The 144,179-nt window shown below is 39.4% G+C and overlaps 7 protein-coding genes across 11 annotated transcripts in view; 5 read left to right on the top strand and 2 right to left on the bottom strand.

Moving 5' to 3' along the window:
- poc1a (POC1 centriolar protein A) overlaps positions 1-52,543 on the bottom strand; it is a 58,638-nt gene extending 6,095 nt beyond the window's left edge. The window contains exons 1-10 of one of the 2 annotated variants that reach the window (XM_038697491.1): positions 52,360-52,543; positions 48,618-48,702; positions 48,294-48,465; positions 47,867-48,046; positions 47,519-47,626; positions 46,840-46,955; positions 43,782-43,915; positions 28,614-28,682; positions 28,158-28,310; positions 9,871-10,140 (exon numbers count right to left, since the gene is read on the bottom strand). In XM_038697491.1, the coding sequence (XP_038553419.1) occupies positions 9,871-10,140; positions 28,158-28,310; positions 28,614-28,682; positions 43,782-43,915; positions 46,840-46,955; positions 47,519-47,626; positions 47,867-48,046; positions 48,294-48,465; positions 48,618-48,702; positions 52,360-52,374 (1,302 nt within the window). In that variant the 5' untranslated portion in view covers positions 52,375-52,543. Of the gene's footprint in view, positions 1-7,404; positions 8,311-9,870; positions 10,141-28,157; positions 28,311-28,613; positions 28,683-43,781; positions 43,916-46,839; positions 46,956-47,518; positions 47,627-47,866; positions 48,047-48,293; positions 48,466-48,617; positions 48,703-52,359 lie in introns of those variants that run through there. The other variant, XM_038697492.1, reaches the window with a different exon arrangement.
- Positions 49,781-50,637, top strand: b9d2 (B9 domain containing 2). The gene has a single exon (XM_038697493.1). It carries the CDS (start codon positions 49,947-49,949, stop codon positions 50,472-50,474), a length of 528 nt encoding a protein of 175 aa, XP_038553421.1. The 5' UTR covers positions 49,781-49,946; the 3' UTR covers positions 50,475-50,637.
- A 15,534-nt stretch (positions 52,544-68,077) lies between the features above and the next one.
- alas1 (aminolevulinate, delta-, synthase 1) lies at positions 68,078-72,597 on the bottom strand. The gene is given in 11 exon segments (XM_038696953.1): positions 68,078-68,389; positions 68,678-68,819; positions 68,822-68,842; positions 68,979-69,247; positions 69,830-69,994; positions 70,230-70,409; positions 70,552-70,736; positions 71,287-71,506; positions 71,786-71,932; positions 72,040-72,222; positions 72,381-72,597. Coding segments are annotated over 11 exon segments (1,890 nt in total). The 3' UTR covers positions 68,078-68,228.
- A 5,541-nt stretch (positions 72,598-78,138) lies between these two features.
- On the top strand, positions 78,139-90,524 carry LOC119885991 (protein shisa-5-like). The gene is made up of 5 exons (XM_038696408.1): positions 78,139-78,310; positions 79,502-79,652; positions 80,190-80,332; positions 86,704-86,967; positions 88,050-90,524. The coding sequence occupies exons 1-5, from the start codon at positions 78,244-78,246 to the stop codon at positions 88,235-88,237; spliced, it is 813 nt and encodes a 270-aa protein (XP_038552336.1). The 5' UTR covers positions 78,139-78,243; the 3' UTR covers positions 88,238-90,524.
- Positions 90,525-91,402: 878 nt separating this feature from the next.
- LOC119885519 (protein shisa-4-like) lies at positions 91,403-95,928 on the top strand. The gene is made up of 5 exons (XM_038695588.1): positions 91,403-91,576; positions 91,784-91,940; positions 92,068-92,222; positions 93,867-93,980; positions 94,705-95,928. Exons 1-5 carry the CDS (start codon positions 91,426-91,428, stop codon positions 94,833-94,835), a joined length of 708 nt encoding a protein of 235 aa, XP_038551516.1. The 5' UTR covers positions 91,403-91,425; the 3' UTR covers positions 94,836-95,928.
- A 4,620-nt stretch (positions 95,929-100,548) lies between these two features.
- Positions 100,549-134,611, top strand: itga7 (integrin, alpha 7). 3 transcript variants are annotated; one of them, XR_005441486.1, is made up of 26 exons: positions 100,549-101,040; positions 115,479-115,606; positions 116,288-116,367; positions 116,614-116,869; positions 118,051-118,182; positions 122,373-122,580; positions 123,246-123,442; positions 123,861-123,949; positions 124,101-124,228; positions 124,488-124,583; positions 124,728-124,789; positions 125,083-125,252; positions 125,630-125,779; positions 126,597-126,712; positions 127,454-127,640; positions 127,755-127,829; positions 128,020-128,099; positions 128,229-128,306; positions 128,706-128,808; positions 128,937-129,152; positions 129,234-129,350; positions 129,605-129,718; positions 129,936-130,034; positions 130,278-130,403; positions 130,883-131,047; positions 132,756-132,885. XR_005441486.1 is itself a non-coding variant. In XM_038697164.1 (25 exons), exons 1-25 carry the CDS (start codon positions 100,823-100,825, stop codon positions 132,909-132,911), a joined length of 3,357 nt encoding a protein of 1,118 aa, XP_038553092.1. In that variant the 5' UTR covers positions 100,549-100,822; the 3' UTR covers positions 132,912-134,611. The 3 variants fall into 3 exon arrangements, 2 of the variants coding, with proteins under 2 accessions (XP_038553092.1, XP_038553091.1); XM_038697164.1 differs by lacking the exons at positions 118,051-118,182; positions 130,883-131,047 and adding an exon at positions 118,919-119,026 and having other exon boundaries at positions 132,756-134,611; XM_038697163.1 differs by lacking the exon at positions 130,883-131,047 and having other exon boundaries at positions 132,756-134,611.
- Positions 134,612-138,887: 4,276 nt separating this feature from the next.
- npffl (neuropeptide FF-amide peptide precursor like) lies at positions 138,888-141,601 on the top strand. 2 transcript variants are annotated; one of them, XM_038697839.1, is made up of 4 exons: positions 138,888-138,953; positions 139,021-139,176; positions 140,018-140,133; positions 141,146-141,601. In XM_038697839.1, the coding sequence occupies exons 2-4, from the start codon at positions 139,030-139,032 to the stop codon at positions 141,264-141,266; spliced, it is 384 nt and encodes a 127-aa protein (XP_038553767.1). In that variant the 5' UTR covers positions 138,888-138,953; positions 139,021-139,029; the 3' UTR covers positions 141,267-141,601. The 2 variants fall into 2 exon arrangements, with proteins under 2 accessions (XP_038553767.1, XP_038553766.1); XM_038697838.1 differs by having other exon boundaries at positions 138,893-139,176.
- The last annotated feature ends 2,578 nt before the right edge of the window (positions 141,602-144,179 follow it).

The following is a 144,179-nucleotide window of genomic DNA, read 5'->3' as shown; positions in this document are numbered from 1 at the left end:
TACACGATTTTAAGCCCGATTTGCCAGTCAGCGAGCTCGGTGACCGTCGGGCTGTGATCAGGGGTAAATCAGTGATCGATCGGCGGTTGCCAGTCGTTATGTGTGAACTACTCAAGGATGCGTCAAAACGGCTCCCCAACACATTTCTGACACATCACCGATGTCTGCCAGATATCTAGCATGCCAAATATCTGGAAGATTTCACCCATATTCTTTGTCTTTATAATTGCTATCTTTATAATAACAACAACTGTTTCGTGTGTAGGTTCTTATCATTTCCCGTTTCACATTTCATGTGTGTTTTCTTGACAAAAACGTGGTTTAGAGACCAGCGTCGGGTGGCAGAGCCGCGGTCAGCTCGTGTAGTCTGTGACCCCCTGTCACCGATCAATCACGTAGTGTGAACGCAACAACGACTTCAAGACTCCCGTCACAAGACGGCAAGTTGTCTAGTGTGAACACAAAACTACTGTAGCTGGTGTGGAAACATCGCAATGTAGTGGCGGGATGCTGTTACTTCTCAGGTCACAAAATCAACATGCATTGTGGGAGATGTAGTTTATGGCAGCATAGACTTTTATTTTAGGACAATCATGAATTTTTAAAGCTTTTGCGGGCCACATAAAATGACGTGTCGGGCCGGATTCGGCCCGCGGGTCTTGAGTTTGACACGTGATTTAGATGTTTAATAGAGAGCCAAAGTCGTGACGCCACGTCTGGGCCTAGCCTTTGTTTCACCAGCCCCTGTAGCTCAATATAATCTCTTGTTCAGCATTTCTTTCATTGGTCTTGTGCGTTCCTGGAGTTCACTTTCTATATTCTGCCACAAATCTCTATCCACCGCAGCACTCGCTACTTTTCGCCCTTGTGATATAAACTGAAATATTAAATAAACAATGATAGTTTTATAGCAGATTGTTGCTCATAGTAGTACCATCTTTATCTGGACATACAAAGCGAGCCACACGACATACTGTTGAGAAAGGCTCTGCTCCTAAGATGTATTTTTAGTTATTTATTTTATTTGGTTTTCTTACTTTTGAACAGAACCTGTAAATTCTCAATAGATTATCAAGCTAATTATGGGAAATCAGGATATAGGATAAGTTACTGCTAACCTATTTAAAACACTAAAGAACTTAATCTCAACAGTAACCCCAAAATCTTAACGCACATTTAAACTTAATCATTTAAAAACATGACACCATGTGCAGCAAATTCCGCAGGCTGCATCCGGCAATCAAGTTGGTAATTGGCCATCGAGGTCCTGCGTTGACCCGACAGTGCCGCAAACAAGCACACACACACACAAACGGGGCATGAATAATCAAAACACATAATGATGAAGGAACTGACAAAGATAATCTCACACTCCAGCACAGACACAGAGCACACACACCAATGAGTTCAACAATGTCTTTTGGGTCATCAAACTGGATAACATCTCCTGTTATTTTATGCATCATGGGAGAGAAAGGGCTTGTATTTCCTCTTTCTCTCCCTCTCTCTCTGCCTGTCTCCGTTTTCTAGATCAATACTACCCTGTTTATCTTACCAACCTGATATGGCTACCCTGTCCTCGCCCCAGCCAGCTAGCTATTGGTGTGGTGTGTGCGTGATTCTGCACATGTCCCCAGGCAGCTGCAACATTATACGGGTATATAGTTTTCATTTGGAGTAGAAACCAAATCTTTATGCTCCTAAAAATAAAGCTGTTTTTCTTTTCTCTCCAGAACATATTATACTCTCCATCGCCCTGAGCATTACGGGCCTCTGTTACAAAGTCTCATAGCTTTGGTATGACCCACACTATAATAGTCTGAAAGTCAAAGAAAGACCAACCGGTGCTGATGATGGGTGGCAAAATCAGTTTTTTTCTCTGAATGTAGCTATCTGATGTGTGCTATTAAACACATGACACTTAAACTGAGTTACAAGAGTAAACAATAACCAGTATTAGTGATTTAATAAAATCATTATAGAACTGGTGAAAAACTAAAGAAAAAACAAACAAACAAAAAAACCCAGATAGAGTGACGGTGTCAATAAATCAGGGAACCAATATTAATAGACTGCATGTGCGGAAAACCAGCACTGCTGCGTGTTTAGACCAACAGTGTTAATATCCATAACCAGATTCAAAATCCATTGTATTAGCAGAAAGCCAATAAAAAGCCAAACAAAAAAGTCATCAGTTAAAAGCCTCAGCCTAGTGTTTACATGCTAATGTTATGCATGCTATGACAGCATTAAGCTTCAAAGAGTAGGCTAAAGGGATTTCGGTCATTCGTTTTTAAGCTATCTTGTAATGAATAAAAGCGTCGGATAATATAACATTATAACCTGACTGACCGATATTGATATTTAAGTTTAAAAAATCTCATTATATCAGCCAAAGTTTTCTTTTTTTTTTACTTACACATAAGATAAACAAGAATAATCTCTTAGTATTGTTCTACTTCTTCTGTACTGAATGGGACAATTTGGGTGTATTTTAGGAGAAATGGTTTCATTCTCCCAGAGCACTACTATAAACATACAAATCACAGACTGCGTCCAGTTCCTTAGAATCTCAAACACTGTGGTAAAAACTTAGAAAGCGGTTCACTGGTTTCTAAAAGTCCAGAACCTACCCACCTACACTACACGGTTTTTCTGAGCAACAGCTGTGAGGAAAGTACAGGAACATGTTTCTTTCACTTTCTTTATATGTTCTTTGCTGCTCCACTTATAACTGCTGTAATAGAAATATGGATTCAGTGGACTGGTTCATATCTGTATGCATCTATTCTGACACACACATAGGTTAAGCAGAACAACGTTGAATTGTGACTAGCTACTCTGGTAGTTTGGGGGAATTACAGATCAGAAACAATGCTGTTTCAATGGAGCGAGGGTTACTAAAAAAACTTTCTGTTTCAGTTTTTTCCCCCAACGAGATGCATCATAAAGAAAGTTCCCAAACTCTTCTCAAGTAAACTATTACTGTCTGAGGAACTATTGAGGAAGAGGGGGGGCCACTGCACTTGAATTGGTAAATTAAATTTAGAGAGCAATTTTTCATTCAAGGTTCTTCATAATTAAGAGGGACACTGCAGGCTTATTGTGAGAGGACACGTAAGAGCGATGAATTATGAGAGCGACGGAAAGGAAGAAGAAAGGGGGCTGAGGAGGGGGGGCAGACAAGTGAAAAGCAGCTAACACAGCAAACTGCCTTTGGAAGCTTCAGTCTGATGCTGAATAATTCATCATCTTCCTTCTCAGTCTGCTCGACCATTAGAGTTACAAAGAGCTGTAATAGTGAAAAACAGTGCTGGGGAAAAGACTTACAAAAGGAGCAGGAATAGTGCAGAGATAAATAATGTCATTTTGTCAGCCTAATCTCCAGAGGACGGGTGGTAGTAATTTAAATCTCCATATTAGCCAAAGTTGAAGAGAAATTAGAAGAGTGTTAGATTCTTAGTACTCACGCCTTTGGTTGTGTAAAACAGTATGGGTCCATTTTGGAGGTAAACTACCACAAAAATCGGTTGTGCCCGTTTCAGTAATACTTATAGTGGGCTGCATTTAAACATGCCTTGAATGTATAGTTGATTATTTAGGGAATTAATAGCCTCATGGACTACACTTTGCTTTGTAAACTAAATCAAGCATATAGCCAAATACCTGCCTGTAATGCCTGTACCACTGCGCACACTAAAAACACCAGGGTAATTTCATCAAACCATTTTCTGGGTTAGTTGTGTTAGGTTAAAATTATGGGTTATTTTTCAGAGTAACCCATGTTCTGGGTTATAAGGTTGGCTTTCTCTCTCTCAAATTCAAATTAACTTTATTGGCATGAATGTGTAGCAACCACCCCGCAGTTGTTCTGGAATTTTCTCATAACAGTCATTTCAAATAACCGTCGTTTCAAATAACCATCGTTTCGCTCTCGATCCGTTTTGGCCTGTGCTTCTTCGGTGCAACTTTGTTGTGTATTCAAGGTAAGCAAGTATTTTCATTGTTGATGTAACGTAAACTTTTCTGTGTCCATGTCCCCGCTAGTTGCTACGTTGAGACTAGCGTTAGCCGTGGTAATTCTGTGGTTGCCATGTACATCTAACTAGTTTAAAGTCTGTGTAAAATCACACATGACATGACACAACCAATGTTTGAAGACTTTAAGCCTTAAGTTCAATCCAGTTATTGAATGTTGTCGATTGTTTGAGAGTTGTTTATTTTTCAATTTTTTATATAGAGTTTAATTAAAATTTAATGCAATAAAAATGTAAAAGTGCTCGAAGTGTATAATATTGTCACAGTCACCCCTAATCACATGTCTTCCTTTGTTCTGTTTTCCAGCCACTCATCTGTTTCCATGGTTTCTGTCATTTAGTTTATCTGCATCACCTGTGTTTAGTTAATTACCATCATCATCATCGTCATCATCTGTTCCACCTGTGTTCTGTTAATCAATGTTCATCTGTGTTAGTATTTAGTTCTTTTAGTTCAGTCAGTCTTTGGTTGTTTTACTTTGTAGTCTTGTTTAGTGTGTGTGTACATCCTGCCTGTCTGTACCTTTTGGAGTTACTTTATTAGTAAAACATTTGAATTGGAACTTTGGACTCCTCCTCCTCTTCTTCTTCTGCCTGCACCACACCGTGACAGATGTAATGTAAAACAAATTTTTATTTTCAGAAATAAGGCATACTGGCATAGTAACCCAAGTTAGGTTATTTTTGACCCAACTCCTGGGTTAAAAAGGGACCAACTAATTTCTGGGTTATTTCAACCCAGATATTGGGGTTGTTCTTTGGGTTATATTAACTACAATGTTGTTTTTTTTAACCCAACATTTGGGTCAGGTATTTAACCCAGAGGTTGGGTCAAAAAGAATAACACAATTTTCTGGGTTGAAATAACCCAGAAATTAGTTGGTCCCTTTTTAACCCAGGAGTTTTTAGTGTGTGCTATTTGCTGTATTATTATTATTTTTTACTGAATTTATTGTAGGCTTCCACACAGGTCCACTTCACTGTCTTCTCTTGCCATCAAACACTGACATTCTTCAGCTTCACATCCCATTCAAGACCTACTGTGGGTAGGAAATTAAAGATGCCCTGTAGAGTTTTGTAAACAAACACAAATTACATTTACATTTAGTGCTACTCACCAAAACACAATGTGTGTGTCATTGAGGTCTAACAAATGTATTAAATGCATTTCATTCCTCATTACACATTTGCAAAAACAAAGTTTAAACATTTTGTTTAAATACATGTTTACTAGCTTGCAGTCTTCTTCTTCTCTGCCTGGGACACTGTTACTTTTCCTGATGCATTACCGCCTAGGGGTGGGAATCTCTGGGCACCTCACGATTCGATTATGATACAGAGGGCTGCGATTCGATTATAAAATGCTTATCGATGCATCTTGATGCATCACTTTTTCTATACAGGATCCTTGGATAATTACTAAGCATTTAATTTGAACATTAAAATCCAAAAGAAACATCTCCTAATTAGCTTAAAAGGACTTGTTTGCATGCCTAATTTACTTTATTAACCTCAGCTCTTTGGTCCATTTCTTTAACATCAGACTCCTCTGAAAGCAGACATATAAAGTATAAAAATGATTAGGATATAGCCTAGAGTATGTGTACACAGGACAGAGCTGTACACCAGTTTAGTCTAAGCTTGTACCTGATGTTGTCAACCCTTGACTAGTAGGTTAGTTAGTAATGACATACAGCTGATAATTAATATTACTTAGTTACTAATTTAGCTTAAACGTTAAATAAATATTATTTTTCACCAATAAATTTCAGGGGACCCAAGGAAGCTTTACCCATCGTTACAAAACAACAAAAAGTCATTCAGGAGTGAATGCCTTGGTAAAGAGCTGGGTTTTTAGTAGATTTCTTCAAGTGTCCAGACAGGGAACATTTCTGTGGGGATGAGTTCCAGAGGGTGGGGGCTGTGACGCTGAAGGCTCTGTCCCCAAAAGTCCGGAGTCTGGGGGACAGACAGCAGGCTCTTGTCCAGGGGAGATGTTAGCTAGCGCTAACAGCCTTCACTTTTCCAGCCGTTGGGGAAACTACTACAGACTTTTATTAACGGACACACTGTGACCTACGCTGCTCGTTTACTACCTGACTGAAACTTACTGCTAATCCACTAACTTTCACCGTCTCGTTCTGCCGCTCTCTCTCAATCGCTCGTCCTCACGCACAGGATACGTAGAGAGAAAACCATCACTTGCGCATTGATATTAATGATTGTGTGACATTTTAGTAGGGTGGTTATTCATTCTGTAGGTGTCAAATACAGGGGCACACCGGTCTCTCTGTTGTGCGCGCTCCGCATACGTTCCGGTCGCGGCACTTCCGCGAGTTCCGCCTGTTCCGCCTTTTGCGTTCCGTCAACATTATGTTATAATTATCTTTAAATAATCTATTTTTAGACATTTGTTAATCCATTCATAATATTCCACGTCAGCATCGCGATGCATCTAAGAATCGATTAATTCTCCCACCCCTATTACCGCCACCTGTAGATCTACTTGATCTACAATGTGTCAGATTTGGCCAGGTTTTTTGTTTAAAATATTCAAAAAATTAACTAACATGATCAACAGAATGTGTCAAAAGACATCTAAGTATTGCGTTGCAGAGATATCTAATGAAGCGTTAGCATGCCCTCAGTCAAACATGAGAGGATGACAAAGTAGAGCTGCCCCAAGGGCTTGTCAATCAATGCTGCTGCAGGAGCTGCTTTCTCTCCCTCGTGCTCCCCAACCTCTCGTCCCTCCACTACCTAAAAGTTTTTGTCTCCTTCCACCAATTAGATCTTCCCTGTCTCTGACTGGTTATGAAATTGTCATTGTCCTTTTAACTTCATTGTTGCAGAAGAAGTGACGCCCGCTAATGCTGGAAAAAATAAAAAGCTTAATTTATGAGGTTATTATAAAGATAAGCTCTAACGTTACATGTCAATAGAAAACAGCAGAGGAGCAGAATTTTTTTCCCCATAGACTGTATAAAACATGGACGTAGTCTCTGTGACGTCACCCATACGTTTCTGAAGAGTGACTGTGAAGCCCAGTGGGGTAGCTCCGGCCGTTGCCATCTTGGCAGTGCCTGACTTCGGCTAATACAAAAATTAGCAAAGAAGGAGAGAGCAAGGGTGGAGCTAGCAGACTGCTAGCAGTAAGCCAAGTGACGGCACCCAGTCAGTCACTCAAAGTGGCCACGACCTTAATTATGCATAACTTTAGCTTAATGCATTTGTATTAAGAATCCTCCCCCATACAGTTGTCATGAATGGGGAAATTAGATATAGAGACCAAAACTGTTTTTTGTACCAGGTTGTAAACATGTTTATTTCTGCTTTAAAGTTGGCCATTTTAACATTGGGATCTACATGGATTGACTCACTTTTGGAGCCAGGCTCAAGTTGCCATTCAATGAACTGCACACATACCTTTTCTGTAATTTCAGATCCAGACACTTCCTCCTGCAGTAACCCCTTTCTCGACTTTCCCATCACCTGACCTTCCCTGCCCACCTGTTCCCACATTTCCTCATCAGCCTTGCCGTAAATACAGTGTATATAACAACCAATGCCTTGCCAGATTGTCTATTGTGCTTCCTCCTTAGCTACCTTGTTGTTTGTTCTGAACCTTTCTGGATGTGTTTCTTTTGATCTGCCTACCTGATTTTGACTTTTGCCTGTTCTTGACCACGAGTAACCATGAACTTTTACATAACTTGCCCATTTGTGCATCTGGTTCAAACCAGGTTATCCACTGAGCCTTTACAGTAACAGAGTATCTTTAAATATAAAGACTGTCATTTCATTTCAGCATTTTTATTTGAAAGGTTTTTCTCAGATTTTTATCCTTTTTAAAATCTGTTTACACAAGTCTGAAACAGTAAACGGTTGAGTAAAAAAGCCCATTAAAACATTTACAACAGTTACATGCTGTATAAGGTATAATGACAACGTATAATAACTTGAGATGGACTGAAATGTATGTTTTACATTTCTATAATATAAAAAGAAAACTACAGAAATCAACCATACATGATTTCCTACAAGACACCTCAGTCTATTGACCTAATCTAGAAAATACACCATCCATGTTTCCACCACTGAATAAAAGAACTGAAGGATATCACTAGATGCAGACGATCCATCTGGCATCAGGGTTGAGTTCGGTACAGTGGGCTTGAAAGGAAGAGGTTGGCACCACACCCCGTGGGAGGGGTTAGCTAGCTGCCTGGCTGCCCTGGGCCAATATTAAACGCTCCCACATGCTGGACTGCAGCTTCAAAGGAGAAGCAAGAAAGAAAGAGGGATAAAAAAAGCCAGAGAGAAGCCACACACACATACAAGAAGTGTTTCTGCGTCTCTGCGTGGCCATTAAGCATTTACACTTACTATCAGTGAGTGAGGCAGAGTGCAGCCAGCGCTTATATATGAATGATGTATTTTCCTCAGGACACATTCACAACCTCCAGCCAAAACCCTACAGACACTTGCACGCGCACCACCTCCTTATTCAACTCATCCCTTTGCTCTGTCCTCCTGTCCTGCTTAACGACTTTGTTATACCTGGGCAATAAAAAATAGTCATTTTCTGCTTTTTATGGATGATTTTGTATCCAAATCCTTCACTGTTCATTCGAGAGCTTGAACCATTATCCAGTGGAACTGTTATTAATGATGACATTATGTCTTATACATAAAATGCACACATCCTCCATTGAATACAAGGCAAAAACAGAGCAAGAAGCATTATCTTATGTTACGGTTTTGCTGACCTTGAGATGAGATTTAAACAAGACAAATACAATTAGTATTTAGTAACTCATCTGCAGAAAGAAACCATGAGAGGAAAAACAGTAAAGTAGATACATAAATAAATTAGATAGGTGTTAGCAACACCTTGCAAACACGTGTGGTCTGGTGTGGAGCCACCACTGTCTACAGCCTCAGACATTGCAAATCTCAACAGCAACAAAAAGATGTATACTGCACTTAATATTTGCAGCACTGATTAACAAGTTGCAAACTCAACAGTGCAGTTATTTAATTTCATCCTTGATAGGGCCAGCTAGCTAAAAGGCCTAAGCTGTATTGCAATTTCCTTCTATAACAATTATTCTACAGATCCCTCAGTATCAATCACTGATCATATCTGTGAAGCTAAACAAACACACACAACATGGAAATGAAGATTATTGATAAGAAGCAGACCTTTAGGTCTTAACTGGTTGCTGCTCTTTGCAGTTTTTGTTCAAGGACCTATTTTTAGTCCTGCAGGTTCTGGTTTGGTCTGGCTTCAAACTGTGTCTGGCCTTCACCAGCCGCGGGAGCCCTCTCACACTGAGAGTAACTGAACATAGCCATGGTGTGTGTATTTATGTGTGTATAACAATCAAACAATCAAAAGTGGACAGTTTTTCTGTCCTCACTGTGTGTATTAAGGATTAGACCAAGTTAACTTGTTATGTCAAATACCTCTGCTACCATCGTGGTACAAATGTGTGAATCTCACACTGCAACAGATTGGACAAACATTTCAAAAATGTGTTTTATGTTGCCAATGAAAAACTGAAATGTAACTATCAATGTGAGGAATAAAATCAACCACACACGTACTACACACCTGTGTGTAGCCAGTGCACTAGTCTAATGCAGTACCTACCGGCTCAGAAGGGGTTGTTCTTTTATTTCTATTTTTGTGTCTGTATTACTGAAACCATCTCTGGCCTGCGGATTGAAAAGTAAAGGAAGCTTTTGTTCTGAACAGTGTGAGTGGGCGGCACAGTCAAAGTCCAGTGCATGCTGCTTGTCATGAAAGATTAGCACATATTCTGCCTACCTGAGTGAGAATATCTAGTTGACCTATGATGTGTTCTAGGGTGCTGGCTAGACCCGGGGGGACCCCTCCATCTGAGGCCTGGGACTGTGCTGGAACCTGGGTAGTGTGCTGTGGTAAACTCTGGGTCTGCATCTGGTGGGTGGAGGAGGAGCTGGTGCTGTGGTTTCTGTAGGTGTGGGAATGAGTCGCTCTGCAACTGCGACTGCCGCTCTGAGTGTGGGCACCAGTGTGGGAGTCCTGTCCGTTAAAATGTTCTGATGGTTCAGACGCCTAAACACGGAGAGGAAGAAGGGTGAAGAGTTGTTAGACACTCAGATGGTCTCTTATGTGCTTCACTTACAATATGATAGTAATATGAGGGGTTGTAGAGGTGTGTCATTAACTGTATGGTATAGTGTACTATTAAATAAAAAATGGCTGAAACTATGACATAGCAATCATTTAATCCTTAAACCACAAGAAGATCTTTTAAACTTGATCCCTAATAACTGTTAAACACTGAACATAAAATTATTGCTAGGGTGTTTCGAAGTTATAACAAAGTGCTGAATTACATCACTGATGAATCTCAAACTGACTGTCTGAAAGGTCATCATATCAGTAACCGTACTAGTACCATGTATCGACTATAGCAGCAATATTAGATCTTCTGAAACTTGGCCTATAAAATATATATATATAGTTCAATCATCTTTTTAAACCATTGGTATATTAATAACATATTTTGCTCAGATCTCCGTCAGGCTCTTTTTGTGACAAGACCACAAACAATTTTTTTCTGACTAGAATGATTTTCATCTTGCAGTTAAAACCAACTATTGCTCCATGCTAATGTACATACTGTGTAATGTCTTTCTTTTTTCATTTGTCTTATTTTTACAATCTATCTGTAATATTATCAACCTGATTTTCGATATTGTCCGTCCTGGAAGAGCAACAGAGGGGTCGCGGTCGTCTTATGTGGACAAAGAGAGGCGGGGCAAGCCGGTGTGTTTACCTGAGGTGTAGGACTCAGGTTTCTGTGTGTCTGAGTGTGGGGAGAAGAGAATTCCGAGGAAGGTGCAAAGAATATTTAAAATTTATAATATTAATGTTCGTGTTGATTAAAACCTGCTTTTACATGGACGTATTATGTGAAAAAAATTTAGATTTCTTTTGCTGGAGGGGCAGGGTTTTACAATCACGATGCCTGCTCAACCATCGCCGATGGCATCGTCTAATTGCCCGACCCTGACAGACACATAAAACTGAATTAAAAAAGGGGGGGGGGGTCACATTTGAGAAGATGGGCCCAGTTTTAAATAGATTTTGAACTTAGAGTTGACAATTCATTTTCAGAACTACAACAAATATTCACTTCTCTTATATTTTGCCACATAATGTAACAGCAGAGTAAGACATTAAAATGCACTATAAAGAGTGACTTAAATTAACTTTGTTTCAGTAAAGGAGTTATGGAGTCAAAAGAGGGATACTGTTGACTCTCTCTCGCACACACACACACACACAAATGCACATTCTTCACAATCACCACCACACAGAGGTCTTCAGAGACAGAATTATGAAACAAACTACTGATGTGTGCACATAGTGTTTAGTCACATAGACACAGTGATGGAGAGATGTGGTCACTGACCTTCATGTGTTCAGACTGACTGGCAATTTTTGTGTGAGTGTGTCTGTTGAAGGAGACAACTGTTTTACTCATCACCACGCAACAGGAAATACATTTGCACTGAGCTAAACATATTCAAGACTGCCGTCAGCCGTCACCTGGCTCTGCTCGTTTGCCACAGACAGGGGTAATAATACTGTCACAATAAAATGGGCAGTGATTCGCTGCAGTCATGTACAAAGGCCATGAGACGTTCCTTGATGTGTGTCAGTTCTGATGAGATAAGACAATAAACACAGAACATAAGTTTCATGGAAAGACATTTCACTAAATGTGAATGATTATTTCTAATATGGAGAAAAGAACCTGTCGACTCACTCTGCAGTTTTTTGCTCAAAATCAAAATGCACCTGTGACATCAAAAATGATGGACCACTCAGCCACAGGGAAACTCAATTATGTTGTTTTCAATATTGGAACACCCATTTTGTAGCCACAATCCACTGAAACATGCTAAATAAACATATTTAATTACCACACAATGGTACTGATAATTTATTTTGATTTAAGTGTGAACTATATCATCGTTATTAATCATCAATCAGCTCTACAACATATTTGACCTGATGAATCGATAAAACACACCATCATCAGTACTAGATATCTTTACTTTGTCGTATACTATAATGATGGATTCCTCTGCTACTCTAATTTTCTGCTCTCTCTGCTTTGTATCAAACCAGCTGCTTAAAAACAAGCACTGGTCCCCACATAAAGACACATAGACTCACATAGAAAAGATGAGGCAAACATGGATGTAGACATCTATGCATAAAGACACTTAGTGTCTCACAACACACATACACTAGAGTTTGCTGGCCAATATTTAAAGCCTAGTGTTTCTGTTGATGGTCCTGAAAAAGCTGAGTAGAAAAAAACAACATTGACTCGAAATATTGTGGGGAAGAAATGCTGCTGAAAATAATGGAGAGAAAAAAAGGGTGTTGTATTAAATAAAAATGAATTTAAAAAAAACACGAAAAACTTTTTAAACCAACATTTTCAAATAACAGATGTAGCATTTTTTTCTACAACAATTCCTGTTTTTGACAGTTTTGACATCTACATCTACACTCAAAAGGTTAAATTTCAACAACAGTGCTTTTTTCATTACATGATTAGCAATCAAAATCTTATGAGATCAGTCTGAATTATGTTATTATGACTTAACAGTTGAAGTTAAGAGTTGTCATTAGCGCTCAAGCAGTAAAGTGGTTTATGCAGTGTACCATTGTGGGCTTCATTTACCTTATACCATGTGTACACAGTGATGCTGATGCTAAAACAATATATTGTTCATGTCCTGTAACGCTGCAGCCCTAGGTGGAGCCAGGGGAAAACCCTGATACGCACAAATGTACACGCACGCATACAGCGCACACATTGTAACCACCTTCCTAATGAATCACCTGGACTGGAAAAACCAACAGTGGATAATATCCCCGAGGCCCAAATTAAACTCTTTGTCTGACACAGCGAGCCATCAATACACCCTGAAAGCTGCATTCAAAATCATTCATCAAGCTACACGCATGCACACATTATCATAGAGTAGGTTCCCAACCTGAAATTTTTTGGGTGAAACACGCATATGAACAGACAGATAACTCACATATTTCTTTTGTCTGCATCAGCAGCTGGTTCCTTAATAAACTGTATGCATGATGGCTATAAACTGAACTAGATTAAAACAAATGTCACCTGATACCCTAAAGACATTTAACAGTGTGACTGTCTCCAATTAAGACAATTACAATTCAGAAAATTATAGGCAGGGTAGGCAATTTCTTTCTAGAACAATTTTTGCCATATTTGTTGAAACTGTCGTTATATACTAATACATAATAAAAATTTAGGTGCTTTGAAAAATAGATTTAAAAAAATGGAGCGTCTGTAGTCCTCATAGGGCTGGAATAAACAGCCGTTCGGACGGAATGGAAGTGACTGTCACTCAACCTCGCTACCATAGCTACCAGCCCTGCTGCTACAGGACCACACCTACATGTGCCCACACTGTCACTCAGACCCGACGACGACGCAAAGCTAGGAGAGGTCAGACCAGAGGGCATATCTGTGTGGCTTTTCAACAATGTAGACAACTGGGGTACCCCCAAGGGACTTTACATTTTGATGGTAATTTGTCACTTTCATGAAGAATGATTCGCTAGCCGACGTAGGTACCTACTTAACATACAGCTAACGGTGGCTGCGACAGTGTGGGTGTATACTGGTGTAGCAAGCCAGAGTAGAGATGATGAATTATCAGTAGCAGCAGGTGAGTTGTAAAACAGCAGCACCGCTGTCTTGGAGATGTTAATACTGCTATGCCATGAATTATATCACCAGAAGGGATAATACTGTGCGTTTTATTTCTACTGTGCCCTCAGGTCAACTGCAGATTTGGAGTCTTCCATAACCCTGTACTTCTTACCAGTACAGAGATGCTCACAAGTCTTTGAGCTAGAGTCCAAGTCAAGTCTCAAGTCTTCAATCCAGGCTGCTTATAACACTGCATACTTATAAGGGATTCTGTAACTGTAACCCGTTTTTCACTTGCAAAGCACAACCATGTAATGTGCAATGCAATTAATGACAGCTTATTAACTACTATAAGCACAACACAACACAACCCGCTGACTCTCAAACCCAGTGTAACATTCACTAATGTTAGATAAAACTGTAACGTTACATGATCAACATTAAACCTGTAACCTGTTTTTCACTTACAGAGCACAACTATATAGCCTAATGAGTCTACAACTAATGACAGCTTATAAACTACTGTAAGTCAACACACACCCCAGATTCTCAAACCCAGTGTAACGTTATAACTAAATAAAACTATAACGTTACATGAGCAACAATAAACCTGTAACCTGTTTGCAGCCAACGGTAATAATTAATGCAATGGCAGCCAGCAGGATTACGTTAATAGACCACCACAAGTTTGGCAAGTAAACAAACTCTCATTCATCTTTTCATAACGAACGATAGTTGGACCTAACCTCTGGTAAGTCGTAGCTGAAGCAAGAAGCCAGCTAACGTTAGATGGCCAATGCTAAGTTAAACACGTTTACTGACCTAAGGTTACTAACCTATTTTGCATTCAGCGCTTCTTTGTTTGGGCCTTGTTGTATGAAGTTTTAAACCAAAGTTTAGGATGAATGGCACAGCAGCTGCAGCTGTTTGTTGTCCTCTCTCACGTGTGGTTGCGAGCAGCAGATCCGTAGTACGTGTTAAGGAGGCAGGTTATAGGTAACGGAGGGAGGGGAATAACAGCAAGCTCATCAGACTTTTCCTAAAAATAAAAATTGTTCACGAGTCAAACGATGCTGTCATTGTGAAAGCTCTAACATGCAAAACAACGAATATGTTATGAGTATAACAAAGTTCACATTCGTGTAGAAACACCCAGTGTTGAGAGGTGCATCACAGTGTTTCACACATGCATATACAATGCACTTGTCACACTTGTTCACAGGCCAGTGAGATTTTACACCACTTGCAGAATCTTGAGTGACAGTTGTTGTTGTCTTTTGCCATGGCCATCTTTTTAGGAGACCCTGAAGGCTTGTGCAGACTACACGACTTTCAACTCTTGACAACTTGCCGTCTTGTGACTGGTGTCTTGAAGTCGTTGTGGCATTCACACTACGTAACTGGTAGGTGACAGGGGGTCACACACTACGCGAGCTGACAATGACTCTGTCACCCGACGCTGGTCTCCAAACCACATTTTGTCAAGAAAACATGTGACATGTGAAAAGGGAAATGACGCCAACCTACACATGAAACAGCTGTTTGTAATTATAAAGATACCAATTATAAAAGACAAACATTATGGATTAAAGAATGGATTAGCACACACAGGTAGCAGGGATTGTCTGTGTTACAGTGAGAGCTGGAGGTGAGTAAAAAGTGTTTTGCAGTGAAAAGTAGCTGTCTGGTCCGCCAGCAGCCTGCTCTCATTGGCTGGATGTGGACGTCGAGTCGGCTGTCTCTTCCAGATATTTGGCGTGCTAGATATCTGGCAGACATCGGCGATGTGTCATTTTGACGTGTCCTTGAGTAGTTCACACATAACTTTCGACCACCAATCGATCACAGATTTACCCCTGATCACAGCCCGACGGTCACCGAGCTCGCCGACGGGCAAATTGGGCTTAAAATCTTGTAGTGTGAACTAGGCTTAAGAAACAGATCGCTGAAAGGCCGGAAGAACAACCAGCTATTCACACATCTGTGAAAGGGTGTGAAAGTTGTCATGTACAAAGTTACACCTTGGAGGACCGTCCACTTTGATTGGCTAGACCAAAGATTACACTTGGGCCCTGTCCTAGGCCAGTTTCAGGGAGGTGTGTGTGCACTCTGCAATACGGCTCAATATGATACATGTACCCTGTAGGTGATGCAAGACTCCACAACCATGCAAGCCATAATAAGGTAAGCTTTCAACTGATAACCATTTGGGGTATAGCATCAATCAAGACTCAATCAGTGCTCTGAAGGTGGGGCGTACTTTGTAGAAAGGGTCGTGTGGCCTTATGTCAAACAATTCCTTCTCACTGCGTTTTAGATGACTACATTACAGACATCAGGGTCCTATGACCAAAATATGTGCCGCCGTGGTACAGAACCGTAGCCAGATGTTACAAGAACCCTTTAGAAAGTCAACAACTCATCCATGTTCCGAAGTGTCTTCCTTTCGGTTTGCATTGAACGGGTTTTTTGACATCTCAACAGTGGATCCCCTCAGAGTAGGATGGTGCAACAAGAGGAACAAATCGACTGGATCAGGTTTAGTTTGCTTTAAGAGCTCTGCTGCGGTTCACAGATCATAAAATTTGGAATCTTGGACGTGGCCAGTGGTTTTGATCTTTTAAAAATCAGCTGGTCGCCATGAGAGACTTGCGAAGATATGGCTGTGGTGGTGAATTTGCTTCAACGCAGACTGCTGCAGCCAATCCATCCTTGCCTTCTGAGGCTTAATCACAACCATAAATTGAAACATAAAATATATACGATATTAAATGTCTCTATGATTGAACAGGTAAGGCTGGAGGGTGTGTGTGTCATAATATCATCATAAGATGTAGACAAATCTTTTCACCGACTGACACCTCAGTTAATTACAGTGGAGCAAACATTTTATAACTGCCAGTGATGCTTTTTGATGAATGAAGCCAGTGACGTGACTCAGGTCTGACTTATGCCTCTGGACTCAGTTATAGCTTACAGAACAGACAAGGGAGGGTATTTCTCACAAAACCCTTTAATTAATGCTACTTAGTCAACTTCTCCTTTTCCATTTCTCTCCGACTGCCTCTCCCACTCTTCCTTCCTTTCCTGCTACTCTTTTGTCTCCCGTTCTTCCCATTTCTCCCGATCCACATCTCTTTTAATCTCTCTCTCTGTCGTTAGGGTAACAAGGATAAACAGGTGTCTAATGGCTCTCAAATGTTCTCTCTTCGTTATTCTCACGCTTCCGCTCCCCACCTCAATCTTGTTTTTTTTTGTCTCCAATATTAATGTCTCCGCTAATATTGTCGAGCTCGCTCACATGTTCACCCTGTTTTCCTACCATTTCCCCCTCCCTCTCCCTTGCTGATTTTCTCTCGCTCCACTAGACCATTAGGCTCTCTTTAACTCCATTGCTATCTTGTCTTCCATACTCACTCGTCACACCCCCTGCCTTTCCCTCTCTCGCTCACTCTCTAACCCCTGCTGTCAAATGCATTCAACTCCCACCTGTCTTTTCACACTAGCACCTTTAAAAGGTGCACACATGCAACCAAAAACACTGTACCAGAAACTGCAGTCTATAGCACAATGCACAGAGGTCTTAAATATATAAGTGCCTTGTGGATTGTTTCACTGCCGTTGAGCGTTCTTTAATTAAGGACAGTGCCTATAATGTTTGGTCTACTATAGCATAGTTACAGCAGCCTATTAGCTCTTGTAAATTAATAAAATAATGGTGAAGGAAATAGAAACTCATACAGCTTCTGCAGTCTCAGAACCCCCCTCCTCGCTCTCCAATCCACATCCTAAAGCTGAACTGAGCGATGCAGTGGAGTTTGTATGTGTGTGTTGAGCTGTGAAGGGAAGCCTGCTGTGAGTGTGCAGCTCGTCTGTCTGCACACGTGAGTGGGAGAAAGACCCAGATGTGAAGCTAGAGACAGGAAGGGGGGAGGGCGTGAGGGGTTGGGGGGAGGGAGGTGGAGGGATTAGGGCAGATGTGATCAGAGAGAGCTGATCTGCCTGTCAGCAATGGTTGGCGTGCACATACAGACACACGCACATGCACACACTGATGCATCTTTTCTCATACAGTGAAACAACGGCACATAAAGATTTGCTCAGCTGTGTTGAGCACAGAGAGATGGCCCAAGATGAACCACACATAGTCTCAATCTTTAACTGGAGAGACCTCATTTTAAAGATGCCTTCTTGTGTTTAACAAATAGGCCTACATGTTTCTGGTAGAGTGCCCATCACTGGCAAATTAAGTACATTAAAGGATCAGATATCAATCTTGCTAATTATGAAGTCCCTGTGGGACTGATTCTGAAAGGGCAGTGGCCATAGGTGGCCTTTGCCTCTGTATGAATAAACACAGCATTACTGTCTCATTAGTCAATTTCTTCCTGGTGAAATGAGTTACAGCCAAAGGTGACAGTGTGTAATACTGGATGTTCCGCAAAGTAAGGAGAGACATTTTTAATACCTCCCACATTACGACGATTTAAACACAGACAAGAGGCTCGCTCAATACCGCCAGCATCAGCCAACAATGACCTCATAAAGAGATTCTTTGATATATCTTTTTTTAAAAAGCTTGACCTGTGGGGTTTTCTGTTATTATCTATTAACTCCCCCTGCTCTTTCATTTGTTTCTATCTGCGAGATGTCTCTAGTTTTCCTGTTCATCTGTGCGCATGTGATGTACTGTGATGTGAAATTGCTTTGCTTGGCTACAGTCGCATCTGCCATGATCACGAAAAGTCTGGGTGGGGACGCCACTTTTGAATACGCTAATAATTTAACTCTGTGCAAGTGACTATTAGCGCTGGTGTTTGTGAATTGGACTTTTTTGCAATAAGGCTCATTTGCATAGAAAAGGGCCAATTTGGGCCAAATGTATGCATATTAACTGATAAATACATGCAAAAACACCAAAGCACCAAGGGGTGCTCCATTTCACCCTTTGCAGGTGCTCTTCAATTTACACTGCATTTTATTTGTGCAGGTTTAGCAGCTGCAAAAGCTGTGGAATCATTTTGTGAATTCACGAGCGAGTGTATGATAACATGCACAACTTTTTGCTTGGTGCTTGAATGAGTTCATGTTCTACAAAACAAGCTCTACTGATAAGTCCTGTAATGCATGGTTATTTATACTTCATTAGTTGCTAGTAGTTCCTTTCTGCTTTTGTGCCTTCCATTTGTAGGAATGTTCTCTTACTAGTACTTACATGTTGCCGATTATGTTACTATGATTAAAGTGACTTTGGTGGTGCTAGTAGACTCAGCCATGCCTAACATCTCAGCCATGCCTAACATCTAGCCTAACATCTCAGCCATGCCTAACATCTAGCCCCTAACACTGTTATTAAACCTATAATAGTCATACAAAATATGAGTGTATTACCATAGTAAACTATGTACTGTACAATACTAGCTATTATGGTTGCTACTTCCATGAAGGCCTACACTTTTTTTCACTTTGCTTATAAGTAGTTAGTCTTAGATTTACTTAATTAACATTTGTTAGAGTAAATAAAATGTATACATTTCTGGGATATAATGCATTTGTGCAGGGGTCTTTTTGTTATTTTTTTTTTTTACAACCCTCAATTTGTAATTATACAATTCCAATTTCTGCTTATGAAGTGTACTCTTGAGTGTAAACAGGCTGATAATATTCACAATTTGGGCTGCTCTTTAATTAGTTTGCAATCTGGCTTTTGAATGTATGAGTGGCAGTAGTGTTCCACAACTCACTTCATGGCTGCTTTCAAAAAGAACATCCTGTTTACTATATTCTGCCTCCCTGAAAATAAGTCAGTTTATAACAGCACATTAGATCCACTTTTCCTATATTAGAGTACCTCTCTCTGTTTTATCTCTCTCCCCTTTCAAACTCATAAAGGCTTTGAATAGTCTTTCCAAGAGAGAAGAAAACGAACACATTTGGGCGAGCTGGTGACATTTTTCTCCTTTGCTTCCTCTCAGGCAACTTGTGTGTGTGACTTGCAGCGGTTTATGGGAGATGAAAGGGCCTGTATTAATTATAAATTATGAACGAGTAAATTATACATGAAAAGGAAAATCTGGGAAGCTAGCACTTCCAGGTGCAGTTACTACCATTACTTTAAGTTTAACAACTGGCAAAATGACAATTCACATAAGCGGATGAAAGAAATGTCACTGCCAGGAACTAACTCAGGTTAATGAGGTTAAAGTGTATATGTGGAAATTGTTAAATAAACTGATAAATATTATCAGAACATTTTTAGAATAGTAATAGTAGAAGTCAAAATATGTATTTGGTAATAGAATAAAGGAACTACTGTGTGAAGACAAATAATAAAGCAGTTTTATTGTTTCAATTATTTGTTTATGTATTTTTTGACTTGATGTTTCAGTTGGAGCTGAGGGATCCCTGTGGATATCAGGCCTGCCACTGAATAAGGCTTCCATGGTAACAGCACCATTAATGACATGTTTAACACGCAGCTGTCAACAAAAGCCTAAAAAGTAAAAATGTCAAACTCTGCCAGGGCTGGTTCTGACATATTTCCTACCATCAATTAAAACTAATATGTAGCCAGCCTAATCATTACACCAAGCTAGCCCAAATCTCTATTGGAAATATTGGAATTGAACACTTATTTTATGCATGGGTTTTGCCTTTTGCATTTGTAGCTCTGTGTTTTAACTCTACCCAGAATTGAAATACTTTGCATGCACTTTATGCACATATTTAAAAAGAACTGCATTATTACCTTCTAATTTCAGAGTCAAAACGTGATCTCTTTAAAAAGAAGAAATAAATGCAGTAAGATATTTTTACTTATTCTGTTCCTTGTTTAAGAAAAGGAGTGAAAAACTGTGTTTTTTTTTCTTATTCTCCTAATTGTCTAATGTCCAATATGTTGGAGAGCTAATGTTCCAGAGTTAGCAGTCATCAAGGTTATTATCATTAACAAAGACGAACGAAATAATGAAAACTAGATGTGAAAAAACATTGTCGTTAACTGAAATAAAAATAAAAATGAGGCTTTACAAAAAAACGATAACTAAAACTGTATTGTAGGTTTGCAAAACTCACTAAAACTAACTAAAATGAAAGAGTAAATATCCTTAGATTTTTTATTTATTTAAAAGACCTAATAAGCCTACATTTTGAGTGAATATGAAGAAATTGACGCTGTGGGGCAGTTGGTCTGGCCGGACCTATGGGCTGGACCAGCAGTTCAGCAGTGCACGCAGTGATTAGCTGATAGCCACCTGTTGCTGGGCCACCGTTGTGTTATGCTTTTGACCTGCGCGAAGAGCTGGCACGCTGCATGTCCGTCAAGAGAGTCCGGGGTCAGGGCGGCGTCTGGCCGCAGCGTAGCAGGTGGCGACCGCTGTTACGAGGAAAGCCCAATGTAACCTTATAGGGAGGCTAACTTAGCTGCAAGTAGGGATAGGCTGTGTAGTTAGTGGGATTTGAACATGTTTGGTATTATCTTTTATACATACATGTGTATAAAATAATATGAATGCAACAAATGTATGGAGTTGTGTTTAGTTTGGGTTGCAGGAAGTGAGTCACTGTCTTGGTGGTTTTCTTTTCCTTGTTTTGTTCTGTTCTGTTCAGATGGTCAAGCTTAGAGCTCATCTTGCATGTGTGATAAACTTGCCCCTTGCCCACTGACTGTGAGCTGCCCTTGCACTGGGTTAACGTGTCTGCTGGTCATTATATTTACTGCATGTCAGCTAGTGTGTGTTTTATGGGGTCACTGATATCTCAGCCAAACTGTCTCTTTGTGCTTCACATTGTTTTAAAACTTTTTTTTTTGATTAATAAAGGTTTAGATTTTAATATAACTGCTTTCCAATCATACTTGCCTTCAGGGTGCTAGGGATGTGTTGTCTGTGGCTCCACTATCTTTCCAAATTTTCCATTTGTCCCCGACTAAGGATTTGCATAGTCGAATCAGAATCGCCAAGTCCTGCCTATAGTCGACTGATCACCGGTCTTATGCAGCGTTTTCCATGCATTACTGCTGCTGACAACTGTATTGCACTTCACGGTTTCCTCGCGGGTCTATTTCAAGTAGCCGGCTATTTAAAAACGATAAAATATTTTTTATGTGGTTCATCAACGGTGATAAATTATCCGAAAGTCCCGCGAGGTGCGGACAACTCGGCACAACACCGGTGAAGCTGGGGCTCCGCCTCTTCAGCATGCGTTCCTCCACTGCCACTGCACACGTACACGCTTCGCTTACACATGCGCACTGACAACCCATGGTTAGGGTTACAATTTTGGATTTATTCACGCACTGCAAAAACCTTTATTGAAAGTTTTATTCTTTTTATATATTTATTTACAGCATTAAAAGTTGAAATGTATATTGTAATAGGCTGTATATTAACTTATTGGGAGAAAACTGGTAGTTCTATGTAAAATCAGACGTTGAGCACGCCCATATCGCCAAAATGGCATGATCCTTGTTTCACTGCGATGCTTCCACTGTGAGATTGACAGTCGAATCAGGCTCCGCCCATCGAAGCATCGAATCTTCGACTATTCAGCCCTACTGTCCATCAATTGTATTTCACCTCCATTTATATTATTTCACCAATTTTAACAAGAATTATAGCGCTAGAGACTGAATGAATTTCTGGGAACCCACGAATGCAAGGCATCGCGGTTCCCAGTACCAGGGGAGTTAGGAACCCTATTGTAATCGCTCAGATTTTATTATTTTTTTCTTCCGTGCATAAAACTCATACTGCAGCCTACACGGTGCACACGACACAAAATTTGGAGCGTTAATGTGGGACGATCCCCTGAGGGCCTGTGCAAAATTTGGTGGAACTCGCCCCTAGGTGGTGCAATTTAATCCCAAAAAATTGTTCCTCTATAACCACAAGTTGCATTGACATGAAACCACTGTCGAGCATGGGCCCCTTACTACAGGCACCAAAGTTCACTCAAATATGCCCATAGGTGGCGCTCTTATTGCAGATTAAAGACGTACAAAAAATCCCACTGATTTACATGAATTTTATATCTCCATAACCACAAGTCTGATTCATACCAAATTTGGGCCAATTGTTCCCCATGGGGCCCTGATAACACCTGAAAAATTTGGTGCAATTCGGCCTAAAGGTGGCGCTATAATCGAAGCTCAAACAATGTCAGACAATCCCATTCATTTCAATGGGATTTTCAACCAAAGGACATTTTGCCTCATAACTACGGCCCACTACATCGCACATTCATAAATGCTGCCGTTTACGATGGTATAGGACACGCCTCTGTGCGATGACGTTTTCATTTTGCTAAATCGCAAAAACTGGAGAACCTATTTTAATTAACTCCTCTGAAGCTGCAAGTCCGATCGCCACAAAACTTGGCACAGACCATCTCTGGACCAAGCCGAACAAAGTTTGTACAGGGAATTTTGATCCGCCAAAAAATGGCCGAATTACAAGCTAACACATTTTTGCGCAAACGCTAAAAACAGGATGTCATCTCAGATCTTACGTTTGCAATGGCCGATACACCAAACTCAGAGACCTTATCTGGCACCACCTCTCGAGGGCCTGTGTGAAATTTTGCATCAGCCTGCCTCTAGGTCACGCTCTTAATTAGAAAGCAAATAACACTCCCATAGACATACATTCATTTCAGATCTCTGTAACCGCATGCCCCTTTCATTTATATCTCTGCTCATTTATTCTCCACGAGCCAATTAATTGGGACAATTAATCATGGCGGGCCCGGGCCGACTCGCACGATCCTCCGCGGGGCCAGGGGGAGCGGCTTGGACCCCGCTTACAACTGCTTGCAGTTCTAGTTGTACTTAATGTTTGGTGAAAAAACTAAACTGGACTGAACTAAACTGAACTGAGCTTGGCATCCTGCAGCAACAAAGACTAAAACTAATAAAAACTAAACTAAAACTAAGAAATTGAAATTGAAAACAAAGTCAAAACAAAATAAAATAAAAACTAATGAAAAATCCTAAACTATAATAACCTTGGCGGTCATATGAACTTATAGAGCTAGAGCTGTAAGTTGTGCTGTGCAGTGTGTCTCACAGAAAGTGCTTTTATCGTTATGAAGGAAAATTAAAAAATATTTTCTGGTTTTCCCAACTCTGATTTATGAAGTTTCCTGATGGACAAATAGCTTTTTATTTCTTGGTAGCTTAACACTAACTATTGGTAACAGTAACGTTATGTATGTTAAAGTACATGGGATTTATTGTTTTGTTTTTTGCTGAACTCAGGGACAAAATTTGACGAAATTCAAAACTGAAGTTACTTCAGGCATGTTAGGATGTCTGTGCTGCTTGACCCCAATATATGTTTAAGTGGGGCCCACATTTCCCAAATGGCCATAATTATGACAATAAAACCCAGGTTCAAACATGCCAGAATTTCGTTCAAAATTCTGAGACTATATTGAGACTACATACTATGAGTATATATAAAGACTGAGGGAATCAAAAGGATTTTGAAGTGGATTCAGATTAAATAATATGCTATCAAACCCAGCTACACGAACTGGGCTAAACTGACCAGACAACAACCAACACACTGCAGTACAGTATAAAAAAAGACACAAAAAATTACAGGACAAATAAATTTACCATGTAAAAATGCATGTTTTTTAGATGATAGAGAGCCAACAAAAAACAGATCTGAACCATCTTGCACCTCGTTTCTTAATCAAGCAGATATGAAGTAAAGCACTGAACCGTCATACAGCTGTATCTGAAAAAACCATCATTCCCAATGAAAGGGTTCAGTGGGGTTTTCCAAGAACAGTAGTTCTCAGAAGAAGAGAATACATTTCATACATTGCACTAATCATCTCTCTCCACATGGTCCAACTGCCCATTTTCTAATCACCCTTTGAGGCACATCTCTAATAATGGCTGTTGAGTGGAAGAGCAATTAAAATCCATTTACAATCCTGTATCACAGCAGCGAGAGCAAGAAAGACAGTCAAGACAGAGAAGAAAAAGAGCCCCGAAGGGTCCAAGGATGGCATAGAGAAAACGGGTGTTTAAAAGACATTAAAAGTTTTGTACTTTGTACTGTTTTGTACACTGCTCAAGTCTATAAAGACGCCTTCACATATCTGATATGCTTAAACACTTGCTCCAAATTGCTATTGGCCAATACTGGGCCTAAGTTGACTGATGAAGCTTTCTGATAAATAAGAGTTTTGTTCACCTACTGGTTTGACAAAGGTTAAAAAAAGAATCTATGGAGAAACATCTGATTCTGTTGTTCGCCATCCCTGATTTGCAGAGGGAAGATATGTAACAACATATCATTGCTGGCACACAACGTCAACAAAAACTAAACTAAAAACTACATGTGTTTGCCATTAAAAGGTACAAACACACTTGGCATGAGAAGAACTGTAAATAAGAAATATATTTTTTCTTTACCAAGTATTCTATGCTGTATGTGCTATGGTCTTTAGGATTTGGTAGTCAGTCAATAATTTTGTGTATCAAAAACATTAACTAACTTAGACATGGTATAATATTAAACCAGTACTACTAATACTCTTTTTTTACCTATTACATACATTGTTAATTATGAGTCTTATGCTATACTGGGTTTTCAACAAAGTGTAAAGTCAAGGCAACATCACTGTGAGTGGATCTTAACTTCTAGCAGAGTGATCAATAAGAGAAAGCAGGGTGTGTTTGTGTGTGTGAGTAAGAAACAGCAAGAGAGAGGACTTTGTCTGTGACCTTGTTGATGTGTAAGTAACTGTAGCAGTCAAAAGGGTTGAAATCCAAACCATTCCCTGAGGTTCCCTGGCCAGCGTGTGACACTATCCCATTTGTGTGTGTGTGTGTGTGTGTGTGTGTGTGTGTGTGTATGAGACATCTGACAAGGTCTTTTAATATTTAAACGTCGCTAATGGCTGCACTGCTCTCTCACATTGTGTTTGTTGTAATCATTTGTCTTTTGGTTTGATCTTTTCTGTCACCTCCATGTTTCTTTTTTTCCCACACAGACACAGACCATTTTAATAAATAAGTAACCGTTTAAGTCATTATCAAGGAAGTATTCAAAAGAGGTTCTGAAAATTGTCGTTACCTGCAGCCACAGTTTGAACAGTGAACAGAAAAAGTTTGAGAACCACTGCAGTATGATAAGAACATTTTAAAAATTAGTATTTAAACTCCTGAGAAAACAAATTTGCTCAACCCTGTTAATTCAAACAACACATTAGTAATGAAATTAATCTACTTTTAAATCTGAAGAAAAATGAATATATATACACACCTCTAACAGGCTGTCCCATATAATTAGTAGGCCGCGACGTCTCTGTAGGACCACAATGATTCATTTATAATGGTATGTTGTGACACATTTTACCTTTAAAACTTACAGCTCCTGATATTTGGATTCTGTACTTGGCCATATTGCGATTTTGATAATATTTCGATTAATTGTTTAGCCATGCTATTGAGAGTCTGAGTCATTACCAGGCTGGTAACAGACTGAAAAGAAACTGATCATAAATAATGTATCTACTCCCATTGTTTGTATTTATTGATAATATATCAGCCTGAACGGTCACAACAGCTAACAACAGCTTCCTGTAATGACGACACCCAGTCAGTGCAAATACAGACTCCTAGTCAACCACACAGAACACAGAGAATGATGTTCTATTAAATTACATGTAAACGGATGCTGCCACAAAATGGGCTTTAGTCTGGAAGGCTTGATTTTTTCCCTCATCAGAATATATTATAGTATAACTGACTTTGGCATTTATTGACTCTTAATATTGTCCAAACCTCTTAGTTGTCAAATTAAATAAAAACAGTATGAATCAGGATAGTGTCAGTGTCACATGTACTGCAATGACATTAAGAATAATAGTATTGATGTGTTCTTGAGTTAGAAATGTCTAATACAAAATACACTAAAATGAGATTGTACAGGGCAAGAAATAAACGTAACCACAAGCCATTTTGGAAGTACCAAATGAGAAATAGCCCTTGAAGGAATAACATTTTTAGTCCTTTTTGTTTGTCAGGGTCACATTTCAGCACTATATAAGGTAATTCATAAGACACAATAATCACAGGAATTTGTAGCACTTTGACATTACTAGCATCCGTTTGAACATAACACCTCATTACTCCTTACTGCGGTTTTCAATTCTGATAATTTGTTGTCATCAACATTTTCAAAACTCACCTGTAGTTTAGTAAAATATCTCTACATTCTATTGCATTAGAAGATGTAGTCATAAGTTAAGCGCGGATTAATATTTCATGAGGTCAAAAAGATGGGGGGGTATTTGCAGGAATAAGTAGGTGTTTCTTGCCCTTCATGTGAGATATGAATGTAGCTTTGGGCCACACTGCAGACTTCAAAGGAAGGATATGCAGGGAGGAAAAAAGCCAGCTGCAGTGGCAGCATGAAATACTGAGGGGGATCTGCGCATGTGTTTCTTACATGTGTATTTTTAAGCCAGTAGACACACATGCAGGCAAATGTGTGTGCACTCTTGTTTCAATTAGTCTTTTTTGTGTTAATGTGAGCACACAGACTTACCTGTGTGTGTAGATTTGTGTGGATGTACCCTATTAGCCTATGAGATGACCCCGCTTTTACATTATTTCATAAGTCTTCATGAGAGTTTTGTTTGGGCAAGCCATAGGGCAAATTTTATATATTAGGTGTACTACTGGTAAAGATCTACGAATATCAAAATCAGTATCTTGTTCAAACCTTTTCTTACTTATAGACATGTACTGTAGCCTCTTGCAAGTTTTGGACCTTATTTGGTTAAGGCAATCCTTGGTCTTAAAATTTAGAAAGATCTAGATGACCACATAGTGCTATAAAAAAGCACTGAAGACTTTTAAACTACAAAATCAACTGAAATATGGGCCATCTTGGTGGCTTAAGAGGTTGTTGCAGTTATTTGAAATACCTCTTAACCTCCTGTCTGCATAAAATGCCAAAAATAGATGCCAAATAATTAAATATATAAAAAATCAATTGAAATACAAGCAATGGGGCTTTCCAAAAGTTTAAGCCAGAGAAAACTCATTTTTACATTGGTTCACAATCAAAACCAAGCTTGCCGACACGATGTAAACATTTCCTGGTGAAGTCTAAACAGTGTGCTGATGCTTATTCATTAGTGATTCTTGCATGTTAGTTGTGTTAGGGAAATAAGAGGCTATGTGGTATGTGACTGGCTGGTGTCCAGGATAAAAATAAATTTGTGTAAAAGGAGCAAAGGGGATGCATAAACAGCTGGATCTAAATGGGGCATCAAAGCAGATTTGCTGTATGATCGCTTTGGTTGTCTCCAGCTGTTCTGAACTTACCTGGCTGCGGAACACAGTTGAATGCGAGTTAAAGGGCGGCTGAGCTGCGGAGCTGGCTGGTGGTGCCTGCGAGCTGGAAGTAGTTCTATGCAGCAGACGGACTCCATCACTGTATTCAGCACCAGAGTCAAAATTGCTCTTCCACACCATTACCTGTAAGATGAATATAAAATAATGCTTCTTCCAAAATAATACACCAAAGTCAAATGAACAAGAATCGTCTGTGTGTGTGTGTGTGTGTATATATATATATATATATATATATTTTTTTTTTGCTTTCTCCTTTACAAGTTCATTGTCTAATAAATTGTCAGTATGTCCTTCTGTATCAATATCAGTAGTGTGAGGTAGGCACATGATATGGACCTTTGGCTACCAAGACACCAGCAAGCCATTCCATATACCTTCTATATCTGGCTCAATGTTTTAGTATCAGTTAGAAGAATAAGTCATCACCTGTTCATCAGAACCTCCAGAGGCAAAGTACTCTCCTGTCCTGGAAAAGGCCACACAGGTCACTGGACCCTGGAGTAAAGGAAAGACAAATGGAGAAATAAGGTGATAATACAGTAAAATCATATCCCAGGTTTGTCTTACCTGCAGTTGCCTTATGTTTCTTACAAAAGAGAAGCATCCTGAAACGAGGGCTGGGCGATAAAATGATAATAATTACTGCGATATAATTTTCCTCAATATAGATATAACAAATGTTCAATGTAATTAATCTGAATCACAAAACAGCACTTCAGTTTTCTATTAAGATATTTATTTTGTTGAGAAAAAGATAATCTTTCATCTATCATTATAATTGTTTTGAATGTTTTGTGAAATTATCCACTTTTTGGCATCAAGTGTTTTCACCCAGCCCTACCTGAAACTCTTTGCTGCAAGATGTTTGCTCAAGTCAATAAACCCGATGAACAGAAATACACAACAAGCATGGGCAGATCTATTCTTTGCAACTCTAGTTGAAATGTCATTAAGTGGGCTAAAACAATTAGTCAAATAATTGATTAGTTATTTGGTAAATGATTAATCATTTAAGTCCTTTTTCAAGCATAAACGACAACATTACCATTGTGAGACTGCATGTCTTTGTCTCATGTGTTAATAAACCAAATATCTGTAGGTTGGTCAGAAAAAAACAACATTGAGTTTTAGAAAATTGTGATGGGCCTTTTTTAAAAATCAATTTACAGACAAAATTATTAATTTACAAGTTTGTTCCAGCCTTAAAAAAATTAAACAATCTATGTAAAAATGGCGCCATCTATGTGTTGTATTCCTCCCATTCATTCTTTTTTAAACACTAAACATAGTAACTTTGAATAATATGAATGATTAAATATTCTTCTTCTGCCAAGCAATATAGCTTCAGTATAAGTGTGGGTGTTAATGTCCATAATAATGATAATAAACGTTACATAATTTGTATGTTGTGTTCATTAATTATTATTAGAATAATGTGGCTGTTGTTGTTGTAGCTGTAGTTGTTGTGGTGTGTTTGTAGCGCAGACAGACTCAGGTTTCAAAAAACAAGAAATCATGCTCTCTCTTGGTTTATTCTTTTCTCTAACTCACCATGCAAAAAGAATGGGGTCAATCATTACCGCCTGAGCCCTCTGACTGTGCTCAAAGAGAGAATGAAGAAGAGAACAAACCAAAAAAAAAAAAAAAAGCAAAGGGGAAATAAATGGACAGTGAGGAGAATAAAAGGAGCTGTGTCCTGTGGCTGGCACCCAGACAGGCTGGTTTGGGTGAGGAATGGTTTCCCAGAAGCACCTGAGAGCAGCAGACAGTGTCACTATGGCAACGCGGCGGCCTGACAGACAGCATGTTCTGTCTCCGCTCTGACTAATGCCTGCTGCCAGACTGGCACTTGCCATGGCCAGACACACACAGTCTGACGGGGCAATGAAGCTAACTGGCACATTTTATGTACTGAGAAATTAACAGGGGTTGCAGAGACTAGACAGGCCCCACATGGTGCTCTTTATGAAGTTATGACTAACATAAACAATCACACGCTTGTAATAGCTATATTCTGTACTGTTATTCCTTTTAAAATGTACCACTAAGAACATTTAGAAATCCATTACTTTTATGTATCACTCATCCACATGAAATACTGTTTCTTAGTCCGTGTTGCTATAAAACTGTAATTATGCGTATGAGTATGAACATCTCCAATTAGGAAAGGAGACATACATAGATTTAAAAAAAAGAATCAAAGAGCACTAGTATTAGCTCAGTACTCAGTTTATACTCAGTACTCAGCTTATACTTAAAATTAGAGCCCGAATGATTTATTGTTTTGCATATATTATCTGCCCATATAAGCACCTAGAGATATATATTTGCATCTGCGTTTAAAACAGCTGATACATGACTATCAAAAAAAGAAACAGAGAGTCAGATCCATCCCTCATGTCATGAGTGTTGCATAGTTTGCCCATCAGAGGGCGCTCTGCAACTTCCCTGTTAACAACACTACAGCGCTACAGAGCAAAACATCAGCTGACAGGAGTCTACTGGAGGTACGAAGAGTAGCTCCTGGTAGTTCTCACACTCAGTGTACACAGTGAGTTGGTCATTTGTCACGTCAATTACATAACTTAAAAATAAAAATAGCCCTAATCACCTCTCCTCTTACCAGACCATACTTCCTAACCCTCCCGTTTCTCACTGCCCTCTCCCAGGTCACAGCAGTGTGTTTAATGTTATGGTAGATGAGTAGTAGAGGCTTCGCTGCTGACAAACGTGATAGATTTATTTCTGAAACAGTTAGGTCCTCTCATTTCTCTCTAATTCATTACTTCTAAATATTCTTTAACAACACTTACAGCACCTAACGCTGTCCGTTGCTAAATTAGCCACAATGCTGGCTAATGCCATTTTATCAGTAGAGGTGCACTAACGTTAATGAGCAGACGTTAACGAGCAGTTAAACTGTATTTTTTAACGTATTCTAAATAGTCACTTGTCTCTCGTTACAGTTGGTACGTTGGAAATGAGAAGAGACATGTAAATAAACATGAGCTGAACAAGAATCTAACACGGCTTCCAGCCAAACAAGCTATCTAGCTCCTCTTTTGAACGTGCAACGTTAGTGTGAAATCTCAAAAGTTGCAGGTCGTCGTTGTAGACAGTCACGTAGTATTAGATTCCTTCAACAGCACCGTTTCCTCTGGGTCACTGTATCATAGACGGCATGTTTTAGAGCCAGGTGGGAGCTGGCCCCCATCTTCACTCAGATTTTCAACAAATCACTGGAGCTGTGTGAAGTTCTCTCCTGTTTCAAACGCTCCACAGTCATCCCGGTCCCAAAAAAACCCCTCCATCTCTGGACTAAATGACTACAGGCCCGTCGCCCTGACATCTGTAGTCATGAAGTCTTTTGAAAGACTGGTGTTGGCCCACCTGAAGGACATTACAGGCCCCCTGCTGGACCCCCTGCAGTTTGCCTACAGGGCTAACAGGTCAGTGGATGATGCTGTCAACTTGGGTCTGCATCACATCCTGCAACACCTCGACTCTCCAGGGACATATGCAAGGATCCTGTTCGCGGACTTCAGCTCGGCATTCAACACCATCATCCCGGACATCCTCGGCACCAAACTCACCCAGCTCACTGTGCCAGCTTCCACTGACAGGAGTCAGCAGGTGAGGCTGGGAAACATCACATCCAGCACCTGGACTATCAGCACTGGCGCCCCCCCAGGGGTGTATGCCGTCCCCACTGCTCTTCTCCCTCTACACCAACGACTGCACCACAGGAGACCCATCTGTCAGACTCCTGAAGTTCGCTGACGACACAACGGTCAAAGGCCTCATCCGGGAAGGTGATGAGTCGGCCTACAGACGGGAGGTTGATCAGGTGGCTCTCTGGTGCGGCCAGAGCAACCTGGAGCTTAACACGCTCAAAACTGTGGAGATGATCGTGGACGTCAGGAGGAGCCCCCCCACTCTGCCCCCCATCACCACACTCAACAGGCTTTTGTCTGCTGTGGAATCCTTTAGGTTTCTGGGTTCCACTAAATCCCAGGACCTGAAGTGGGAGCCCAACACTGACACCATTATCAAGAAGGCCCAGCAAAGGACGTACTTCCTGCGTCAGCTCAGGAAGCTCAACCTGCCTAAGGACCTGCTGATCCAGTTTTACACAGCCATCATCCAGTCTGTTCTCTGCACCTCCATCACTGTCTGGTTTGGATCTGCCACCAAAAAGGACAGGAGCAGACTACAACGGACAGACAGGACTGCAGAAAAAATCATTGGTGCCAACCTGCCCTCCATTCAGGACTTATACATTTACAGAGTCAGGAAACGGCAGGAAACATCACTGCAGATCCATCTCACCCCGGACACAATCTGTTCCAGCTCCTCCCCTCTGGTAGGCGCTACAGAGCACTGTATGCCAAAACCAACAGACACAGAAGCAGTTTCTTCCCACAAGCCATCACTCTGATGAACAGCTGATTTCTGACTCAGTGTCAGGAACATAAGGTCATAGGTCTTATTTATTTTTTCCAGCATCCTTTGCACTATGTTCCATCACACTGTATGTGTACCTGTATATCATGTCCACCTTCAACATGTACATGAGAATAATAGTTTACTCTTGCATCCTTTGCACTCTGATCACTGCACTATTTGTCAATATGTCTAAATTGTTTTGTTCATAGTGTGTATGTTAGGGTTGTCTATACTGTAGTTTGTGTCTGATTTTATTTTATTATTGTATTTTTGTACAAGTAAGCACATCGTGAGCAATGTACAATCCTGAGTCGAATTCCTCGTATGTGTACACATACCTGGCAATAAAGCGGATTTTGATTCTGAGGTAGTGGTTAGGAAATGGTTTCTCGTAGCTTTGGCTAGAATTAACAGAGTGCTGGTAAAGGGATAAACTAGATGTGAATATGCTACATAGCAGAAAACAGTCATTGCGGCAGATCTAAGGTAATAACTATTTTATTTAATACTTTTCTTTGCCAATGTAGGAGAGCCTTGTATATCATTAATATTATAGCATTGACCTGAGATTTGATAAATGGTAGTAGTAGTATATTTATATATGTATATTTATTTTTTATAGTTTCTGTTTCGCTGGTCCCCACAATACATACACTATTTAATTTAATGTTCACTAGTAGTACTCCATAATTTATAACAAATCAGATATTTGTAAAATGTTTTCTGTTGTTTTAATATATTTTGCTGTACTTTAACAATAAAAAAAAGTTTCTTTTTAAACTGCATTATGTCATGGTATCTTGGTGAGGTCTCAACATAACATATATTAGGGATAATCTTTGTTTCTGTAATGCGTTTCTTAAAATAAGGGGGAAACAAAATATCAGCAGATATATCAGCATATCGGATTTTAAAATCCTCAAATATCGAAATTGGCATCGGACTTCAAAATACCATATCGGTCGGCCTCTTCTTTAAATATCACAAATGATATTGGGGCAAAAATGGGATAAACGCATCACTACACTTCTGGTATTAGGACATCAAAATATGCATTTCAGTCAATAAAATCTGATCACATATTTGAGATGTTTACAGTAAACCCTGCAAGTATACATCTGTCCTTTAACTGGCATTAGCATTAGCACCAGTAATGTGATGAGGGTCTATATTCAGGTGTCGGCTTGTAACCACACATCATCAACATCAATGATGTGTGTGCTGACAAAGGCTCAAACACTCTACATAGACGAATCCGGCGGCTGACTTATGTGTTGTGCACATGAATGTGGAAGTCTCAAAACACTAATTCAAAATTGTTTCTGACACAGGCTTTAGGAATAACACTGTCCAACCTCCACAGTAATTTGAAAGTGCAGTGTGGAGTAACTAATTAACCCCAGCAGGAGTTAAGAACAAATGTATGATTAAAAATCATCAAATTCCAGGATTTCTTGCATTGTAACGAGAAGGAATCTATCATTTCAATGTTCAGCGTGTAATATTGAGGAGGCTCCATTGACAGAAATGCGATATAATATCCATTAAGACCTTACATAATAAACTGTGTTTTTTGTTACCTTAGAATGAACCATTTCTATCTACATACACTGCGGGTCCCCTTACATGGAATTCGCAATGTTACGCCGCTATGTTTCTACAGAGCATGTTTCATCACTATGTTGAATTCGGAAGAAGAAGAAAAGAAGAAGTAACTTTAGTAATAGCAGTAGTAGTACTTGACTGGTTTGTTAGAAATAAGAAAAGAAAAGAACTTTGGACAAATCGAGGCCCACACATATTATTTAGCACAAGAGCTGACAGAGCATGTCGGCCACCGTAACTTCACCTGCGCACTTGGAAAGGGAGGGGTGAGCGTTGACTGATGGTGTAACGAATAATCTAATTGCAATTGCTATCACGATGTCGTCATGTGCGATTACATAACCACAAAAAGGGTGCGATTTAATAAAACAGAAAAAGTGTGTGTGATGCTCTCTTCTCTGTGAGCGCTGCAGTCTGCTCATTATCTTCGCCCACACCGGGCTCTCGCATGTGCCTCTAAAACAGATAATGTTACATGCAATCAGAGAAAATATTTATGAGCAGTGTGCGAGTAATGTTTAAGAAAACAACCTACCATAACCCCCCTCCCCGCCCCTAATCGTTCACAAGATAGTCGGACTCGCCACCGGAGAACCGAGAGGAATGCCGGTGACACGATAACAGTTGCTCTGTAACAGAGACAGAGACGCCAGCAGCGGCTGAAGCGGTGAGACAGAAGAACATAGGGAGAAGTAAAGAAAGGTTTAAGTTTGGCTCGCGGGTCATTTAACGTTATCTGTATCGGTGCCTTTTGTTGTTTAACATGTTTTCATAAAGCAGACATGCTAGTCAGTGTCACCGATCACGGCCTGGATGGGGCGGGATAATAAAAAAAGTTTGATGTACTACAGCAAACTTTACAATGTTGAACAATATGATTATTGATAGGTTAGTACTTAACTTTAACAAATTAAAGCCATTTTATAATAATTATGTTAAAAAATCAACCCACAGAAATGAAACAGATGTAACTGTAAACTAGTGGTAAAATAGTATACTATTATATGAAATTATATTGAATATAGTAATTAAAATATTAACGTTATACTAAGAGAATACTATTAACTGAACATTATACTCTATATAATGTTATGATATTATACTAATACACTCACGTATGCTAGTTCCTCCTCCAGGTTGTGGATAAAGTCTCTGCAGTGGACAGATGTACTGTAGATTTAACCAGCCAATATTTGCTCCTTCTTTTTTCAAGTTGAGAAATACAAATTTCATAATGTAAGTATTTGTGCATTTGACTTGATAATCAAGCAAGTAGACTCAGTACCATTTGTTCCATTATAATCAGACAAAATTCTGAAGTCTTGTCTCATTCTCATCTTTTGATCTTAAACCCAAATCAGGGTATATACAGGAATCTTGAAGTAAAATTCAATACCTTGTACTACCTAAAGTTGGAAGAACAACTTCACAAGTCGGGAAATGGGACCATCCGAGGAACACGTGAATGCACCGTGAGCCGCTGGTTGCAATTCGCAATCCTCACCACTAGGGTTGGGCCGATAGACGATGCCATCATCCATCGGCGACGGCTGACAGATGGTGAGAGGGGGTTGTAGCCAATTCTGTGGTCTGGTCGCTGCCATACCAACCACTGGTCGCTACCACTAGGGGCGCTAAAGATACTGGTCGCTGCCACACCGACCACTGGTCGCTACCACTAGGGGCGCTAAAGATACTGGTCACTGCCACACAGACCACTGGTCGCTGCCTTGCTGCCAGGCTGCCACACTGACCACTGATTGCTGCCTTGCTGCCAGGCTGCCAGGCTGCCACACTGACCACTGATCGCTGCCTTGCTGCCAGGCTGCCAGGCTGCCACACCGACCACTGGTCGCTGCCTTGCTGCCAGGCTGCCAGGCTGCCACACCGACCACTGGTCGCTGCCTTGCTGCCAGGCTGCCAGGCTGCCACACCGACCACTGGTCGCTGCCTTGCTGCCAGGCTGCCACACAGACCACTGGTCGCTGCCTTGCTGCCAGGCTGCCAGGCTGCCACACCGACCACTGGTCGCTGCCTTGCTGCCAGGCTGCCAGGCTGCCACACCGACCACTGGTCGCTGCCTTGCTGCCAGGCTGCCACACAGACCACTGGTCACTGCCTTGCTGCCACACAGACCACTGGTCACTACCACAGTCTATAAGGGAAGGGAATTATACCTACCATAAAGGGCGAAATTGAGCAATAGTCTTTGGTGGCATTTTTCAAGCTATTGAAACTCAAACTTTGTTGCAATATCGCAGTAGTGGACTGCTGTGTGTGTGTTTGTGCGTGTGGGCATGAGAAGAGGCTCCACACTGCTGCCACACTGGTCGGTGTGACGTCGCTGCCACTTGGGGCGCTAAAGACAGTGGTCACAGCCACACTGACCACTGGTTGCAGTTGGTTATATCTACTGTAATACATCTTTATCATAATTCTTTGTTAAAATATTATGGATTATGCCTATTCTTATTGTTGCACTATATATTGCAGTTTGTGTGGTTATACCTACAGTAATAGCCTACATCTATCTATCTTTAGTCCTTGCCTATAACAAGGCCTGTGTTATCACCTGTGAATGAAAGTGTGTGTGTGTGTACATCTTTCTATATCACAATACTTTGTAAAATATACTCTATTATATCTTACTGATGCACTGTAGGTGTATAGTATATTGCAGTTTGTGTGGTTGTAGCCAATCTACAGTAGGCGAATACATCTATCTAGATCACAATACTTTGATAAATATAGCCTACAATATTATCGATTATGCCTATATTCTTATTGGTGCACTGTATATTGCATTGGTTAACCTGCAGTAATAAATCTCTCTATCTTTGGTTCTTGCCTACAAGAAGAAGGCCAGTGTTGTCACCTGTGAAGGAAAACACTACTTGTTAGTTGAATCCAAGTTAGACTGATTTTAACAATAAGAATATAGTTAATCAAAAATTAGTAGGCTATATTTAACAAAGTATTATGATCTAGATATATTTGTTACTGTAGATAGGCTATAACCACACAAACCGCAATATGTAGTGCAACAATAAGAGTAGGCATAATCGCTAACATAGTATATTTAACAAAGAATTATGATAAAGATGTATTACATAGTAGATACAACCAACTGCAACCAGTGGTCAGTGTGGCAGCGACCACTATCTTCAGCACCCCTAGTGGCAGCGACCACACCGACCGGTATGGCAGCGACAACCGTCTTTAGCGCCCCTAGTGGCAGTGACCACACCGACCAGTGTGGCAGCGACCACCGTCTTTAGCGCCCCTAGTGGCAGCGACCACAACAACCAGTGTGGCAGCAGTGGTCGGTGTGGCAGCGAGGAGTGGTCTGTGTGGCAGCAAACCAGGACTGTGGAGCCTCGTCTCATGCCCTCTCTCGCCAAATTAAAAGATCAAGTCTGGTTCGCAATGTCTTCGCACCAAATACCAAAGTATAAATACTTGAATTGAATAACGGCAACCATGCGAATAAAATACTATCTATTCATTTCCAGGCCATTTTATCAACTTAGTTAGCCATTTAACTTTGGAAAGTATTGTTTAAGATTTCAAAACTTAAAACCTCCAGACCTCAATTTTTTATGTTGCATAGGGTATCTTTCCCTAAATAATGACATTTGTTCCTCCAAATGAAATTAAATAAGATCTTATCTAATTCTTTCTATAATTCAGTAGGCATTTCGGGGGATAAGGATACATAGATATGGATATTCCCTCAGTATTAGATAGTAGAACTCTACCATTCAGTGAAAGATGCCTCATCCACCACATGTTGAACCTTTTTCATTATTTGTTTAATCATAGGGCTGAAGTTTAGGTTATTGCATTGAGTTTTTCATTCTTATCACACCCAGGTATTTAACTGGGTTTATCACAGGGATACCATTAACTTCTGATAGTTCACATTCCTTAAGTGGTAGCCTAATAAACAGATTTGTTCAAGTTCATTCTTAAGCCTGATACAGTAGAAAATTCTTCAACACATCTAATTGCTTTGATCCATTCCTCTCTATTAGACAAAAAAATTGTATCATCTGCCATTTGAGATAATTTAAATGATCTAAGATCACTTTAGGTCTACTGTACTGTATAAAAACTGACCTTTTTTTAATACAGCCACAGTTTGTGTGACAAGGAACAGAAAAGAGCCTACCACAGAGACTGTGGTAGCGACCAGTGGTCTGTGTGGCAGAGACCAGTGGTCGGTGTGGCAGCGACCAGTATCTTTAGCGCCCCTAGTGGTAGCGCCCCTAGTGGTAGCGACCAGTGGTCTGTGTGGCAGCGACCAGTATCTTTAGCGCCCCTAGTGGTAGCGCCCCTAGTGGTAGCGACCAGTGGTCTGTGTGGCAGAGACCAGACCACAGAATTGGCTACAACCCCTGCTGCAGATGGTCGATGGTTGAGAAGGCATCGTGATTGTAAAACCCCGCCTGAAAATTTTTTTCACATAATACCACCATGTGAAAGCAGGTTTTAATCCCCACGAACATTATTATTAAACGTTTTAAATGTGCTTCGCACCCTCCTTGGAATTCTCTTCTCCCCACACTCAGACACACAAGACCTCAGTTAAGCACACCTGCTTGCCCAGACTCTCTCTGTCTCCCCAATCGCCCTTCTACTCCACTTTCTCCATCAGCAGTACATTTTATAAAGTTGCCTAAAAGACACACAACTCGTCTTTTTTCCGTATTTTTCCACCCGTGATCCGTTATCATGGCAACAGGTGAGCTGCTTGTGGGCTTGTTAATGGCGCAGCCTATCAAACAACCAAAACCAACATCTGCACCCTGCGTGTTCTCTGCTGCTTTACCTGGTCTGTGCTTGTAAAATTTCCACCGCGACTTGTAACGTCATAGGCTACCAAGTTTTTAATCAAGTAAAGTCTTACACACTGAACTTTTTAATAAAAAACCCGAACACATGATACTGTAGAGATCAGCGGTGTAGTGGCTCATTATCAACCATGTAGGCAGACCACTTCGTCTTCCGTCTCTGGTCGGTCCTCTATTGGCAAGCCGCGCAAAACGTGATTAATACATGATGTTTTAATAATAATGGCGATTTAGGTAAGTAGCCTAGATTTCACAGAGCAGAGACCTGTGGCTTTTACTTTCTCTTTTTATTCTAAGTCTCAGTTTGTTGTAAGAGCAGATGACGGCAACCCTCTGTTAAAATCAACTAAATATAAAGTTGGAAAGTTTAGGTTTACAACATTATAGCCTTCATTTTAATGGCATTTGATGGGTATATTTTCAACATATAACCAGGAATTCCTGGATAGATTTCTTGGCAAAAGCGCTTCTTCTCTCCAGTCACTTCCAATTCCTCTTTAACAGGGGCCATTGAGATGATGAACTAGTGGCAAGTTAAAATCATAGGTTGAGAGATGCGCTCTGGCCCAGACAGAGGCTGAGTTTCATGTCATTCAACATGCCCTCATTGAGTCAACATGCTCATGGGGGAATTCTCGTCGTCATCATAAGTATCGTTCCATTTGGGCTGAGGGAGCGAGTCAACAACGATGGTCACTCCAGAGGTGTATATCACCCACAATTAGGGCTGAACAATTTTGGAAAATAATCTAATTGCGATTTTTTTTGCCAATATTTTATATTTTATAATATATTTGCGATTTAATATGCAATTAATTTTTAAGCTCTTTACCTTCTGTATTATTCAAAACGGACAAGCAGTAAATCAGTGACCAACACAATATTAGATATATTAAACACACACTTTCTTGTAGGCCAGGCCTGTGTTATGATGAAATTAGGTGATGAATTATTATTATGAGCAATAGTGGAGAAAAGCACTCATTTTGAGGTTAAATTCAAAAGTTGGCCAAGAAAATAAAACCAAGTGATGCCTCTCCTGTTTAATAGATAAGCTCAGTAATTCTCCGACAACACCGGAGTTCCCCCGCAAACTCCGATGCAGAAGCAGCGCACTGGATGTAACTCACAGACTGGGCCTCTTTTGGACACTGTTACATAGATATTTCCTGAGCTGTCCGGTGGCTGTGTGTGTGACGCAGGCGCCGATCGCCACAATATGCTTACCTTACTACACGTGTGTTTCTGTTATGCATTTTTCCTGTCCACCAAAGCGCGGATGGCCCGACAATTTCACCCAAGTGACCACCCCCAAGTTACCCACGCGAGGCGGGTGCTACTTTCATTCCCTGTGTGACACTTCAGTTTCTGTAGTGTCAGCTTCAGTCAAGCTTAAGGCCATTATACAACAAGTCAAGGTTCAGCGTAATGTGCGAAGCTGATGCTTCCTCTGCAGACTGGTTTACTCTTGGGTGTCATGTGACCAGTGCTTAATTGCAGCCTTTGCGATAAGAAAATCTCGATTTATCATATCACGATAATATCGCAAATGCGATTAATCATTCAGCCCTACACACAATGCACTGCAGTTATGCATTTGGTGAAAGAAAATACATCCATGGTTAGTTGGCAGTAATGTAGATAAAACTCCTGCTTCATAGTTTGCTGAAAGTTTCTTAAGAAAATCTCATTGATAGCTTTATATTTTACTGATTGTTATATGACTGACTGAACTTCTTGATTCCTAACATTATCTGTAAACACATAAAAAAATTGCTGTTTTGCAAGATATCAAAAACCTGTAGAAATAGATAATCATGATACAGATCACAAACAGAAATGATAAAAACTGAAACTGATGCAGCTAATTACAATGTGCTGACGTATTGCCATTATCCATAAAAGACGCATTTGCCTCATTAAAATGAGTCTGCAGGGATGTAAAAAGCAGTACAACGCTAAGCTTACAACTGCTGGTTGATCCGTGATAGTTTGGGTTGAAAGTGTACAGGGGCAGGTGCGTTTCATTTAAATCCCCACGCTCATCCCCTGCCCACATTCCTGCTGCTCTCCAAGTGGCCTCTGAGTGATGTATGCTGTTACGTAATATTAAGGTCTGAGGGGAGGTGAATGAGGGGAAGTGGAACTACTAATGAAACACAGCCAGATGTTTCCTTATACTCAACTATTAAAAAAGAAACAGTTAATTATAACAAACAACAAACACATTGTGTGTATCCTTAAGGCCAAATAAATAATTTAAAAAAAAGTTTCAATCTGGTTTCAGGAAATAGCACAGCACTGAGACTGCCTTGCTTAAAGTCACCAATGACCTCTTAATGTCTGCTGATGATGGCATGTGCTCAGTCCTGGTACTCCTGGACCTTAGCGCTGCATTTGACAACACTGACCACAACATCATGTTAGACAGACTGAGGCACTGGGTGGGGATCTCTTACTGCCTTAGAATGGTTTTCATCCTACCTGTCCAATAGGAGGTTCTGTGTGTCTGTAAACAACTGTGTCTCTTCATTCTGTCCGGTTAAATATGGAGTGCCTCAGGGGTCGGTCTTAGGACCTATTTTGTTTTCCTTGTATTTGCTTCCCCTTGGACACATTATCCAGAAACATGGTGTCTCTTTTCATATTTATGCTGATGACACACGAATGTACTTGCCCGTCAGTTCAACAGACGCTGGAATGCTGTTGTTGAATGAAGTTAAAGCTGAACTTAGACAAAACAGTGATCCTGGTAATTGGGTCCCATCAGATGGCAGTCTGCTGGTTCCCTAGTGAATCACATTAAGCCATTTGCAAAGAATCTTGGTGTCCGGTCTGATAGTAATTTAAGTTTTGAGCAGCACACTACAAAGCTAGTGCAATTATGTTTTTAATCAGCTTAGAAATATATCAAAAATACGATCTATGTTAACTTTTAAGGACACTGAGACCATTTTACACGCCTTTATTTCATCATGCCTGGATTACAGCAACAGCCTTTTTATTTGCTTAACCCAAAAATCTATTGATCCGCTCCAGACTGTCCAGAACTCAGCTGCCAGGCTTTTAACCAGAACAAAGAAATATGACCACATTACCCTGTTTTAGCTTCATTACACTGGCTCCCAGAATGTTTTAGACTTGACTTTAAAATTTTATTGATCACTTTTAAAGCTCTTCATGGCCTCTTGCCTTGTTATATTTCTGACCTTTTAGTCCCATACACACCAGCATGTACTTTGAAATCCTCGGGCAGAGGTCTGTTGTCTGTTCCAGAGTCTCGACTGAAAACTAAAGGGGACAGAGCGTTTGCAGTCAGGGCCCCGAGGCTCTGGAACAGCCTGCCCGAGGAGATCAGGTCGGCTGAGTACAGCACATATTGGCCAAAAACTCCACAGGGTACTTTTAATAGAACAGCATGTACATTTTTTGTCTTGCCATACCTGCTTTTCAGCTTCTAAAATCAAGTCTCACCTGACAAAAAAATAATTTAAAAAAGAAAGTCAGTTGTAAGACAGAAAAGCAGAAAGTCAAATGAGCCTAAATCAGGCTGATTCAACCTAGCCAGGTAAGGTCCCCCTAAGGCGAGGTAAACAACACGTTTGTCAGACCAAACAGAAAAAAAAAACCCACATACAGTACATGCACATAGGTCCATACACATGCGGAAATGTAAGCAGACACATAAACCTACACATCCACAGCAAACAGATGGGGGTCTCTCCCATCTCAAGCTATGCGACTGGAGAGACAATTAACACCCTGAGCGCTCCCAGCACCAACAGATTGGCAGAGTCACCACCGAGCCAAAAAAAACCTCAACCAAACAACAACAACAGAAATGGAGACAGAGTGCAGGAGATGACAAATTTGGAGGTGTGAAGAGAGAAGGGGGAAAACTGCTTTTTTTATCTTGACAAACAGAAGAGTGTTGGCAAACGGTTGAAGAGAAGCACAGGTGACACAAAGAGAATAAGAGACGAGCAACCTGTACAGAGGGATGGATAACCAGATGGACCACGTGTGGTACTGGCGAGCCACCGATTTCCACAACTAGCCAGCAAGCCAGTCCATCAGCTGTTCAAACAAACAGATACAGTCACCGAGCCATCCGGCCAACTAGTCCAGCAGGCCAAAGTGTGAGTACATGAGAGGAGAAAGGGAGGAGGTGGGGGGAAATAGAGAAGGACAAGGAGGAATATGAGGATGGTAATGATGGTGGCGATGCTAAAACATCCCCAGAACACACAGTTTTACAGTTGGAGAAAAAGGACGGGATGGAAACAGAGAGGAGGAAGAGAAGAAGAGGATCCAGAGGAACAAAGGCAGAAACACAGTTCTGTTTCCTTCCAACAACCCTGAGATGAGTCATCATGAGTGGGCCGCCCGCTCGCATGGCAAGTACTAAAATACTCCACATACAAAAAAAGGCATAAAACACACACACACACACACACACACACACACACACACACACACACACACACTTCAGACAATCAGACATGCACAAAGGACATGTTAAACACACTCACACCTCCGTCCCCTCTTTCACACACACACACACACACACACACACACACTCAAAACAGCAGAGCAGGCCCAAAACCATCGTGATCCTGAATGGGTAAACTGCACAGTTCGGCCTGCAGGATATCTAAACGGTAGTCATGTGTCATCTGCGTGTGTCTACCTGGTGTCCGTGCAACGTATACAGTAGCTTGCCCTCTACAAGGTCCAGTATCTTCATTGTGGAATCGCTGGACGCAGTGATGAGGAAATTACCAGCCGGGTGGAAAGACACAGTGTTCACCACACCACTGTGAACTGGAAAACACACACACACACACACACACACACACACACACACACACACACACACACACACTTTTGAAAAGACTAGAAGAATCATGTTACTATAATTCAAACTGAAGTGTATCCTTGAGCAAGTCAAGACATAAAGTTAAAATCTTGTTCTTCATCAGGCTTTACTGTATTTAGCAGCTTTACAGATTCACATTTTTTACTGGTTAAATAAAAATAATAATTAAAAAAAACAACAACAACAACAAAAAAACTTACTGATGATCAAAATCATGATGACAATAACAATGGCAAAATGTAAAGTTATTCTTATCTTATTTAGACAGAGACAAAATTCCAGAGCTGCAACAATTAATCAATTAGTTGTTAACTATTAAATTAATCCAACTATTTTGATAATTGATTAATCGGTTTGAGTAATTTTTTTAAGAAAAAAAAGTCGGAATTCTCTGATACCAGCTTCTTAAAAGGTTCAGTGTGTAAGTTTTAGTGGCATCTAGTGGCGAGGGTTGAGAATTGCAACCAGCAGCTCACTGTGCATTTACGTGTTCCTCGGATGGTCCCATTTCCCGACTTGTGAAGTCATTCTTCCGACTTCATTGTGTGTTCATGTGCTCTTAAGTGAGAATGTGGATTCAACATGGCCGCTACTACAAAGATGTGTTGGATTAGCATTATCAGAGCAATTTAATTTGTCAATCCAAAAACAAAAAGAGTTTCAACATATGGTCCTCTTTTAATACCTTTACATATTATAGACTACCCCTGACAAAGTTTTATTAATATTGGGGTCTTCTTATATATTTGTATACTGTCCTGTAAACTTCTGTATGTCCCATGTACACTTTATTCCTATTTTTGCAATAAAGATTTAAGGAAGAAAGAAAATTCTGATTATTCCAACACATGAATGCACCATCAGTCACTGCTCACCACTCCTTTGCAAGCAAGCAGAAGAAGCTACAGTAGTCAACACGCTCTGTTGGCCCTTGTGCTAAATAATACATGTGGGCCTCCATTTGTCCAAATTTCACTTGTCTTCGTACTTCTAACAAACCAGACTACTACTACTACTACTACTACTACTACTACTACTACTACTACTTCTTATATGTATTCAACGTAGTAATGAAACGCGCTCTGTAGAGCAGTTTGTCCGCTTGGGCTTCTGTAGAAATATGGCGGCGCAACATGGAAACTTCCAGGTAAGGGCACCTGCGGTGTATGTATATAGAAATGGCTCATTCTAACGTAATACAAACATAACGGTTCATTATGTAAGGTCTATATGCCACTGAAAACTTATATTGCATTTCTATCAATAGATCACCCTAAATATTACGCACTGAACCTTTAAATGTAAACATTTTCTGGTTTCTTTACTCCTCTATGACAGTTAACTAAATATCTTTACGTTGCGGACAAAACAAGACAAAATCTTGGGGCTTTGGGAAACACTGATCAACATTTTGCATCATTTTATAGGCCAAACAACTGATTGATTAATTGAGAAAAATCGACAGATTAATTGACAGTGAAAATAATTGTCAGTTGCAGCCCTACAAAATATTATTATTATTATTTTATAAAAGCCCTAAAGGGCAGTTTAGAGTTCGGTGTCTTGCTCAAGGTTACCTGAATCCCACTGAAGTGTACTGCTGCTTTACACTACAATGCCTCAGTTGCTGTGTAACTTGGCGTAAAATCTTAGAATGGCGTAAAATCAGGATTGCATTAGTACAAATCATCACACCAAGTATAGTAGCCTATAGCAACTAATCAAAACTTCCCTAAACTTGAAATTAGTCCACCATGTGTTGATTGGTTTTCTTGACTGGAACAAAATGAAGATAGCAGACATTCGACAAGCGACATGGTCCCTCTGCTGGCTGCAAGATGCTATGTCACATATAAGGTAAACTGGTACCACAGCTGCAAAAAGATGCCGAAAAACTGCATCCAACTATACCGTGAGCAGGGGGAATGTATTCGTTTGGGTATGGCTGAGGTTCACACAAGGATAGTGAAAAAGGTAAATACTCCAATAAACACAAAACCAAGGTAAGATGATTCTAAAAGTCTAAACATACTACCAATTTCCAATAATTCCCATGGGTATCTAACATTAGCCACCCCACATTTTAACCACCATTTTACACTTAAGGCTGGCACAATTGGTAATTAACTACATTATGTGAAGTGAAGCACAGTGGAAAGGGGAAGAAAACGAGAGGAGAGAAGAGGAGAGGCTTTTATCTTCATGCCCTGTCTCCTCAGACAGATGTGATTATCCATTATTAGATCTCACAACTCAAATCCATTTAAGAGAGCTGATTAGAACAATCAGACCAACTGGCCGTCTGAACAGAGGCATCAACATTTGGTTTATTGAATATGCAAGAAATCATTAATCTTGATTACCACTCTAATCGTGATGCTTTAAAGCTTAATTTTATCTTGGTGTTATTTCAGTTATTTGTAAAGCTCAGCTACATTTTCGCTGTGTTTAAAAGGTGAGGCTTCACTTTAGCTGTACTGGGAGTGGATGACAGTTTGCCATATAAGACTAAGACATTTTTCTCCCGAACACAAACACTGGCCTGTGGTCTTGCCTTTACTGTGTTAGGGGACCAGCATATTATACAGCCTGTAAAACGCACCTGTGTTATTCAAGTATAAAATTTACATTATTTACATTAATGTCACAGCTATAAGACATCAAGGCTTGCTAAACTGTCTTGCAGCGTGTAGTAAATGCTTCTATAAGTATGTATTTAGGATTGATGTGATTGTAATTTATTAATGCAAATAATGGCTTTGCATCAAAGCTACAAATATGCAGTGATTGAATGTAAATTGTGGTTATTACAATAATCTTCAAATGACTTTATTGTATACTAAATACTTCCTTTATACAGTGTCTTTACCTTGGTAGTGCTGTAGCATCTTATGGGATCTGATGTCCCACACCTTGACAGAATTGTCAGTACTGGCTGCAGCGATGCATGTTCCACTGGGATGGAAATCTACATGGTTTGCATAACTTCGGAGAAAGAAAACATGACATTTACAGAGGGTCTTTGGACAAGATTTTACAGTACTTAAAATGCATTACTCTGGCAGGTTAATACTAACTAACACAAAACTTTTATTCTAAAATATTACTTGGAAACACGCACAGAGAACATTTTTGATTTTGATTATCATCACAGAGTACGGTCTAGACCTGCTCTTTTATGAAAAGCGCTGTGAGATAACTGTTGTTGTGATTTGGCGCTATATAAATAAAATTGAATTGAATTGAATTGAATTGATTTTGTTTTGTTTTTTTACACAATTAACACAATTAAAAGTCACCTTTTTGTTAGTTGTTGTTGTTTAAACACCAGTGTAAATACAAGTCTATTTTTCTATATAAAAAAAAAATAATTACACACACTAGTAGAAATAATGCTCTGGATTATGAATCCTAAACATTTATAAAAATATCAAAGGAAACACTGACAGAAAAGAAATTTGGCTCCTGCTTGTTCTCACACAGACACACATTAGAGCATTTCTTATCCGCATTTCTCCTCATGCATCATTCTGGTTTCAAGTGCTCACCCAGCATGTTCATAGAAAGAATGAATACACTCTCTGCTGTTTTTGTCCCACAGCTTTATTGTCTTATCATCACTGGACGACACAATCAAACGATCGTCTGGAGAAAACCTGCAAGAAATGTATTAGAAACTGTAGATCAAAAACTGGCCGCAATCTGTGTCTTCAGCTTCAATTTTACTAATGACATGTATTCATTAAAGCTGTGAATCTATTCAGAAATGTATAGAATCTAGGTATATATTAATGTAAATACAAAAATACAACTAACAATATAATAAGTAGGAATATCTGAAGGAGCAAATGATATACGGTATAACTGCGAAACCTTTATGTATGTTTGCATCTTACTTGGCACAGCGGACCCAGTTGATGTGCTGGTTGAGAGAGAACAGAAACTTTTGCCTGTGGACAGTCCAGATTTTTATGGTCTTGTCGTCAGAAGCTGTGACCAGAGTCTGTCCGTCCCCAGAAAAGTTAACACTGCGCACGGTGGCAGTGTGAGCCCTGAAAGCTGTTGACTCAGCCTTCCTGTACACACACAGCAAGACAACACTAAAGTTAAAAACAAACAATCAAAAAGCCAGTGGGTGTTCAGAAATGTGTGCCTTCTTCTGTGCTGGCAGAAGCAGTAGGTTCGCTACAACTGTCTTCTTTTGTTTGTTTTTATCGGTCAGCGTCACAGGCCTTTGTGGTAGCATTCTAGTGGCATACACAAATAATGAAAGATAATAGAGATGTACTAAAAAACACAAAGGTGAATAACTTCAAAACTCACATGCTGGGCACCCAGAGACGTACAGTCTTGTCTCTGGAGGCCGAGGCCACCAGGTGGCCAGAGGGGGAAAACTGCACAGAAGTGACAGCATCTTTGTGTCCATCAAAACGATACGCTCGCATCTGAGGTTTCATGTGCCAGATCATCACACAGGAGTCCATAGAGCCAGTGGCTGAAAGAGGAGAGACCACGGTTGAGAGAACTGAACACATTGTGTATGATTGTGAAAAACCTACCACACGTAAAATAAAATAAAACGACAATGATCTGGCCACACTCAGACAAACACAGACAAGACATGGAGTAACATGAAGTAGCAGTTACCTATCTGTTTTGTGTTGCAGCTGAAGTCAACACTAGCCACAGTCTCCCTGTGACCCCTGAAATGTCTCTCTAGAGTTGGATCAGACTGTATGGAGAGAGAGACAGATTACAGCAGCCATATATTAAACTTGTTACAAATCTTAAGCATTTATCTCCCTTGTCTATTATTTATCAAGAGTATAACGCCCAAAAACTGCTAATCTGCTTCATCAAGGAAGGTGTGGGTGTGTGATATGATTGACACTGGCCTGGCAACATGAGCAAACAACCCCATAATTGTCATATTTTGCTTAAAACTGATGGCATTCTCTGCAATGAATTATGTACAGCTGACTGTACTCTGTTTTCAATACAGCTTGTAGGCAAGTAAAGCAACCTTGGGGCATGTATAATACTGAAGTGTCATAAAAAATGCTACTGAGAATCCAGCTACTTACATTATGTAGCCACAATTATTAGGAGTTTTTTTGTGAAGTGTGTGTTCATTAAAACACATTTTTTCTATGAAGACGTGTCTGCTGTGAAAAAGGCCCATAACATCTATATCTGAACGTTTAAATTATCATTCCTGAACCTTGGGCATTAATATGCTACTATAACAGCCTCCACTCCCTCCACTCGCCAGACTAAAACATAAACAAAAAGGGGGACCGATTTTGAGTATATAGTGCATTTTCTGGAATTTCTGCTAAAAAGAAAAAAAGCAAAATCTAGAAAAACTACAGCCATGGGGTGGCGCTGTTTCACAGTGTACTAGTTAGACTAGACTCTAAAGCCTCTTTAAATCACATCCAGACAAACCAATAACTTAACACTTGTTTTGAGGCTAGAAGTAAAGCTGAATTCACTCATCACTGGCTGATTATGAGAAATTATCTGTCCGCTTAGTTTGTCTCCAGTTCACAGTAGTTTTTAAATAAACGATGCCAAACAAGTCAAAGACTTATGCCCTGCACTAAGTTTGTCAGGACACAGCTCCTAATATGTTCCACCGCAAACAATCTCTAACAGTCAAATTAGCTATTTTTCAAGTAATATGTTGGGGAAACTAACACTAATTCGGTAGATGCTGGGGTTTGAGTCTTTAAATCATATTCAATAATGCGGGATCAGCACGCATCGAGACAGGAACTCCTGCCTGAATACGCTTTTTCAGGGTGCCACGCGAGGACAGCCAGCTGAGTTACCAAGGAGACGCGAGCTGTGGTGCTAGTCACTGCTAGCCGTTGAACTACCGTTAGCCGTTACCAACGGTAGCCGTTAAGCTCGGAGGAAGAGTAGAGAGGACTTTCGGCGCCGCATGTTTTTGTGTAAGGGGGCGTTTGTAACATGGCAGAGCTGCACATTATAGGCCAGATCGTTGGGGCCAGTGGGTTCCCACAAAACAGTCTATTTTGCAAATGGGGAGTTCATACAGGAGGAGCGTGGCGTCTTCTGTCCGGGCTGAAGGAGGGTCAGACCCAGGTGGATATCCCCCAAACAGGAGACATGGCGTACTGGAGTCATCCGATTGATCTGCACTACGCGACTAAGGGACTCCAAGGCTGGCCAAAGCTTCACCTCCAAGTGTGGCACCAGGACTATTTCGGACGCTGCCAGCTGTACGGTTACGGGTACTGCCATGTCCCCTCTAGCCCTGGACACCACCGGATAAGCTGCGTGACCTGGAGGCCGATCGGCTCCTGGCAAGAGCAGTTGGCGCAAATGTTTGTCGGCGGAGGTCCCCAGCTCCGCACCCCGGATCTCGTATACAGCGGGGCGGACAGATACAGACTGCACACCGAGGCCATGGGAACCGTAGAGCTGGAGCTAGGCATTATCGTGAGACACTTCGACAAATATGGCGTCGAGAGTTAACACAGTGAAATGGAAAAGACTTTAGGGTATTCTGATGGATTATATATCGTGCAGGCGGAGGTCTGAGCACAGTTTTGTACTTTTTTATAAATTGCGTTTGTGTGTTTTTTTTCTATAACGTTACAAAGGTTTATGTAAATAAAGAAACTATCGTCTTAACGAAGTTGGTTCCTTGTTGATTTGTTGAAGCCCCCGCCCCTCAAGGATAAACTGGTGCAGCTAATGGATGGAGATTAACCAGATCATTCACAAATAAGCCTCATTTAGCTTCATCCCACATTATTAACGAGAAAGTTCTTTTAAAATTGAATATTCAAATTGTTAAACTACACATAAATCCTATTTTACTGGCTTTTATTTTTAATTATATTCTGTGTATTTTGACATTGATTGTCATTCATAAGCAGCCCTTTGCTAATCTAAATTTGAATCTTTCACCTTCCTCAAAAACACAAACATGGGATTAACAGAAAAGATACAGACATAAAAGCCAGGCATGAATAATGGTGCTATAAAAACAAAACTGTACTTAAGTATTAAAACGTTCTACCAAGATAATTGACATGGTTAACAGTATATCAAGCTACTAATTAGATGAATCAAATGATTTGCTCAACATTCATACTGATGGCTCAGCAGGAATAGTTTACTGTGCATCCAGGACTTGGAAATGTTCCAATGGGGAGACGCCTAGCACTGTCTATGGCAATAAATAACAGACATTTACGTTAAGAACCTCCCTTTTCAGCACTATGCCAGTTTTCATGAATTTCAATCCATCCTACATCACAAGCTTTACATAGATTCATGTTATGTTGAGTAACTGCAATTCTGAAGGGCAAATAAAGTATCAGATCTGTAACTAAAACCTAAATATGACACCTCAGCAGCATACATGAAATGACACAAGAACTACTTTCAGTAGTTGTCACTTTACCACAGTGAAGCAATCTGTTACTTTTAAATTATTTAACATACAGCCTGCGTGAATTTCATGACGTCGGCTATGTTTATTACACAAGTGTGAATGTAAAGCTTGCAGGAAAAGCATGGTAGACAAAATAGTAATTAACTTTAACATTGTGTGACAATAAATTGTAAAAAACAATCACAGCAAGTAAGTTAAAAGGGTTTATTTTATGTCACAGTGGGTTGATTTCTTTGTCTGAGTTTTTAGTTGTTCTTAAGCTCTGAAATGAGTTATGCTGTAGACTTGACCCGTACAGCCTTGTAACATTACGTTCTAAAATACGCTTCCATATTTGTGAAGTGATTACCAATTGGTCCCAGCCTGATATTTTCTCCACCACAATCTCAATAAGACCAGATTATATAATATATGCTAAACTTTCATCTTAAAATCTATTTAGTTATGTCTGTAACTGTCTCTGATGCTTTATGTCCTTTTGTTATGTCGGTCTGTTTTTCCTTTCTATTTGCTCTTAACAGGTCACTCTTGTAAAATAGATCTTGATCCTTTAATTGTGTCTGGCTGTGTTTGTTCTCCTTTCTATCTGCTCTACCCAGGTCTCTTTTGCAAAAGGGATCTTGATCTCAATGATATTACCTGATTAATTACAGGTTATTATATAAATAAAGGAATAACTTTGGGAAGAATGGTGTTCATCCCTCCAATAGAGCTCCACAGACTTGACAAGGAGCACTGAAGCTGTTGTTTAGGCTCATGGTGGCCTGACTCACTTCATGTTGGTTTTTCCTTTAACTTGTTACCCATCTGTATATCGGGTAAATTATGTTAAAGCAACAGATATCATACAAAAGCACTTCTCTGTTGCTACAATTGTAAGTGAAGCTACAAACATGAAACGAACTTCCGGCTGAAGTAACAACGGCAAGTGCAGCTAATGTTACCAGTTACACTCACCAGTGCAGAAGTCATCTTTCTGATATCGCAGACAAAGATCTGATGCGAGCGGCTGTTCTGACCGTTAAAACCGTCCCTGTACTGTACTTCTTTATTACGGTGAAAGAGACAAACGATACTGTACTGTTGGCTCACCGGCGAGCGCTAGCTTACAACCATATTAGCTGGTAGTTGCTGACAACAACAAAGTTCAGTTTACGCGCCGCGATTGGGCGCTGAGCGTCCGGTCAGAATCCTTAAAGGGAAAGCTACCGTTAATAGCGTTTCTGTGTAGCTAAGCTTCGATGTCACAGATATGATACTGTACACGTATGATCCAATAAAATGCTATAAGCTGGGCGATCAAGAGTAAATTATTGATATGATATTAATCCATCTAGACATTCAAGTGAAAATGTTTATTTTAAGGTGTAATGACGCACCGTGACCGCCAGGTGTCAGCAGTGTAGCACGGTTAGAAGTCGTTTATTGAAATATCTCAAAGTAATTTTAAAAACAAAAATGGCATAGTACAATACAATAATGTTTTTTTCTCCCCAGACAACAAACAAGCATAATATAACTTTCACATATAAAACAATAAAGAGAAGAGAAACAGCAGGCTAATAAATGAATAATAAGATTTAAAACAACATTCTTCTCCAATGGTAATAAATAATGACACAGCTCCTTGTGAAATATGTAGAAATTCTGTTGTGTTTTCAGGAAACTATTGTGTAAAAAGTATTTTCCAAGAATAACATTTCTGTTATTGTAATTGCTAAGTCATGTGTTTCATCTTTTAACATCTTTTTATTTTTTCATCTTTTTTTAACATACCAACAATTGCATTTTCTTTTGTTAATTCAGAGAAATTGTCGCTGGGCTTTTTTACATTCATAAATTGTTCCAATGTGTTCATTACAGAATGAGCGATTATTGTGATCTAGACCAAATCGACTTCCTAAAAATTCTCCAAAAGGATATATTCCATTGATCATTTTAAAGTGGACTTTGCTTTTGGTGCAATTTGACACTTAAAAAATGTTGTTATTAATTTTTCATCTCTGAAAAAATGTAAAGATTTCATTTCTGTTTGGTGAAATATTATTTTAGGTTAGTGAGAGGGTGTCTATTCACCAAAAGTTTAGGAAGGGGGCAGATTTACATTACTTTAATATAAATTATAAAACATCATAATTATAGAATGTGGGATTACTTTGAGAACTTATTGTTTTTGAATATTTAAATTAAATTTTGAACAAAAACTCTCATAAGGTATTATGTTTCCGGTACTTTCCAATAAGTGTGTTACAGACCAAATTCCTTTTTCTAGCCAACTTTTGTAAAATAAGGATTTATTCCTAAATATCACAATGGAGAGTTGTGGGAACTAAAATTATGCTTGTAGATTATTTTCTAATATAGTAATATCTTGTTGATAATTGAATAGAGAGCTTTTTTTAAGTTCATAATCACATCTAAGAAAGAGGTTGATGCCTCCTGCCTGTTATGTGTTATTGTGTTTATAATGTGTGTGTTGTGTGTGTTTTGTGCTTTGTGTTTTTGATATGTTTTTAATGTATACTGGTACCTGGTGAAGCCAAAGACAAATTTACAGAAATGGATAATAAAGTTTTATCTTATCTTGTCTGATCTTATCCAGTGTAATAAAAATTTGGTTTGAGATATAGCATACGCTGTAGTAAATAAACTCCTTCCACCTCTGCTTTTAGCACATGCTGCAATAAAAAAATATTTTTTTTAACAACAGTTCTCTGACAATACTCATTAATGTTTGCACGACCATAGCTGAATTTTCCTACTAGAGGGTCCCTCTCTGTGCAGCATATAGTTTTTCTAGGCTGGAATATTATACTATAGGCCCAGATTTGCTGTGTGGTAATTTCATTAAACACAAACATACAATTAGGAATATGCTACATATAAGTACAAAAGTGAAATAATAAAGGTCAAAAAACTACATTTAACTCAGTTTTTGTCCTCAAGACAGGATTTTAAGATCAGGTAATAAAGCAGAATCAACCTTAAGGCCCTTATGATCTGCACAGACCAGTTGAATCACCTTAAACCTGGAGCCTTTGGGGCTTGAGGCACATAACACAGCAAATAAGCCTTTGCATGGCTATGAAAATAACAGGTGAAAAGAGTAAACCGGACCTGCATAGACAAATATTGATTTAAGTATTAAAGTGTGGTATTTGTAGGTAGGGTAATTCACTCAAGAAATACCTCCTTGTGTTCACATATTCAGTGTCAACACAAACCCTTTCTTTAAACCAAATCCCCTGTGAGCTGTTTCAGCTCTCTTCCTTACCCCATACGTTTATAGTATGACTGGTTGTAATTATGTTGTTTTCACATTGTTTTCACACTCTGTAGTCATGGTTCAGTTTTAGCACATCTTTGCATAAAACAGGCCTGGTAACCCAAGAGCCAGTTACGGTAAGGAAATACTCAAAGAAGTCCAGAGACATTTTGCAGATTATTCAAATTAATTTACAAAACCTACTGAACTTGTTCAGATGTGACTTCAGATAAGGCTTTTGTTAAGCTGTAGTGTCATCCTCTCCTTTTTAAAGATATTTACTTCCTCTTTAAATGTGTTGCACGTGAGTAGTCAAGGATCCCATTCCCTGGGTAGGTTGTAACAATACCAGGGTAGGTTGTAACAATCACACAAAAGAATCAAAAAGAAGATCTCCGTACATCTGTGTGTATATTCTTAATCAGAGTCACAGTCAGTGCTTGAAGCGGGCCGGTACTCACCGGTACGCAGTACAAGCACTTCTACCGGTCACAGTGCTGACAAATGACTGCTGGTAACTCTGGAGTGCAGGCTGGGTGGGCCCAGAGACTGCAAAGGGTACTCTGTAAAATGTTAAAATCAAGAAAGTCCCTAGTTTTATGTATGGCCCTTTTTAATGAAGTGTTACAACCCAACTCACCCCTGTCAGCCAATGTTTAGCTAGCTGTTTTAGCATAGTAGTTTGAAATTAGAAAGGAAAAAATGAATCACATGTTGCCTAAGAAACTACATTTTAATATAAGTCAAACAATTTTATCTGCTATAGTAAAGATACTAAACAAAAAATAGTCTTGGTCAAAAAATATACTTTCTGAAATCAAAATCAGTTTTTTCTCTATATATTCTGAATGTGCCTGTTTCCAGACTTGATAACCACCATGCCTGATCGGGGTGGCAGCAGGTAAATATTGAAATGATCACCAAACTCCTATCTTATCTCTAATTGGTAGAATTGGTGTTGTTACAACTCTCCCGATGTTACAACCATACCCGTTCTCCCCTAATTGCTTCACTAGAAGAAATAAATATCCTCACACTAATTCTTATCGTCTCAGTGAATAGTTATAATAACAGCTTGTCTGTTACACCACTTAATAGTTACAATACAGCATATACACTACACACCTTCTATGCAGTAGGAAGCAATGCCATGCAATGCAACCTATCAACCTGCTATTGATCATTTGATGGGAACAGTTCATACTTGTAAAACCCTGTGTTTCCAGTCAGTGATGAATAGGAGGAAAAGGAAGGAGGAAGAGAAACAAATGGATGAACTGGAATATTTTTAAACCACAACTAATGATTCATATTCTCTAGCCATAAAAGGGTTGTGATTAACTAACACACCTAGGTGTTTTACACAGACACACATAATACACACAAGTGAGTGAATCTATTCCATGCTAGGCAGAGGTTTACACACTTCAGCAGCACTTTATCCAAGTTGACGAGCCTTTAAAAACCTTCTCATTTATCTGAAAACTTTATAAACAAAGTATCTGCTTCACAGTCATTGTGCTTATTATTAGAGGGAAGTAGGAAATACTTAAATAACATCATTTCCTTCTCAGTAAGAGTGGATGTCATTTGTTTTATCTGATGGAGTCATTTATTTATTATTCTGTGAGTCTTTTATGGCACTGCAAATGGCTCTAATCTTAAATCCCTTAATGTCAACATTCACCAGACTCCATGTGATTTTCTGTAGCTTAGCACTGTCATGGTATTGTTCTTTTGTTTGCCATACTACATAAAGAATAGTCTGACATTTTTGGAAATCTGCATATTTTTCTGTCAACATCAATTATATCTTCGCACGTTTTGTATTTATACAGGATATACATTATGGAAAACAATAAAAATATACAAGGGGGACCAGGTCTCAAAATGATCTCTGTTACAGATAAAATGTGCTGTTGTCATTTTTAAAATAATACCTTTAGTTTAAAGTGACCCAAAGGTAATTAAAATCATTCACTACATATAATAAACTTTAATCAGAATATGACGTGAGAGGAACTTGCTATTTGTGTTCCTCTCTGTCCCTGGTGTTTGTGCCATGACCTCAAACCAAAAGGCTGCCATTATTAAAGCCATATGAGGGCTGAGGTTAATGTTTTTGACTGGCAATATAAAATGATCTCACAACAACAAGTCTCTCACTTTGAAATTATTAGTCTGAAACCATGTATGTCATGTGAATGTCTACTGATGACAGCACACACATGACCATCACACAAACAAAAGGTTTTTTGGTTTTTACAGTTTCTTTATTAATACGTGTTATTTAAATAAAAAAAAGCAATTTGGTTTCTTTTGGAAGAAAGCAACAGATCCATGATGTCTGATAGTGCCTATATAACTTACAATATATTTTTACATAATGGATTCGTTCCTTGAGAGAAGCATTCCACAACATTTTTCTTCAGGTTTTAAAGACAGACTGTCTGTAACTTCCTTATTCAGAGCCAAACTTCCCTCACAGAGGGAATTTCTGCTCCATTGTTCCTCAACTTTAAGGCATGAGTGTCATACAAGGCTACAATCAAGACAGCGCCAACTACCGCAAACTAGTCGTGGTTTATTTTTAGAGAAAAAACTGAAACAGTTATGTCGCTCGTGAATGAGGAATTGTGAAGGCTCAAAGATGAAGTGAACTGTTTATGATTGCGTACGCGGATTTGCATAATTGCACTGTTGTCTGTATGGTTTTCCTTAATGTTTGTTCAATACAAAAGAAGAAAATATATAGGGGACAGGTTCCCTATAGGCTCAAAGTTATGTAATGTGAAGTGCATGACCTTTGTGCATGACCTTTGAAGACCTTTTAGTTGCAGAGGCAAAAACACAGTTCTTATTGTAAAAGTTTGTTGACACTTTAAATTTTTAATACAAATGTGCTTAAAACAGAGCCTTTTGTTTGAAGGGTGAGTATTAAGGGTTTATTAATTTAGATAAAAACCTGCAAAGAGCTCTAATGTCATCTCCTTTACTGTCTTTACACTGGACCGAAAGTAAGAAAATAAGCGTGTTGCAATCAAATTATTATAGAGAGAACGGGACAGTATCCAAAAATCAAAGCATTTGTCTGAACCACACCTGTGATTAATGCAGAATCAGAATTCACAGTTCAATTATTAACAAGGCTTATTAACATTGCACAACAAAATACTGTGTGAAACCCTCTGGCTTGTTAACACAAATCTTATATTTGCACCAATCAAACCCAGTGGATAAAAGTAATTGGAAATCTGACGAGAGAGGCCATGGAGCAAAGTGCTGATAGGTACTGATTTTTGTCAGTGGCAATTTTACATTTTTAATTTAATGAATAATCAAGTCTATCTTTGAGTTAAATTAGCAAAATAAGAATTTTGGCTTCAGCGGTGTCTCGTTCCCACAACTGGAGCTGATCAATGAAACAAGTACTGACAGATATTGACAGCTGTTTAATTAAAGCTCCGCCTCAGAAATTCCAAATCTCTGGGATTTCTCCAGCGGTTTAACTCCTTCTCCCTTGCCCTGTCATATCTTCCTTCTCTGTTTCTACCCTTCAGACCTTTTCCTCTTTGGCTGTTTCTCGACCATCTATCCTTCTTCACAGTGCCTGGAGTCCAGCACGTTTAAATGTGCCGGTGTATAGAACTCTCTCTCCCACTGCCCCTCCCCTCATCACTCCTGTGCACCTGCACTAACGCCACCTGTTGATAATTGGCTAGGACAATGTTGTGTGGCCAGGTCCAACCACTTTCTTTGTTTTGCATTTACAGACCCAGCCATTTGGAAAACCAAATCTTTTTTCACAGCACACACAAAACAGAGAGCTAGCTGACTGTGAGGATTTGAACAAAAAGTGTACTGGATTACAATCACTCACTACCCCTTTAATTCGGAGTACATGGCTATACTGTGCAGCTGCACTGTATGCCTCCTGCTGTAGCTGGAAAGGATGTATTCTTATCTTTGTGATGACTTCTATGAAGGAATGAAGGAAAAGGAAAACATCCTTGATGTTGTGCCTGGACACCTAACAGTGCACTGTGAAATGAACAATACCAATCAATATAACTGCAAAAACAACCATCCAACTGATGTAATTACCTTTCCCCCTCTTGTTTATCAAGGATCAAGGATCAAGGTAGTTTATTTATCATTATAAAGGCAAAGGTTCAGAGTATATTTGACTTATTTGCCTAATATGCCTTATTTGCCTTTTACCTGAATGGTGTAGAAACAAGTTGGCAGCATGAGCAGCACACCCAGCACACAAGTCATGATGATACTCCAGGCAATGATACCTTCTCACCCAGATTGATATCAAAGGACTCACAGACAGCACCGTTATCCTGCCATGCACAGTTACCACCCAACGCATGATAACAAGATATTACATGTGTTTTTTAATTGATTTTTGCATGATTGAAATTAAATTAATACAATAATAATAATTAATAATAATAATAAATTAATCTGCTCTATTTTCCTTAGCTACCATGGTGTTAGTATTGTGTGACAGCTTGTTCAATGAGCCTTCTTTTTGTCAGCAGGCTTACTGTAAAAAAAAAAGAAAAGAAAAGAAGAATGGTGTTTTCCTTGGCCTGCAGAGAGGAAAAGGAAGACAGCCACTGTAGCTCTTATCTTTTAATCAGCCTTTGGTGTCACGCACATGCATTTATACTGTAAATACATCAATGCACTCTCACTCACACTAAAAACATGAAATCAAACACACAACACGGTATATCATTACTTGTTTGCTAATTTGCAACCCATGAAAACATACGTTTTTACAGAAAAACAGAAAGACCTACAGCTAATATGGCCAGCTGCTCTTGGTTTACATTGTGGGATTGAAATGTCTTGACTTTCAATAAGGACAGCCTTTTGTAAAAAATCAGTTTAGGTTAATTTAGTTTAAGAGTTAAGAGTGCAATGAAAAGTTGGCTTCCTAAAACTTGAAATTCCACTGACTTTTTATGGTTTTAAGGGTTGGACCTTGTTTTGGTCATTACTATACTCTTGTGTTCACCAAAATGGACTGTAAATGAACAGGGAAGTTTGACAAGGACTAAATACCGTAAGGTTATCAGCAATCTGACACGACAACCTCGGGGAGTGACATTTACTGATGGTATGTTACCTTTTCACATACTTGTTCCTTACAGGAACTAAGACTAGAGGTGGGTGCGGGCAAAGTCCAACTCCGGTTTTACTAGAGTGAAGGTTACAACAAGCAACACATTACTGACTCTCTACTACTCACACCCTAAGAAAAATAAAAAGGAATCAACTGTCGCCAACTAAAACATCCAAGGTCACTTTTATCGGTTTCCTCCCTATGATGATTGCTATTAGACTTAAATTGTAAATAACTGGTTTATTTGACACATACAGATGAAATTCAGTTCAAATACAAGAAATTAAAATGTTTGTTGTCACGTTTTGAATTAATCTGTCACATGTCCTTGTAGGTGTTTCCAATCAAGGACTGGTGGAAAGGTGGAAATGAAAGGCCATGAAGAGAAAGGAATGTCCAGCTGGTGAGCCTGGACACTGGCCAGCCAGGTCTATGTCCATGAGTGTAGCAAGGACAATGTGATCCAACAAATGCCTCATGCACTGCAATCAGTATTGCAATTGATACAATTGTGTCTTTAGTTAGTTTACAGCAGGTCAGCTGAACGTTGAAATTTGTCAACACGCAAGCATAAAATTCAATATACTGAGTTTTGAATAATAAATGCATAATAAATTAATATTTACTTTAACATTTACATGGGGGAGTTTTAATTTGCTTTTGTATCCGCATAAATGCGGTTCTTGTTGGAGATATTCACTGAGATGTGAAACTTCCCACACGTCCATTATCCAGACATAAGAGTAACAAGGAATTGGTATGTCTTAATAGTTGTGTCAAACTCTGAAAGTAAGAAGAAAGACTTTTTGTCATTCTCTGCTGCTGTGTTGCAAGAACAGACGTGTTTGTACTGATCTTTTTCACCACAACAGAAGTGATTGCGCAATGGCCAGTGCAATAACCGCTTGTTCTTGGTGGTCGATGTCAATAAATGTATACCGGTACATGGAGGTGCTTCAATATCACTGAAAGCTGCCTGTGTTAAACTAAATAACCTAAAGGAGTCAATAACACCCATTAATAAATGCAATTATTATTGATTATTTGGTGCTGGTTTGTACTATAACTGGGTAAGTTATAAAAACAATGGGACTGAATGGACCTCCATAGACTTTAATGCTATGTTCAGAAAACTGCTCCACAGCAGTCACATCAACTCCACCATTTTAGTCCCAGCAGTGACATAGTCCAGACCTCACATGTCCTTAAGGAATCTTTCTTTACGCATGCAATTGCACGTAATTCATGCATTGTTTACCTTTTAGACCAGCAGAAACAGTGAAACAGTCACATGGTAAAACTCCTGCAGTTATCTGAACCCTGATGGCAGCACCAAGGCAGAGAGTGATATCCATGTGAAAGACAACCAAACTAAGAGACTGGATAAAATGACCATGCCTATTTTAAATAACTACTTCATTTTAACCTTTAGCTAGTGTTATAATAAGAGAGAAACCACAGCCATTTTGACAGTGTCATTTCAAAGACTTTCTTTGAATCGTGAAAAGCAGAAATGAGACCAAGTCTCAGCTTGTGCATCACTTGACGTTGTTTGAGACATCTGCATCTCTGAACATTATGCCCATTCTGCTTTTTTGTAACAAAGTAAAAATCTAGCTGCAGATATCTTTAATCAGTGTAGAGCAAAGGACACTGACCCCAACATAGTAACATCTATTCTAATTCTTCTTTGAAAGCCTGTCGATGACAGAGGGATGAAATGATCATGTTTCATTTCAAACAAAATTAATCTTGGAGGATGACATTGCAGTCCTAATAAGAGATGTATTATTTTCAAAGCCCAGCTGCAAAAAGGGGAATCTCCCTGAGTAATGTTTAAAACTTTGAAATGTAATGCTGTTTTAATCAGTTTCATACCAGACATATTCAGACAGCATCAAAAGACACACAAGGTAAGAGACAGAAATTTCAAAAAATAAAACATCTTGTTGTGTGTTGGTGTGTGTGTAGGTTGTTCGAGACATTCTGTGGGCTCCTGCTGTCCAGTTAATTGTCATTTGTTCGCCTCTATACACATAGCTCTCTCTGTTACGAGGAAGTGACCTTTCTAAAAAAGATGACGTTCTAACAGAACAGACATCCGCCTTCAGTTGAGCTGCCTGGTTGATTTCTTCTGCAACCCGGAAAAAAATAACTGGGATAAGCACAGTCTTCCTTTTAAAATGCTATTTTTGTTTTCTTGCATGACCAGAGCATGACAAGCTTTTTTACTTGATTTCTTTTAGCTGTAATAAAAAAAGTTTTGCTGCTGACATAAAACACACCAAACCATTATTCAGCTTTATTAATCAATTTAGAACAAGAATCTTTTGCTGATAGTTTTTTTTTTTTATTATTATGTCAGAGTGATTGATTTGATTTGTTAGGATTAGGAACAAAAAATGCTTCTAAAGTCCAGAGCGGTGTTGTTAGAGTGGAACTGGGATTAATTAATGATCCGGGTGCCATGTGGCAGAGTGAGCTGGCTGGCAAGCTGGGGAGGTTGTGGAGGCAATCCAGGCCAGGTAAATCTGATGGTACGCTTCACTGGACATACTGTGTATGACTCAACGATCAGGCCGGGACTGGCTGATTGGCATGATATCACGATTAGGTGTGCAGATCGCTGATCTCAGGCCGGTAAGGGAAGGCGCCAAGCGAACACAACTACCAACTGATGGGAAGAGACAGGGAGAGCGAGAGGGAGGGAGAGAGAAAGAGAAAGAGAGAAACACAAACAGACAGACAAAACCAAAATATACCAAGCACACTTCCTTCATCCAAAACAAAAAAATAATAAAATACACACCCAATCTCAAACTAAGTGTCACTCTCAGGAGTCACGGCAGTTAAAATCGGTTGCTACAAAATATTTGTAGAAAAATGACCTATATATTTAACTTAACAGCCAATCCTTGTTTGTAATTTTGGTTGGAAATATCCAGTTTGGCTAAAATAACCAATGCTGAATTGCATTTTTGTGATTTAAAATCTTCTCAGTTTGCATTCTTATTAAACAGCATTTTTATAAAGCGTCCGGTCAGACATGTTTTCACTTTCCTCTTTTGCTCTTCAATTTAATTCTTTTCGTTCTATATTAGCAAGCTAACACTTTCTTTTCCAGTTGGTTCAGCTTGTTCAGCTTGTTAGCTTGGCAGTTAGTTCCTGTGTTTTAGTAAGAACTCATCTCTGAATAATAACTACTTTGTATAGTGTACAGTTAATCAGATCTTAATTTAAATCTTAAATAAAAAAAGTATGTTATGCTAGAGTTGAACTTGAGAACAACTATGCAACCATCTCCTGCCACATCATCCTGCTTTAAACAGTCACTAAAACCTCTGGTAATTGTAATTATATCTCCAAAAATGTTGACTGAATTGTTTTAGCCTGGTAATAGATCCTTAAAGAGGTCATAATATGGTTTTTTCTCTCTCCTTTATTGAGTTCTATACATTTTTGGTGTATGTAATAGGTTCGCGAAGTGAAAAACCCCAAAGTCCAGCCCAAAAGGAGTTGCCTGAAAACAGCTTGTTTGTAGTCCAGCCTTTTCCCTTTGATCCCTGTGACGTCACAGCAAAAAAAGTTATCATAATGCTCGCCAAGCGGCTACTCTGACATGCTCTCAAAAACACCGGTGGAAAAACACTGAGCACACAGTGACATGACATCCGCCTGTTTCCTGTCCTCTCCCTTCCAAACATTAGCTACCATCAAGGCAGTCAATCGACATAAAGTTGTTACTGTGATGTAGAGACAGTGCTTAGTTAAAACTTAATTGATGAAAGATACATCTGTTACAAATTTATAACTCACCACTCTGAAACGCTAGCTTCAATGTTGCTGAACAGCTGAACTGAAGCCCTGTTTACTGGCTTCTCTAAGACCCACCCTACTCTGCTTCTGATTGGTTAGTATTCCTTAACTAGGACCTGCGCATGTGCAACTCCCAACAAAGATCATGTAGAGGTAAGATGGATCACTCCATAGATATAACGAAGCCTTTAACACACAGGGTGAAAAGAGGAGCTGCAGCAATTTGCAGTATGACAAAATATTTTGAAAGTGCCAGTTTGCTGAAATCAGTGTATTCAGCAGACATGAAGACATTACAAAATTACGAGCACAAAATACAAGAAATAATGAGGATGGATTAAAATAATGAATGGGCCAAAAGAAATTACGCCCACCTCTCATACAGGGGAATTGTATAAAAAGATGAGGGGGGAGGGGCAACAATAATTTATAGTAGGGACCACAGTAGAAGAAATGGAGGAGGCCCTATGAAGTTGGAGGTCCAACTTCAAAGTCAAAAATAAATTGTAACCAGATATATTTTGTGTGAGTACACCAAGAGAATAAGAGATAAAGGCACATATGACCCTATTACACAGATAAATATATTCTCTACTCTCTGTCCAGTACAGCAATATTTAAGGATTTTTAATACATTCCAACTCAACACTATCTGTGCTCATTATTATCATGACTACTTTTTACTATTTATTATTACTTATTATCACTTTATTATTTTTATTATTATTATTATTATTTATTATCACTAAACTTATGTCATATAGCATACCGTAGAATATTGTACATTTTCCGCAATCTTATTTATATTTTATATTTATTTTATAGATTGTTTACTTCTTTATATTCTATTTACCAACTTTTTATGTTTAGTTCTATCCTAACTGTGACTCGAGAATTTCCCCTCGGGGGTCAATAAAGTATTTCTGATTCAGATCTGAAACGGAATCATTCAATGTGAGTAAGTATTTGACTCTTATAACCTCAGCTGTGAACCTGCTGTAAGTTTCATTGCTCCTTGCTTTTGTGTGGAACCCTGAGAGATTGGCAGCCATGCAGAAATCAGTAGTCATGGAAATGGTGGATAATAAGGGTGAAGGACTTGCAGCTAGCTAGTGGGGTCAGGGAGATCACACTCGAGGTAAACAACTATCTCTCATCTGTCTGCTGTTAAGCTGTGAAAAGCATGACAATCGGTTCATGCTCTATGTGCATGTACTCTGATAGGTCACACATTAAAGGGGAAAAATGAATAAATGAGTGAGAAACATAATGAATGCAGCTACTTGTCTGTACTAAGACACAAATGTACAAATGCCCTTTTCTGAGATTGCACTTCCTTTCTCTTTCCCGCCTTCCACATCTCTGTCCTGTGCATGTTTTTTGCCTTTATTTTGATAGGACAGTGGATAGAGAGGAAACGAGGGAGATGGGGTGACACGCAGCAAAGAGCAGCAGGCTGGATTTGGACCTGTGGACATGCTCTACCAAGTGAGCCGTGCCCCCCTCACATTTTTATATACTGAAAAATTGCACAGTCCAAGTGCGCATCAGACCAATATACACTTTAGCATTTTAACACTTATGCGCGTAACATTTATTCTTGACATTATATTTTATATTTCCTATTTTAAATTTGTTTTACTCTCATTTTAATTTAAATTCATCATTGCCTTTTTTTATTTTTAGCACAGCCTCAAAAGTACCATCCTGTTTTGTATTGCAAGGATTATGAGCATGTGACAACAATCTTGAAATACAGGCATTTGTACACGTGGGTTTATTTTTGTGCATGTATATACTGTAGTTAAAGTATCAAAAGTAAAAGCATGCAAGCTGTATTTTACTGATGTAGCATCTCAAGGTGAGGTTTTATTTACTTTACATAGCCTACAGGTAGCATGTTTAGTGCAGTGGTTCACAACATACAGTTAGGTTCCCTCATAATGGCCACCAGATAAATCTGAGGGGTCATGAAAACACAAAGTTCTCATACACAAATCTGTACTTTGCTTTATTTATTGTGAAATATTGGATTATTTGACATCTTTGGGCCAAAAACAATCTTTTAAATGAAAAAACTCGAAGACATCTGAACCATGAGAAGGAGACACAACTACACCTGATTTCATGTGAGAGGTGTGGAGCCATTATTGGGTTACTCTTTTGAAATATTTGTTCAGTTTTGATGACATCGTTGTTCGTTGTCGGTTACAAGGGGATAATGTCAATTTATTTATATATTTTCTATCATAAATCATTTTGGTAGGTTAAAAGTGTCCGTACATTGAGGCCTGGTTGCCAATATGACAACCTGTTTTCACTTTTTTTTTTTTTACCATGTTCATCCAAGGAAATAAAAGGTGTAACAATACGACAAATGTAAAAACACTACTGTAACATTGTCATAAAAAAAATCATAATTTAAACACATTCTCAACTGTAATTTGGTATTTAGCATTTTTCATTACCACCCAACCAAGACATAAAGTCACTAATTTCACTATTTACTATTTTCTGGAATATTTATCCTAAAATGTAAAGTTGCATGAAAATACATGTAGTGAACCACAATGTGCTTTCTACTTCTGAATTCAAAACCATGCTCTTGTGTCTGACTGTAGTACAAACTCTCAATGTAAAATATTGGAATATTTTGTACCCTAAAGAGCTGATTTGGCCATTTAAAACACAAATTCTCTTCTTTCTGGCCCCAGAGAGACGTTCCTCTAAACGTAGTGTACCAAACTGTTGCACCATTGTGTGTCTTCAGATGTTCTTAGGTACACAGTGAAGAAGGGCACAAATATCTAAAAATATATATTTATATGTATGAAAAAAAAATAAAGTGCATAATAAGCAGTCCAGACATAATCTTCAGTGCTATAAATTGCCTTAAACATGTTTGTGTGCGTGATGTTACCAACTGTAAGATCAAAAGTGGAAGTATCTTTATTTACACAAACCAATGGCAACATCAATTCCATGTAACAGCTAAAAATTCTTCTTACTTCCATTTTCAAAATAGTCCTGCTTCCTATGAGGCAACAGCGGCTGTTACAACACCTGAACACTTGAGAAACAGTCCAAATGTATAATCTGTCGATGCAAGATTGTGAGTAAGGCCATGGATTAAAGTACCTTTGAATAAATCGGAAGTGATTAAAGAGTGATCCAAATGATTTCATAAGTCTAGTCTGTGTGTGTGAGGCATCATTTTAAATCTGTGACAACAGCAAACAGTGAACATGAGCCGTCTATGGTAGGTTCAAAGAGGGTCAGAGGCATATGTGGAGAGGAGGTGTGGTTGTGTTGCGACCACTGTGACCTCTTTTCTTTTGTGAATCTGGGTCACCTCATGTCTTACAACAACATATATGTAATCTCTGTTTCAATTTACAGGACAGTGGGTTAATGGGTTCCACTCAAACCCATAGTACAAGATTTCACCTGATAAAATGGCAAAATGCTCAATCTGTTACATTATACTATTATGTTTCAATTGTAACTGTAAAATGCACAAAACTGCAACTAACCTGAATTCATTCATATTTTGTTGTTTTCCACAGATGTCTCTCTGAGAATAAAACATGTAAAAATAACTTAATTGCAAATCCAATTGTATTTCAGGAAATTGAATATCAAATGGATTCATTGCTAATTGCAGTGAAACTATTGTCTCTTCCAGGAGTTTAACTATGGAAGCCCATTTCAGCCTAGTGTGATGAAAAACAAAAAGATCCTGTATGTCAAGTCACTTTCTCAAAATAATGACGTATCTCAAAATAATTAGATTAATGACTTTCTCATTATTTTGAGACATAAAGTCGTTATTTCAACTTACAGGATATTTTTTTTCATCACATTGGGCCAAATTGCCCTTTCATATTTTGTTAGCACCAAAAAGGAAAACAATCTTTTTCAATGCCCTACATTTCTCACAAGCAGGTCAGTGGAGCAAAATAATTGGATTCCTCACACAGTAGCCAGTTGTACAAAGATTTAGTCTTTTCGTTTACTGATCCAGCTGTGGGCTGTAAAAATCGTTTTTTCCCCCCATACAGTCTATTATGACCCATTTTCGTAGCCTCGCAAGAGCATTCAGTAAATGTTCTGAGCGTCAGAAGCACGACTAAAGGCCTACTTGTAACAACCAAATAACGTAGCGTCAGTTAGCCTAGGTCACTGAACGATTACAATTTCCTCGCTTATAGCATCACAATCCCATTTCTGATAATGTAGTTACATCTACTAAAGGACAACCGAAAAGGAAGTGCTGAATTTATTGCAGTCAAAGGTTTTATGTGTATGGAAGTTCATTTTCCCTTCTTATTCATGTTCCTCCCTGCGACCTTGTACGCAGGATAAGCGCTTGACGATGGATGGATGGATGGATTCATGTTCCTTATAAAACCAGCAGATTTCGTCATTGCTTTATAAAACTCATGAAACAAACAAAGTTTTTCTACTCATTTTATTTTTAGCATATAGAACATCTTACATATTTTAAATATGTGTTTAGAAGGACTTTTAATACATTCTATGACAGTGACAGAGGAATGGGTTGAGCATGAATGTGCCGTCTCGAGCCAACAGTAGTGATTAGTGTTATGCGCAGGCTGAGATAAGGTGGCTGAGACCACTGAAGTAGGATTTCTCTCGCTCGCTCATCAGCTCAAAGTGCAGTGGCTGCTGGCAGAAGGTACACTCTCCTGATGAGTGGGGCTTCAGCTCCAGGCCCACCTCCTTCCACGTGTGCACCAGCCTCTCTGTAGAGGGAAAACAGAAAAGCTTTCATTAATGACAGAAAGCTGAAGTTGCTGAAGTCTCACTGAATACAAATTGTCTTTTAAGAATGGTGAAGCACGAGGAAATCACCCTGTGTATAAAATTTTAAATTCAGACTGAAGTTTAACAACCAACTCTTGCTATTTGGTCAAATCAGATGATCTGTGAAAACGCAAATCTTCAATACAAATGAGGAGAAGTTTCATGTCCAACAAGGTGAATTTACATTTTAACTGACACACATTAACACGACTACCAGATCTTCTTACCAACAAAGTATTTCATCATCTCAGGAGTGTGGTGAGGTGTTGGTGCGATACGCAGAAGCTCGTCTCCCCTGGCAACAGTGGGATAGTTGATGGCCTGCACGTAGATGTTGTGGCGACTCATCATGAGGTCACACACCTCTGTGTGTTTTTCTCTGCGTCTGACACCTAAAAAGAGAAATACATGGTCTTTAGAACAGAGGCACTGGGGAGACTTAATGTTTTTAATTGCACTGTAACTTGGTATACCATTGGTGTGAATCAACTTTCATGTTGTAGGGCGATAAATTAAATAACAAATTACCCGGACTGGGATGATGTGGCTAGGGCAGTGCACCACAGGCAGCCCCGAGTCCATCAGCATTTGTCTGAGCAGCTTGACGTTGCGCTGGTGTTTGCGTCTCAGTGCGCGGCCCTCTTCCCCCTTAAGAACCTGAATCGACCGCCTGGCTCCGGCTAACAGCATTGGCGGCAGAGAGGTGGTGAAGATGAAACCAGCAGCGTAGGATCGCACCGTGTCCACCAGAGCAGCGGTACTCGCGATGTAGCCGCCCACACAGCCGAAGGCCTTGCCTGGAAGAGGACATGACACATATGTGGTTATTCTTAAATCATGGTTTTTGCTACACCTCTAGAGACATCATTTTGTATACTTTAAACAAACAATTCAAGATTCTGAAACATTCTTGTTTACAGGCACTACATTAGGCTCAGGGGTCCATGCAAAATCCACCCACTGTCTCTCAAAAACTAGATTATCCTGTTTTGTGAAATGGCAGCTGCAGGAGAACAGGGGCTGTTGAGCTCTGAGTTAGAAATAATTGTCCCCTCAGCTTGAGAGCTACACACAGACAGAGAGTAATTCAATAAGAGCGCAACAAGAAACCCCAGTCTCCTAGCAACAACAGAGCTGCTCTAGCCTCTTTAAGCCCTCTGGCATATTGGGTGACACAGAAGAGGCTGATCCTGAGTATCATAACGAAACAGAAGGCAAGGAGATTCCCACTAGCTGGGAGTAGTTTCCTATAAATACATGAAAAGTAAACCAATTTATTATTCACCTATTGGCTCAAGAACATTTTAGCATGGCTTCAAAGTGGAAATGCTTAGTAAATTATAACCAGCGATTGGTTTTAGTAGAGATTTCATACTGACCTAAAGTCCCTGAAATAATATCCATCTTGTGCATGATGCCATCCCGGTCTCCAATGCCCCCTCCTCTGGAGCCATACAGGCCCACAGCGTGAACCTCGTCTACGAAGGTGATGGCACCAAACTCATGGGCCACATCACACATCTCCTCCAATGGACACACAGCACCTATGTTACAAAAAGATACAAAGAAAGGTTCAGCTTCTAGCCAGGCACAATTTTATTCTAACCCCACACCCAACTAGATTTCCTTTGCTAGAAAACTATTAAATAACATTCTTGTACAAACTTGTAGCTGTAATCAGCACAAGTCAGTGATTCCTAACTTTTTCATGACAATTAAAAAGCAACCACAAATTTTATAAATGCTTTAAAAAAAAAATTGGGACCATCCCAAACTAACCATCCATGGAATGGACGGTCTCAAAGGCCACGATCTTCGGTTTTGTGGGGTCTCCCTTTTGTAGAAGTTCTCGGAGATGGCCAATGTCATTGTGGCGGAAAATGAATTTCTTAGCCCCACTGTTTCTGATACCCATGATCATTGACGCGTGGTTGCCGGCATCAGAGTAGATCTCACAACCTAAAATAGTTCAGTAGAAAGAGAGGAAGTGACTTAATGTAATGCATTAATGTAAAACATGAATTAATGACCAACTAATAAATAACTAATAAATGCACATAACATGTTGGATTTATTGTAAACATAATTTTTTTTTGTATACCTGGCAGCATCTTGGCGAGGGTGAAGAGGGTGGAGTCATTGGCGACAAAGCAGGAGGTGAAGAGCAGTGCAGCGTCCTTCTTGTGAAGGTCAGCCAGTTCGTGTTCCAGTTCCACATGAAATTTACTGGTCCCAGAGATGTTCCTGGTGCCTCCTGCCCCCGAACCATGCTTTCGTAAAGTATCCCTGGAAACAGAGGACAAGAAAGAAAGACAAAATGTGTTTAATCTCGTCTGTTTTTTGGGCTAAAAATTTTACACACCTGTATGCCAGATGTAAGCTGAAGGAGGGAAAAGGCTAAAAGAAATATTATTAGAAATAATATTTTATAATTAAGCAGGATAGCTGCTTAGTAGTGACAGACACCTTGCTTCAAGGTGTTACTGCTGAGAGAGCCGGGCAAGCTTAAACAAGCTGAAAGGAAAAGAAGACATAAAATCCCACCTAACTGGGACCCATGAGGTTCAGGTGTAAACTATGGCCAACTAAAACTCTATACCCTTACAAACAATGAACTGGATCACCCACGGGTGTCAGGTTGTATTCAATTATGTGCTGTGTCTCATCTGGTCTCAGTTTTTTTCCCCTCTTTTTTTAACTCAACAGCATCTACATGAGACGTGGACAGCCAAGTAGAATATTTGTCTCATTGCAAGTTAACACATCTCGTCTCAAGGGACCAATTCAAGTGTGTTTTTATGACACTACGCACATAAACAACTCCTCCAATACTCACATAATGGATTGCACGACATGTGGGTGTCGACTCATGCCCAGGTAGTCGTTGCTGCACCAAACAGACACCTCCCTCTTGTCCTCTAAAGAACCCGTGAAGTCGTCGGCCATGGGGAACTCGTTGGCCAGACGATTCACCGTCTTAAACACGCGGTATGTGTGGTCACTCTTCTTCTCTACAATCTTCTTCTCAAAAAAGTCATCATAATGGAAGCGGGACACTAGAACAGAACAGGAAGACAAAGCTTGCTTAATGTGGCTTGCATTATGACGGATGAAGCAATGCATAACATGATGAATCTCTCAGCTCATCTTACTCAAATGGATAAGAAAAAACATGCCTTAGACTTCAAAATTATTAAAAATTTCAGAGTAAACTTGTTGCTAGTATGATCACAAATTTGTAGAACAATGTGGCAACACACTAGATGACTCACAGATGATCTGTGTCAATACATTTGCATGTAAAGAAGTTGTCAGAGCAGCCAAATAAAACTTACGACTGCCTGGCAAGTTATCCTGCAGCAAGTGGGAGACCCTTTTAGGTTGCTGTTTCAGGAGGGTCTTCATTAGATTAGTTGGCTCTCCTCCGCTTCCCTTTATGGCAGTGGCCATGGATGGCTTCTTCATCTGGGAAGAGGACACTTCTATAAAAAGTCCAAGAGGGTACACAAGTACATTAGCATCATCAAATTGTGTTTAAAAATGATGGGCCAAACCAGGGTCATCGAATTTATTTCTAAACAACTGTTACCTTTCTGGACAGTGCGGACTTCCTCAACATCCTCTTGGAACTCCATGCTGACCTGGCGGACCACACTGCTGTTCTTCTGGCCCATCTCAGCAGCCAGGAAAGGGCATTTGGAGGCCACCGTCTTGCTGCAGGATGGCACAGGGTGGCCGGCAGGGTGCTTGGACTCTCCTCCCTGTTTGAGGCCTGCAAGTGAACAAAAGAGGTTTTTGACTTTAGATTTAAATAGTTATTACATTATTTATTACATTAACTGGGATACTTCACTTGATGTAATGTAAGTATAATGTAAAGTAGGTTAAATAAAAAGAAAAAAGAACCTACTCCTTATTTGTCAACCTCACCTTCACTGGCAGACACAGTGTCCTCAGTCTTCTGGTGGGAGGAGAAGGAGGAGGAGGAGCAGAGGGCCCGTGCCATTGATGGAGCCATAGGTTTAGAGGCCAGCTCCATCATGATAGGGCATCGCTGGGCGTACGCCACCATAGACTTTTTGGTCTGCTGGAAGAATGCCTGGGGCACACGAGCCAGGAATGGACAGCGGCGCACTATCACATCCATAGTCAGTGGTGGTGATGATGATTGTCCAGAGGCCTAAAAGGAGACAGTTAAAAGGTTATTGCTTCCACGTGCTGCAAAAAAACGGTTTCACAGGCTGTTTTACTTTAAAAACACGCAGTATACCCAAAACACATTTCTGAAATACAAATCAATCTATCCAAATAGTTTCAGTGTCACTTACACACAATAACTCAATAATGTACATATTAAATTACAGTGTTTCTTCTTTCTGTGCAGGGAAGACAGAGTAGAGGATTACTTTGGTAGAAAATCATTCCCTATGAAACTACTCACAACATGGCCAATAGATTATTGTAACAGTCACTGTATAGCTCAGGAGAAATCTCACTGTTGGGTTTTGATAAATTTTTGTAGGGCAGGGCCATTGTCATTGGCCTTGAATGTATTCAGACCGTTCAGACATAAACTGAAAAGGATAGATTACACTTAAAAGGAAGAGGGAAAATGGTTTATTGTGGTTAATGATGAACCATTCAATAAAAAAATAAATAAAAAATCTAGACTTTGACTAGAAATGTTTGGCACACAGTCCATGTATTGGACATTTTCATAGGCGGATGACGTTTGCTCAGTTTTATTCACAAAAAGAAGGTCAAAAGAGGTGGCTGAAACTAGAGAAAATTTCCAGTAAGTGGACCATACTTGAGGACTTTTTTTGTTAAACAATTATTTAAGGACAATAATGGGCCTTCAAGCTACACTAGGTTGCTTCATCATCCTGCGTTCAAATGTTTAGAATACCTCCCTGAAACCTGAAACATCATATCAGTTGTTTAACTTGTAACTCTTGTATGCTTTACAAAATCACATTTCTGTGACTGAATTAACTGCTGGGGTCAGTGCAACGTATGTGGATGTGTGATGCCATCGTAATAAACGCGATAAAAAGCCTCATTGCGTAAAAACAAAAATCACAAATCTTGAGCAACATCTATCCATGTGTCATAACCTTCCCACGGTTGAAGTCGAGTGTATACAAATTCCTCGACAGAGTAATCACAAGCTTTCCCCTGAAGTTCCCGGAAAAGGGATAAGAGCCAGTAAAAACACGCATACAATTAACATTAGGTGTAACTAATTTTATCTAATCTATTTAACAGTCAGTAATCTATAATAAAAGAGTGTCTAATCACATTTACAAGCGTCCACACGCTCTTTTAAGTAAGTACAAATAACATTAACATTAGCCCGACCGCTCGTGATCCTTGCCTGGTTGACCGAGGTTAAGGTTAGCTAGGCTGCTAAGAGTAAGTTAGCTAAGCTACAACCAGAAGTCAGGATGATTTGAGGATGACATACCTCTTAAAAACTTCACAATTAATAGCGGAATCCTCTTCAACAGTCGTGCAGTGTACAGGAGAATGGCAGCGAAGCTAATTTAGTGTTAAAGACCAGCTATAATGCTCGTTTTTTTAAGAAGTCGAGGAGAGACAGCCGCTTCGTTATCCTTCACTGAGGACGAACGGAAGGACGAGGACGTGCAAGAGCTTATAAGAGCAAGTGTACACCCCTAGCTGATGGCGAAGGGAGGTCTCGCGATAACTCATTCGTTGACGTCATTTCAGTCAATCAGATTACGTGCAATCAAACGCTCTCATAGTAGGGTATTTTGTCTACAGCTGTTTGAAGTTAGATACATGTTTGATATGTTTGGCTTTCTGTTATACACATTGTATATAAATTATTGCAAGTTTATCGACATTTTCTTTCGACTTTATGTCAAAAATGGCATCTGCAAGTGTTGGATGTCTTACTTTGATACAGGCTAGTGGGTTTTTTTTTTTTTTTTTAGTTGATACAGTTCTTAACATATATAACATTAAATCTAAGTACAGCTCAAGCATCAATAGATAAAGTGATGTGGTGAAGTGGAAAAATTTCCTGTGCACATGTGACCTCTGGTGTTGAAAAAGAGACATTGACCTTGAACTGCTTCGTGAACAGAAAATAAAGTCTATTTTCTTGACGTGGGGTTAAATGACAAAACTTAATCTGTAGGCTTACACATGTGACTGCACGTGTGATTGTGGAAGAGCCATTAAATCTTTTTGCAACGAGTATCAAAATGTGAATTTTCAACCTACAGTGTGTCAAACATTTAAACAACAGCATATTACTAAAGTTAAACTCGATAAACATAAACAATAAACCCTCAATTGCAAGGTTAGTGGGTACACATACCAGTCATCAGCCCTGCAATTAAATCCTTCCTTCATGAATAATGCACAGTTTTTGTTGAGATATTTTCATTTTCATGCAGCCTATGGTCTACCCTCATTTATGCAAATGGTGGGGACAAGATACAATATAAACATGTAAAAACAACAAATAAATACGAATCCCTTATTCCCTTAGCAACTGCAAAAACTCATGATTTTAAATACATTTTAAAAAGATTCAATAAACATAGCTTACTATCTAGCTAACTTACTATCTGCATAAATAGGTTTCATTGCATCTGCCCTCTGCAAAACAGAAATTAGAAGTCTCCAAATTATCTTCTGAAATAAGAAATCAAATAACTTTGGCGTCATATGTGATCTATGAAAATCATTTCTGTAATATCTGAATCCCTCTATTATGGCTTTCAGCTTCAAATCACGGCCAGACATGGTGTTTTGCTGCCCTCTACAGGTTTTTTTTTAGGTTGTAGCACTCTTTTCAATGAAGTTTACCTGCACTGGACTGGACCTTAGACCTGTCGTCTTTGATATAAACCTGAATGTCTCACTTGGACTGAAAGCACTGGTCTATGCTCCAGAAGCTGTTTACACTTTAATGCATCAGTAATAATAATCTAATGATATAATAACAATCAATTTACACAGCAATGACAGTGATATGCTCCATAATGGGCATTTGATTCTTTGCTGATAGTACTTTCATACTTTTACTCAGTTAACCTTTTGAATGCAGATATTTTCCTTATATTTTCACATTGTAATACTGCCACTTTTAGTCAAGTAAAGGACCCCTAAGATGCTTACTAAATGATCATAAATCATGAAAATCTGTGCGTCGGGCGTATAGCAATTGAAACCCACAATGCTGTCTGTCATCCCCTCTCAATGTCTATAGTGGCCAAAACACTATTTTACCCACATATCTTCTCTGAATTTTCCTTATAAAGTTAGAAGAGTAGGGGAAACAGAAATATATCACAAGGAGCTATGGGAGATCAAGCATAATAATCACCATTCAAATTAATTACAGTTATAGACTACTTTTATGTTTTAAAAGGACATGTTAGACAATAGTAAAATGAGGGAAGCACTTTCATCCTCTCAACCACAAACACCGGACCACTCCCAGCAGCCAGATATACATCTGTTGTTTGCAGGCTCTTTACCAACTACCCATGTCAGTGGTTGTAGACTCTCAGTCACAGCAACCACTCAAGCAAAAAGATTGGTGAGCAAGTTCTGTAGTCTACTTGAGAAGCTCAAAACTGAAAGTCTTATTCTCACTATTTCCTGTTACCACAGATGTCATTGTACAGGGCAGTCTGTTCCTGCCTCATAATCAGATTGAATTGCTTTTTTGTTTACACTTAATCATATTAAGTGCTTTAATCAACTGACAGATTATTTATTGACAACAATTTTTGACAACCAGTGAATTGTTTACGTCATTTCTCAAGCAAATACTGAACACAAGTGGTAATTTGTTACATACAGAATGTTTGAGTTTTGGACTGATGGTTACATAAAACCACAGTTGTGGCAAATAGTGGACGTAGCCACTATGATGTCACCCATTGGTTTGTGGACTACCGTTTTGAAGCCTTGAGTTTTTCATTTTGGCCATCCTGTTTTTTTGGAACCAGAAGTGACCATATTCTGGCTAGAGGGTGGAGCTACTTAGTTTTGTTAGCGAGGTGCATTCTTAATTCATGTGATGTAAATTGGGATGCTAATTTTGGCTGGCAAAAGAAATGAACAGCTGACGTCTTAGAATGTACATTAGTGCAATCTAAGGCAGAACGAGACATTTTTAGACAACCAAAATGTTACAATTAACTTTCATGAACTGAAAACACACTGTGAAGAGGTCAAAGTTCTTAGACGAAAACCCAGACAGTTCCCAAAAACAAGTTCACGGCTAGTTAAATATTCACAGAGCAGTGGATATAATTCACTTAAATCCTAATTGACAAGTTGCTGTGGTAGTGAATTGTCAATCTCAAGGTAGCCACGCCCTAAAGCATACTCTGCTCATCTATTTGCTCTAAATAGGACTGCAATTTACAAAATGAACATCATGCCGTATTAAAGAAGAATTGAAATTAGTGACTGAGATCATAAACTCATTAGGAAAGTGTTTACTCAGATAATAAATCAAGTGAGAAAAGGTTCATTTTGTCATAGACTACACTTCAATCTGGCTTCTTTTTACAACAAGTGAGGCGCATACTGCTGGCCATTAGAAATAAGGAAGGTTTAAGGCACTTCCACATTAGCTTAACTTTTCAGAATCGGTGGTTTCCCCTTGGATAAACCAGCAATTTGAAAAGACCGCCATTGGCAAAGTCTGGATTAACCACTGGGCAAACTAAGCAACTGCCCTAGTGATACCTGCATTAAAACATCATGAGGCCCCATCTTATATATTGTTTTAATGCCTTTATGATTTTATTTTATATTGTGCTTACATGGTGCATACTCCTAAATGAATACATGCTTAATCAGGAAAACCACAAAGTATTGCAAATTACTGACTAATATGTACACGGCGCACAAAAGTGTGAGAAACCGGGGGTCATTAGGGGCCCATAGCTCATTTTTGCCCTGGGACTCTCTTGAAGGTTTATCCAGCCTTGAACTGGTCTTTGAGAAATTATGATGATAATTTTTCACATTTTCTTCCTATTACATATATTATTTCTAAATAATTAGTTGAACAATTGAAACAAAAACAAAATATTCAGCTATAATGAAAACAAATTTTCAGGTCTAAACACAAACTGTAATTGGTTCATTTCAAATTGCTACATACGATTGAATAAAAATAATTGGTTAATCAACATGTAAAAAGAATTTTAATGTTGTAGCTGAAGATATTTAAGTACTTGCTATATTGTTAACGATTGTGTAACTGCTAAACAGATGATTTATATGTGAAATACGAATCCACAAAGTAACAAATAAAGTTTTTAGATAAATGTAGTGGAGTAAAAAGTACAATATTTGCCTCTGAACTGTAAGTTAATGTTGTAGAAATAAAGTAACAAACACTAGTATCTCAAAGTACAGCACTGCTACATTGCTTAGAGAGAGGGGGAGGGCCTGTTGGTTGATAAGAGCCTAACAGCTCCCCTACCCCCAACCCGGTACGGCTGACTTTGCCTGGCATGCTTTATTGATAATTCTGAGAAAAAATAACTCCACTAAGCAGGTAGTTAATTCACTTAGGTTACTCTATAGACGAAATGCTTAGTATAACACAGGGTGAAAAAAAAACATTAATGAAAAATGGGCGTAACCTCGACTGAGTGAGGCAGCTGTCTGTGTAGACGATCTCTGCAACGGGCGATATCTTCCGACCTCCTGTTTCCAACTGTCGGAGGAGGAGGAGGAGGAGAGTCTCCCCAGTTTCCTACCCGAATTCGGGAATCTTGAAGAAGCCATGGCGTCAGGCCTGTCCAGTGTTGTTGTGTTGGCTTTATGTGTGACTCTGGCCCCTTATGTATCTGGTGAGTTTGATCTTTAATCTGTAATCGGTTGCTGTTGTCTTGTGTTTTAACGCTCAGACGGGGGCTCAAACAGACCCAATTCGGGCGATGTCAGTGACGTTAGCTTTGATAACCGAGAACTGGGTTGTCTGTTCAGACTTATCGCTTGTTGTTCAAACATTGTTTTAACATTGTAACGTTCATTTGTTTCAACTAGTTCCTCTTTTTGTATTAATTGAAGGCCGACAGTGGTTGACAAACTAACGCCAAGGCAAGGGACTGACTCAACGTTGTCACTGCATTGCTATTTCCTCAAGCTACCCTGTAGCCATCTTCTAATAACGTCCGATCACTTTAAAAGACACGACGTTATCTGAAGAATCTGTCTAGAGGAAAATGCATAATCTTATGTGATATTTTTGTGAATTATCAGCTAAGTTACCCTTTTTGATATAAATAAGCGTGAAAAATAACATGAAAAACACCAACGCAGCAAAATCAACATGAAGTTGTATCAACAGCTCTATACAAACACTGAACGTTATCCTTCATAAATGTAGGGTTTGTTGCCGGACTGTTTTATTACACTTTACTTAAATTAGCTAGTAAATTAGCAACTGAGTTTCTGTTTTGAAAGCAGCAGATATAGGTGTATCAGGTTGAGGCTGTTTTCAAGTTTACAGATATTAATTTATTTGTTTAGCTGCAATTGAGGATTATTCTCAGAAAACTGTGTAAAATGGCCATTACAATTTATCAGTGCCTGAGGCACTCACATTGCTTTTTTTTGTCTGACCAACAGCCAAATAACCGGAGATATTCAGTTCATTAGTACACATGCTAAAGAAAAGCAGCAAACACTGGTAGAAGTACAGAATGTTTGGTGATTTTGCTTGGAAAAAAAGACCAAACAATTAGTCAAATATAGAAATAGCTGCCAATATTTTTTCTTTCCATTAACAAATCAATTAATCACCTTATTGTTTCAACTTTATTGGATTCTTTCAGACCTAGACCGTCAAGCCAATATATGAACTGGATTAGAGGTGTTGCCTGTTTTTAAGTGGGTTTCGACTTGTCTTTGTTTTTAATCTATTTTCATGCCTTACTCCTATTTTAGCCATCTTTGATCACCACTACAGCTTCGTCTTCATAGTTAGTGAGACTAACCTTTTGTTCCCCTTGCTGCTTTCTGTCTCTGCTCTGTTACAGCAGGGGACGACTGTCAGTCCTATACAGATGAATTTAACCAATACAAACCATCCCAGGAGTGCAGCTCGGGTTTTTGCTGTGGAGACTGCACAAAAAGATACTGCTGTCACCAAAATATCTGGAGGTTTTCTGAGGATAAACAAGAAAGATGGTATTCTATATTATAATATATAAATAAATTACCTCTGACTACAGGTGACATTTGTGGTGAGGGTGTGAGATTTAAAGCTCCGTGTTAGACGGTGAGACAGAGAAAGACTGAAGCTGGTTTCCTTTTGAGTCTCTCTCTTTGTCCCTCTGTCATCAAAGTTGAGACATTGCAGCCTGTTAGGAAATTATTATGCAGTCAAGAAAGAGGAAGTAATGCTTTCTTGTGCACGACCACCAGCATGAAGCTAATGTGTGCAGTCTCCTTTCACGTGGCAGATTCACAAAATGTGTTTAGCTGACATTCCTGATGTTCATTTGTTTTTATAAACATGGTAATATTCTGTATTTATAACAGATAATTGGTATGTTTTTTCACCACTAGAGATCAGTGCACATTATGGCAAATATTCTGTAATTATTTTACTTTATTTACATTTACTATTATTGGTGGTACAAGTGCTTAATCATTGAAATCAATCAGCTTTTCTTGTCCATATGCTGTACGAGTTAGGTAATACATTGTTTGTTTCTTTTTTAGTAAATACAGTCGTTTTAACAGTCAGGGGCCACAAATCACCATGATCTTTGGTATTGGTGGCTTTGTTGTCTTCTTACTCATCGTCATCTGCTGCTGTGTGTGTCCCTGCTGCTGCCTGTACAAGATGTGCCGCAAGCCAAGACGTAAGTAGCCCTCGACCAACAATTTAATATTGTCTGTTGTTGTTGTTGATGCTTTTAGATTCAGAACTGGCAGCTAGTTCTTCACAACAGCCAATGTTTCCAAAACAGACTATGGCCTGATTTATTGATTTGGCAGACTTGGAGTAATGCACCATAATGTGGATGCAAACATCAGTGCCTCACTGGTGCAAGTGAGGCACTGATGTCACATTATGTTTGGAATTTCTCTCAATAGTCTCTGTATTTAAAAGCCACATCTTAAGCATCAGAAAACCCCTCAAAATGAACATAATATCTTCTTCTGTAGAAGGACATAAGAGATAGGCAATTTGGATGCCACCTTACAGTATGTGATAGTCCAACAGCTTGAGCAGCAGCTTTTTTTTTTATGTTGGCATTAAGCTACTCAATATGATGATATATGCCAGCAGAGGATGTAAGTTTTGTCTACTAATTTAGCTGTTTATACCATATCTATCCCTTTTATATCTTGTATTGTTTACAAGTTCACCAGCCAAATTCTGACAAGCTTACATTCTGGTACTACCTGAACAGCAGGTTAAGACAGAAGGTATTTAAGATAAACAGAAACTTAACATGTGCAAAACGAAAGTTACAGAGGATGATGTGATTGCGTCAAGGCCATGAAGAACCTTGATCTGTAAGGCATTTCATTCACTGATTAGCTAAAAACAGACACTGCCATCTGGTTATTTTAATCATAAGGAGTTTCTCAATTGATTTTTCTGGAAATTTACTATATCATCATAATATCAAATAGCAAGGATTTCTTCCATAGCGGCCACTCCTTAACTGGTAGTGATATGATGCACAGAAATTGGCTCAGTCCTGTGATTGGGTGGGGTTACACACAATGCACCCACACATGTACACTACCCCCCCTTCCTTAAGGGTTAGGGTTACAATATTTATTTACGCACTTTAAAAAGATTTCTTAAAACCTTCTTGGGAACAAACTGGTAGTTCTATTTAAAATCAGACATTGAGCACACCCAAATCGCCAAAACGGCATGATCCTCGTTTCATAATGCCTCTGCAAAGATTAGACCGTAGCCCCGAAGACTTAAGACTTAAGACTTTTTTTTTTAATATACATTAGAGTAATCTATCGCATCAGTTGTCATATCTTACCAGTGGTTGACCATCCAATTTGAATTTTAAGGTGTCATCGCAACATTTCCCTAACACACTTATCCCTGTACAGTAACCAGGTATGTGTATTAGTTAGGTATTATTTTATACAAGGGCCAGAAGAACAAATGACCCATGTACCAAAACAGAAATGATGACCTGCATTACCTAAGTATTAACAGTCAGTTGAAGCAGTGAGTATTGTGTTGACAGCACTGCAACATGAAGCTGCACATGTGGTGGTTTCCTGCACACAACACATCTTTGACTTGCAGCTTTTCAACCTACGTAAAATGCAGTGTCTGATTTAAAAACAAAAAAACAGCCCCCTGGGGGGTAATGAAGAAGTCAGACTCTTAGTTTCCAGTGTGTTGGAGTATTCATCGGTCTAGTTTAACACAGAACATCAGGGGACTCATTTGAGTTCTGTCGGCCCACCCACCACATGACTTTCATTACTGCAATGGCTCGGTCTTACTAATAACAGACATTTAGAGACTGAGCACAACATGGTTTAACATTCACAAAATGCAAACGATGTGTGACACTGACAGCAGTTACAAAGATGTACTTTATTCAGTGAAGTAAACTCTGTCCAGACCTGTGAAGATCCTCCAAAGTTTTACTGAGACTTTTAATGATCTTCTGTGGTGAGCGGTGCACTGTGCAAGTTGATGACTCAGTATTGTTATCTGTGAAAATTGCTGTTTGGAGTTCATGCCTAACTTGAATACTGCTGGTCTTGCCATTCTTAATTTATGTGGCTGTTTTACAGGTCAAGACCTGTTTATTTTCAATGCTACGAATTGGAGCACATACCTGTACATGTAAATGCCAGCTTTAATATGCACCTCAAACCTGTGGCTGGAAATTGTGTGTATATATATATATATATATATATATATATATATATATATATATATATATATATATATATATATATATATATATATATATATATATATATATATATATATATATATATATATATATATATATATATATATATATATATATATATATATATATATATATATAATATAAATATTATTTTTTTTTTACAAGCACCACGTGCTAGCTCAGCTCATAGCAAATTGTTACAAACAAGCTAATATGAAAACTGTCTGTTTGTAGCCTAACTGTTTAGCTCAGTTTGCCACGTACCTTAAAATTTGGCAAATTCTTGCAAACTTAGCTCCTGGCTGAGAAACCAGCCTCTTCTCTCGACAAGAGGTACCTGCAGGCTGTGGATCACATCAGCAGCAGAGGGAGGAGGACAGAGGACAGGAGGAAGGACTGATACTGACTGACTAAACTTCACTCAGTAGTTTTATATCTGGAATATCATTTATGTTATTGACATTTCGATATATATTGATGTTATATAGTGAATACAATTATAAACTTTACTGTTGCCGCTTTAGAAACAACATTTACTCATTGCAGTCTTGAACAGTGTTATCGCACATCAAAGATTTTCCTCAGATCATGCAGGCCTTATTTGTTATCTGTTTGAAAGACATTTTGGGAGGAAGCAATGGGCTTGAAGCTGAGCGTTTTGTTGACAATAACAAACACAGAATATCACCATCCTTATCATTTAGATCGCAACATAATTTGTATTAATTTTAACTTTTTTTGTTTTCTCTAATATAAGTACTTTGTATAGATTTATTTACATAATTTACATTGCTCATGCTTACATTGCTTACTGTGCTTTCTTGCTGTCTTTGGCATATATTGGCAATATTTTCATGTTCCTGTCACAGAATTGTGGTCTGCGCTGTTTTTGTCATATATGCAGGTAGGCCTCTGAGCAGCAGACGCTAAGATTAGGTTTTATTGCTGCTTGTGTTTGGCTGTGACCATAGCTGCTTTTGAGCAGTCATTGTGTTCCCAAAAAACCTTGAAGGTTTTTTTAGACAAGACCTAACACTCATACTAAATCAGTCGTCATGCGTAGAAGCCCCGCATAACTAAGTGTTACAACTCAAAAGTCTCCAGGAAGTAAGCTTACAGTAGTTTTGTGACCTTGCAATCACCAACAAGGTTTGTGACCAAGCCCTCTGTCTTTCATAGTTTCATCTACATCTCAGATCCAGATCATAATAACATGTAAGGAATTCTTCCTTACATCAAGTCTTAGGGCTGAACAATTTTATTAAAAATATCTAGTGCGATAATTTTGACTGATATTGCAGTTGATTTGATTAGCAATACCAGGAGAATGATAATTTTTACATCATTATTCTCATTTTCATTCAAAAACATATTTAAAACATATTTGTTCTACTCGGTGTGTGAGAAAGTTTCATTGACAAAAATTTGACCAGAGAGTAAAAACAAGAATTTGACACTGCAGAGCTTCAAGTCCTGCAGTTGGAAACTAGCAGCCAAAAAAAATAAGAAGTTTAGCAGAGTCAGCAGAGGATGATACTGGACAGCATAGAGACCTTGAACTACAAAATGTACAAAATTGCTGTGGTAAATCAAAGGTGGTAAGCCATGATGATGATACAATGAACAGTATAATCATTTTGGCATTAAATTTTGTCTTAGTTATATATTTTGTGTTAGTGAATTATGGTATCATATTTAAGCTCTAAATTAATTCAGAATAAGGCATTATGATTTCTGGTCAAATGAGTCCCCCTTAGTATATGATTTCCCCTGTGGAAACATGACTAACACGACAGGTCTGGACCACATTTGAATTTTGTTCGGTAAAAATTGGTGAATGCCACAAATTTTCACTTGCGCGTCCCATTTAAGAGGGAATCAAGTAGTTCTTGCATGAGGCCCGACGTGCATGGCTGAGACAAGGATATTGGAAGGAATGAAAGTAAAAACTCAGAGATTCAATTGGGTTAAATATTTGTGATGTTTTCAGTTTAGACCGGATTGTCACTTATCTTATCATTTCTACTCTTTTACCCAGTTCTCTATATTGACTCCTTGAAAATTCCCCACAGTGGAAAGAACCTCAGTTGTGTGTGTATTTTTGTTGACACTTGAGCATGCACACCGCTGTAGATACTACACACTTCTGCACTTCCTGTCAGCTTTGTCTTTCAGCCAGCTTGTTCAGGTTTTTGCCAACAGAGCGACTCAGCCCTGGCAGAGAGCTAACTAAAGACACAAGCAAGAATTTGGATTTCCCAAGTTGCACTGTTGCATGTCGGAATCATATCCAGGAATGTTGGAGCTCCACCTCGTTTGACTCATTGTTTCCATGAAAACTACAGTGGGGAAAAACTCAAGACCAGCTCACATCATTTACAGGAAGTGGTCAGGATGACTCCCACTCTGTTGGGGGGGGAAAAAAACAGGCTGATGGGAGTGACAAACGCACACACACACATGGTTTCTTTTTTTAAAACAATATATAAAAACAACTCTTTCAATTTCACTTAAGTTGCACAGTTATGGGTTTAAACTTGGAAAGTATTTCTCTAAATTTTATCAATCTTGCCAGTAACAAAACATAAAGAACATTACTTAATGCTAGCCCCAAATGGCACACAGTTGAAAATCTAAACGAACTTTAGGGACACAATGTAAATTGATCAAATAATGTGTTTTTCCATGATAAAGATATACGAGGAGACACTTGATTTAATTTAATTTGAATATATAAAAGCACAAAACAGAAAGTACATAAGTTTTTTTTTTTTTTTTTAATTACTTCTGCATCAAACTGTATTTATTCAATAATTATGTAGTTATTTATACTTGAAACAGTTTTAATCTGTATGATCACCTCTAAAGTTTCACCTCACAGTCACAAATGCGAGTGAAACGCTTGCACTGATGAAGCTGTTTTTCAAAAATTGTGTAAATCTCTGCATTGCTAATGTTAACCAAATCATATTTAGTTTCCTTGAAATAGACCTGGGCCCTCATTTATAAATGGTGCGTACGTACTAAACAGGGCTTGAAATGTGGGTACGCCACTTCCCAAGAAAAGGTTGTGATCTGTTAAAAACAAACTTGACGGGAGAATGTATGGTCCTCCACGCAAACTCTGAGCCATGCATATGCACATAAACTGGAGAAATGAGAAACGGCAACTCACATGGAAGAGGGATGAAAAGGTTTGAAATGAATAGGAAATAGATTGAAATATTACCTCTGCGTATTGAATAAACAAACACACGTTTGATTGATTTTTGCTGTTTTCAATGAGTCAGTCGAGCAAATACCAGTGCATTGTTTCATGTAGCCTATTGTTATCAATGTTTGTTGCCTTATTGAGCCAAACGCTGTGCGCCAGCATGTGGATGTGATGCGCTGCTTGTAAATACATGTTATGTAAAAATATAACTCTTTTATTAAGTAAATCTTTAAGCTAATGTCATTTAGCCTACAACAAGTCATTTCTTTTAACTCAGCAGCAGCTTTGTTAAGTGAGTGCACTGATTGTTTAACCTAAATAAATGTTTAAACACATGCAGAATGCATTTGGTTTAATCTCTTCTCAAACATGTCAGAGATCGTATGCCTCTGGAGCAACTAGAGGTTAAGTGTCTTGCTCAGGGACACAATGGTGGATGGGTCACAGTGGGGGATTGAACCTGGGTCTCTCACATCAAAGACATGGTCTTATCCATTGGACCATCGCCACCCCAATAGATCTACCTTCCTGAGTGTTGTCTGCAGTTTCTCCTTTCAGGCTGCACGCAACAACCTCCACCAGTAAGATAGGGTAGACAGTGTGCAGTCTGTGAGGCAAAACCAGGGGCAAATGGGAAAGTCCAAAAAGCATATGCTTCTGCTGATAAAATTTTTCAATGTGTCTGACAAGGCAGTACCTTGAGTCTGGACACTGGAGGTGGATAGATACCTTCAGAAGCTTGTTGACTTAATACGATTTTTACATCTTGGTTTTCTTAGTGTCACCAGGTTTGTGAAGTTGGATAAAAGCAGAAGCGTTATGGGCTGGTCTGTGTTAACTCTTGCAGCATATGTTCTTTGTATGAAATTTGAACTACTTCTTTGTTCTGATGCTGTAATACATTGTACCTACTATTGTGTGAGAACAATTCTTAGTCTCTGTGTTTGGGGTTATGCTCTATAAATAAATACTGGTTAACCTGGTGAAATGCTTAGCATGTATTTGGGGCAGTTTTATGCTGCCGTTACCATGTTAAGGATCCTGCAATTGAAACCCCTACCCAGCTTACATTTCTCATCTGTTTCTGTGTTGCATTTGTTTACAGCTGTGGTAACTACCACCACTCACACCACAGTGGTCACCACCTCTCCTCAGCAGTACCCTCAGCAGTACCCCCAGCAGCCAACTGCTACACCTGGTCAGCCTCAGTCCTACCAGGGGGCACAGTATCCACCCTACCAGCCCATACCAGTGCAGACGGGTTATGGAGCCCAGCCGATGCCGCAGGGGTATGGGCCTCAGCCCCTGCCAACATCACCCTACCACGGACAAGGGTTCATAGCACCGCCACCGTCATATCAGGAAGCCAGTGAGTGTGGATTTTTAAACTTAGACAAAGAGTTACAGGTGTGATTGTGACAACAGCCTGTTGTTAAATTAAGGACAACTTCTCTTTTTGAACACCCTGCCAGTATCAATTCCTTCAACAAAAAGAATGACAAAAAATATTTTTCAGCTAGACTAAAACTAAATAAAAAGTAGACCTTTGAAAATGATGAAATGTATTAATTAATTATTAATACAAGACTACAATGCAAAAGATGGACAAAAAGGTATTCTCTGCCTTACAAAAATAACAGATTTATGGACTAAATTCACCTACAGTCCCACTCAAAATTAGACAATAATCAGTAGCAAAACAGCTGAGACAAACCACAAAAAGCACACCAACGATTATAGCGAGGTAAGCTAATGTTAATGTGTTTACCATTATCAAAGGCATTGGATGTGAATGTAACATTTTCAGTCAGCTATCTTTCGTGCTGCTGAGTACTGTGGTTAACCTTCTAAATCTTCCTCTAGATATTTGCTAAATTAATTTCACTGGGTTACTGTCATCATTATGTTAACATTTCAGCTGCTCACCTTCCCTTTAAAGGTAACCACGCTAATGCATAGTTTGAATTTGTCATGACAATCTTTTACTCTCAGTCATCCAAATGCCTCAAATGAAAATGTAGATAAACTCAAGTTTTCATTTCACAAATCAAGTTATATATAGCTGTCTGTGTACTTCATACATATTTTAAGAGGGGGTGCGTTTCTCAAACGTCGTGGGATTTTTAGGGTTAACATTACACAAGGTTGGTGACTACTTAGTGGTTTTTTTTTTTTTTTTTTTAGAAACGCACAGTCTACTGTAGAAAAGCACCCTTTAACATGAGGTAATGACACATTAGTGTCAAAAAAATGTAGACATTTAACACATTATGCAATTCAGAATACATGTAATTGGAAGTTGAGGTAAATAACCTCTGCTGGTAAAAAGTTGGGCCATTTTGTAGAATAGGAAATGAAACATTTATGGTTTGACAGAACTGAAGTTGTGGTTCTTGTCTAAGCATTTCCAGCCCTTTCATCCGCATTCCATGTTTTTCTTTCTTTGTACAGCTGGCCCCTGCTACCCTCCCAACCCGATGCCTTACAGCCAGGCTGCATTTACTCCCGGCCAACCAGCCTACCCTATGCAGCCTCCTGTCCAGCCGCAGCCCAATGCTCCACCCGCACACACAGATTACCTAACCCAGCCAGCATACAACCCGGATTTTGTGGCACCACCACTACCCAAGACTGGATAGTGCACCACAGCGCCACACTGTCAGCCACTTTAATCGTGCTGCCACATTTTCGAACATGGCAGAACTGGAAATGTGTGATCTGAATCCAGATGAGAATTGTTTCTTGATTCAGGTGACTTGGTTGTTGAATACAGGGATGTTAGGACACATTTGTAGTTGCTGTAGTGCATCTGTTCTATCGAAGAGTTGCCAAGTGAAAATGTTGATACCTCTTGGTTTGTATTGCATGGACTTACAATATACAAGTGGTGAGATTGTTTTTATATATTATTTCTTAGTGTCTCAATCTTGGTAAATTACACATTAAAGTCTGAGCTTAAAGATGAAATGCTTTGACATTTTCCAGCATTCTGAACATGCCTCAACATCTCCCTTCTATTCTGTCTATGCTGTGCACCGGCCGAACATGCTTGACCTCCTAATTCACCTACAGTGACTGCAGTCAGACTCTTCAGGACTTTTGGTGCTCTGCCAGTTAATTTCTGACTGATAAAAGTGCTTTGAATGTTTTTTTTCATGTACTCTTCATTTTCCTTTGTCCCTGGTGTTTTGGAAGGCATGCAATGCTTTTTATGGATTACTTGAGAACAAATCAAGTCAAAAGGGTGCATCTGTTCTCCCTTGAGGATTTATGATGGAAAGAATACATGCTAATGTCAGTTGATTACCGATATTCAGAGGCTAACCGAGTTAATAGTGTGTGTTCAGGAAAAATCCCCCAGCAAAAAGGGAATGTTAATCACTCATCAATTCAAGCCCTTCACACAGGGGAAGTACACTTCATATTTAAGTTTTGTGTTCATGTTTGTGTTTTCCTTTCTTTTTTTGCTCAGGTTATTTTCAGTATTTGTTTTAAGGCGAGACACCACAGTCAGATAAGATTTCTTTCCCCAACTTTACTCATATCACAATGAAAGCTAAAAGCGATACATAAATAGAAGCTTTTTTGGATTACAATTTTTTTGTTTACTTTGTGATATACCAATGAGGTAATTCCTCATTAAATATGTGCTGATTTGTATATCACACAAATGTATCCATTTTCCAGCACATTAGTAAGAGTCAGATGGATTTTTTGGCTTTGTTGTGACAATATACCAAATGTCTAGACATTTGGCCACGGTTCATCAAAATTTAGTTTTTTAATAGATTTATTCAAAATGTGTGAAGGAATTATAAAAGATAATTTAAAAAAGCTCTCTGAATGTCTTGCTATGAGACCTCAGAGGCAGTGTGTAAAAGGAAGATGATCATCACTACCCTGCAGAGCGAGGCAAATTGCTTGGAGTCTGAAAATTGACAGATTGAAGCAAAATCATCATTTTGGACTGTGGTGTCCGGCCTTGAAACGTGTAACTGAGCTGAAATACATCGGCAGCTTTAAATGAAATATGCCTTAGTGATTAAAATTTTTTTTTTTAATCAACCAAACATTCATATAGTCAAGTTCACAAAAACAAATGCTATACTTACAAAATGCATGAAACAACTGTGCCTTCTTAGCCATGTTGTGTGTATGTAATTTAATTTAGTTTAAAATCTCCTTTTCCTACTCAGTATTGTGTTATTTGCCTGGAAATTGTCATCATCATTACCTGTATTTGACTGTACCAGCATAACAGTCAGGTTTGAATAATTAGTCTGTAGTTTTTTTATTGTCTAAAACCAAACTAAAAGCCTTCCTCGCTCTTCTTTGTCACTCATGTTTTTCTGTAATGGAGCCATCACTTCTGCTTTCTGCAATAACTTACTGAAGTGACCTTTTGCTTATGATCCAGCTGAACGTGGTAAAGTCACAGTTCATGTGACGAGCCAGACATTGATCTTTTGAGCTACTCTATATGAAATCCCTCACTTTTCAACTTCCTTTGTTTAGACGTTGGTTGTGGTCAAAAAACACAATAGCATTACATGAGTATCGCTGGTACAGGTTTCTAAATGACAAACTCATCACATCTGTGCTGTGGTTTATATTATTTTACCGTCTGACATGAGAAACCACATGCCAGCGAACATAAGTGGCCTGGTGTCTCACGTATCTTAATTTTACAATTCACAAAAAAAGGAATGTGCATCTGTTTCTTACATCGACCAAGCGATTTGTCTGTGTACTCGTAGGCTTGCCTGAATCTGTCTTATAAATGTGTTCTGTCTGTGATTTCAGTCCTTTGGCCAGTGTTTATTGTTCAAGGTGACTTCAGTTGGAGTGTTTTTATTTGCGTGTGTGGATTATAGCCATTTGTGTTCTTTATGAAAGGCATACCAGTAAAGATTTATTCTTGTTCCATCTCTGTTTCTTGTCCAAGAATCATTGGTGTTAGAATATATTTACATGACTTATTGTTTAAAACCCACCAATTATGCAGAGTTCAATAAAATATATATTTTGGTCATTGAAGTCTATGCTACACAACCGCTGGCAAAATAGTGTAAAGAGACACTTCGCTAAGGGAATACATAGGACTTAGACCATTAAATCACAGTATCATCATTAATTTAAAGTCACTTCAGCTTCAACATTAGCTAAATTGCCCCAGACAAAACTGAGGCTGAAGGGAACGTAAGTAGTTTTGCAAGTATGAAGTAATAAACCAAAGTATTTGACAAATTCAAAGCTCGACCTGATGATGGTGCTATGATGAAAGGTCAGGTTATCACCAGAGTTAGTACAATTCATCCTGTGGTGAACATGACAAAATGTGTCTAGCCAAATGTCATAGCTAAGACATAAAATTGACATAACTAACATGTAGATTGATGTAAAACAATGCGTGTTGATAAATGGGGAATGTAATAAGCTTAAGTGTCCAAGGACTGTTCAGGAGAGAGTGGGTGGAGGCAGATAATAATGGGTTAAAGCATCCACACACAGTATTGCTTAAGTGCACAGGAAAATAAACTGAAATGTATCAATGGTTTCAGTTGAATGTGTACAGCTAAAGAGAGGTGAAAGTGGGAAATCCGCTGTAGCACCCGGACACGACAGACCCTCTCATAACCCCACAGAGAGGAACAAGGACATGAGGAAACAAGACAGAGAAAGGGGTTGGAGTTACGAGAGCGAAGAAGAGGATATGGGTTAGGTGGGTATTTATGAAAATGCCGGGAGTGGCATGATTGAGGCGTGGTCCTGCTCCTGAAACTCCAAATAAATGATCCAGTGGCAAGTCTTTCACATGAAGTGAGGAATGTTGTTGGGCTACTTGCTACAGGGTGGGACAGACAGGTTGAAACTGTTGTCTCACTGCAGAGTCAAAATAAATTTCTTATTACACTACATCAAAGCAGTTATGGGGCCAAGAATTCTTGTGTGTGTGATCCTGCTCCCAGCTGTATGGGGTGAGTTTTTCAATCTGTTTGGTATTAATAAGGTGATTCTCAGTGTGGCCATTGGTAATTACACTTGTTTTGAGATTGTATGTACCTGTGTTTAACATAAAAGAAACAACTGAAAGTTTAGCTGTTAATCTTACTAGTTCATGTTCTGTAACTTAATGTCTCACCTTCACTACTCTTCACCATGCCATTGTGTTTTATATGTCACAGCTGGTTACTGTAGCAGCTATTGGGACACAGATGGTTTCTTCTATGAAACTCAGCAATGTCGCACTGAGTTCTGCTGTGGACGATGTAACAATAAATACTGCTGCAGTGAAAAGAAATACCATCTAACTCTAGAACAACAAGAAGCCTGTCTTGCAAGGTGAGCCTGATTTGTACCTGTGTTTCACTCTCCATGATACAAAGACACTTACAGGATGAGAAACAATCAGGATTTTAAGAAAGGCAATGGTTTTTATCACTTATTAAATTTGTCTTTCCTTTCCTAGCAATCCGAAAAAAAGCAACCTTGCTGTGCTTCTGGGAAGCATCTTAGGGTGTGTTATCCCCATTGTCCTATGTGTGGCTCTCGTCATCTGCTTTGTGGCTCCTTGCTGCTTGCTCTACAAAAAGTTTCGAAAAGGACCTGACCAAAGGAACCGAAGTAGGACACATTTTTGCTTACAGTTTAGCTTGCGCAAGCCAAAAAGAGTGTTTGTGAAAGTCCAAAGTTTGTTCAAAAATACGCATATTTCCTTTCTTGCTGAGAGTTACATGAAAAGATTAATACCTGTCACACTTGCAAGCAGGGTAGTAGGAACACAAGGGATTGAAACCAAATGCCTGCACCTGAGGAAGAGCAGGTGCAGTTCAAAGATTTAATGACAAAATCAAAAGGTGCCAGGCTTACAGGGACTATGAGGAAGGCAAACATCGAGTCCAGAGAAAGTAGTCTGCAATAGGTAAACAAAGCTAAAGGAGCAGGCAAAATCCCAAAACGTTCAAAAGTTCAAGAAAACAATGATTCAAAACACAGAGACCTAAAAGGCTGGAATGCTTGATACATGGACCATGATGAGATACAGTTGATACTGGGGATACTAGTGGAGGAAGGATAATGAGGGTGAAACTAATCAAAGCAGACAAACACACACAGAAAAGGGCAGGAAATGATGTTAACCATGAAACATGGGGATGGGTGAGAATACAGAATATATAGATATCTCTATTTGTCTATCTATCTACCTATATTTACATTTATTCATTTAGCTGACGCTTTTATCCAAAGCAACTTACAATTGCTATATGTCAGAGGTCGCATGCCTCTGGAGCAACTAGGGGTTAAGTGTCTTGCTCAGGGACACAATGGTGGATGTCTCACAGTAGGAACTGAACCCAGGTCTCCCACACCAAAGGCAAGCATCTTATCTATGCACTACCACCAGATATAATCTAAACTGAAACCCAAAACCATAACAGATGCCACTTTCATGTCTGTATGCTAAGCTAAATATGAAGTTACCGCCAGGAGCCCACTAGTCCCACTAACTGTGGGACTAGTGGGCTCCTGCGACTGGAAACAGGGAGAAAGGTCTATCATCAGTCTGGCAGACTACATGACCCACCCACTTTACTACACAACACACCCCTGAGATAACTTCCTGGATTAAAAAACATATTTTAACCCAAACTATAATCTTTTCTTAAACCTAACCAAGGAGGTTTGGTGCCTAAACCTAACCATGTACACCTAACCAAACTGCAACTACTTTCAAGGGCGTGTCAGCTGTGTCCTGAAGTACTATGCAGCTACCTACTTGGAAACAAAGGCAAACATCTATCCTGGCTCTGTCCAAAGGTAAAAAAACAACTGCCTAGCAGCACCTCTGAAGCTCACTAATTAACACATTGTATCTTGTTTGTTTAACTTTCTAGAATCTCCACTGATTGCCTGGCAACTGGTCATGACCAAGAACTATGCCATAGCGAGCTGTTCTGATTTTGTACGGATTAAAAAAGTCATGATCCAATGTGGAAAGTAGTCAGCTTTAAAGGTGCTGGTACGCATATTTTGTTATCTTTGGACAGAGCCTGCCAACTCTCAGCAAGAAAGCAAAAAGTGTTCAGCATTTTTCCCAAAATGTGACCCTTCCCTTTTTAAAAAAAACGTATCTTTTGTTTCACAGTATCCTCGACATATCAGTGGATTAAATGTTGTCAATTTGTTTCAGTTGGCAAACAAATGACAGAATACTGGTTACCGTATTTTCAAACCAAACTCAATCTATGACTTTACACCTACCTGTAGCTGTGAGAAACTCCACCACAGTAGTCAACTCAGCCCAGCAGCCACTCTCCCCCTTCGGATATCAGCCTGGATATGAAGTCCCTACAGCACCACCACCCTCATACTTGGAAGCTAGTGAGTAGCAGGCTTGCTTGTTGTCATCCAGTTTCCAATCTGATCCACCTGTTCAAAAAAAGAGGATGCTATGTTTGTTTTGTGATTAACTATATATTTAAATGGTCTGGTTCCCATTAAAAAATCTATATTGTTAGGTAGCATTTTCTGACAGCAGTAATCACCTTTAAAGAATAAGTCTGGTGATATTCTGTATCTTTTTAATCAACAAAGTCAACAAGTAGTTGTGTGCATGGCTACCTAAAGTCTGATAGGCCATCTTATTCATCTGTGCCATAGAGCTCCATTGTACAAAACCATTTCATTTGCAATGTTAGAGGAGTTATTGGGGCCCTTGTTGTCCCTGGTTCCAGGGGTTTGAATCCATTTATTGACAATTTTACGTTGGAGCATTTCTACAGCTTAGATTGCCATGAAACTCTCCTGATTAAATCATCAGTATAGGCCTAGGCTTTGGTAACTTTTGAGTCAATACACCGTTTTGAGTCAGTACACCATCTTGCTGCTGTAAACACTCACTGAAAATAGTACCCATCAAGTTCAGTATTTACTCCTGATAAAATAATGTTTGCTCTAAAAATGATGTGCCCAGGTATTTTAGGAAGTTATTTAGACTATACGATATGGACCTATATATTGTTGACATGTTTTTCAAGATCTTCAGTAGAAAAAAATAGGCTTTGGGCAGTAACAACAAACCAAATATTTATTTTTGTCTTTTCAGCTGCTCTAGATCACACTCAAGCTGCATTTACTCCAGGGCACCACTTCCTCAGCCAGCCTTATGCACTGCCACAACATCCCGGCGGACCTGCACAGCTGCCCTATAACCCCTCCTATGGCCCAAACCCTTAAACTGGAGCTTACTAAACCAAAACACGGCATGTTTTCAAACCCTATAGTTGCACCACTATTCTCATGGGAAATGTGTGCATTGCATTGTGTTGATACAATGGAAACCCCTTTGCAGGACTTAAACATATCATCATCTACATTTTCACGGTAATGTGTCTCTAATTTGAACTGCTAAAAGTGATTGCTAAATCTTGTTGCTGTTGCTGTTTTTATGGATAACCAAGAGCTTGTTATGGCCATTTGTTTAGCAGTATCCAATCTGAAAATATGACCACTTTTAATGCTGAAAATTGCTGAAGGAGGAGATAAATGCAATTATTTCAGGAGATGTAAATTACTAATACCTTAAAACACTATAAAAAAATGCTTATTTGTAAATAAACTCCAGCCACCAGAGGCCGCCACTGCCCCACTTTTATTTTTTTATTTTGTAGAGAAAAGAAACAGTGGGACACTGTATGCTGCTACCAAGTTATTATCAAGCATATTGTCTTACATGCAAGACTAAGAAAAAGCTATGAGTCTGTTTTGTCACATTTTGATTAGGCATACTTCTCGCAGAGATCAAGGATTAAAATCACAGGTGCTTGATTTTAATCACTCAATGTGCAGCATTCATGGTTGGATGTCCTGTTTATTTTTCAGGGATGAATGAAGAGGTGGATAGACTCTGTAGAGGTCTGTAATATTAGTCTGGTCCTTGAGGGGGTTCCAGGGGGCCCCAACAAAAAGGGGAATAATTTATTTTAACTTTAATTCCATCCATGAGTTTGGTCAAGTGTTTCATATACTGTACTTAATGTAATAAAACATCTAATAGCAAAAATCTAGGAAAAAATGTAATAAAATAGTGGTCTGTGGTCTAATTTGTGTCAGCTGACGTGAAAAAGTTTGAGAACCACTGCAATAGAGAAACACTGGATCACCCTGGGTAATTACTCTTATAAAACTTTTCAAAAAGTTCTTGCACAGTGAATCTATGGTACCACAGCACTAATGTAAGCAAACAGGTCTGATAACACTACCGACGCTCTCTTTGTTGTGTAACCTACAGCATCTCCAGAGATAATAAAATGCAATTCTTTGCTTTTTTCAGTCCAAGTTAGTACATTTAGTCTCGTTCAGGGAGACTTGGATTATTAAAACTTACTTTTCATCCTGTCATACACCCTGAGCTCAATTTGTTTTTAGTAGTTTAAGAAACTGGTGCAGTGATAAAAAAATAATATGTTGATAATGTGTGTGGTGATTATAACTTGTTTATGGTAATTTTGTAATGTTTTCTTTGACTATTGAAAAACTACGGATTAAGACTTTCGATGATATGTCCGCCTCTCCTGTTGACTTTGTAGCATCTGTTAGGACAGGACAACATGTTGTCTGTTATCTGCCAACTGTGTTCTAGCACTGCAAATACAGTGATACAGCAATCTGAAAAAGCATTCACTTAACTACTGTATTACTGATGTTTTGTTCTTTTCACAAAGTTTTCTTTACTTATCACATAACAATCACATAGGGGGGCTGTGGCTCAGGAGGTAGAGCGGGTTGGCCATTAATCGGAAGGTCGGCGGTTCAATCCCTGGTTGCGTGTCGAAGTGTCCTTGGGCAAGATACTGAACCCCGAATTGCAAGTGTGAATGTTAGTTTCCGTTTGAGCACTTAGGCTCAGTATGAATGTGTGTGACTGGTGAATGCAGATGTAGAGTGGTTGAAAAGACTAGAAAGGCGCTATACAAGTACGGAGCATTTACATACAAAGCCTTCTAATACACAAAGTAACATCGTACATATGAATGACGATGTAGAACTCGAATCATGACAAAATCACAACATTTGCTACTGAGCTTACATGAAATTGGTGCTGACAAAGGTAAACTAATACGGAAACTACAGTACACAAAACAAGTAAACTTACCATGTAATTTCTATAATAATTGTTCAAGAATACACTTAGACATTTAAAATAAAATAAATGTGCTGATGATGCTGCCACAGATTTAGACAGAAGTAGATGGATGTAGATAGTGCCAACCACACTACTGTCTCTGAGGCAGAAAAACTAACTTCCTGACCAAAGTCACATGGTATGTGCATGTGAGCAAATAATTAGGAACAGCCACTAAGAGGTGCTGTACCTACAGTCTCCCATTCCCAATCTCCACACTCACAGACTCAGACTTTGAGGCATGTTCCCGGTAAATCCACTTAGTGCTGTCCCACTATCAAATCAAGTGCATGAGGGCAATCTCATAGACCTTTTGAGTTCTTTATGCACACTTTATGTAAGTCTGCATCTCTGCAGACTTTGCCTGGTGGAGTAACCCACAGGTCATGGTGTTGTGCACGCCATATTTAGGATATTTTCAGCTCTTTAATTTGCCGTCAGACAGCCATTTTCTTTGTAACCACATTTTTTCAATTGCAGAACTTCCGTATCCCTGCACACAAGAGCAACTTGGCTGTGCACAGTATAAAGGAAAATGGCTGTGTGATGGGGACAGAAGCACTGAAAAGCAGCTGTACAATTGCTTACCTTACATGCTGGTACAACTCTTTACTTCTCCAAACTGGTGACGCGCTGATCACCACCTACTGCAGGTTATGCAGTAAAGCCCAAACCCACAATAAACAAGTGCTGTCCCATTATACCATTTCGAGCACTTATAAGTTAAGTGATGTAAACTAAATCTGTTAGGGTTACGGTGGAGACTGGGATTGGGCTGACCTATCAACCACTGTGACATAACACTTTTTGTTTCTAACAATGCATCAAGGCACTACTAGCTTGCTTCTTGAACCCTCTGACAATGAAATAAGTGCTTGTGATAAAATCCATAATGTTGTAACCAATTGTTATTACCCACAGTTTGACAAATCCACTGTGTTCAGTTTAGCCTCTTCCTGTGGGATCATGTGCAGTTAAATTGCCTTAGTGGGTGGGTTTGCATTTAATCCCATAATAACCAGCACCACTCCTTCTTATAGCATCCCGCGGAATCCATTAATCAATACAGTAATAGTGCTGACTACGGCTTTCTCAGTCATCAAAGTGACGGGGGGCTATAACAGGAAATATGACCCTGCCTGTAAATGCTAATCCCTGCTTGCCGTTTAAAATAAGATCTCTCCTTGAAGTGTGGCTCAGACTGCTAATGAGTACTTGTGTAGAGATGCCATGTCATGGACAATGTGGCGGATAATCTTTAATAGCCAGAAATCTCGAGTGTTCTCTTCCTCTCCGTCCCTCTCTTCTTCTTTCGTTCCCTTTCTTCCATCCTTCCCTCTGACTGTGCTTTGTTCTGTCTGAAGGCATTCTTGTCTGGCCTCCTGCCCGATCTGCCATTAAGACTTTTCAGCATTTTCTCAACATCCCACACCATTCCTTTCTTCTTTCTCCCTTTCTTCTGCTCTGTGGAATCATTCTTGGTATTTGTGTCTCAAACTGGAAAACAGACATGGGTCACACTATGTTACTGGATATCAGAAATCAACCTTTTGATCAGGTTTTAGATAATTATTCAGGACTCTGTACTAAGCCAGTGAGCTATGTGTGGGAGCAACTGCGGACCAACTCCCCAATGCGTGCTCTAGTTCTGGCCAAGATGCTCCAAAGAGATACAGGCAAGCCAAACTTTCCCACATGCATGGAAACACAAACAGACTTGACAGCATTATTTGTGTTTCTATATTTTTAAATATGTTCCATCACAAAGTGATAAAAGTTCTCCAACATTATTTATATTCTGATATTTTTATATATTTTCCATTGCAAGAGATAAGTGCAAACACATTTCCAGTGAAAATACAAAACTGTTCAGTTTTGTTGTTATTATCCAGACTGAAATTTCTCATCCATCTATCCATCCAACATCATGAACTATTGAATGCATTGCCATTACATGTTATACAGATGTAATGGCATGGTCCCCAGAGGAGTCTTCCAACTTTGGCGCTCCTTTGACTTTTTTTTAGAGCAACCAGCAGGGCGACATATTTAATTTTTAGTAAAATGTCTCGACAACAATTGGATGTGTTACCATGAAACTTGGTATGGACGTTCATGTTCCCCTTTAGGATGAATTGTAATTATTTTGGTGATCTCATGACAGAGAGGTGTTTCTATTATTTAGCCTATATGGGCTGAACAAAATAATACAAACACCTGTTAGTATAGAGCGATACAATTCTTACAGTTGAATCAGCACCTCTCTAAAAACCAACCCTTATAACCTTCATGAAAGTAGGATTTATGGGAAGACTGCTGTATTGGACTGCATTAGTTTTAGCTTGGCGTACATAATTAAAAAAAACAAAAGCTCATCAGCTCTTTTTTTTTTTTAATACCACATAAGGGCAGCAGGGGGCAGACAGTGTTTGACGCAAAGCTGATTCATTATGCCAGCCAGATCACATGAGAGGAATTCAGCCTCATCCCATCAGGAACCCAGATGTGTGTTAAGACATTGATGAAAATTCCCAGATACAGTAATCTTAGGTCACTTTTAAGGTTCAAGTTTAATTAAGGAGATTACCTACCTCTTTAACAAAGCTAAAGTGAACTTCTCCACTGAATACTCAGGCAATAAAATTACGCTAACCAAAATGAGTAAAGTAGAGGCTTTCTGTATGAAAACAAACCATCTAAAATTGAGGATATACTTAATAACTATAACCTATTGAACGGTATGTAAGTTCTATAAACTTTATGGAGGGGCTGCTGGCAAACAGTGATACTATTAGACAAAAATGGGTATGAGTACACTTATACAGTTGAATGCAATCCAATACAACAGCTCTGCTACATACATTTTTATGATGCATGTAATGATGCCTGCAATGTCACAGATGTGTTGATTAAAAAAACAAATGTTTTCATCCCAAATCACATCAATCCATCCAAACTGGGAAGGTGAAATACAAAAACTGCAAGTCCTTCCTCAGGATCAAGTAGTTCATTCTCGTGTTGATGTCGTGTGCAACTGTTGTGTATGAGGTTTATTGAGTGGAACAGTTGAGGTGAAACATTGACAGCTGCACACAGAATGACTCAAGAGAAACAGAAATCAGCTGGTTAAAACAGCAGCTGTGGGTGAGAGGGCATAACTGAGGTGGGCTAGCATTGTGTCACTTGTGTGAGCTACTTGCTGGAAAATGTATGGAGACTCACTGCGGTAAAACATATTCATATTAGGGAATAAATGTGCTTTGTTGGAGTCCCACAATATCAATAATTATGTCTCTGTGAACATTGCTCTGTAACAGCACAAGTTTCCTGGGTCACTGTGCACATTTCGGCCCCTTTTGTCTCCCAGATTCATTCCAGATCGCTGCCACCAGAAGTCAGACATCAGGGCTTTCAAGCTCTGAGTGAGAAAAAAACCCTTTAGATTTCTCTTTCCACATTGTAACTCCTGTTTTTCCCTTTTATGTTCCTCACATCTACATGCACCTGCGCTAACGAGTGGCCACAGAAAGAAGCAGTTTGGACCGTGTGAACCCAACAGATAAAACAGTCTGCTGTCTTTTCACCCTCTCTCTTTCTCTATTCAATAGCCTCCAAGTGTCTTGACAACCTTGCCTGGTATTTTGGCAGCAGTCCCTTGAGTGTTGATGTCAGCTGAGTGAGGGGAGGGAGGGTGGTGGAGGGACTGAGGGGAGGGGGAGGAGTGAGCGGGCTATTCAAGGCACTTGTCCTCTGTCTCCCTCTGAGCATAGAGGAGGGGGAGGCGCACATGCATTGAGGGAAACACAGACACATATACTAGTAGCGGCCACATTTTCACAGCTTGCTCTTCAGACTGACAGCAGCAAACGGAGTTAAGCACGATAGAGCAAGCGAGGAAGAGAAAGAGGACTGGAAACAAGGGAGGCATCAGTGGAGAGGACAGGAGAGGAGACTATTCAGGATTTGACCCTTTTTTTCTCTCGGGGAGCCATAATCTCCCCTGTACTCTTCTTGAACTGAACTTGCTCTGCACCTTGCTATGGCAGCCCCGGTGGGACATGGGAGCCCTGTCTCCCTCTCATCTTCTTCCTCTCATCCTTGGACTACCCTGCTCTGGGCTCTGTTGACCCTTTTAAGCCAAGTGTGGAGCTTTAACCTGGATACAACTCACACACTACATAAGTTGGGAGACCGTGGCACCTTTTTTGGTTTCTCTCTTGCACTTCACCAACAGCTTACTCCAGATCCTCAGAGCTGGTGAGTGGGTGAATGCGGCACTGAGCTTGCCCTGTGTGTCCTGTGTAGTTTTGACTTTTTGTTGCACCTTGCATACTCAGTTTAAAGGTGTGGTATCTTGTATCGGCACCTGCTCATCGTGCAAAATGTTCACTATACCATGAATATTTATTTTTTAGGGCAGTTAAAATCTGTAATTCAAGATGTGTGTCTGCTGCTGTCAGCATTTATGTGGTGCACCAGTCCTTGGAAGTGCTAAATCATTGTTACACCCAGAACTCTGAACTGAGTGCAGGAGTTTTAGTATGTTTGAGTGCAGCATGTACAGCAAGAGCAGCCTGAGCTCTGAGTTAACAGACGATGATTTTCAGTAAGTGGAGAGTGGATGAGAGTAGGCTTGCTGACTCAGCTGGCGGGCAGTGATTTTGAAAGTGTTTCAAGGGATTTTTCTGGAGCAGTTCAGGTCTGATGCTGGCTTCACACAAGGGGACTGGAATGTGGCCTATAGCGTGTAGTACAGCATGTATATGTGACCATGTTTGTTCTCTGATCTGCTGTTTGCCAACAGCTGTTATTGATGTGTCTTTCAGTGTGACTGGCACACTCATGAGCAATCCTCCACAAATCATGAATAAATTATAACAACAGGTCTGCCTGTAAATCTTTGGAAATGTTTACTGCATGACATTAAATTAGAGGCGCCCTTAATTTACCCCTCCTGAAGCTTTGCTATTAATATTTCATCTGATGAGGTGCCAGAGAGAACAGTTTTGTAATGTATCCATATGATTTTGAAATTATTTTTCATTAGCCCAGAGGTCTGTACTGTATTTTCCCCTACAAGTAGCTGGCATTGGTATAGTCATCATAAATGTTCCTATACGTTTACAACTTTAAAGTTTGTGATTAAACATTTCCCTTTAAGGGTGCAGCAAAAGAGTAACACAAGTAAATGTGATACATGAATACAACCAACAGGGGAAGAAGAATTCAGGTCCCGTACTTAAAAAGTAAATGTACTGTAAATCCTACTTCAATAAAAGTACAGAAATATTATGAACGAAAAGTACTGAGGTATAAAAATTATTTGTTGTGCAGAAAAATGGACCCTGCTGTAGTTTGTTGTGGTGGAGCTACTTTCCTTGCGGTCATACTTTTGGTTACCGGTAGTTTAAATTATGACAGAGCATTATATCTTAAAACCAGGTGCATAAAAGCATGCAGTAGACTGTGTTTTATGTAAAATCTTAATCTGCAAAGTAACTAAAAGTAGTGGAGTAAAGAGTGCATTACCCCCCTCTGAAATATAGTGGGGTATATAGTATATATATATGCATATATAAAGTTTAAAGTTGTAGAAAATGGAAATACTTGAGTAATATAGTAAGTAAGTAACAAACCCAAGTGCTGTACTTAATTACTTTCCGCCCCTGAATGTAACAAATTCAACATGCAACGTACGTCCTTTAAAATGAATTCAAACACTTTCTGTATGAGGGAATTCATTTATTACTTGTCCCTGTTTTGGAGCACCATATTTAACTGTTGGCTCCTCAGTTTACCCGTGCTGGAGTCATCGTGTCGCCTGGTAAGACCATGGGAATGACATCAACATTCGGAGACACATACACAGTCAGAGCAAGAGTCATGTCACCCCTCTGAAACCTGCTCACTGTCCAGCAGCATTCCTGGAACTTATTTTAAAAACTGACGTTAAGCTCAAAGTATTTTACTGCTCACTCCTGCGGCCCATTTCAAACTGCAACAGAAGGGAATAATCCTGAGAAATGTCCATGCAACACCAGTGGGATTTAGTGCCAGGAGGAGACAGTCAATAAACTGGTGTTTTGATGTGCTTATGTGATGCACCTACTGGAAGAGAGTGGGATGAATAATGCTGTTGCCAGTATGCTGTGACATCACACCCACTGTATGAATAGATGACTTTATAATGATTTTATCCCCATCACAACCAATCTTTACATGACTTGCCAGGATATTAGATGTTCTGAGTTTACGAGTCCCTGATCAACGGGTTAATGTAAGTTCAATATTCACTCTCCTTTCAGATCTGTGTTAGCGATGTATTCGTTTTTGTATGTATTATTACACACAGTGTAAAAAATACTGAAATCAGCCCATAAAATATCCACCAGTGCAGAACATTGAAACAGAATGTAAACTCCTCACAGGCTCGGCAAACTCAAATTCTCACTAATAGAAAGAGCTTGTGGCCTCGGAGTCATCAGTGATACAGCCCCAGTCACTTGACTAATGATTTTCTGCACTCTGGACTGAGTTTAGAACATTTCAAATTGATGTTATTGCACTTTCAGTTACATAAATGTATTATTCAGATAGCAGCACAGCAATGATATTCCATGTCTGAATAATACATTTCCATTAAGCTTCATGATGGTTTAGTTTCTAAGGTGCTGCCATTATCATCTCTGTTCTTCTGATATACTATCTCGAAACTATTTGCCTCAAACTCATTGTAATTAGATGCTAAAGACTAATTTTCTCTTTATATTTTGAAGGTTTGGATTACTGTTGCCTGTGGTCATGCTGTGTTGCGCTCATCATGCGTCATGCCCCGGATTCAATGGTGACAATGACATAACCGCTTTGATGTTCTGTTCTGTGCTTACTCATGATTGTATCACACAACCCAAAACGTTAAAGTGCTAACAGAAATAAGCTTAATCATACTGTCACACTTGTAGAGATTCACCTTCTGTTGTTTTGGAGTTAGCATTGTTTATTGGCGGCTCAGGTAAAAGCTTTCTCCCTGAAGCATCACAGAGGTTTTGTATATTTCTTCAAAAGCAGGACCATATAATTCCGGGGTACAGACATTCAGCTTCAGATACAGCTAGCAGGTTTATGGAATGAATGTCTCTTTGTTCAGCTTTATAGTGTCTCTTCAATATAGGCTTATGGCTGCTGTAAACCGACTGCTTCTTTTCAGTATGGCAGCAAAGGCCAAGGCAGAGGTTGACCCACGTGACACAATGAATCTCACCAATGTACTGTAATGTTCAGGGACATTCTGGGAGGAAGTAATAATATGCCACACTTTGACGGAGATAAGAGCCTCAATCTGGCTTCCTGGTCTTCTGTAAGCTTTCTATATGATCTGTCTTGGTTGTTGTCCTGAAGTAGAGGCCCCAAGCTGAATTGCTGCTGCTGTGGATGCCAAGCAGAGGATGGGATGAGAGGGTATTTCAGTCTGAGTTATGTGTGCATCTGCTATTTATACAGCTATGAGAAGTGCTTCCGCTTATAGTTCACTGCCTAGTGAAGACAGGAAGCCCCCTGAACTTAATCCCGCCACTGCCAATCTTCCTGAATTCATCTACGGCTTGTTTGTACTTATTTATTTATAACACATCTGCCATCTGATGTTGTAAATGTTTCTTTACATATTTCAAAAACAATAGGTTGTAAGGGAAAATGTGGGACTAAATGCTGTATGAACGTGAAACTTTTTTATTCATTTGAGCTAAATGCTAATGTTAGCATAGGCAGATACTCACAATGATGCTAACATGCTGTTGTTAAGCAGGTACAATGTTTACTCTGTTAACTATCTTAGTTTAGCGTGTTAACATGCTTACTGTGCTCTATTAGCACTGAGCACAAAGTACCTGCTGAAGCTGATGGGAATGTCATGAATTTAGCAGGTATTTGATCACAAACCTATGTGACGAATAACGTTTGTCCAACAAATGTTAGACATTAATAATGTTTTGTCTAGATGAAAAGTCAGGGGATCACCAAAGATGTTAAGGTTATTGTTGAGATATTTCAGTCTGGACCGAAGTGGTGGACCCTCATTGCCATCCCTAGAGCCACGCTGCTAGCAAGGCTAATAAAAACACTGCTGAGATGCTGATAGTCCATATTCAGGATAAGCCGATTCTACATACAGCTATATACATACAGCTTTTAATGTCATACCTCATAGAACCAACCCACAGCATGATATAGCATGAAGCATTCTGCATATATAATAGCACAGTCACACATTGACAACATTATTAGACTGTGATTTATCAGACTGTCAGGCTGTTGATGTCAGTAGATGTAAAGTCAGATGTGTTGCATTGCTGTCATAGAGAAAGTAGAAAGTCTCAGGTTGCAGTGAGGTTCATGATTGCCATGGACTTTTATTTGCTGCCTAAATACTCAATGCCAGTGGGGCTGCAGGTAGCTGAGATAATTCCAGACACCTAGTCTGGAGTTCGGTTTCACTGGCTGAGTAAGAATCTAAAACGGAGCTTTCTGAAGCTGAACAAATCCTCTCAGTGAATGGGAGGCTTGATTAGCACAGCTTAAAAAATAAGATTGGAGCATGGAAGGGATTTTTAGATGAACTCCAAAAGTTTATAGAGATTGCAAGAGAAATGATAGAACCTCGGCACTATACATGTTTAAGTTATCAGGAAGTAACATTTATTTGGATTGACATTTTGGGAAATATGGTTATTCGTTTTGTTGTCGAGAGTTAGATGATAGGATTGCATCCACTCTCATGTCTGTGCCCCAAATGCAGGATACGAGAACAGGAAGATTTCAGATCTAACAAAAGGCGAATACACTTACACTCTGTGGCTGAGGTCAAACAGAATCCAGAAGAGGCAAAGTGCAATGTAAATCAAAAAAATGGCAAGGTTAAAGGCAGGTGCATACTTGACTGGGGTGACAGAGCAACAACAAGCTACAATGATCCAACAGTTCAGGGGGAGAACTAAGACACAGAACCAAGGGTGCTTTCACACCTGTTGCATGATTCATTTGGGTTGGACACAGTGAAAAAACATTTTAGTCCGGTTCATGTTCACACTGCAGTTTTACAAACAAACCAAGAGAAGTAACCATGATGTTATACAGACTCACAGGTAACTGCTTGATTGGACAGCTTTGGCGATTGTCATCCTGCATCATCAGGACCCGCATGGGGATATCAAATTCCAGTGACTGACAGAAGTTTATGCAGCACTTTTGTTTTAACTTTGGATATAATGCTCAGATCACATCTCTGCTATCATAAAATCCTGTGGTTGGTTCATTTGCTTTCACATCACAAGCAAACCGCACCGGAGTTTGAATTCAGTATAATTATCTGGTCTGCTTTTGGTGCCCACTCGAGTGCGATTGGTGCATTCACACCTGCCCAAATGAACCACACAAACAAACGATTCAACTGAACTAAATGAAGCAGGTGTGAATGCACCCTAAGAACAAAAACTCGGAACCACCAATATCTGAACTAAGCTGCACATGCAAATAAACACAAGAATAAACAAGGCTGAACTGCGGAAACCCAAGACATGGAACAAAACCCCCAAATAAGAGACAAAATAAAAGACAAATCCACATATAAATGCATATAAATGACGCCCAGCATAACTGCTTCCCACATTCATAACACACTGAAGAATTTCTGTGGGCTAATTTGAATTAAAATAGCCAAATAAAAGCTGCTTTTTCAGCCTCAGCTTAAGAGTTGAGAACCGTCCCCCCCCAATTCAATTCATCTTTTTTGTTCCTGCTCCCTTTCTTTCTTTCTCTCTCTTTGCTTGCTAAATCTTCCAGAGGCCACTCGTGTGAAAGCCTTGTAAATGTAGGAAGTCACCCTGCAGCAGTGCTTATTTATATGAGAGATCAGAAGGAGCAAAAGGTATATAGAATCTCGCATGCACACACACACACACACACACACACACACACACACACACACACACACACACACACACACACACACACACACACACACACACACATACAAGATTAATGCTCTTTACTAGCTCCCACTTACTCTTTGTCTATTTAGCATTCTCCCATTCCTCCACATTGGGCTGCCCAGGCCTGGACAAAAGCTCGGTGGGAAGCAGCGCTGCTAGCAGAGAGCTTTCAGGAATATTACTCTGCAGACCACGTGCTCAGTAGAGGGAGAGGGACAATCTGCAGAGTCAGGAGGAAACATACAACTCATATCTAATGAAGATGCAGAAAATGCAAGAAAAGAAAAAAGATGCACAGTTTGGCAACATAGGAGGAGCAGGAGCTGATTCAGCCTCTGCACCTGAGAGACAGTTGGCAGATCCTGAGAGGATCAAGTTTTCTGGCATTTTGTTGCATTATCAGTAAATATAATTATAATATTTGGTTTTAATGTTTAATGTTTTACTCTGCTAGTTCCCTTTATAAAACACTGTTTAAGCATTACCTTGACTTGACTACGAATATTGTATGATCTGTACGTGGGGGAGGGGTCGGGAGTCTGATGGAGACGGGAGCTGCAGGGATGAATAAATCATGGAAGGCCTCCCCTTTGATTAAATATGTGTGGGTGTGTATGTGTGTGTGTGTGTCCATTTGGAGGCAGTTGGGTTCACTCCGGTAAAGACGAAGTTCAATCAAACAGCTGATGGCAGCTCTACTGGGAACAGATACAGAACTGAGATCGGAACGAAGAAATTACAAGGGATGTGGAGGCTTTTTGTTTGTATTTATTAAAAGCGATCTGTTGACTGATAAGTGATGGATTTATGAATAGCTTGTTCAGCCTAATTCAGGACTTGTAAGGGGATAAAGTCTGGTCCTGCTGCATGCAGATCCACTGCTGATGCCTGAAATGACTAAAAGAAATGTATTCAACAGCGGTAAACTACAGTTCTTTATTGTGTCACAAAACTTGAAACATTTGCTAGCTCTTGGAAAAGCCCAAAAACCATCATGTTTTGGCTAACACCCCTTCATCAAGGACAGATGATTAAAACTAGTTATAGTCCTTTTTTCATCTAAGTCAAGCCAGTATGAATGGTTGTCAACCTGTAAATATGGCTGCCGGTCTCTTGTAATTATGATTATCTTAGATTTGTCTGGGTGAGACACAAGGTTTTTATCTTACTAATATGGAAAAAAAGTCTAACAGGAGTCGGTATGACTAGAGTTGCAAAGAAGAAATAAGTAGCCTTTCACTTCAATTCTTATTCTGCAATTATGTGGATAATGAATCTCTTTCTCTCATTGCTAATTAACCTCCCCTCTTTGTCATTGAGATTTTTTCTCCAGTTTTCAGTTTCACCTTTACTCCCTCTGTTTCTCCTTTATGTATCTCCTTCTCTCTCTGCACCTGGTTCTTATCACACGTTCCCACACAAAGACCATGATTAGTTTCCTCCAGGACAAGTCGACATGCAGGTCAGGTGACCTGGAAGCTATAAACTGAACTCATTGAATGTGTTTGTCTGGCGGTGTGGTGGAGCTGTCCAGATTGTTTCTCTGCTTTTCACACCTTGCATGCTCCTTGTCCCCCTAACATATGGATAGACGAACCTAGGATGCCCTTAACTACCAACATATTGTGCAGTATTGCAAGTGCCACACTTTAAAGAAAGAAAATAAGAAAAGGAAAGAGAGCAATTAAAACAGTGGCGCAATATGAGAACTAAATAGAGATGATAGATGGACAGCTCAATAGATAGATGAGTACATAAAGAGGGAAGAAGAAAAGGAGGAGATAAAAAGGAACAGGAGAGGAATGGTGTAGAGGTTATGTCCTCTTTACACTTTGGACCTGAAGGCCAATCATTACCCCATCTTTGTCTGGAAATGGCCGTTCACTTATTGATCAGTAGTGGGGCAGGTGGTGAGCTTAGGGGTTGTTAAAGATGCATGTGAAGTGAGGATGGGGTTACTATTGTCCTCTAAAAGTGTAGTGTATGTGCCCTTCTCATTTCTGAAATATACTTTGAGCGTTGGATAGAAGGTCCAAAGGTTTTTGTAATTTTTCTAGTTTTTTAAATTAATAATAAACTGCCCTTGTGATGTCCTTGAACAAATCGTTTAAGCAGGAAGTTGAGTCACATCCGTGGGCAGTGAACCACAATGTCCCGAAGGTGTTTCTGCATGGCCTGGCAGCTGTTTCTGTCTCTCTTTTGCCCTTTTTACTGGCATTACCAAGAGCCTTTTTCTTTTCTTTCCCAGAGTGGGAGAGAGTTGAGATGTTAAAAACATGATGATTCACAGCTGGGTCACTTCATTCTCAGCTGTCATTTTCTCATCAACAAAACTTCTGTTGTTTGGTCTATTTTATGTACCCTTGTGCGTGTTTGAGTTTATGAACAAATATTCAGGTCCATTTGTACACCCATGCCTCTATTAATGTCTGCATGCTTGCACATATTTTCTTTTGTTTGTATGTGTGTGTGTGTGTGTGTGTTTGTGTGTCCAGGTCAGAGGTCACAGTCTTGTCTAAGGATAACAGAAGGCCTAAAGAGCCCCTGGCCCCCATGCTGATCCTGTAGAGCCACTGTCTATAGAGCAACAGCCTCATGCTGCTCTCTGATGGGCAGATGTTAAAGGGTGGGAGCAGAAAGATTAGGAGGGATCAACTGAAATGTTCATATAATTAAATATTGGAAATGTTTAGGATGTATGTGAGTCATAATTTCAAACTGTATTAGCCTTCAAAGGCCCACGCCTTCAAAATTCCAGGAAAGGGTTGGGTTTAAAAAAAAGTTTGTAACCATTATTAAAAGTTTCAGTTGCTGTTACAGTGAGGCCATTTACAAACATAACAGGACTTTGGGAAATATCTGGGGATTACAAAATACCCTTCTGCAGATGTCTGTTTATCTTGTTTGTCTTTGTATTGGTGTTTACTTGTAGGCATGTGGTTATTGCTAAGTGAAAACCTTGCATGTCTAGCTACTTTTTTCAGTAAAAAAGAAAAGGCACCCTTGTTAGCTTAATGTCAGGGGACTTTGGAGTATATAAAATTCATTTTGTTTTTAGTATCTGAAATTGGGTACAGGGACAGGCTGAACATTGTTGGACTTAATTATGTTATAAGGGTGAAAGTCATTCAATAAGAAAAAATGGACCAAAATACTTTTTTTTTTTCTTTTGGCACTGTTTTCTTGATATTTACAGAAATAATGCTGGTCTGAATATTGGTTACATGTGTGATGTATTGTTGTTCAGTCTTCCTCTCACTCTCACTGCCTGTATGGGAAGATGTACTCCTGAGAGTGGGGGAGGAAGGGACCATAGGATTGTGTGTGTATGCGGTATGGATGGGGGAGGGGTGGCCAAGATGGTGGAGAGAATGAGTTTTGGGGTCACTGCACATGCTCCCCTCAATGAACACATGGGTATGAGTGTAGTGTAATGAGGATCCAGTGTTTGACTGTGTTGTGTCTGTGATGATTAGTTGGAAAAACATGCATGATTTTTATGACAAGAGAGAGTGGGGTTGTAATCACCCTCCAATAAGCACAAGCATATGAATTTCAGGGGTTTTGGCCATATGTTTTGATATACTTTTATTGATTTAGTGACAGCAGCTGATAAATTTATCCTGGGTTATGTATACCATATTCATGATTCCTAGGTTCAATCAAAACCACACACATGCAAAATACAAAAAAGCGTCCAAATCCAAAATCTGTGTTGCACACAGCAGTTGAACTTTTGTTTTTGACAATCAAGACAATATAGTAATATAACAATATACTTTAACTTGATGGATCTTGTGACTGGCTGGCTGTTCTTTTCTATATCCAATTTAGTACTAACTTGTGATGTTGCATTGCATGTTTTTCATGCTTGCATGCTTTGTTTGACTACCTTCTGTATTTTTAGCAATGCGCAAAGTGCCATGGCTCAATGGACAGCAATATCTGTGGGTCTGTCTATCCGTCGGACCACCACTTTGGTTCAGACTAAAGAATACATGATAGATTGGCAGAAAATGTTCTACAGACATTCATGATGAATCCTTATGACTTTGGTGATGCCTTGACTCAGTTCAGTTCAGTTCATTTATTATCATCCCAAGTGGGAAACAGTCAGGGCACAAGATAAAACAAGGATCAGAATAAACAACAAATACACAAAAGATACACACACAAAAATAAAATAAATGTGACCTGTACTTACAATACACTATAAATAGGCCTACCAAAGTCAAAACATAAAACAATCTCTAAATATGATGTTACTTCGGACGATTTAGCAGGGTTATTGCACGGGGAACAAAGGAGCTTATGTTCCTATTGCACTTGAATGGTGGAACTCTAAATCTACGACCTGAGGGAAGAGTTACAAACTCAGAATGAAGAGGATGGTTTTTGCAGTCTAGTATAGACCTGGACTTACAGAGAACCTGCTGGTCAAAGATAGCATTCAGTGGAGTCTGGAGACACCTCTAACCTTTCTCTAGCGCCCCCATGACTTCAACATTTCTGGTTTAGAGTCCTCCGCAATTACGTGCAAAACTAACAACATTCCCCTTAGCCTCAGCTGTACTTTGTACTCAGTGGCAAATGTTAGCACGCTAACAGGGTAAACTTAGATGGTGTATATAGTAAGCATTATAGCTGCTTAACATGAGCATGATAGCGTTGTCATTGTGACCTTGTTAGCATACTGATGTTAGCATGTAGCTGCTTTGTCTAAGTACAGCCTCACAGGGCTCTTGTTTTAATCAGCTTCTGATGCAGGCAGGCCCCAGGTGCATTATCTATTATCTACAATGTAAATTACACAAAAACACACTTCAGTTGTGCTGGTGCCAGCTCTGTGGCTTCTGGGTATGCATGGGTATTTCACTAGACACCGTCACGCTCAACACCCTGATATCTCCTCCAGGCTCAGTGCGCAGCAGCAACATACCCACAACCACTCATATTACACACACCCACACACTCCATGTCGAATGTGGGTTTACTGAAAGATGAGCTTTGCAATGGAGATCATGATCACACTGTCTGACTCAATCCTGAACAATGAGGTGAGCGAAGACGTGGGTAAAGGGCAAACAAATGAAGGTATTACTCAGCCATGTCAATTTATCTGTGTCAAATTAGGGACATGTGTGCCTGTCTGTATGTTGGGTATTATTCATCACTAACTACTTCAGTTACTTCACTTTGTACAAAGACATTCACACATAAAATGTTCAAGGCAGTGACGATTGTTGAGCACACCCAGACAACATGTCCTTGATTTCTGAAATCTATTTTTAAATGACTTTTCACACAAAGATGCTTTTCATTTTGGGAATGAGAGAATGAATGGTCTTAAATAGGGCAGCAACTAATGATCTGTATCATGTGATAAATAGCTTGGCTAAAATTTTAGAAAATGTTCAAGCTGGAGCAAGTGAATGTTTGCCGTTTTACTAGAATTAAGAAAATAATAATAATAATGACACATTTAATTTGTATAGTACTAGCAATGTCATAATGGGGGGTAGGAGGGGGTATGGTCAAAGATTTAAAGCGGATTTAAATAGGTGGGTTTTGAGTGTGGTTTTGAAAGAGGGAAATGAGGAAGAATGTCTGAGGTGTTGGGGGAGAGAGTGGGGAACAATGGAGAAGGCCATGTCCCCCCAGGTCCAGTGCTTGGTTTGGGTGAAAGGGGTGAGGAGGTTGCTGTCGGCAGATAGGAGTATATTGGTGCAGAAGTTCAGTGAGGCAGTGAGGGCTTTTTAGGTAATGAAGCAAATTTTGAATTGATTAGTAGAAATAGTTGCGAATTGTATAATCAAATAATCGTTTCAGGTCTAGTGAAATATTTTCTCACATTTCAGACTATGGAGGCATAGTATTGTGCTAGTAAAATATATTAAAAGTATTATGTATTTAAACTATTAGCATTATTAGTAATTCATGCTAAATTAAATTACAACTACTTAAACGTCTCTCACAATATCTCAGCCAGTATCCTCCCCCTTCACTGTTTTTGAGTGCTGGTTGCACAACTTATCTTAAATTTTTATCAACTGCAGTTTTTGGTGAAAGATGGCTAGGGCCCCAAATTGTTTTGTTTCATCACTGGATATACCTTTATCTTTTCTGGGGTGTTTGAATCTGTCAAAGTTTTAGACATAGCTGAATGTTATGTGTAGGCACATAGACGGGTTGGGAGCCATCCAACATTCTCCTCTAAATACTATTGGCATAACAGCTTAACAGACCTCCCACCTTACACCCTGACACCTGCTTGTGTATATGCACATGTGGGGGAGCACAAGAGATATCACCTTAACTCCTTAACATAAACCAGAGCTTCCTGGAATGTTGAGCTGCAAGAGGGATCCGATCTTATCAGGTTTTTTTTAGTGATATGGTCCTTTTTATCAGATTCCCATGTTTAACATGTGTTTGCGTTAGCTTAACACCGTTTAGTCATGTTTCTCAAGTGGACCACCGGTGATGTGATGCAGTCATTATTTTACATGAGATATCTTGACTTTGGCTGTTTGGGGTTCTCACTCATTAAGTTGAGGGGCAATCATTCCTGAGACATGCACGGCTGCACCTCATCAGAAGTACTTGTTAGGAAAGAGAAGGCAGGAGTAGAAAATTGAAAGTAGAGCTGTCTGGCAGTCTGGGCGGCATCAGTAGTCATTTCTGCGTCTTTGTGTAGTATGAAGGCTAAGATGAAAGTGAGGACTGAAGTTTTTTTTACACTAGATGAAAAGATGTTGAGTGACAGCTATTGTCATGGTGTAAAATGAGTAAGATGTTTTGTGCAGCAGTCTGGTACACCATGTTTGACTCTCCCTTTTCCCATATCTTTTCACCGTGGGTCTCCATCTTCTTCTCTGAGACCAGTGGCCCCATGATGCTGTAAAGCTCTCCACCTTTCAGAAAACAAAACTGTCGGACCATACTATTCTAAGACCCTAACTGCTAATGCTATGCTGCCAACATGCTATGTTAAGTAAGTAAGTAAGTATTGCTGGCACACATGTAAGAGTGTTCCAGTTGTTGTTCCAGTTGTTGTGAGGACAATTCCATTAAAAACAAAGTTAATCCACTTCCTCGGATGGTGGGAGTACTTTTGTGTTGATTCTTGCAGCTGACAACAGAGAAATCTGTGTTAACTGAGTTGGCATTACCAAGGAAATAACAACGGGCAGACAGCGAGGTATATTCACTATGTATTACTTCCCCATGGACCCCCTACCTCTGGCACCCATGCCTCTGGGGATTTTGGACTGGAAAGTTCTATATGATATACTTTTATATGATATAGACTGACCAACTAACAAATATAGCTTTCCGTTCAGCCACTGTGAAAATATCAATGCGTAAAGTCAAGAAAACTGTCTTGCCTGCAAATTTAAGGGTGTGGGTTTCAAGGAGTACAACATCAGTGAGCTGTAAAAGCTGTAGGTGGCTGATTTCAAAATATTAAAACAGGGAAACATACATTGAACATTTGATCTAGGGAAAAAAGATTGTTGAGAATATAAAACGTGTACACAATGTGGTGTATCAAACAACAATCTCAGTTAACCAGAGTAAATAACTTTGCCGAGTTTCTGCGCACCCAACACTTGTGATGGCTGGTTGATGAGTGTGTATACTATGTAGATCTCTCTGTCTCTGTGTGTCTGTGCATAGTTGTTCCTTTGCTATCAGCTTGCTACATTGTATTTATAGGCAAAATACTTCCCAGCCACAGAGATATCTCTAATTTAAGTGTATACATAACAAGGTAGATATGAGGGGGCTTGGTGATGGGAAACTTTTCACTCAGGCATTGCAGCTAGTTGTTAGAACCAAGCATTTTCTTTACCAACATCATTGTTATAATTATATGTAAACAGCACATACATTGTAACAGCTGCTGTTGTGGAACCCAATTTAAGGTTGATCTCTCTCACCTTTGTTTTCCTTCCATCTTACAATCTGCTCTTTATTCTCTTGTCTCTCTTCTCAGCCTCTGTTTCCCCATGTCTCGCTTTCATGCATATGCCATGGCTGACTGTGTTGGGTGGAATGTGGCTCAACGTTCAGTTTTTAAATAGCATCCTAGCCTGAATCAGCCACTCCTAATAAGGCAGAGGGCAGTGACACTGGCCCCAAAATATCAGCAACCACCTCACTCAGAATAAAACTTTTCCTTGCCTTGATAGTGAAGGATGATTGCTGATAGCTACAGTGTTTTAGAACAAGCAAGATACTGGACACACAGACTCCACAGAGCTGTTTTGAATGAAATTAAATTCAAGGTAACATGACAGCGTGTTTAACTGTAGGTGGTCTCAGCAGGATTTGAATAGTCTTGCTTGAGCTGCAGGTATGTGTACTTAGCAGTGTAACCGTAATGGTAGCTTAGGTCAGCTAAGGCTATTGTGTGAAATGTGCCACCAGTGACGTGTGAAACAATATGAGAACCGGTGATGTCCAATGACCGTGCCACCAGAAACAGTAGGTCATGCGTGGGTGGTATTATGTCTACAGCCAAATTATGCAAAGTTCTTCAATTGCATTTATCCACTGCATCTAGAGTTACATTGTGAGTAGTGGTAGCACTCACTCATGAGCCGTTTAGTTTCTGTCATGTACCTGTGGCACATGCCCCTGTGAAATCAGCAATCCATCTTTGACACCAGGCGTTACAATTAAAAGTCAGTGATGTTTCTTCAGGATCCTTGTGGGGGCACCGCAGGCAGCAGGACAGGGCCTGTTGCGGGGCAGTCGGCCAGGAGCCTTGTTCAAGTGTCCAATCACACCAGAGGAGTACGACTGTGAGAGGGTGGATATTGATGGAGAAGGTGAGTGTAGTGGAGCAGAAACAACAAGTTCATTATATGACTAGCAGCTGCTAGTTTAATCAGCAGCACTTTTTTTATAGGTTAATCATTTAAGTGATTTTTTAAGATTTAAAATTGATTAGTTTAAGTTTAAGTTTAAGTTCAAATGTGGATATTTGCTGGTTTTTGCTTTCTTTGTACTCAGCGATAGTAAACTGATGTTGGGTTGTTTTCAGCTTAGAATATCAAAATGGTGATGTACATTTTCTACAAATGTCTGACCTTCTATTGTCTAAATAATTTATGATTTAGGGAATAATTGGTATATTTATAGATAATGAAAAGAAAAGTTTGTTGCAGCTGCAGCATAGATGGTTTTAGGACTGCCTGCCCTTTCTTGTCTTGAATTTTCTACAGAGATTATCCTCGACTTTACGTTCCATCTCTGAATATTTTTTAACATCAAAATAAGCCTTTCTAGATTAATTTGGTTGCTGGACGATTAAGTGGTTGTGAATGCCACAACCCAACTAATGCCAAAATGTACTTTAAATTGTACCTCTCCTTGGTAATTTGCATTGCATTAGAGAAAAGTTTACTATTGAATGACAAAGTGTTGTTTGTTTACTGTGGTTCAGATTCTAATTGGTTTACAATATGGAAACCGTTATGATTGGCATTTCCTTCTGTGTTTTCCCTCAGTGAGTCTGGACAGAGAGAGCAAAGACAACCAGTGGCTGGGAGTCACTGTGAAGAGTCAGGGGATCGGAGGGAAGGTGGTGGTAAGTAAAGACCACAGCCTGTAAACGCATCAGAGCAGGTCTTTCCTGTGTGTTTAAGTAAAAATGTTCTTCCACTTCTGACCCTGTGATTTGTGTACATAAAAGGCACACAACTTTGTTTAGATTATCATTATATTTAAAAATCAAAGGCCAACTGACACCCTTAAAAATGAATGTACTGTATCTTAACAAGTGTAGTAATTCACACAAACAAATGCTCTGATTTCATTTCCTGTCTCTCATCAGACCTGCGCTCACCTGTATGAACTCAGGCAGCGTGTAAGTCAACCTTCAGAGACTCGTGACCCCATTGGACGCTGCTACGTCCTGAGTGAGGACCTGACAGAGCGAGATGACCTGGACGGAGGGGAGTGGAAGTTCTGCGAGGGCCGGCCACAGGGACACGAGCAGTTTGGCTTCTGTCAGCAGGGCCTGTCTGTCAGTTTCACCCCAGACAACAACTTCATTCTGTTTGGGGCTCCGGGAACATACAACTGGAAAGGTAAGATGTCTAGCTGACCTGCAGAAGGCTGGATCACAGAAACATGGCTGTGAAAAGGCAGTTACACTGACATGTTACTTCCTATGGAGAGATGCTTTACTGTGCAGTTTTAAAACTATATTCATTATCTTTTAGGGCACTAGGTGGCGGCAGCAAGTTTTTTGTTTGAATTGAGTGTTCTGGGAGAACACTCAAACTTTAAAGCAGTCTGAGAAAAATATGTGTTATGTGATTTTGGGTGGTAGAAATTAAACGGACTTGATTTGGACCCAGCTACATTTTCACCTTCTAAAGATGTTATTGTGAAACTGTTGCAAACAACTGCATCCAGCAGACTGATATGAAGATTCAAGAAAGAAATGTTAGTAGGGGACCTCTCAAGGGTATACCCTGCCTTTTGCCCGATGTTAGCTGGGATTGGCTCCAGCCCCTCCCCCACAAAAAAACTGTCTAATTAAAACAGGACTATTAATAGGATGATACTGTTAGGGATTTAAAAAAAATATATAATTGATTTAAAAGCCAATCTAGTGATTGGACACAAATTATGCAGAGCAGCAGCCTACACTCAATCAAAGAAAGCACTGAGATTTATGTGGTGTTGCAGTTACTGGATTGATTGATTTTGTTTTGTCATGCCACATGAGATCAATGCTGTGGTTTACTTAATTTATCCAATTTTCATTCTTAAACATTGAAATATAAGTCTACTTTTTTCTGGTGGATGTTTTTTTACCGCTGTGTCCACCATACAGAACATGTATTTACATGGAGAGAAAGTTTGGTTCTGTGTGTGTGTCACACAAATTCTAAGCAGTATTTGAATTTTTGTCCACAGTGGAAAGGTGAGTATATAAAGTATAGTGAAACCAGCGTATGCAAACTAAATGAGGTAAATATTTTAGTGTGTCACCCTGAATGATGATAATTGAATTCTGAGAAAGTTGTCATCATCTTTTCATTTCCTGATGGTATAAAACGGTAAAGTATGTTAATTTTTAACTGCTAAAACAGTAGGCTATAGTGTGGTGATTAATAAGTGGTCCAGACTGTATAGAATTAGTAAGTAGTACAGATATGGGACATGCCTTGTGTGCATCTCTACATGAGTGTTTGATGTCTGCTGTGTCTGAAAGTGTTTTCTTGGTACTTTGCTGTGGCCTCACTTATTTCCATTACAGGTGAGATGCGCGTCCAGCTCCTAAACCAGACTCTGCTTGACCTTGGTTTCTATGACGATGGACCCTATGAGGTGGCAGATCAGAAACAACTTAATGCTCAGCTCATCCCTGTGCCCTACCACAGTTACCTGGGTAGGATTTGCCCTCCCTGCTCACTGCTGCCTGTGCACAGGAGAGAAAGAGAGGGCTGGGGGAGGGCGACGGCAGGGCTCAGACTGTACAGTAACATGGCTGCTGTAACCACAGGAGCTAGTAACAGTAGCAACCGCCAAACTTCATCTAACAGGTCATTCCCTGTGGATTATTTCTGGATGAGCCTATGTGTGACTCACAAAGCCCTGAATATGACTCCACCTTATTTTTTGGAACACTTTCCAATGTGAATGTGGGTGGACATGTGAAAAAATGTCCCGAGCGTATTGTGGCCTGACATAAATACTTCAGATGCCAGTATTTGCTAAAGTTTGGAGACTCTCCCTTTCTTGGGGGTGAACAAGGAAAATATTTACCCCCAAAATTTTCCCGCCAACTCTGATGTTATCCTCATTCTAGCGCCCTCTTCTAAAAACAAAGTGCAGGAAAACAAGTCAAACCTTTAAAGAGGGTGGTGTACAACCAGTCAGGTTGCAGTCTGAGCCTGTAACGTCGTCTCTCCACCAGGTCACCAGTGGTTTTGCAGGAAAAAAACTGCAGCACCACAAAGCCAAAAAAACAACAATCAATCACAGCCTGTCTCACCTGCACCTCCCTCTCCCCTTTTCCTCTCTTTTCACTCTTCCACCCTCACCATTTCACCAACCCATCACTCCCCCTGTCACCCCTCTCTCTGTCTCTCTTTCTGTATTTCTTTTACTGTCTTGGGCCATAGGGCTTTTGTTCATGGCTAGCCCTATTGAAGATGCACTGCTGTACAAAACTCTGGAGCCCACCAACCGGCCCACACCATTTGAGGATGTAGCTCATAATAGCTACTTAGGTTTGTAGGCGTGACGTGTTTTTGTTTGGAACAGACTGGGCTTGTAGTGGAAGTAGTCCTACCCTCTTTTACGTCTTCGTCTTAATCCTTTCTGCTAATTCCACCTCGTGTCTACGTATATACAGTTTTAGTGTGTAATCTCTGTACTTCGTGGGACAGTACAACCTTTACTGTTATAAAGAGACAGCCATCCAAACCTCAACATTTTTTGTAAAAGTATAATTTAATTAATTTTTTTATGTTTTTGGTATGATTTTTTCCACTTTCTCCTGCTAGCTGCTGATTTGACAATGGCAAGCAGATGGTTGTCTCTTTGAGTAGCAGCAGGGTGTTCTGTCTGTAGTTATCTGTTATCTGTTGTCTGTTGTGTGTTGAGTCAGTCTGCATGTGTGTCGGTATGAAGCTTTTTCAAGTGGTGGGTTTTTTTACCGTTAGTTGCTAACGTTACTATTTAGCGTAGTTACTAAGTCATTTTACTGATGAAAAGGTTTAATTAACAAACAAGACATCTAGAGACATGTATGTATAGACATAAATGAAAGTTGAGGGTTCATCAAAGTTATTACAATTCATCCCAAGGGAATCATGAATGTCTGTACCAAATTTCACGACAATCCATGTAATAGTTGTTGCTTATTTATTTTGTTTATTACAAACCAATAATATTAACCTCATGGTGGTGCTATAGTTAAAATCAGAGGATCAGCAAAGTCATTAGAATAGGATATTACAATCGGCTCTGTTCGAAATAGGCAGTTGCCTCAGAAGGCATAACTTTCGAGGGAAGGCATCTTCTAAGAAGGCAATGTGTGATGTCAGCATGCCGTCTTGCTTCTCATCTGGCTGTCAGTCACTAGCCTTTGGGTCAGCTAGCTATTGAAAAGGCAAATGGATAAATGATACCAAACTGTAACAAACTTGGTCGGTTACAGACAGTCACGGGCTAATAAGATAGTTCAGTGTTTAGTTCTTGCTAACTTTTCAAAAATCAAAATGAAAAAAGTCCTAAAAACTTTTGAAACTTACATTTATAGATTAATGCGTCTTGATGAAGGCAGTTTTGAGTGCAGCATCAACGCTACATTCAAAACTTTCCGCTTCGGGAGTTTTCTTGTAAGTTTTACGTCTTTTGAGACAGGAAAAGATTGTTTGATCCGTTTCGAACAGGACTTGATGCCGAGTTGTTCTGTCAGACACCTTCCGAGACACCATTTCTACCATGTTTTGAACACAGCCATCATTGGGAACCAGGAATGTCTGTATAAAGTTGTGTTCAGATCCATATTGTATATTTAGACATATTTCACTGGATCAATGACAAAGTTGATCTGCTGGTGGTGCTGGAGTCTGGACTTCACCAAAGTCAATAGGATTCAACCCCCGGGGGTCATTTATGTCTTTACGAAATGTCATGGAGATCCATCAAATAGTTGTTGAGATATTTCAGTCTAGACCAAAGTGGTGGACTCAATTTTGTTTTTTCGAAGAGACGCTTTGTTCTGTTGGTAGCCTATTTATGTGTAACGGCCCATTGTCTGCTTAATAGGTCCTATTTACTGTTATTGTGGGGTTTGAGGTATTACTTTTTACTAAGTGTGTGGATCTGCCATAAATCTCTTTATTCACATACCTAGAAAGCCTGCTTACCCTCCCGCTTTCCATATTGAGCCGTCTCCCTGACAACACTAATTCCCACATGACCTTTTAGCCTTCATTTCGTACTCACATGCTTCCATTGATCCTGACCAGATGATATGCCACACCTCTGCATGCTTACTAAAAAGATAGAGACAGTGTTGTAGCTATTTCTGATTATTTTCTCTTAACATTAAATCCAAAATGTTGCAGGATTGTAGTTTTTTCCTACATTATGGTTACATATATAAATTACATTATAAGGAGCAGTGTCTTGCTGAATAAAAGCCTTTTTACCTTCATCAAGGCCAAATCAAATCCTGTTATGGAGAACACCATGAATCTTTTTATTGCAGCCTAAATTGAGTGTTATGTCAAAGTCAGGTTTTCTGTCAACAAAGGTTGTTCAGGTTATTATTTTCAGAAAAACAAATAAATATAAAAATAGTGTCTGTTCCTCTAATTTGTGACATAGACTGCTCAGGTCAAAACAATATTTATGCTCATCATCTGTAGACGTTATCTTGATTAATTAATATATATGTATATATAGATCTTGTTATGTCCCAGTATGTCTTGAAAGTAATATATATTAAATATGTTTTTGTGTATATACAGTGTAAGCATATACACACAAACAAATGTGAAATTTCACTGTAATATGCAAGTTATAGAGCAAAGACTTGTGACTAGTGAGAATGAGGGTTGTTTTTAGGGCCCCGTTAAAAACCTTTTGCTACTTTAAACTTCCATTACCCATTTAGTTTTATAGAGACGATCTTGTAGCAAGCCTGTGTGGAAAAAGTAGCACCTTTGTCTCCGTCTGTTGGTTTTTACAGGACCTGCGATGCAGACTGTTGCATTCCACACCTGCCACCATGGAGCTGCTCACTGTTTGTCTCTGTTGTTGTCTCCCTCTGCATGTTTACTCAGGTCTAACAAATGGACCTACCCACCCCACTGTCCCCCATGTCCTGACAGATTAACCTCCCTTTTCACAGCCTCTGCATGTTTTTAAACTGGTGAAGCAGATGCATGTGGCTGCTTCAGGTGAAATCTTGTGTGCTTGATGTGCTAAATGTTTGATATGATGTGCTATTTTTCACAGCTTAATAAAAACATTTCAACACAATTTTGTTATGAAACAACACACACACACACACACACACACACACACACACAAATACACACTTCCCCCTTCCACTTGTTCGCTCCTTTGCTCTACCTGATTTATATGCATCCTCACATTCCTTTACATACACACACACACACAAAGACGTACACACTCGCACAAAAGAGGAGTTGCTTTAGGGTATAAATCTGATTAACGTCCACCCACCATGTTTACATACTGCCTTCGCTTGAGGCAACTGATACAGAGCAGCGGTATCATGAATCTCATGAGACATTAGGCGAAGCCCCATACATCTCCTTTTTTGCTCTTACCAGTGGATACTCAACAATTTGCTGGGCTCCAACAGCCTTCCACAAGCAAACACAGCACACAGCGCATTTACACCCATCATGAGTTTGGCATAAAATCAATAGTCACTCAAGGCACACATTTCATTAGTAAGAAGATGAGCAGAATATGCTACACTGAGAGGACATGAGCCACTGATCCCCGCGGTCAATACTAACCCCTGACCCTTTCCTCCTCCTGCCCCCCGTCGTCCCCTCCATCCTGCCTTCCGTTTTCTTCTTCTTCCAGGGTTTTCTGTGGACTCGGCGATGGGGATAATGAGCCTCGGGGAGCTGACCTTCGTGGCAGGTGCTCCTCGGGCCAATCACACGGGGGCAGTAGTGCTGCTGAGGAAGGACAACGTATACCGGCTGGTGCCGCAGCACATTTTCTGGGGGGAGGAGTTGGCGTCTTCATTTGGGTACTCGGTAGCTACGACGGATCTAAACAGGGACGGGTGAGGAGATGCTGGATGAGCAGTCAATCTGGACGAGCATCATAACATAGAAAAGGGGAATCAGTGGTGGAAGAAGTATTTACATAAAAGCAGAAATACTACAATATAAAAATACTCAATTACAAGTGAAAGGCTTGCATTCACATTTTTTACTCAATAGTAATCATAGTATAGTAAGTATTTTCTCAAATTTACTTGTGTCAAAAGTAAAAGTACTTGTTAGGCTGAAAGGTCAGTGTCAGATTTTTATATTACTGGAGAATTATTATATATACATTTACATATTACAGTAGTTTACTGTAGCTAATTAAGAGGGAGCCAATTTAATCCGGATAGTTTAATCCATGACAGTGCATCATAATAACCATCATAGTAACCATAGCTGTGAACTAAATGTAGTGGAGTGAAAAGTACAATATTTCCCCCTCAAACATAGTGGAGCATATAATTCAGATACTCAAGTCAAGTACAAGTACTTCAAAATTGTATTTAAGTTAGTATATGAGTAGATGTATTTAGTTGCATTCTAGCACTTGGGGTGACTGGAGATGAGATGGGGAGGATTTCAAGAAAACTGGATAAGAAGTTCTCAATCTCAAGTGAGTGAGGTGAATTTTTATTATTCATTTTTAATTCTCTGTCTTTGTTTCTGTCCCCGTCGCTAGCTGGACAGATCTGATTGTTGGAGCTCCTAATTTCTTTGACCGTAAGGCAGAGATTGGTGGAGCTGTGTATGTGTACCTAAACCCCTTTGGTCACTGGGACGATCAGGCTCGGCCCATCCGGCTCAATGGGACCTACGACTCCATGTTTGGAATGACAGTCAGCAACATTGGAGATCTGGACCAGGATGGCTACGGAGGTGAGAAGAATGGTTTTTCACACAATTCATCACTGCCTGGTACACTGTAATTGAAGTACATTCAGTTACTAAGCATAAAATAATTACTAAATCGAAGTGCATGACTTTCAGAGATTACTGTTAAAAACAAAAGTTACTGCTGCCGTTAATGTGGGTTACTTTAACTCTCTCTCACTTATAATATAATAATTGAATGGGACTGATTCTGTTTAGTTTCGACTGCTGGTTTATAATTTAAGGATTTAAATGGTTTTAATTCAGTTAATAGCCATGAAATGTTACTGCACCACATTTGGAGCTGTAGCCTGTTTCCCGCTTGTTAACATACTGTGGTTTCTGTTATTTAAATACATGTATGTAACTATGTCTGATGTAATGTAATGTACAGTTAAAATGATTTTCAATCTATTTCATTCAGATATTGCTGTTGGGGCACCATTTGATGGAGATGGCAAAGTCTTTATCTACAGAGGCTCAGATGCTGGAATTGAAACAAAACCTGCTCAGGTGAGTCATAAGTTTCATTCAGCAGTTCAGGACTGCGTGAGCAGAAGGAAGGAAAGATGAAAGGAAGAATAAAACTAACCAAAGAAAAGGAAGGCTACAAGAGTGACTGTCTGGATGAATGAGGATTGATCAGTGTTTCTTATCCCATCAGGTGCTGGATGGTCGTGACTTTGATGTGAGACGTTTTGGATACTCCATCTCAGGTGGTTTGGATATTGATAATAACCAGTACCCAGATATTGCAGTGGGCTCTCTTAATGATTCAGTGGTTCTCTTCAGGTGAGAAAAGATTTATTTAAATACTCAAATGCAATTTGATAACAATGTGCATTTGACAGGAAACACAAAGGCCCAATCCTTAGCTGTGTTTCATTGTTGGATAAATCAGGATTCAATTTTAAATCTAAGCAGACATTAAACACATAAGAAATTCAAGTCTTATCATAATTCTTGCGTTGTTTATAACCTCTTAGTACCGTGATTTAGCCATGATCTGTCTCTACTAACATATCTCTTTGTGTTTTTGTGCGCCCTCAAGGTCTCATCCAGTCATCCATGTGATCAGAGATATATCTATCAACCCTCAATACATTGATCTGGAGCAGTACAATTGCAAGGGCAGAGATGGCGTCTGGTGAGAACTGAAGGATAACTGAACTGAACCAAGATTTAAAAAAATAAACCAGATGCTCAAGTGTTTTTCCTCTGTGATTTTTAATTATAATACTGTTGTTGTAGTACCGTAATGTGTTTCATTCTCCACCGTTGCTGTTTTTAGCGTGGAGGTCAAGGCCTGCTTCACCTTCACAGCCCACCCAGAACACTACTCACCACACATTAGTAAGTCACACCTCAGTTTTCACAACCATTTTTGTTCTTCTCTCATGTGGGACTTCAGATCATCCTCTTAGTGACAGGAGTCATTTCTATTTACAGTGGAAAGTAACCTTATCTGTGGGGTAACATTAGACTTTATTTTGATTCAGTCACAGCTGTGTAATACTGTATTCCCTTAGATGGGGGTTATATGTTCTGCCCCTGGTGGGCTTTTTAAGTGCTCTCTGTGTGTGTCTTGACATTTTTCAATCCCTCTGTCTCTTCTCATGCATCGCCCCCGTTTTATTCCCATCAAGCCCTGGTGGTGCACTTTGAAGCCGACACTGAGCGCAGGAAATTGGGCCTCCCTCACCGTGTCAACTTCCTGGGCCGCAGTTCCCTGGAGCCAGAGTACACTCAGACAGAAGAAGTGGAGCTGCATCGGCAGCGTCACCCTGTGTGCACCACTGCTCAGTTCCAGCTCCATGTCAGTAACTTAGATGTGTTCACATTGTCCAGATCAGAAATATTAGCTATTGTTTCTGTTTGTGGGAAAATCATAAAGCATTTTCTGGTTCTGTTTGAGGTATTTGTAAAACATAATTAGCGGTTCTTGGTCTCAGTTTTTGTCCTTGTCTTATTTTTGACAGAAAAAAATGGATGGAAATAATAATACTTGAATACTTGTAAAAGCATAGAATGTGTTGTGGGCATTGAACACTTTACTTTTCTTTAAATATTTTGACATATACGAATCAAAATGCTGCAAAAATCCCAAATCCCTACTCTTTTGCACCATAAACAAACTCTTTGACAAAATCTTTTGTTGACCATTAATCATTTTTATAATCTCTGTCCATGCAGGAAAGCATCCGTGACAAACTGCGCCCCATCTCATTGGCGATAACCCACACTATCAAGCCTGTTCCACCACGCAGACACTCAGGTGCCAAAAGGCTGGAGAAGCTGGCGCCTGTACTGAGTGTTTCCCCCTCCAATACACTGCACTCTGAGGTGTGTAACAAATTATTTTTTGGTCGGGATTCGTTTTAACAGCCTATACCTGCATATTATGAGGTTTATGAAACACTTCCCATTAACAGTTTTTTTCTAGCTGAAAAATTAATTTGCAACAACAAGGATAAACATGCAGAATGAGATGAAGAAGATGATTATGTAGAAATACAGGGATTCAAACTTGTGTAAACCCTGGATTTCTCAGTTTCATATTGTTGTTGATGGTTACTTCATATGTACCTCAATTAAATACCTTACTGCTGCATTGAAGATCCTTGACACATAGCCTAGAGATACTGAGATAAGACCTTCTTACTTTTTCACACACACACACACACACATCCACTGGCCGCATTCATGGTTTTTCATCCCATGCAGTATTTCTCCCTCGAACACCTAATATCCGCTGCTTAAAAGATATTATTCTACTCATTAATCTGTTGATTATTTCCTTGATTACTTAAAATGTCAAAAAATAGAGAAGAATGCCCGTTAAAATTTCTCAGAGCAGAAAAAGAAATTCAACTTACAAGAAGACAAAGAAAAACAGAAAATATTCGCATGTGAGAAGCTGGAACCAGTGAACTTTTGCTTAAAAACTAACTTACTTGCAAATCAATTTTCAGATGAGTGACTAATTGATTAATTGAATAATGGTTTCAGCTCTAAATGCAATCAATTTTGTAAAATGAACATGTTTCAGGGTGTACCATGCTACATAAACTGATCTTGTATTAAAAACCTAAAAGTAGATGGAGAATGTACTTTGAGATTTAACAAATGACTACACGTCTGTCCCGGTTTCCCTTTGCAGGTGAACTTCCTGCGAGAAGGATGTGGCAGCGACAAAATCTGCCAGAGCAACTTGAAGCTGAGCTACCAGTTTGGAACGCGACCCCTGACCTCCGACCTCTTCAGCCCTCTGCCAAAGTTAGTTTCTGTGTGAGCTGGTGGCATTGATGATATAAACTGTTGCCTAGCAATGTATGTCCCAACAAACAATTATGTTTATGTGGTAATAATGTTTATATGAATATTTACCATGAAAATCTAATGTTTTACATCTGTATGGTGTTGTATACATTATGTATGTATTATATTATATCACTTGATCTTAGTATAATTTTTCTTCAGTTTATCTTTTGGTACCATCTGACAATAAGGTTCCCTTTCTAAAGGGTTTATACATTGATACTGATGGCTTTACTTAATCCTTTACTAATGCTTTTTTGATCAGTTTAAGCCTTTAAAGTTTAGAACAACTTTTAGGTTGCCAGGTTGTGAAAAGTCTATTTGGCTGGTTATCGCGTCTATAATAACAAATGTTAACTAATGTGCTTTATTTCTACAAAAAGCTTCACTGAAGCCATGGTCTCTCTTCTTTAAAGGAGCTAAAAGTTTCATGCTGGAGCAGGATAAACACCAACTTACAAACCCTTTAGAAAGGGTGACTTATTAGAAAGTGGTATTTATCTTTTAATATATCCTCATGTCTCATAGAATAAAATCATGTGATATTACTTATCTTACAATATCTTCAAAAATTGGACTCATTATTATTAAAACTATTTGTACCCAACCTTTGGAGCTCAATGTCATGCTTCTGTACACACCTGTAAATGAGTGTTTTCCATCTTAATTCCCTGAGCTGTCGTCTTTCCTGTCATGCAGAGATGAGGATGATGTGCAGGTGTTCTCCCTGTCAGAACAGCGGTTGGTAGTGCTGGAGATCACTGTCACCAACATGCCTTCTGACCCCCTGCACCCTGATGAGGATGGCGATGACGCCCACGCTGCTCAGCTGCTAATCTCCCTTCCAAACACTCTGTCGTATGCCGGCTCCAGGATCCCACCACAGGTATGTGGGTTCTAACAAGAAAAATCTTTTTTAATGAGTTCTTGCAGAGAAATGTGTGTGTTTGGATTTCTGTTTTTGCTTATGGTGTTTGTTTGATATCCCGGCTGACTGTAGATGAGATGTCAAGCGAACCAGAATGGCTCCCAAGTTGAATGTGACCTGGGAAACCCTGTGAAACGAGACACTAAGGTAAGAAAACAAAACAGTGTGAATTCAGTCTAAGCTTGGAACACTGCCAGGATTAAAAGATAAAACTTAAAATATATATGAAATCATATATATTGTAAAATAATTTCATACACCTGCTACATTTTGAGACTTCTTTAGTTTTGCCTTTTCACTTTTGTATGAAATATCAATTTATGTGTTACCTTGTCAGCTGAAATTCTCCATCAACTTGAGCACATCTAACATCACAATCGAGACCACTGAGTTGACAGCAAATCTCTTACTGACAACGTAAGCCCACTACATCTTTGACACCATGATTCACTCACATCAAACTTTCATTATTTGATTGCATTATTTGACTTGTTCAGACCAAATAACCCTTTTGATCGCGGTGTTTGTTAACGGTTTTGTCCTCAGAATCAGTGAGCAGCCTGACCTGGCACCAGTCACAGCTTTCGCTAAAGTTGTGATAGAGCTCCCTCTGTCTGTCAGTGGGTGAGTGAAACCTTCACAGTCTCTCCTTCAATGTTTAAAACTGTCTTTGGCTCAGACAAGCTGCTTTTTCTTAGGTTACTTTGCTTAAACCCTTACTATACACACGTTCCCCTTGTTTTACCTCTAGCTTTAAGCTTATTAAATCATCGCTGTCTGACAGTATCATATATATTCTGTATCAGCCTTTTCCAACCCATCATTGATGCTGTGAAATATTCTAGAGTGTGCATCATTTTATCATATTACATTTTTTGACTAAATACAATTTATATTGTTTTCTAGCAGGTATGAGAGACATGCTATAATCCCAGGATTGTTTTTGGTTTAAGATAGCTATATGAGGCTGCTTGAGTGTGTATGCAGCTGTCTAACCCACTGATGTGATGTTTTACAATGTAGGCTTGCTCGTCCTCACCAGCTGTTCTTCAGTGGGACAGTGAAGGGAGAGAGTGCCATGACCAGTCTGGAGGACATTGGCAGCCCTGTGGATTTTGAGTTTGTGGTGAGGAACGAGTGTGTGTGTGTGTGTGTGTGTATCCTCATGTGCTGGTCTTTCCCTCCTGTATGTGTGTTTTGATTCCAATGTGGACAAAGGTGAGCACCCTTAATCATAACAGTTTCTTCTCGCAGGTCGCTAATCCTGGGCAAGCTCTGCAGACGCTCGGCTCGGCCTTCCTCAACATCATGTGGCCTTACGAGCTGGCCAATGGGAAATGGCTCCTGTATCCTGCCAGCTTGAAGTTTGAGGGTCACCCAGACACACACTGCACCCCAATAGGAGCACTTAATCCTCTGCAGCTCCACAGCTCCTCAAGTGCCGAATTTCCACAGCCTGTCAATAAGATGGTAAGTAGTGGATCTAAATTCCAGTTCCATTTTTTTGAGACGAATTGTTCTCTGGCTGTATGAATGTGTCACTTTCATCAGGCTGGGCGAACACGCCGCTCCCATCCAGAGGAGGAAGGTAAAGTGATGACAAAAGGCAGCGTGGGACGAACTACCCCAGCCGTGGCAGCTTCAGAGAGACGCAAGTCGCTTAAACTGGTAAGAGGGAAAAGAAGAGAGAAGGCAAGACGAGAGAGAAGCAGATTGAAACACAGGAAATGAGACGGAGGGAAAATTAGGAAATAATGCAAATCCATGTATTGTTGATTTTCTGCTACTGCACATACATGCTACTAAACACCTAACATGTAGAAGCACAAAAGAAAAGATGCAGGCTATGTTACTTTTATTTTTCACTACTTTTAAAGCTGCTTCCAGCAAATTGGTTGATTGGCTGTCCTTTTTTCCTCCAGGATTGTCTCTTGGGGTCGGCACGCTGTGTCCTGTTTCAGTGTCCCCTCCACAGCTTCTCTGGTCAGGCTGTCCTCAAGATCCACGCCAGGCTGTGGAACAGCAGTTTCATAGAAGTGAAAAAATAAAAATTCTGTCATCAATACATCAGCACCTTATTGCGCATTACTCTCCATCTCAACTTCTGTGCAGCTGTTACAGTCGCTGTGAATGAATGATAGCTGCGTTATTGCACTAATCCAAGACTGTGCTTTTTTCAGTTTTACTTTATATATATATAACTTATTAGCTATTTGCCAAGTTTTTATTATTGTTCCTCACTCTGTCTTTCAGGAGTTTGCAGCAGTCAGTGCTCTGGAGCTGCTGGTTAGAGCCAACATCACTGTGAAGTCTAACATCAAACACCTGGTCCTCCAGGACGCGGCTGCACAGGTACTCAGCACACTTCAGTTCATAGAACATATATCCTCAAAATAATTGTAATGGAATTTTGTTCACTAAATGTCTCTTAGTGTTTTACTTAAATGCTTAATCTGCACATTTTAAAACTCTTTTTAATTCACCTATTATCAGTATAGGTGTGTCACTGATTAATACATTACAAACCTCCCGCGATGATATCTTGTATTTTTCTTTCAATTTTGCATTTCAATTGCATCCTCACTTCCTATCCAGGTTCCAGTGATGATCTATCCTGAGCCTGGTCTCGCTGATCAGTACTGGATCCCATGGTGGATCATCCTTATAGCCGTCCTGGCAGGCATCCTGCTGCTGACTCTGCTGGTCTGCCTACTGTGGAAGGTAACACACAGGATACCTGAATGTAACTGCATTTTCTTAACAATTGTGCACCTTCTTGTCCTATGTGTCAAAGTTCAAAAATAATGAATATTTCGTCATTAAATATTCTGAAAAACGTCAAGGTGGAATACTAACATGAACACCTGTTGTGCTCCCTTAAGATTTGCTTTAATAGCAAATATTGATTAATAAGAGGTCCTTGTAGTTTCATCCTGTTATCTTCTCAGGCCATTATCACTGGCATTTTCTCATCCATGGTAGTCTGTTTATTTCTGTCTGTTTTGTTCTGTTCTATCCTATAATCATTTTATTCCTTCCAGCTCACTCATCTGTTCCTTTCCTCTTTTGTACTTCTGTGTGTGATCCCTTTTGTTTTGTCTTCTCTCAATTCCATCTGGGGACTCACTATCCCTAAATCCCCTTTCTATTTCATTTCCCATTGTTTCCCCCCCACTTCCCTGTGGTGATCTGTTGCCCAGTGTGGGTTCTTCAAACGCAGTGAGCGGAGCCGACACTATGAGACGGAGTACTACCGTGCCCATTTGGGGGTCCAACCCTCGGAGGCGGAGAAGCAGGCATCAGAACTATAATATAAAGAACATTTCACTCTGACCTGCTCTCCCCTCCTCCTCTCCCTCCAAGCGGTAAAAGTACTCACCCACAATCGCTTTGTTCCTTGACCCACTCAGGTGTGGCTGGTGGTCTTCATTACAGTTTTAAATACTGGCACATTTTGGCACTCTTAAAAACAAAAGTAGTGATAATGGTGGCAGATTTATATATTTAAACACTATTTCCAATTGTTTTAAAAATAGTAAAAAATCACTATTTCCCAGAGGCAGATTCCAAACAAACATCTTCAAATTGAGAGTTCTTTAAACCCTGCCCTGTTAGTGTGCGGCACACATGCAACTTACAGTGTTAACAGGCAGATTTATCAACATTACACCAAGTATACTTTGGAAAGAAAGACAAAATTAGCTGAGTTGGTTTAAAATGCTCTCTGTCTGAGTTTATAATGTTCCAGCAGACTCGTTTTAAAACAAGAACCTTGTAAAAGAGGTAAATCTCCCAGCTTTTGAGTCTGCAGACTTATGTGTGAACCTAACAATCCGTTAACAATGCACTTGAGGGCTACACATATTGTGCTACACATATCGTGCTACACGTATTGTGCTAAAAGGCAGAGGCTAAAGCTACATGTCCCAGAAAAAGTTAGTGTTCTCAACGGCTCAGACCATAAGAGCTGCTAATGTTAGCCTAAACCCTACTAGCATCTGGAACAGGACCATTTTGCACACAGTGAGGAAATATTACACAGTGGATAAGCTAATGCTGTGGGTAGCAGTTAAGCCAGGCATACTATTGTGTATTTTTTTTTTTTTACGAAATTCTTATATATCTGCAACTAGAGCCACATGCTTGGCTGACTCCATGTGCCTGCAGTTAATAAGCTATGACTGGACAATCGTTGTTCAGGGAAGGGGTTTAGCAATAAGACTATTGTTATCTTACCAATGCAACAAGCTGTGCTTATTCATATTATTACAAGTTGTCTTTAACCAATCAGGCACTTGGCTGAAACAACCTACACACGTTTGCCACTGTAGTTCTGTTGTTAGATAATGGATGGCAAAAATGTGCTGTTTTTGTTGTATTAATTAATTTCGAACTGATTAATTTATTTAGCATTGTTTTGTCTTTTTAATCTGTGCCTTTTGAACACCATCCAGCCATTTCTCCCTCAGGGCTTTCAGATGCCTGCTGTGCTGTGCGCTGTACCTCTGCTGTTAACATTTCATGTAAATTTGTTCATTCTGGCACCGGTCTATTAAGATTATTGATTTTCATGATGTGAGGCACTTTTTCTTTTCAACCCTCCTATTTGACCAACTGGCTTTTTCAGGTGCCAGAATCAACTTGTCATTCTAAATAATAATATAAGATAATATAAGTATGTGTGCTTTTTTTTTCTGGCACTTTGGCAGCGTGTTGGTGTGTTACACTTAAGACTGACACAATGTGGAGCATGTGGATGTGCTTTTTGGGCGAATGTGCCTTTAAATGTCACCTTGACTGCACAAGGACATGAGATAATATTGTTTTTCTTCTCATCTGTCTCAGATGAACTGAAAGACATTGTTTTAATAGAATAAATGGGCTTCTTTTTAATATGAAATGGAAGTCTCTTACTAGGCATGTTATTGGAAAGTAGACCATCTTATCTTTTGAAATAAGGAAAACCAAATCCAGGTGATTTGCAATCGCATATGACATCAGTAAATTTTTTCCTTCATTTCTACCCCTCCCCTCTGCACTCCTATCTACTTTTCCTCTTTCCTGTGCCGACAGTGTGGCTTCTTCCAACGGGCCCACTACAAAGACAAATTGCCTCAGTACCACGCGGTGAAGATTCCTCGCGAGGACCGGCCACAGTTCCAGACTGAGAAGTCAGGAGTTGTCCATAAAAAGGAATGGGCCACGCACTGGAGCGACGGGACATCATAACTCGCTTTGAAGCACTGACTGACTGAATTAATTCAAATCACCATGTGTGGCTCTCATTCTGTCTTTGCATTGGAACTAACGGACTAAAATAAAGTGCACATAGTCTGAGATCATGACATCTTGTGCACACTGTGCTGTGTCAGTACTGGCATATTGGTGGCCTGTTACACTGAGACTGGATCTATATTCTCCCATGCTGATGGCTGGCCTCAGATGGTCTATTTATACTGTGCATCTATATCAGTGTTTTACAGTAAATACTGAAGGCCAGCAACAATATTAGAACCAGTCTAGCTGCTCAATATGTTTTACAGTCTGCAGATGGAGCGCTGATGCTCACATGGACTTCACTGTCTGTCATCAACTTTGGAGGACAGAAAATTCTAAGACATGCATGAATGCACAAACATGCAGTGTAATATTAGACGCATACAGACACACTGGACATTGATGAAGCCACTGCCCGTGACAAAGACTACTTTTTGCCTTAACTACTGTAAGACGACTGATAAGGGCAATGAAAAAATGCATTTGTTTTTTATATAAATGATGTTTTGGGATTTTCTTTTAGTTAGCACTGGTAAACATTGGGAAATGTCAGTATGTAAGATATCAGTAAAGTAAGATTTTTGCAGAACTCTGAATGTTGTTTTGTCTGGGCTTGCTGATTGCTCTGTGCTGGCTGAAAAAGCCATTTAATAAGTTCACCAGGTGGTTTTTGTATATACTTATTCAAGGAAACAAATGCCTCCTAAAAACATAGACTTTTCTGTGTCAATGTCTTCTTAATTTTTAAATGTTAAAATGTCAGTTGAATGTACCTTACATCAATAGTTTATTGTTACTTGAAGAAGAACAAGAAAACCACAATACAGCTTATGGTAGTCATGGGCATAGCACTGTTATCTCAAAGCAAATATCTCAGAAATGTGAAGCAACATTTAACATATGGTCTGCCCATTTGCAGTGTAAGCATTTACATTACTGAACCAAATATTGAGTTTTGAATGGATGTCCAGGCTTATGAGGACATACATTTCCCCAGTGTGTAAAAGGATTATGTGTGAGAACATGATCTCAATTTAAATCAGAATGACTGAAATAGATACGTCCAAAAAATTAACACCTGTGTCCCCCACCTTTATTAATTTTAATGAGATGTACAAATATTTCACCAGGCAATATCATGATCTTTGTATAAATAGTTTTCAAACTTTTTAGTTGGATTATATTAACCTGCTTGTCGCACTGTTCACAATCATACTAGCCAGGGTAAGATCGTATATTCATTTCAGTACTGACATTTGTAACTGCATACAAGTGCCTTGTGGTAAAAGTAGCAGATTGGGAGCTTCTGGTAAAGAACAGAAGACAACTTACAAATTAGATCAGGCCCTGAAGCATCAAAATAAACACTTAAACAACATGAAGAGAGGAGAGAAGATCTAGAAGAGTAAAAAAAAAAAGGTCAGCAAGGAACCAAAGAAACTTTCTTTGGATCTAATTTTTGGTCGATGAAATGACTGTAAAGCATGTTTTTTTTTAGGTATTGCTGGACAATCTTGTATTAGCTGCATGAAGCTCTTGTTGCTGTTCTGATGCCCCCTCGTTGTCATGACTCAGTTTTATTTATTTTATGTTTGGCTGCACTGTTTTAACATTGTAAATAAAATAAATGGAAACAAAATAAACCCATCAAATAAAAACGTGGTGTCATTCTCAGTTGAATTTTATCTAGTTGTACAGCAGTTACCGTTCAAGAAAATTAAGGGAACACTTAATCATTACATTATAACATGTAAATCAATGTCACCTGTTTTGGTGCAAATGACAACAGGTGCACTGGAGAGGCAACAGCAAGACAGCAAGACAACCCCCACAAAGGGAAGGGTTTTGCAGGCGGTGGCCATAGACAACTGCTCTCTCATTATCCTTCCTGACTGATGGTTCTCCAGTTGTTGCTAGTGTCCTTGTCACCAGTGGTAGCATGAGTCGGTACCTTTAGCCCATTCAGGTTGCACAGGTAGTCCAGGCCTCCTTTTCAGAAAGCGGGATTAGTGAAAATTCTGAGTATGTTGAGCCTGAGATGAGGGAAACTCAGGGTTTCCCACCTCAGGCTCAATCAATCCAGAGCTCAGGGATAAGATCAGTTTGTTAAGCCTGCTTTCTGAAACAGGGCCTAGAACCTCCAGGATCCTACCGGTGTGCATGTTTTTGACCAAATTGAAGAAATACACAAAATGAGGCTGGCATGTGGGCCAGACACAGTCCAGCACCGTGCAGCTCAATTGGCATTAGCCAGAGAAAACCAGAATTGGCAGGTCTGCCAATGGCTCCCCATTCTCTTCACAGATGAAAGCAGGTTCGCACTTTGCACATGTGACAGACGTGAAAGAGTCACACCGTGGTGAACACTGTGCTGCCTGCAACATCATCCAACATGACCGGTTTGGCGGTGGGTCAGTGATGGTCTACAGTGGTATATCCTTGTAGGGTCACACAGACCTCCACGAGCAAGGCAATGGCACCCTGATTGCTGTTGGGAACTGGGATGAAATCCTCAGAGCCACTGTCAGACCTGGTTCAGTGGGCCCTGGGTCCCTCCTGGTGCAGGACAATGCCCACCCTCACTTGGCCAGAGTGTGTAGGCAGTTTATGGATTACGAAGGCATTGACTGGCCCTCACTTTCACCAGACGTTATGTCTGTCCAGAAGCTCACTGATGTCCTAAACCAGGTCTGAGAGGAGATTCCTGCAGGACACCATCCGCCATCTCATCAGGAGCATGCCCAGACGTTGTCAGGAGCGCTTACAGGCATGTGGGCCATACACACTACTGAGTCACATTATGAGTTGCTGTGATGAAAGTCACGCAAGTTGGATCAGCCTGTGATTTCAATTTTTTAACTTTGATTTTCAATGTGTCATTTTGAAACTCCTCCTCAGTCGGTTGGCGATTTTGGTTTCCATTGACCGTTGTTACGTCATTTCTGTTCTCAACGAATTATACAATGTACAGCGAAGAATCTGAACTTTGAACTGTTTCATTCATCAATATCTGATGTCTGATTTAAGAGTCCTTAATTTTTTTGAGCAGTGTAGTTATCCTGCAGCATTTGATTAGTCAAACCTGCAGTTCCTTCAGAGAACACCGGGCGGAGGCAAAAGTCTGAAAACTGAATCATGTCTATATTATTTGGCTTTTTCTTTTACTTACATACTATGTAAATGTTGTAATTTGAAGTATGGAACAAAACAATTACAAGATAATAACTTGTCCTGAACAGAATTGCATTATTATTTTCATGGTAATGATGGCCCATTTCCTGTTCTAGCTGGCTTCCAGCAGGAAAATGATGAAATTGGGCATATACAGCTCTTTTCCTTTAAGTCCAGATAAAATGCATACATGCATGCATACAGCTGAACCAGTGTGAAAGAGAGATTTTTGTCTTTGTATGAGAGCTGCACCAGAGTGAAAAAAAGATTGGATATAAGCATAGATGACCTTCTCCAGATCTGGGGAGAATAGAAATTAATATATTTATATATTGATATATATAGAAGAGTATGAAACTCGCACCTGTTTATTAGTTTTGGTCTGAGTGTCTGGCCCCCAGCTTATGCTCAAATATGCAATTTTAGAACATAGCAAGCTTGGCAATCTTCATAATATCAAAATATTTTGACTCACTACCTTGATGTTGATAATCTGGCAATATTTTAGGTAGTGCTTTCATACAAATATATATTTAAAATAATATATAATAATTAGGTGTAAATGAAAACTTATGTGTCAGGCTAACTGATTCCATTTCATGTCTCCAAGCTAGCGAAACAACTCTACTGGCAAGAAAACGAATAAGCGTATTTCCCAAAATGTTCCTATTCCTTTAAAAATCAAGAAATGTAAAAGCAACTGTTTGAACTGTAATGTAATATTTAGTCTCATGTCATGGCGTGTTTGTTGATATAATGACACTTTGATGTTTTTTAACTCTGCCCACAGATGATGTATGCAAAAGAAGATTGGGATTAAGTCATGGTTGTGAACCAAATCTACACCAACCTACTGTGTGATCTTATTTTCGTAGCCTATAACAGCATTTGTACTTCTCAATTAGGTAGCCTACGCCTATTCTTTTTTAGGTACACCTGTACAATCTATTGCGATTCAATACAATAGATGTACCATAAATTCATCCTTTACAAAGTTTTTAATATTTGGCTTTTGTTGACATTGTCGGTAATGTATAAAATCAATTATATATTTATTGCTGAGGTCACAGTTAAAGGTGGTGTTGTACTGGACTACATTATACTGAGAGGTGTTTCTAATTTTTTTTCCCAGCCTATTTACATACATGAGAAGGGCAGAACATCAGAAACACCTCAATATAATGCAGTCCAGTGCAACACGTCACAAACTATGATCTCTGTGCTAAAATGCATAATTGAATTAACACGTCTAAAACAATGTCAACAAAAACTAAACCTTACAACCATCATAAAATTACTCTTTGCTTGCATTAGACTGTACGCGTGTACATAATAATGGGGTCAATCTGTTTAAAAAAAACTAAATCTCAAGCAAAACAGACTAAACATAAATGTTACTTTTTATTCTCCCTTCAGAGTGAGTGAATTCGATTTTTTTCTGATCCAAAAGCTTATGATCTTATTATAGTAAATTCCCCTCAGAACCCTTCCGATGTCATTCTGGTTGCCATGGCAGTCAAACAGGGACAATTAGAACGAATGTGTTTGTGTGTGTGTGTGTGTGTGAGATAATTAGTCACTTCCCTAACACTGGATGAGACATCAACAGATTTGGCCCATCAAAGTGCCTAATGGGTGACAATCCGCTTAAACTGCAATACACACACACACACACACACACACACACACACACACACACACACACACACACACATTTGGCACTAATAAAGCCTGTGTCACTCTCACAAATCAAGCTTAACGTTGTCTTCGTGTGTAATTAACAAAATGAAGGAAGATGCCATTTATCAAATGAAGGCTTCTTTCCCTTGTGGAAGAAACTTCTTAATGAAATCCCTTCATCAGCATGTTAGAAAAAAAGCCTCTTCTACTGTGTAAGCAAAGGTTTTGATGACCCATAACATTGAGTCATAGTGAGCTTTACATTCATGCCAATAATCATTTGGAGAAAGCATGTGTGAAGCACTTTTTAATTAATATTATGGGGAACATGTGGGTTATCTTCAACATGATCTCGGACAATTCAGCCTACACTTGCAAAACAATCCCTAAAATTAAACTAAAAATATACGGCATTAATCTTAGATGCCGTAAAGATACAAACTCAGAGGCTGATCCTTCAATGATTAATTAATCAGTAACACTATTGTAAACCCTCAGGTGTGATGTGATATTGTGGATACATCCCCTAATTTAGAAGCATTAGCTCTGGAGCAAAATACTAAAAAACTAATAAGCAGTAAACATGTCACTGTGTTGTTCATTTCTTTTGTGTCTACATTGTTTTTCTGCTTCTAAAATACTTTTTAGGTTCATTACTTTGTTGCCTAAAATCACTAAAATTGACAGGACTAATCTGGTTAATTTTGGCGCATTATTAAGTGGGTAACGAGTGTCTTCACATATTGTCTGTCTGCACATGCAGTGTGGACTACTGGACAACAGAGGCTAGTGGATCAGAGTCCATTTGCAGGGATTTATTTGTTTAATAACTGGGAGAGCTGTGTTGCACTACCCTAAGGGCCACATAATAACGCACTCTGGTCCTCAGTCATCACTAATGCCCTGATCCTACTAAATGGACCTAGTTTAGTCTCATATTGGTGCTGGATCTTCCTCCATCCTGTCCCCTGTTCCCCTTTGTACAGTAGCATCTTTCTCCAGTTCTCCTGGGGATCTCCAGCCTGTGACCATGAGGCGTATATAAGACCCGGAGAGGATGCTACCACCACTGAACACCGCACAAAGAGGACACTTAAACCCTGAACAAGACGAGCCTTTCCTCTGTTCTCTGGGAGCCAACAGGTATAATCAGGACGACTAAAATCATCCTCTTCCTTTGTCATCAGCATTAATCTGACTTCCTCTCCAGTTTGAGACCATGGACACAGCTGCAGTGGTGACTGTACTGGCTCTGGTTCTGGCGATGACTGGCGTCAGTCAGGCTCTTCACATCCAAGACAGTCTGGACAAAACTGACATCCTGCCCGGCTCGGAGGAGAAGATGGTTGACCACCTGCTGGGGCTGGTGAGACTACAAGCTACTCACAAACTTAACTTGCTAATTTTTTATTTCAAGTATCTAATTATCATATTATCATTAGTATTTTCTTATCTTAGTCATTTGAGATTTATCTGTAGCTGTGGCAAGGAATTATAGTCAAAACACCGTTTATGTGTATTTTACCACATCATTCATGTTACATCCAATCTGCCAAAATAATTTTGGCACCTGAAAAAAATATTTTTTGAAACATATCTCAGGCACAAATGGTTACGCGTTAAAATATACTGTCTGTCTCTGGCCAGGATGCTTTGCCACATTAGACTGAATGAAAAATTCTGTGCACAGTCAGAAGTCATGCCAACATTTTCAGAGAAGTCTGTCACTCCACGTGATGAAATATGTAAATCTGAGCCCTTTTATCAAGTGAGACAAGCTAAATCACACAACCCATTTAGATTTCAAATAGTGCTCCTCTTCATGCAACAGTGTGACATACACTGTAATATATTCTGGGGTCAACAGACAGTCAGAGGAGGAGGATTCAGATCATGAGTAAAAATACAAGGTTTTCCCATTGTGGCGTGCACAGATAGACAGATCTGGGTATTATTTTGCATAAAGATATGGGTGGATGGAAATTTGGCTGGACATGAGGTACATTTCTTTGCTTTTATACACTGATATCTACATCTCAAGGTCCCTTGCCTTAGCATGGCTGACTGGCTGGAGTTACAACCCCCAGGGTCTATGTTGCAACCCAAAATTGAATGCAGTTAGGGCTCTTGATGTTCTCAAGATGTTTTTTTTTTGGGGGGGGATTATTCAAAAACAGATTCTTTATGTGCATGCTGTTGTGCTGCAGGAGAGTGAAAACAAAGATAACAGCTTTGATGATCGTCTGCTGACCACAGTGCTGAGAGCTCTGCTGCTCGGACCTCAGAGAGAAACCAGGAACTCTGTACTCCATCAGCCACAGAGGTCAGTGCCATCACAGAGCGTGTATTTATCACAAACATACAGTTCGTTTAAAAACAATCACCTGCAAATCAACATTTTAGCCATCTGTATTGCAGTTTCCAATCAGCACTGAATTAAAAACAAATATTTACAGATTCTTCTGCAAAAAAACAGACATTGAATGCAAGTACAGTACTCAGGTATGTTTGGGTTTTGATGGGTTACATGAGGAATTTAATAAAAAATATCATACATCACTCATAACTTTTTAAATAGGCCTAAAAGCATCAGTATACTGTAAAAGCCATGCAGACAGTGCTGCAATTAATGATTCATTTAATTTTAGAATAATCCGGTGATTATTTTCTGGATAAATCATTTGGTCTGTGAAACATCTAAACACAATGAAACATACTCAAGGTTGGTCCAACCAACAGTCCAAAAGCCAAAGATATTTAATTTACTATGTAAACAATTTACTATGTAAGACTTGAAAAGACTCTAAATGTTCACATTTTGAAAAATGGAATCAGAAAATGAAAACGTACTTAAATGACTAAACGACTAATTTTTCGACTGACTCATTGCTCATTTTATCTGCATGTGGTTAGATTGTGTGATTGCACACAATCTAACCACATGCAGATAAAATGAATTTGCATCTATTTTCCATGCATGCATTTTAAAATTACACAAAGTGCCACATGTACCATTTTTGAAATCATTCTTGAGATTCTTAGTAAAAGTGGTTCAGGAGGCTGTGTTCTCAGCCTGGAGGGACTAAACCTTTTCTAAAACAGTTTTCAAAACCTTCTTTTCCTTTAATGTACCTCCTATGTAACAGTTCTTTGTGCTCTGATCAGTTAAAAACAGTTAGGGTTCGGCAAAAGCACGACCTAAATAGGCATCAGTCTTTTCCTTCATTAAAAGCATGGTTGTTCCCGCAAACGTCAAAACGAAACGAAATTAAATGAATGGAAAAAGGCTTTGAATTATGGAATCCGTTTCTGACTTTGTCTCTCCTCCCTCACAGGTTTGGCCGTGGCTCCAGAGGGCAGGTAGTGTCGGAGGATCAGATACATTCTCGTGATTGGGAGGCTGCCCCCGGTCAGATCTGGAGTATGGCTGTGCCCCAGAGATTTGGAAAGAAATAATTTGGCAGGCGGATCCACACATCACTGTCCTGGCATAAGGCCAAGCAGTGGGCAACTGTGGAGAGACAAAATTTTAATGAATAAATCTAAATTATATTAAAACTATGATGTTTTTTTAACATTGTCCCAACCTTTACATCCAACATTACTTTACACAGAACGTTTAGTTAAAGATGATATGAGCTTCATTTTACTGTTTTTTTTTCAGATTTCCAACACTGCAAAGCATGTAGATGAGTGCCTATTAAGGTTTTCTGAGCAGACCTCATTTGTCAGTTGTCAAATACATTGCTAATTTTTTTTGTCATTCTTCTGTTCTCTGATCAAATAAAAGAGCTTTGAACTTGAAAAGATAAACCTATGTGTATGTGTGTGTTCAAAATGATTGACAGAGATCAGCATTACAGTAAGCTATTCAGAGAGAGTTAGTTGGAAGTGAAAACTACAAATACAGATATTTAAATCATATGAAAGTTTCCGTCTGAGCTTTGAAATCTGCATGATACAAAAAATTTTATCACTTGAATAAATATTAATTTAAATTTTTACAGATTATCAGTTCATATGTGGGTGATTTTTTTTATTTAATTTATTTAATTTATTTATTTTTTTATTTTTTTTTACAATTGACAGTCACAGACATCACTAAATTGATATGTGGATGGAGAGCATTCTTTACACGCTGGTCCCAAATCTTCCATAGGTGTGTAATTTGGTTGAGATCTGGTAACTATAAAGGCTGTAGCACTTTATTCACGTCACTTTCAAACTCACCAAACCATTCAGTGAGCTCTGGTGCACAGAAACATCTGCATTTGATATGCTTCTCCACTCTTCAGGTCTTAATTTGTCCCCCATCTGTATGTTTATGTCTAATCTTAGCTTGGCTTGATTCTTATTAGGGAATTGAAAATGCTACATGTACATATTTGTGTAGCAGTTAGAACAGAACAGAACTGCAAGGTTCTCTCAATGATGTCATGTTCCATCATTTAGAATGCAGACAGAGAATCTTCACAGAGAACCTAATTTCAGTCCTGGATGTTAAACTGAGAATATTTTAACCACACAAAGACAATTTATCACTTCAAATGTAGACAGGGCGGTTATTACAAAGAAAGACACGAAAGATAAAAAAATAAGAAAGAAAAGATGTCTCAACACAAGGAGGTATCAATTAACAAACTAAATCAAGTATTGTATTTTACTTGAATATTTTCCAGGCTACATTATATCTCTACTCTACTTCAATTTAATTTCAGAGGGAAATAATTTTACAGCTGCAGTTACTTTTCAGATTAAGAGTTGACGTACAAAACCAATGACCAGTACATAAAATATCCATTATTCTAGATTAAACCACCCAACAGTATCATCAGTGAATGGAGATGGCTCAGTGTGGGACTTCAGTCGTGATAACAAGTGACCATAAAATGTAAAACACTTGTAAATAGATAGACTTAGTAGTGTAGAGAAGAATTGTAAAATGCAAAAATGCTAAAATGTGTAGGAAAATCAATTAGTGAAGCACAAGCCAACTGGTGTTGACAGCTGTACTGATTAAAAAATCTGTTCAACAGACACAGGTGGATGACTGGAAACCCAGTAGTTAAAGTATATTTTGCTTCTGCCTTAAAGTAAAAAACACTATTCATGAGACCATATCATTTGTAAAAAAGAAATGAAACAATCAATCAATATAGGAATAAGAAAGCAGATGTTGTGTTCTAACATGTTGTGTGAGATTTTAGGTGTAGGAGGTGGATGAACAGAAACTGACTGCAAACAACCAAATGAACAATTGTGAAGTCCTCCGGTCATTTACTGTATAGTCACTCCACAGGTGATAGCAACAGTAGAACTAGTAGGACCTGTATCTCAACATTTTTATACTATATGTTTTTCCCCCAACAGAATGAAAATGTCAAACAAAGCCCTCTGGATCCAGTTAAAATGAAGAATGATGCAGAAAATGTCAAATATAGAGAGACAGGGTCAACCTCCAGACTCTCCAGCAGTGAAAGTGAGGAGACGGATTCCTCTGCTTACTCAACGACATCAGTGACCTCCGAGATTGCCAGCATGCTTGTCTCAGAGACACTGGATCAGGCTGCTGCTAATATGAATGAGCTAACACACTCTATATCCAGGTGGGAAGCTGAGGAACAAAAGTCAGAGACTGGCCAATCATACGGTACTGACTTGAAACCTGGCTCTCCATGTCCAGAATCTCCCACTGGCTCAATGTGCTCCATTCAGGACATTAAGGATACGACAAAGGCAGACCTACACTCAGGCCCTCCGGGTCTGATGGATGTGGAGGATGATGACTTCACACCAGAAGAGAAACCTTCAAAACCTCCCTCAAAACCATCCACCACCAGATAAACACCTGTACAGAGACTCAACTGCAGGAACTGTGCAAGAAGAGGATGTCACACCAGAGGGTGTCATGGAGTCATTCATGGATGACAACCTGGTCACAGAAATGGACTCAACATTGAAAGAAACTTATTTGACATGATCTCCATGTCCTGAAGAGATGTGTACCGCAGACTCAATATGCTCCAGCGAGGAGATCGGGAATGCAACAAAAGCAGACATAAGCTCAGTCCCTCTGGAACTTGTGGATGTGGAGGACTTTACACTAGAAGAGAAACCATCCACCACCAGCTCATCACCACTAGCAGAGCATTGTAAGGGGAGGTCTACATGGTGTCACACTAGATGGTGTCATGGAGCTATTCATGAACAACATCCTGGTCACAGACATGGCATGGCATACACTTAGCATCTAAAGACACAAAACCAGGATTTCTGTGTCCAGAAGGGATTTCTCTCACCGCCTTAATGTGCTCCAGTGAAGACATCAGGGATGCAACAAAAGCAGACCTAAGCTCAGTACCTCTGGAA

The sequence above is a fragment of the Micropterus salmoides genome, unplaced genomic scaffold (assembly GCF_014851395.1).
Source record: "Micropterus salmoides isolate LMB-PRFRI ecotype aquatic unplaced genomic scaffold, ASM1485139v1 Ms_hic_scaffold_4, whole genome shotgun sequence".
In the NCBI taxonomy this organism is placed as follows: Eukaryota; Metazoa; Chordata; class Actinopteri; order Centrarchiformes; family Centrarchidae; genus Micropterus; species Micropterus salmoides.
Note: the sequence above shows the minus strand (reverse complement) of the source record. Positions and strands in the feature narration are given on the sequence as shown.

Excerpts from the sequence above, each read along its gene's own strand:
- LOC119885519 (XM_038695588.1), top strand. The coding sequence starts at position 91,426 with ATGTTGTTGGGCTACTTGCTACAGGGTGGGACAGACAGGTTGAAACTG. Across the intron at positions 91,577-91,783 it reads CCTGCTCCCAGCTGTATGGG|CTGGTTACTGTAGCAGCTAT; the intron begins GTGAGTTTTTCA and ends TATATGTCACAG. Across the intron at positions 93,981-94,704 it reads ACCCTCATACTTGGAAGCTA|CTGCTCTAGATCACACTCAA; the intron begins GTGAGTAGCAGG and ends TTGTCTTTTCAG.
- b9d2 (XM_038697493.1), top strand. The coding sequence starts at position 49,947 with ATGGCAGAGCTGCACATTATAGGCCAGATCGTTGGGGCCAGTGGGTTC.
- itga7 (XM_038697163.1), top strand. The coding sequence starts at position 100,823 with ATGGCAGCCCCGGTGGGACATGGGAGCCCTGTCTCCCTCTCATCTTCT. Across the intron at positions 125,253-125,629 it reads CTGCTCAGTTCCAGCTCCAT|GAAAGCATCCGTGACAAACT; the intron begins GTCAGTAACTTA and ends CTGTCCATGCAG. Across the intron at positions 129,351-129,604 it reads GACGCAAGTCGCTTAAACTG|GATTGTCTCTTGGGGTCGGC; the intron begins GTAAGAGGGAAA and ends TTTTTCCTCCAG.
- npffl (XM_038697839.1), top strand. The coding sequence starts at position 139,030 with ATGGACACAGCTGCAGTGGTGACTGTACTGGCTCTGGTTCTGGCGATG. Across the intron at positions 139,177-140,017 it reads TTGACCACCTGCTGGGGCTG|GAGAGTGAAAACAAAGATAA; the intron begins GTGAGACTACAA and ends GTTGTGCTGCAG. Across the intron at positions 140,134-141,145 it reads GTACTCCATCAGCCACAGAG|GTTTGGCCGTGGCTCCAGAG; the intron begins GTCAGTGCCATC and ends CCTCCCTCACAG.
- LOC119885991 (XM_038696408.1), top strand. The coding sequence starts at position 78,244 with ATGGCGTCAGGCCTGTCCAGTGTTGTTGTGTTGGCTTTATGTGTGACT. Across the intron at positions 79,653-80,189 it reads GAGGATAAACAAGAAAGATG|TAAATACAGTCGTTTTAACA; the intron begins GTATTCTATATT and ends TTTCTTTTTTAG. Across the intron at positions 80,333-86,703 it reads GATGTGCCGCAAGCCAAGAC|CTGTGGTAACTACCACCACT; the intron begins GTAAGTAGCCCT and ends ATTTGTTTACAG.